The following is a 144,179-nucleotide window of genomic DNA, read 5'->3' on the forward strand; positions in this document are numbered from 1 at the left end:
AGAGAAAGAAGATGAACTGTGTTGCGGACTTCAACCAACCCAGCAGGGCGCTCTGATACAAGTATTTTGTCCCAATAGAGTGTCCCAAATGGGGCTGAAAAGCCAGGCCTTTTACTTCTGTCTCAGTCACTAGACATAGGTGGCCCCAGAAGAGCATGCACCTAAGTGAAAGTGTTTTGCAGCTTAGGCAGACATTGAAGGAGCAGACAGCTGGAGGCTGCCCACTGACCACACTCCCGATAGATAGGCAGCAAGCCCTTTCTACTTAAAATTTAATTTAATTTAATTTTGTCGTTGTTGTTGTTTAGAGATGGAGTCTCACTAGGTCATCCAGACTGGAGTGCAGTGGCACAATCATATTTCACTGCAGGCATGACCTCCAGGACTCAAGTGATCCTCCCACCTCAGCCTCCCAAGTGGTTGGGACTGTAGGCGTGTACCACCATGCTCAGCTTCAAATTATTTCTTAAAGGATGATCTGGTGGCACATGTTCATGTCTAAAACACCGTTCCCACTCAAAGGAACTACATCTCCTTGGAGAAGTGGCTGATTCCATGTCCAGGGCAAGGGAAGAACAAAGTGAGTCTGGAACATCTGGTAATGTGAGGAAGCAAGGAATACTCGATAATTGATAGACTCATGTTAAAAAGATACAGGAGGCTGAGTGTGGTGGCTCACGCCTATAATCCCAGCACTTTGGGAGGCCAAGACAGGTGGATCACTTGAGGCCAGGAGTTCGAGACCAGACTGGCCCACATGGCAAAACCCTGTCTCTACTAAAAATACAAAAATTAGTCAGGTGTGGTGGCACCCACGTGTAATCCCAGCTACTCTGGAGGCACAAGAATTACTTGAACCAGGGAGGCAGAGGTTGCAGTGAGCCAAGATCGTGCCACTGCTCTCCAGCCTGGGCAACAGAGTGAGACCCTGTCTCAAAAAATAAATAAATAAAATAAATAAATAAATAAATAAATAAAGATACAGGAGTCAGCTAGGAGGGGCCCCCACTAGCCAAATTTGGGACAACTTGAGCATCAAAATGAATAAGGACAGGAATGGATTGTAACATATTGAATAAAAAATTTGGCCAGGCATGGTGGCTCACACCTGTAATTCTAGCACTTTGGGAGGCTGAGGTGGGCGGATCACAAAGTCAGGAGTTCGAGACCAGCCTGGCCAGTATGGTGAAACCCTGTCTCTACTAAAAATACAAAAATTAGCCAGGCGTGGTGGCATGTGCCTGTAGTCCCAGCTATTTGGGAGGCTGAGGCTGAAGAATCGCTCCAATCCAGGAGGCGGAGGTTGCAGTGAGCTGAGATCGCGCCACTGCACTCCAGCCTGGGTAACAGAGCAAGACTCTGTCTCAAAAAAAAAAAAAGAAAGAAAGAAAAGGAAAAAAAGAAAAAAAGAACTCATGGGTCCATACTGATACTGAAGAAAAAAGTTCAAAAAAGGATAGGGGAGAAGAAAAAGATCTTTTCTTTTTCTTTTGTTTTTTTCAGGCCAGATGGGTAAGATGCCAACGTCATAACAAGGTTCAAGGGTGGCACATCTCACACATGTGCAGGAACACCCAATCTTCATGCCGATGAACTACAAAAGGATTGAAAAAGCTCTTCTTTACAGGAGAAATCCAACTAACAAATGTAGGATAAATGATAAAAATAGAAAAGCATTATTTTATAACCACCATAGTTAACTGATTCAAGTAAAAATCATCAGTGAATGCTGAAACCATCAGGTGAAAACATACCGAGAAATAGAATATTTACACCCTCTCAAAATGTTGTTAAAATGGGAAAGTTCCCTTATCCCTCTCACAGGGCGTGCGATGGAGGTGTGGCTTGCTTCTTCGGTGCCTCACTGCTCAAACTTCTAGGAAAGCATGCAGATGGGCAGGTTGTGGGGCTCCGACCCCACGGCAGTGGCTAGGAGTGAATGTTTACAGCTCCTGAAGCCCCAGTGGGCGTGTGTTACAGGATGCTCTTTTAGTTTGCCATCTATAGGTGACCTGTGCTAGCTCAATTAGACCCCCTTCTTTATCACAAGGACAGAGGGATTTCTGTATCCTGGGGTTTCTTGCCTTGGTATACCAGAAGAATCGGATCACATGTGAGCCTGGAGAATGAGTGCAAAGTTTTACTGAGTGGAAGTAGCTCTCAGCAGATAGGGGAGCCAGAAGGGAGAAAGTTTTCCCCTGGAGTCAAGCTGCTCAGTGGCCTGGGCTCTCCTCCAACCACCCTGACCAAACTCCATGTCATTCCACCAGTTGATGGCCTGCTGGCGTGCCAGCATCTGTCTTGTGCTCTTCCACTGGCGTGCTCCCCTTGACGTCCTCTCAACGTCCAGTCATTTGTGTCTTCTGCCGACGTGTTCCTTTCGACGTCCAGCCACTTGTGTGCCTGCCTGTTAGGGTCTCAGAGTTTTTACAGGCACAGGATGGGGGCGTGGCAGGCCAGGGGGGTCTTGGGAAATGCAATATTTAGGCAGGAAAACAGATATGCCCGTCCTCTTCTAGGCCTGTGGACACAGGCCTGGGGTGGAGCCCTAGCCAGGGACCACGCCCTTCCCTTCCCAGCTCTTCCCTGCCCCCGTTCCATATCATTACTTCACAGATTACCTATTAATTCTAAGGCTAAAAGAAACTCTTACAATGGAGAAGTCTGATGGAAATCACCTGAACTCAGTGATCAAACCTCACATTAACAATAGTGGGACAAGGTGGCATTATGTGCCCTCTGATGTGGTGCACTAAGAACACGACATCACTTCTGTTGTATTCCTGCCAAAAATGGGAATGGTCACAAATCCAAATTGAGGGACATTCTGGGCGAAAAAAAAAAAAAAACTAACCTGAGCTCTTCAAAATGTCAATATCACAAGAACCACCTCACCCCAAAAAAACAGCTTGGAAATATTCTAGATCAAAGAAGGCTAAAGAGACTTGACAATAGTGTGATATTTGGTTCTTTTTTTTTTTTTTCCACTGATGCCTCAAATTCCTAGTTCAAGGGAACCTCCTGCCTCAGCCTTCTGAGTAGCTAGGACCACAGGTGTGCACCACCACATCCAGCTAATTTTTAAATTTTTTGTAGAGATGAGTTTTTGCCATGTTGACCAGGCTGGTCTCAAATTTTTGGGCTCAAGCGATCCTCACGTCTTAGCCTCCCAAAGTGCTGGGATTACAGGCATGAGCCACCGTGCCTGGCCAATCCTTGATTACATTCTGGATTTTAAAATACTATGAAGTATAAACAACTGCGAATATTTGATTTCAGATGTAAATTTGATATTATATCAATGTTAAATTTTCCAAGTATGATTATTATACTATGGTTATGTAGGCATATGCCTTTGTTTTTAAGAGATACATGAAGTATTTAGCGGTGAAGTGTCATATCCACAACTACAACTATCAAATAGCTCATCAATAGATAGATATCAACATACACACAAATAAAGCAAATGTGAAAAATATCAACAATTGATGAATGTAGGTAAAGGGTATATAGGTTTTTATTATGCTATTCTTGCAATGTTTCTGAAGGTTTGAAATATTTCAAAATAAAAGTTGACAAAAAACAAAAGTGCAAACAAAAACAATTTTCCAGAGATTAAAAAATAGAAAATGGAATACATAAAACAATAATAATGATTATGAAACAGGAGCTTGCAATAAGAAATCCATTGGAAAGAAAGAAAAAACTTGGATAAAGAACAGAAAATACAGCAAAATCAACAAAAGTTGTTTCTTTGAAAATATCAACAAAATTGACAATCCTTCAGTTACAACGACCAAAAAAAAAAAAATTGAGGGCTCAAATTACTAAAATCAGAAATAAAAGAAGAAAGTGTATTATTACTGACCTTACAGAAATTAAAAGAATTTCTGGGCACAGTGCCTCACACCTTTAATCCCAGCACTTTGGGAGGCTGAGGCAGGAAGATCGCCTGAGGCCAGGAGTTTGAGACCAGTCTGGGCAACATAGCCAGACCCTGTCTCTACAAAATATTAAAAAGTTAGCCAAGTGTGGTGGTGAGTGCCTGTAGTCCCAGCTATGGGGAGATTGAGGCAGGAGGATCGCTTGGGCCCAGGAAGTCAAGGCTGCAAAGTGAGCTGTGATGGTGCCACTACACTCCAGCCTGGGTGACTGAGAGAGACTGTCTCAAAACAAAAGAAAACCAAAAAAACCAAACTGGAACTAAAATCGCAGAGAACAAAAACATTAGAGTTGGGGATGGGGTGGGAGAAATTGCCTTGCTTGGGAGAAGGATGGAGATAGTGATTACATTTGGAGTGTATGATATTAAATAGAATGCATGACTTCTAAAATGACTGGGGTGACAGGGAGAAGAGATGAATAAAGAATAAAGCTGGGCACAGTGGCTCGCGCCTGTAACCCCAGAACTTTGGGAGGCAAGTGGGGTGGATCACTTGAGGTCAGTTGTTCGAGACCAGCCTGGCCAACAGGGCAAAACCCCATCTCTACAAAAATACAATAATTAGCTGGGCATGGTGGTGCATGCCTGTAATCCCAGCTACTTGGGAGGCTGAGGCAGGAGGATCATTTGAGCCTGGGAGGTGGAGGCTGCAGTGAGCTAAAATCGTGCCACTGCACTCTAGCCTGGGCAATGGCACAAAGCCTAGTCTCAAACAAACAAACAAACAACAACAAAAAAAAAACAAAAAAAAAACCCAAAAGAATAAAGCCAGAATATTGAGTCAAACAGACAAACAAAAGTTGCAGAATGATATAGACTAATGGTACCACTAATGTACATTAAATATAAAATCATGGAACAAAACCAACTCAGAATAGTAGTTGACTCAGGAGAAACAAGGGGATAGGACTGGAGACAGTAGAAAATATTAAATATTTTATCTGCAATATTCAATTATTTTATTTCCCAAAAGAGAAACAAAGTAAAAACAACATCAACAACAAAACAACAACAAAAAACTTCTTATTGACCAAGTCTGAAAAAAAATAAACAGAGAGACAAAGTAAATATAAACTCTTAATAGTTGTGAATTCTGGGGCCAGGCGTGGTGGCTCACGCTTGTAATCCCAGCACTTTGGGAGGCCGAGGTGGGCGGATCACGAGGTCAGGAGATGGAGACCATGATGAAACCCCGTCTCTACTAAAAATACAAAAAATTAGCCGGGCGTGGTGGTGGGCGCCTATAGTCCCAGCTACTCGGAGAGGCTGAGGCAGGAGAATGGCGTGAACCTGGGAGGCGGAGCTTGCAGTGAGCCAAGATCGTGCCACTGCACTCCACCCTGGGCGACAGAGCAAGACTCCGTCTCAAAAAAAAAAAAAAAAAGTTGTGAATTCTGGGTAGTGGGAGCATGAGTTTTATATTATTTTTTGTACTTTGCTTTTTAAGAAATGTCTGGGCCAGGCACGGTGGCTCACGTCTGTAATCCCAGCACTTTGGGAGGCTAAGGGGGGCGGATTGCCTGAGGTCAGGAGTTCGTGACCAGCTTGGCCAACATGGTGAAATGCTGTCTCTACTAAAAATATAAAAATTAGCCGAGCGTGGTGTCAGGCACCTATAATCCCACCTACTCGGGAGGCTGAGGCAGGACAATCGCTTGAACCTGGGAGGCGGAGGTTGCAGTGAGCCGAGATCATGCCACTGCACTCTAGCCTGGGCAACAGAGCGAGATTTCATTAAAAAAAGAAAAAATGTCTGAAAGCCTAAAAAATATGTGTGCTGATCAGATTTACAGCCCACATTTATTAATTTCATATGTAATCTTGGCCTAATCATATAACCTTTTTTTTCTTTTTTTAAAGACTATAAAAAAGCTAAAGATAGGCCGGACGTGGTGGCTCACGCCTGTAATCCCAGCACTGTGGGAGGCCAAGGAAGGTGGATCACGAGGTTAGGAGATTGAGACTATCCTGCCTAACATGGTGAAACCCTGTCTACTAAAAGTACAAAAAATTAGCTGAGCGTGGTGGCGGGCTCCTGTAGTACCAGCTACTCGGGAGGCTGAGACAGGAGAATGGCGTGAACCCAAGAGGTGGAGCTTGCAGTGAGCCGAGATCGCGCCACCGCACTCCAGCCTAGGCGACAGAGAGCGAGACTCCGTCTCAAAAAAAAGCTAAAGATAGTCCATTGTACTTGTGTAAAAATGGGAATGTCAAGATGGAAAGGTGGAGAAAGAATCTAACATTTCCTGAACACCTACTACCTGTCTGATGTTGTGCTAGTTTCATTACATGTGGTATGTAATTTAATTTCATTCTCACAATAATCCCGTGACTTAGATAATGCTAGACCTGAACTGCGATGTAGAAACTGAGATGAGGTAAATTAGTCATACTGGGGTACACATAACACTGGGGATACATGAAGAATTTCTAGGAGTCCGTGGGCACAGTCAGTTGTGAAGAAATCATTCTAGACCCTTAACTTTTAAAAAATGATCTGCCTGAGAAAGCTGTGTCTGAGGCAGGTGGATTCTCCTTTTCCTCCTTTTTCTCAACAGCACTTCTCCCATTTTACAAAAGAAAGACAACCCCTTTCTCCATCACTAATCTGACTTTGATGTATTGCCCCAGGGGATATAAACTTCCCCGTGCCAAACAAAGGGAGAAGCCAAAATAAGGGTGTTGTTGTGGAAAAATGAGTGACCCTGAACGCTGCATAACAAGACCTTTTGCAACACAGGTAGTTTCCAATTCTTTGTCTTCAAAAAAATTTCTGAAGGATCTAATGGAATTGTCAACCAATAAAATCATTAAAATTAATTTTTGACAATAGATTCATGATGAGATGGGATTTCGGTTATATAACTCAGAAGAAATACAAAGGTTTACATGGTAACACTGTGAGAAATGTCCTTCTACTTATTTATGTAAACAAAGCTTCTTAGCCTTAATATTTTTAAAACATGTAAAAAGTCGAAATAAATTTGATACAGAGCCCTGTCTCATTCTAACCATAAGCAACATTTATCCACAAATGGCATGAACTAATTGAAAGACTTCATCCATGTCTAAGAACTACATTTCCAAAAAAGTTTACATTGTGCATTTAAATTATTTTTCAAATCTTGTTAAATATTTGTTATTTTGATTAACTGTGTACTAAAGATAACTCTATCCAGAAAACTTTTTTATATTCCACCCCCAGACAACTTTTTTTTTTTTTTGAGACGGAGTTTCACTCTTGTTGCCCAGGCTGGAGTGCAATGGCACAATCTCGGCTCACCGCAACCTCCGCCTCCCAGGTTCAAGCGATTCTCCTGCCTCAGCCTCGCTAGTAGCTGGGATTATAGGCATGTGCCACCACGCCCGGCTAATTTTGTATTTTTAGTAGAGACGGTGTTTCTCCATGTTGGTCAGGCTGGTCTTGAACTCCCGACCTCAGGTGATCCGCCAGCCTTGGCCTCCCAAAGTGCTGGGATTACAGGCGTGAGCCACCGCGCCCAGCCTAGAAAACTTTTAACATGTAGAACTTTATGGTAAAAGAATTTTAAAAATGTAATTTATGTACATATTTGCATTGCAGAGATGTATATAGAGTGATGAAAAAGACTTACACGTGTAAAATATATTACATTAGTACAAAATTCTGTGAAAGTGAAGGAGATATGACTTAAAGAAGAAAAAAGGAACAATGCAAAATTTCCAACTGTTAATTAAGTTAATCATGTATAATATTTAAATGGCTAATGGTGGGTATGAAACAACTACTCTATTTAAATTTAATTGGATAGAATAAAAAAGTGGTGCAATCATTTTAGAATGTCAGTATATACTATATGCCCCAAATAACTTCGTTTTGTAACTATTTAAACATGGGATGAAAAAGTTTAGATACCAGCTTATAACGTGAATGGTAAGGTAAGTAAAATGTCTCACTCGCTATTGTGTACCTAGTGCACCAAGCACAGGGCCTTTCTTATATTAGACAACCGCATAAATTATTTCCAAACTGAATGGTGTGGGGGCACACAGGTTTTCAAAATTATTTTAGGAAGCACGTGAGCAAAAATGAGCTAGATGGGAGGAATAAGTTCTGGTGTTGTATGGCACTGTAGGGTGACTATCGTTAGTAATTATTGCATATTTTCAAAAAGCTAGAAGAGCCAAATTGCATGTTCCCAACACAAAGAAATGATCAGGCCGGGCACAGTAGCTCACGCCTGTAATCCCAGCACTTTGGGAGGCCAAGGCGGGCAGATCACCTGAGGTCAGGAGTTTGAGATCAACCTGGGCAATATGGAGAAACCCCAAGTCTACTGAAAATACAAAATAATTAGCCGGGCATGGTGGTGTGTGCCTGTAATCCCAGTTACTTGGGAGGCTGAGGCAAGAGAATTGCTTGAACCCAAGAGGCAGAGGTTGCAGTGAGCTGAGATTGCGCCACTGCACTCCAGCCTGGGCACTCCGTCTCCAAAAAAAAAAAAAAAAAAAAAAGATCAGCATTTGAAGTGATGGGTATGCTAATTATCCTGATTTGATCATTACACATTGTATACATGTATTGAAATATCACACTGTACCCCATAAAGATGCACAATGATTATGTGTCAATTAAAAATAATAGTGAAAAAAAGATTATTTCTTGACATGGAAAAAGATGCTTATCATTAAACAGATTACCAGGTCACCAAAATAGAAATTGTTTATATCAGGGGTCAACAAACTTTTTCTGTGAAGAACCAGTAAATATTTTCAGCTTCATGGGCCATATGATCTCTGTCACAACTACTCTGTTCTACTGTTGTACTGAGGAAGTAACCACAGATAATATGTAAACAAATGAATGTACTTGTGTTCCAATAACACTTTATTTCTCGACACTGAAATGTGAATTTCATACGAATTTCACATGTCACAAAAAATATCCTGCTTGAAATAAATGAACTGTAAAAACAACATTTGAGACACATCTGGAGAATTCAGAAGCCTGACTGGGTATTTTTTGGTGTTAAGAAATTTTTGCTAACTGTTCCTAGGTGTGATGATGATATTGTTCTTATGTTATAAAAAAGAGAAAAGCATCTTTATCTTTTAGCCATGTACACTGAAGTATTTCTGGATGGAATGATATGATATTTTGCATTTGATTTAAAATAGTCCGGTGTACGTGTGTTGGAGGGAATTGGTAGGAGAACCACAATTAAAACAAAATAGATCATGTGTTGATAATTTCTGAAGTTGGGTGTTGGGTGCATGGAAGTTCATTACATTATTTTCTCTATTATGTATATGTTTATATTTCACCATAATGAGTTTTCAACATGGCGAAACCCCATCCCTACTAAAAATACAAAAAATTAGCCAGGCGTGGTGGTGGGCTCCTGTAATCCCAGCTACTCAGAAGGCTGAGGCAGGAGAATCGCTTAAACCCGGTGGGCGGAGCTTGCAGTGAGCAGAGATCACGCCACTTCACTCCAGCCTGGGCAAAAGAGTGAAACTCCGTAACAACAACAACAACAACAACAACAACAACAAAACAACACTATTATAATTTAATGCTTACCATGTTCCAAGAAACTGAAAGTATAAACAAGGAAAATACATTGCTTGCCCTCAAGGAGCTTATGATCTGCTGGGGAAAATAGACACATGAAATGACCAGGTATGTCACGATTACCTGTTGTGCTATTCGCATGAACCAAATGCCACGGGAGAACTGGATTCTGCCTGAGTTGGTCAGGAACAGCTTGAAAGAGACGGCAAGGTTTCACTATTTCAGAAGTAGAATTTCTAGGACTTGATGACCTATAGGATGTGAAAAAGATGGAGTCAAAAGTAATAGCTTTTACTTTGGCCACCTGGGTGGGTGGTGTGCCATTAATGGAGACAGGAAATGGGGGGGAAGAAATAGATCAGGGTGAGGGCAGGCAGGGGAGAGTTCAGCCTTGGACCTGCAGGAAGTTGTTGAAACTGTTCTAGGCAGGTTACTTACTTACCGCAGTAACTACAGTTTCAAGAGGGGAATGCACAGGATGTTTCTGGAGATCCTTCTAGATCCCGGACTAACAGCCTACAGGCTGGGGAGAGGCAAGAGGTAAGCCTGGCTGGAGAAGTAGATGTGTTCTCTGAGAGCTGTTTTGGGCTCCACCATTGACAGGACACGTGATGATCATGAAATGGAGCCACTGCTTCCCTGTGGATTCCATTGACAAAGTCAGATGAAGGTCTTAGCACCACGTTGGGAGAAAAATCACTAACCTGAAAGAAGCAGCCACTTTGGATGACTGCAATAAAAGTGATGAACAGTGTTCTTTCATTGTTTTGGAAGTAGAGTATACAGGTTTGCATTGTGGGCTCTGGAACTATGCTGCTTGGTTTTAAATCCTGGTTCCAAAGTTGCTTAAGCCTCAGTTTCCTCATCTGTAAAGTATCTCATATAAGAGTAAATAAAATGATGTATGCAAACTGTCCATTACATAATACATTTTCAATAACTTAGAATTATTAGTTCTAATGGTACTTTTTGAAGAGAATGTAAAGGACTCGATTACTTTGTGTGCTGATAAATGCTCCATATTTCCTTCCGAGGGTGCTTTAAATTCTATTGAAATTGAAGGCCGTTTTCCTCGTGCCCTGTTCCTTACTCAAACAGAAATCCAAAAGATCACATCTGAGATCACACTACCTGATTTTAGTCTATTTAATTTCTTTTTACTTCTTAACGCTGAAAACATTACCAAAATGTAGCACACAAGTTCACAATTTGGGCAACCCCTTTCCTTTTATTCGTTTTGCTTGTTCTGCAACACACACTACAATCCCTCACATGCTTTCATTGGAACAACGTGTTTCCATGACCCACAGAATTTGAGTCTGTCTCAAGGAGATGAAGTGTTACGGGGCAGGCTGGGCTGGCATCACCAATGTCTGAACAAGGGCGGAAGGGAGGAAAGAATTGGAGGAGGCCGGAAGGAAGCAAGAAGGTAGGAATGGAACAGAGATGGGGGGGGGGCGACAAGGGGGAAAGGCAAGAAGGAAGAATGAATAAAGGAAGAGGGAGAAAGGAAGGAGTCTTGAGAAGAATGAATCACAACTAACACTGATTGAATGCCAAAGAATAGCCAGAAGTTTCCCTGAAAGAGGGTCCTCTGTCCAGAGCCTTCCACCATGGGTGCCTCTTGGCTGTTTCTTTTGGGCTGGGCTGTTTCTTTGGGCTGGTATGGGGTGGGGAGTTGTCTGTGGCCAAGCTAATTGTTCAATGCCTTTCCATGATGGAGTCGGGGCAGATTGGCTTCCTCTTCTCCTAGGCAGTGTAGCGGGACTTCTCTTGCCATCTAGAAGGACCAAACTTCAGTGCTTCTGAGGGCTTAGAAGGGGAAAAGAGAAAGCCCAGGCCCCTGGTGCCAGGGGCAGAGAAGGGCACTTTGTAAGGGCTTATGCTGCTGGCTCTCTGGTAAGGGAGACCACTAGCCAGTTTGTGCGACATGGGGTAAATAGAAATCATGAGGATCTATTTGCTGGATCTGTGTATACCACACCACCCCTACACCCACCCCTGTCGTCATCATCATCTACCTCCATGGTCTTCTGTACAGTGAAGAATGACTTTCGGCAGATTGAGGGCCAATTCTCCCCATGAATCCAGCCCTTATTCCATCACACCTAGGCAGGGGACTTGACTCCTTTACTAAACTCTCCTGTCATGCCTCACCAACCCCTCTCTACTGATTATCCCTAAACTGTTGACCAACAGGCTCTCACCTCTCAAATCACAAAGAGAGAAGAGAATCTTTTCTTGTCCCTACTCGCTCCTCCAGTTCTGCTCCATTTTTCTTCCCCTTTACACTGGAAAGTCTCAAAACAGTTGTCTACCCTATGCTGTCTCTACTTCAACTCCAACTCCCTCTGCAACCCCGTTCCATCAAATCCTTCCACTTCCCTTCACTAGCACCACTCTAATCTAAACCACCATCAGCTTTGATAGGAACTATTGAGAAAGCCTCCTAACTAATCTCCCTATTTCAATTTTTAATTTCTTATGAACCATTCTCCATATAGTAGTCAAGGTAGTCTTTTAAAAATGTAAACCAGATCTGGAATACTACTCAGCAATAAAAAAGAGCAAGCTATGGAAACACCCAACAACTTGGATGAATCTCAAGGGACTCAAAACCCAGTGAGAAAAGCCAATCTCAAAATGAATATTGTATGATTCATTTACAAAACATTCTCAAAATATCAAACTTACAGAAATGGAGGACGGATCAGTGGTTGCCAATGGTGAAAGACTTGGGGAACTGAGGAGATGGTTATTGCTATTTTATAATTATAATACAACAGGTAAGATCCTTGCAATGATGAAACTGTTTTATACATTGACCATGGTAGTGGAAAGAGGCCACACGTGATAAAATTGTATAGAACTAAACACACATACCAGACGTGCACGCGCATACACACACACACACACACACACACACACACGGTAGAAGTAAAGCTGGAGAAATCAAAATAAGATTGGTAGATTGTATTAATGTCAATATTCTAGTTATCTTATAGTGTAGTTTTGCATTGGGGGAAATTGGGCAAGGGGGACCCCAGATCTCTCTGTATTATTTCTTACAGATGCATGTGAATCTACAATCATCCCAAAAGACAAAAGTTCAGTTAAAAGAAATATGTCAGACCATGTCACGCCTTCGGGTTAAGCCACTCATTCAATGCCCTCCCATTGATTTTGGAATAAAGTGGCCTGCCCATGGACTAGCATACAATCCACGATCTGGTCCCTGCCAACCTGTCCAGCCTTACGTTCTGGTACTCTCCCCAGCTTTCCTGGCGCCAATCATGATCACCACCTTTTAGTTCCAAGGCATCAAGATTTGGTCCCTCCTTCTGGCTTGCTTTCTGGAAAGCTTTTTCCTGGCTCTTTCATATCTTTCAGGGTTCAGCTTAAATGTCACCTCCTGCTTTCCTAATCACACTATTTGCACTTTTCCTGCACAGGCTTTATCCAAATTTGATTATTTTTTCACTTCTTTATTGTCTGTCTCCCCCACTAGATTACAAGCTCCCAGGGCAGGGTGGGTACTGTCTGCAGACAACGCTGTTATCACCAGAGCCCGACACTGAGCTTGGCACATGGCGAGGGCTCAGTAAACTGCTGAGTGAATGAGACGCCACGCGCCGCTTTACCATCGGTGCTTTCTGAGTGACGTTAAAACGGTCTGGATGGTGGCACTGGGCTTATGGATGGGGCTTATTTAGCTCCCTCCGGCTTACTACTAAGGGGAGGGGTCGTCGGTGGGCGTCGGTGGGCCTTTCGGCGCCGCTCCGAGCCACCGGGTTCCGAAGTCGGAGGCCGAAACGGCGTGCGCCCCGAACCGCGGCCGCTTTTCAGAGAGTGCGCAGGTTAGCGAGGCCCCCGGTGACGCGAGACGCCACCCTCACTTGGCTGTCTTTGTTGCTCCCACCTCCCCAGCCCTGGCCGCCTGCAGTGATTCGTGACTCCCGCAGGCCTCTAAGGCCCGCTGCACGAGGGAGGGGGCCCGAGGCGCCCCCGGCCGGCCCTCCTCTCGGTCTTCGGATCCGAGCCGGTCATCGGGAAAGAGCCTGCCACCGCGTCCCCACAGCCACCCTCTCCGCGCGCCCGGGCCTCTCCAGTGGCGGGGGCACGTGGGCGCGCGGGGTGCGTGGCAAGCCGCCCCCCTCCCCGCGCCCGTCCGGCCGCCTCCCGCGCGCACGCGCGCGCGCGCGAGTCCCGCACACAGCCTCCGTGCAGTGGGCAGAGCCCGGCCCCGCGCGCGCCCCGCCCCGCCCCGGGCAAGCCGCGCCCGCCCCCGCGCTCCTGCTCCCTCCCCTCTTTCCCTCCCCGCCTCCCCGGCGCGCACCCCTCCCCTCGCGCCCCTCCCGCGCCCTACATCCACCGCCCGGCGGAGGGGGCTCAGTCCGCAGCCGCCGCCGCCGCCACCGCCGCGCCTCGGCCTCGGTGCAGGCAGCGGCCGCCGCCGCCGAGACAGCTGCGCGGGCGAGCATCCCCACGCAGTAAGCCCGCTTTCTTTCCGCTTGTGCGCGCGTGTGTGCCTCCCGCCCGCCCGCGTCCTGGGTCCCGGGGGAGCGGCTGCACTCCTGCCCCGCCGCCGCCGCCGCCGCTCGGGGCTGGTCCCTGCGGTCCCAGCTGCCTCGCCTTCCACGGCTGGGTACCTGCGGCTTCGGCGGCCTCGCTGAGGACGGGGGCCGGGGGGCGTCCCGGGCTGCAGGGTGCGGGACGAGGGACTGCGAGGTCCCCCTTGGTGCGTGCCTCGGCCTTCCCTGGGTTTTTGGCTCGATGGGGACTGGGAGGCAGTGGGGTGGAGGTGGGGGGTATCGGGAGTGAAATGGGGGCTCTCTATGTTTTCCTGTGTGGGGGATGGTGGGGAGTGAAGGGGGGGCCCTGGTTTTGTCACCAAGGATGGCGGGCAGTGGGGGGTGGGGCGAGGTGGGGACACCTCTTGGTTCCTTCAGCCAGGATAGCTAGCAGGGGCTGTGGGGAGCGGGTAAGGATGAAGCGGTGGGTCGACTCCCTTGGTTTTCCCATCAAGGATGGCGGGGATCGTGAAGGGGGGAGGTGGGAGACCTGCCTTGCTTCGCTCAACGAGGATGGCGGGGGTGGCGACGAGGAGTAGAGGTGAGGGGGCCCGCCTCGGTTTTCTTGACGGGGATGCTTGTGGGGTGGTTGGAGGATGGGGGTGGGGTGCAGAATAAGGAGGGAGGGGGAGGGCCCGCTGTGGTTCTTCTGTCCTAGGGGGATGGCGCGGGTTTGGCGAGTGGGGGTGGGGAGGGGGTGTTTCAGCTCCAGCGTGGAATCTAGAGAAGCACGAGGAAGGTTCTATCACGGGGGTTGAGCTTTAGAAGGTGGGTTTTCAAAACTGCAGGGCGTGACCTTTCCCGTCTCAAAAAGCGTGAAATCCTTACAAGGTGCCGTCTGTTCTAGGCTCTGGGAGAGAGGTTTCTGCTTTCGAAGTTTCTCTTCCTTTCCTCTCTGCTCTTAGTCGTCCAGGACTAGGTAAAGATTAAAAAAATCATCAAGGCTAAGCGACTGTTGTGTTGTTCGTGTTGAGCGCTGTATTATTTTCTGCATTTGGGAATGTGCGAGTTTCTCAGGTTTGTTTTGATTGCCTTTTACAATAAAAACCCCATACTAGGGAGATCCCTTAGGAAAAGAAAAGGACAAGGCTTATTAATGGGATGCCAGGTTTGGATTTTGAATTTCCTGAAGGGCAGGAGATACATCCTTGTAGCATTTCGCTTGGTTTTCAGAAGAGTAGAAGTAGTAGAATAAGCGTATGTATTTGCTGGAAGTCCCCTTGTATTCATTTAAATTATCCCTTCGGGATTATCCGAGCCCCCTTTGATTTGGATTTGGAATAGATCCAGTTTTCCTAATTGGAGCCATCATCTTGTAATTGCTTGTAATTCTTCTCTGGGTTATCAAATCTATGGCAAGCTTATAGAACAGCAGGAATAATTTTTCCGTCATCTTGATTAAGACAGTTTTAATGTAAATGTTATGGTGTTCTTTGGAAATGTGAACATTTGCAGAATAGCACAAGTTTAAATTATGGGCCCCCCTGGAATTTTGTAAAGCCTTTCCTGCCCCAGCTCATCTCCAAGAACCGGGCCCTCCCGATCCTTACACTGAAGAAGCAAGGGCTTCTGGGATGGTAGCTTTGCCTTTACAAACTCATGTTCATATTTGCTTAAGAAGAATACGTATTAAGCAGGCATTTGCCTTTTATGTAGTGAGACTATAGTGTTTTCCCATTTTTGGTTACATAAGGTTCCAATCAAGTCTTTACCTTCAGTCTTTAAAAATGCTTATTTAACATTTTTTACGGGCAAATACAATCTTTATGCAACAGGAAATTGGTCAGATAGGCCATGATTTGTGCAAACCACCTCACAATAAGTACATAGTTTTAAGACTATCATATAGATTCTGTAACCATATATGGTTTTTGAAATTCTAGGCTACCATTCCCATATTTAATTTTCAGAAAAGGAAAATATTTTTTTCAGCCAAGTCTAGATTTTTGAGTGAAACTAAGAAAAATTATGTAAGATTTAAATTGATAAAATCCCTCCTGTATAATACCAGTGCATTGGAGGTAATTTAATATATATTAAATGAATGGACCGCTAAAACAAAATACTTTTTTTCCTGGAAGTGTTAAACTGGAAATGTTTAAGGGGAAATAGATTTTTAGTCACAAAGACCGACAAAAATGCATTTATTTACACTATTGTATTATAATGTTAATATGGTATTCATTCTGTGCCCAAATAACAATTGAAAAAATAGCATATTTATATAATAAAACTTAAGCCTAATGTTTTTTTCTCTGAGAAGTAGAATGCAGAAAGTGGTAAAAATCTTTTACAGAGAGAAGCATGTTGATAGGAAGTGGGCTTTTAAGTTTCTCTCTGGACAAAAGGTGTAAATGGCATATCTTTTACCTGGCTTTTTAAGAATCTGTTGCCCTCTAGGACATGAAAGACATTTCAGGAATTAACAGAAGTCGGATCAAATTCTCTTGCTAGATGTTCTTAAAGATTTTGCTGATATCCATTTGAAAATTTGTAAATCAAGTTTTCATGTAAGAAATTAACCCTCGCCTGTAAAGTTTGAGCATTAAAAAAGTTTGTTGAAGGCATGGAAGGTAATTTCCTGTGACTGAACCCTGTTTTCCCACTCTCCACCTCCTAGTTCTCTTCTTCCCCATGCCTCTCCCTTTTCCCCCTTCTGGTGCCAGCAACATTGGCTTTTATAACTGTATGGGAGTTGAACCAAATGTTCCTGCTTGCTCGAACTTGAGGCCTTATCTATTTGGCTGCTTTCCCCAGCTTTTGCCTACTGAACTTTTTTTTTGTTAATTGAACTATCTAGTTGTTCGGATTTGGGGTAAAAGGGAGTAGACTGTAATTATTTTCTCTTAGAAGATCTTTTCTTTTAGCTCCTGTGGGACAAGAGAAGAGAAAGGTTCTTTTTTGGTCAGTGGTGTACTTAATTAAGCGGAATATATGACTGTTCGTTTATTCAACAAACATTTGCCAAGTTACCTCCTTTGTTGGAGGCTCCATGCTAGGTGTGGAGATATTTGGTTGATAAGAAATGGCTTCCACCCTTCTGGTGCAGCTATGAAAATGAAAAATAGACAATGAATCTGTTGTGAATAATCAAGAATTGTCTGGAGTTTTTTGGACAGACAAAAAAGATTTCTTGATGTTTACATTCAGCTTTGTATTACTGTATAGAGTAGGGAGAAGTGGATGGCCAGCATCCCTTCCTGTGACTTAATGCATCTCTGATGGCCAATTGGGCCTCCCCAAAATATTTTTCTGCGGTCAACTTTGAATTATGGATAGTAATGGATGATGGAGCCCAGAAGAGTGGATAGTCCTAAATAATAGCTCGAATAAACCTTTGACCTTCCACAGGGCTACTTCCTGAGTGCCTGGAGAAATCTCCTCTTCTTTGTGGATAGTGCCACACTGGTGGTTTTCAGCCAGGGTGTTTTTGCCCCCCGGGGTCACTCAACAATTTTTGCCAGATGCACTCTACTGGCATCCAGTTGGTAGAGGCAGGGATGCTGCTTAAATATCCAACAGCGCATAGGGCAGTGCCCGGCGGCAAATAAAGTTATCCAGCCTGAAATGTTGATAATGCTGAGGTTGACGTAATTTCCTCTACAAAATGTAGCAGAACATAATTCCAGGAGAGTAGAGAACAATAACAGCGTCTTGAGGTGACTGAGTAGTTGGCAGAGCTCACTTTATTAGTCTCAAAAATGACTAGTTCCAGCCAGGTGCTGTGGTTCACGCCTGTGATCCCAGTACTTCGGGAGGCTGAGGCAGGGGGATCACTTGAGCCCAGGAGTTCAAGACCAGTCTGGCCAACATGGCAAAATCTTGTCTCTACTAAAAATACAAAAAATTAGCCGGGTGTGGTGGTGTGCGCCTGTAGTCCCAGCTACTTGGGAGGCTGAGGCACGAGAATCGCTTGAACCCAGGAGGCAGAGGTTGCTGTGAGCTGAGATTGCACCACTGCACTCTAGCCTGGGCGACAGAGTGAGAGACCCTGTCTCAAAAAAATAAAATAAATAAAAGTGACTAGTTCCTGCATACCAACCTGAAGAATTAAAAGAAAATAACAGCTACCACTTATGGCCCTTACTCTGTGCCAGAGGACTTGTATACATTATATATTCTCTTCATTTTGTAAATGAGGAACCACGGAGAGGTAAAAGATCTTGCCTGGGGCCTCACAGCTGGTCAAGGTTAGAAATAGAAATCAAGATTAAGATTATTACTCCTTTGAAGTTCATGGTTTTAAGCACAACTATGCATTATCTCCCTTGCGGCATGCATCATTCAAAATCTTACTTAACAAAATGAAAATTACTGTATGTCCTATATACTATTGGGCTTGCCTGAGAGTAATTAAAACCATGAATGTGAAATGTGATCATACTTGGAGTAAGTGACAAGGAGTAGGGGAAAAGGGAACCAACATTAATTGAACACCTACTAAAATTTCAGAAAGCACGCAAATTAAATATATACCCATTGTTTAATTTGATCCTCACAGCAACTCTGCAGTTATGATGCACATTTTACAGATGAGAGTGGGAGATATTTCTTAAGTAACTTGTCTAAGATTGCACAACTAATAAGCAGCAGGATTGGGATTTGAAACGATGTCCCACAACCAAGCCACTCTTTGTTGCTTACTCTAAAGGTTGGAAGTAAGTTGAGCCTCTTGGAGAAAGGAAGGTAACTGGCCCTGGGTAAAAAGTAACTTCAGGCAGAGCGCGGTGGCTCACGCTTGTAATCCCAGCACTTTGGGAGGCCGAGCTGGGCAGATCACCTGAGATCAGGAGTTCAAGACCAGCCTGGCCAACATGGTGAAACCCCGTCACGGTTAAAACACAAAAATTAGCCAGGCGTGGTAGTGGGTGCCTGTAATCCCAGGTACTCAGGAGGCTGAGGCAGGAAGAATTGCTTGAATCCAGGAGTCGGAGGTTGCAGTGAGCCGAGATAGCACCAGTGCACTCCAGCCTGGGCGACAGAGCTAGACTCCATCTCAAAAAAAAAATAATTTGAGAGGTAATGTGTAGTAGACATTGGATTATATTCAGGTAGAGAATGGAGAGGTGAATTGCTGTAGCTTCCTCAGCTGATGATAATCGAATTCTACCTGGAATTTGTTCTAGAGATCTACTCAAATTGAAACAGTGATTTTCATTTTGTCAAACTTCATTTTCTATCTCACCTGAATTTTCCAAGCTGTGTTTTGATAACCATGAACCTGGAAGTTATGGAAGTCTGTGCTTAACCTTTCGGTAGCTCACCTTCCACCTTTCTTAGGGCTGTCCTGTAGAACTTAGGAGTGACAACATTTGGTTTTTGTCTTCTTTTTACACAATTTAAACATTTGTGCTTGCTATGGAAATTGTTTTTATAATACGCGGCATCAAATTCATTCTTGTGTTTTTCATATGGGGTTGTTTCGTTTTGACAACTAAATATTTATTTTAAGTTTTAATGTGTTTTGTTTCAGAGCACAAAAAGAGGAAACATTTAAAAAACAGCCCAATCACAATCATTTTGTCTGAAAAGCATTTTTTTTGGGGGGGGCAGGAAAAGGACCGCATGTTTCATTTCATTTACTTCAATTTGAATGGAATTTTAACCATGATTCTCAAGGCAGGATGCTGGAAAAAAATGTTATTTAGTTAAAATGCATGTTTTGATATCCACATAGAACTGTGAGCCATAGGTTCTGATTATAATAATAATGTCCTGATTCTACTACAGCAATCAGCCACTTGGGTAATCAACCACCATGCATAGACATGCGTGGTGATACCATCTGATTTGTCCCATCACCCATTGATTCATTCTAGAGTAGACTTGAGAGATCTGATAGAACTTGCAAGAATGAATGATCCTTTTGAAAATCAAATTTTTCAATAAGAATGGTACATTTTATTGTAGGAAAATGCAGAAAATATAGAAAAGCTTCAAGAAGAAAACCAAAATCAGTCATAATCTACCACCCAAAAATTAATGACAATATTTTGTATGTCCTTTAAAAATGCAGTACTTTCTAAAAATGGTGGATTCAAGCCCATTGCAAAACCTCCAACTTATATAGTGTGTTTTTTTTTAAATGACTAGATTTTCTGAACGACTGCTACATCTCTAGATAGAAGTCATGGTCATAACCCATGAAAAGGGAAAGCTGATGGTAGTTGGAGAACTATGTTATAGTCTCTTCCTGGCAGCTATCTAAAGAAGCTTAAGGATCGCTCCTTCAAATTTCTCCTCTTCCAACTTGAATGATCAAGTTTCAATGCTAAAAGAGGCTGTCAGTACCCACCCCCCATTATTTTACAGATGAGGAGACTGAGGCTCAAAGGGGTCAAGCACCTAATGTGCTAACATCAGAGCTCCAGCTTGAATTTTTAGATTGTCTTTATAGGTAGGTAAATTATTTATTTCCTAAAGATTCTTCACAGTCAAGAACTTTTTCATGGCCTGACCCTCAAAAGAACGAGCTCTTCTGGTGGGAGTATACTATAAAGAATACTAAAAGGCCAAGTATAATACTTGCTAATTTCAGAATATGTTCCGAACAGTTGTGGGCAGTACAGGAATTTTTCGTGTTATTTGCTTTATTGTAATTGAACATTTAGTGATGGGGAACCTCTTGGATGGGTCTAGCTCTCAGTTTAATTTCCCCTAGCCTATGAGGCAAGTGCCAAGGCATATGAATTATGCCTATAGGTACAAAAATGAAAGATGACATTAAAAGAGTCTTTAGACATGGTAGCCTGGAAGATCACAATTAGGGCTTTTGCTCCATGAAAGTATTTTTTTCCTGTATAAAGGGAGATATCTGTTGAAATTGTGGGATAGAGATTTTAAAGATTGCATCTGCTTCCAAACTAAGGTCAAAAGTTAAATTGTAGTAAATGTGTGCAGTGTGGTATCATTAAACTGTGCACACATACATGAAATTGTTGTTTTAATCTGGCATCTTTTTTTTTTTTTTTTTTTTTTGAGGTAGAGTCTCCCTGTGTCGCCCAGGCTGGAGTGCAGTGGCGCTCTCTCAGCTCACTGCAACCTCCGCCTCCCGGGTTCAAGCGATTCTCTTGCCTCAGCCTCCCTACTAGCTGGGATTACAGGCACATGACACCACACCTGGCTAATGTTTGTATTTTTAGTAGAGACGGGGTTTCACCATGTTGGCCAGGCTGGTCTCAAACTCCTGACCTCAGGTGATCCACCCACCTCGGCCTCCCAAAGTGCTGGGATTACAGGCATGAGCCACCACGCCCGGCCTTAATCTGGCATTCTTTAAAAAATCAGTTATTTAGCTTTCTTCCCCCTTTTCTCCTGCCCCATTTCATTTCTTTCTGTAGCTGTGAGGGTCACTCTGTCTTTGTGTCTGTTTCACTCTCAGGGTGACTCTTTTTTCAGTCCACCCGACTGTACCCACTTTCCTTTTTCCAGGCTCTCCATGGATCCATATCCTTCTATCACATTCATCTGCCACTGCATTTTGCCCTTGTCCCCGTTTGCCAGTGTTAACAATTACCCCACCCTGGGCTGCGCCAGGGCTGTTTTTCAGCTTAGGCCGGGCAGGGAAGCCGATCTCCAGGGAAGATGTGGAGTGAGAAGAGTTGTTGTCACTCTATACAGAAATGTCATTGACGGAATAGGATTAAACAAAATATGTACAGAGATTACATAGGCTATGTATACATGTAAACTTGTGAACACAAAATCATTCCTTCTTTACAGCCAGGGTCCCAGCAAATGCTAAAGCTACATGAAATAATGAGTATGGATACTTATTGCCGAGGGCTTACTATTTGAACAAGTGAGAGAATTGTACTCTTGCCTAGGGGTGTATTTTTAAGTAGTTTTTGCTCCTGTTCCTTATTATTGCCTGCTAATGGATACGTATATTGTCAGTAAGTGACCAACTCTCCCTAGCTTCCTGTAGTACACTGTATTTCTCTTCTGAAAATGGATTTTCCTCTGTATTTAAACCACTGAGATTTACTTGTGCCTCATTTTTGAACTACTATGGATAAAAAACTCACAGATAGGAAATACCTGTGGACTGTTTTTCAAATGCAGTGAAACCTAGAAAAAAAATAACAGTCAAAACAATAAGTATCTCCTGTCAGCATTTTACTGCTTGTAGAATTGATATTCTATTTGCCCACATAAAATCTCTCTGGGTGTTATTCCTGTTGCAAGGCATAGTAGCTTTTCCTCCTGTTCCTTATTATTGTCTGCTAATGGATATGTACATTGTCAGTAAGTGACCGGCTCTCCACAGCTTCCTGTAGTACACTATTTCTCTTCTGAAAATGGATTTCTCTGTATTTAAACCACTGAGATTTATTTGTGCCTCATTTTTGAACTACTATAGATAAAAAAGGCACAGATAGGAAATACCTGTGGACTGTTTTCGAAATGCATTGAAACCTAGAAAAAGAAAATAACAATCAAAATAATAAATACCTCTTGTAAGCATTTTACTGTTTCTTTTTACCCACATAAAACTCTCTGGATGTTATTCCTGTTGCAAGACGTTAAATGTTCCATAGACTTTTTTTTTTTGAGACGGAGTTTCGCTCTTGTTGCCCAGGGTGGAGTGCAGTGGTGCAATCATGGCTCACTACAGCCTCCGCCTCCTGGTTCGAGTGATTCTCCTGCCTCAGCCTCCCGAGTAGCTGGGACTACAGGCACCCACCACCATGCCTAGCTAATTTTTGTATTTTTGGTAGTGACGGGGTTTCACCATGTTGGCCAGGCTGATCTCGAACTCCTGGCATCAGGCGATCCGCCCTCCTTGGCCTCCCAAAGTGCTGGGATTACAGGCGTGAGCTGTTCTGTAGACTTTCTAATAACAAGAATTTGTAATATTCACAAGGTTTTAAATTTCCTTTTCAGTACTAAGGAAATGATAGCTGGGAATGCAAAGGCTTTATTGGCAAGGTTGTTTTGACAAGGATGGCACAAAACTAAATTTCTATACCTGATTAATTTATAAGTCTTGTCACTCACTTTTAGTTTTAGAGTGTGGATAAAGCTGTTTGATTCTTGTCAGATTTGAAATGTATGATTTATGAGACATTAAGGATTGGTTTTTCAGTGCACTCTGCCAGGTCTAGTTTTATGCATCATTCTTGTTTGGGAAGCTGATTGCAAGTCTGCCTACAGACATAATCAATCACCTGCACTTTCAGGTGGCCAGGTGGACTGAAGTAACAGGTTTCCCCCCAGGTTTCTCAGATACTAAAGAATACACACACACACACACACACACACACACACACAGGTTTCTCAGAGACTAAGGAATACACACACACACACGCAGACATGCAAATTATCGGTCCAAAAATATTTTTATCACTAAGCCAGAGCAGTGGATTTAGACATTTGACTTAACAAAATTTGTTTTTCAACACATTCTAGCAACTACCCTGTAAATGATCGTCATTTCACCTACAACAATGAAAAGGTAAAGTCCTCAGCCACATAGCTTCTAGAGGCTAAAGAGGCACATTAAGTTGCTTGTCAAAGACTCCACACCTTCAGATGCCAGGGTCAACACAAGTTTTCAAACCCTAGACCCAGTCCCTTCTAGGCCACAGAAGGTCTGCCTCTTTTAAGGAAGGAATTTTCCAATCCTCTAAGCACAGCTAATCACACTAAGGAAAGAAACCAAGCAGCCAAACTAATACGAGGAAGTGAAAGTTTATACTTGCATCTTATAGCAGATGGCCTTTGTTAGAGCCACTTTTAAAATACCAGCTTCACCGAGCGTGATTTAGGTACAAAAACCGGCATCCAATTAAAGCCTTCAATTTGATGAGTTTAGACAGATGTATATACCCGTGAAACCACTGCCCCAATCAGGATGTGGAATGTTTTTATCACCTCCACAAGTTTATCCTTGCCCCTTTTCCAGTAACATTCTTCCCCCAGCCCCTTTCCCCAGACATCCCGTTATGCTTCTGTGTGAGAGCCACTCTCAAAACTCAGATTTGAAAGTTTGTGGATCTTCCTCTATAAAAAGACTATATTTACGTCCAAAATGCAATTGTCTTCTCTATGTTTAAAATAATATTACAGAGAAATTCTAGGTATGGATTTCCTAGAATCTTTCTCTGATCCTGTGCAAGTAAGCTACTTAGTAAATAGTATCATTATGTACTTGAAGAGAAATTACAGCCAAGAGAAAAACAATTCTGATAGACAGAAAAGCAGTGTATGTTCTTCTCAAGTAGTTATAGCGAGATGTCAAATCCCTCAAGAACCGGAAAGGTAAAATTTGAATTTTGCTTCGTACTTATGTGTAAAGTAAAAATGAAGACTGAGAATAAAGGTTTTATATGTATCTGTCTATCTATCTGTCTATCTAATCCTTCATCCATCCATCCATCCCTCCAGCTAGTGTGTGTATATATGTTTCTGTATAAAATTGCTATGTATTAATAACCCTATCCCTTGAGGATTACAAAAGATTTGAAGGCTTCGGAGGGAATTTTCTGTGCATGAAAGGTGCACTATCTTTACATACTTAGGTGCAAAGCAAGCTTTTCATATGCTGTTAGTACTCTCATTGATATATTTAATTGAACTAATAATTACTGGGCAATTTAAAGGCTGCCGCATTGAGCTGCAGTTTGTCCCTTCGTTTGTCACCTTGTAGAAAAATCCAAGTGTCAAAAAATATCTCTCTGGCTCTCTGTTTTGTTGCTATTACTTCGGCATGCGTCTAGTCTCTTCTTGCCACTCTCGATTTCTACTGTTTCTGCCCTATCTTCCTTCCCTGATTTTCCTCCTCCATGTCTTTCCCATATCCTGATGCCACTTCTTTGCACTGCTCTGCTTTCTCATGAGAAAGCCATTTTTATAAACATCTCCAGACTGAGAGGGCAGCAGACTAATTCCAACGTGTGAGATAGCATCTTGGAGGCTGTTTCTCCTGTGAATCAACACTTTTTTCACACTCCTTTCCAGTTTCGAGCTGTATTGGAAATTGGAGAGTTGTGAAAGGATGGTTTTTGGATAATCAAAGTTGAATATACTTGCTGGGCTGTGTTATGACCATCTTTGAAACCACGAATCATTAAAAATAAGTGAATAGTTTCCATTATAACATTCCTAGGAAATTTCATTTGATAACTGTAAAGCAATTAAAATTGTCCTGAGATAAGGTGATTTATTGTTTTTCAGAATGGGCCATAAAGATATTAAAAGAACCCTTTCAACATTTGTCAAAACCCATAAAATGCACAACGCAATGAATGAACCCTAATGTAAACCCTAGACTTTAGTTCATTATAATGTATTAATGTTGGCCCATCAATTGGGACAAATGTACCACATCAATACAAGATGTTAATAATAGGGGAAACTGGGAGATGGATGCTAAGGAGGTGTACAGAAACTCAGTACTTCCTGCTTAGTTTTTCTGTAAACCTAAAACTGCTAAAAAAAAAAAATAGTCTACTAATTAAAAAAAAAAAAACTCTTCAAATGTATGGGTTTCAGAAATACAAAGACTAGATCAGGAACTTTTTATTATTACCGTGTGGATTAAAGTCCATTGTTTGTGGCCAGGTGCAGTGGCTCATGCCTGTAATCCCAGCAATCTGGGAGGCCAAGGTGGGTGGATCACTTAGGGCCAGGAGTTTGAGACCAGCCTGGCCAACATGATGAAACCCCGTCTCTGCTGAAAATACAAAAATTAGCCGGGTGTGGTGGCATGTGCCTGTATTCCCAGCTATTCGGGTGGTTGAGGTGGGAGAAGCGCTTAAACCCGGGAGGCAGAGGTTGCGGTGAACCAAGATCACGCCACTGCACTCCAACCTGGGAGACAGAGTGAGACCCTGTCTTAAATAAATAAATAAATAAATTCCAGTGTTTGTTTTTCAGAATGAGTGAAATAAGATATGTGTTTCTCCTTGAGTGATGTAACTTGTGGCACGAGCCCCTGAAAAGGGGAAGTATGAGGTTCCAGGAGAGCTGCCCAGTACCTCCAATGCCATGTCTAGTTGCACAGTAGTCAGTAGATAGGAGGTCAGTGGGAGCACTGGGTTGGGACTTGGCATGCCACCCTTGAAACATCATGCCATCTTTGCAGTGGAGTCCCAGATTTGGCAAATTCCCTGCCCTACAACCCAGTGGGCCCTCTTTTGACCCTTGCATTTGTGGTATCATTAGCAACAGTGACAGTTGGTGAGCTTATGCCAACTCCGAGCCAATATCCAGGTCAGAGTTCGATTGCTTTGGGCCAAAGGCTATTATTGCATGGCTTGTAGAAGCATAGACCCAGTGCCAGAACTTCATGCACTTACTCAATATGGCCAGCTCTACAGTAAACGTGTGTGAAAAGATTCGGTTTTTACAGGCATTAATGTAAATAGTTTCTTTATATTGGACCTGGGTAACTATGATGGGCAATTACAAGTAGCCATTGCTTTGCTGAGTTGGCTATGAGAACAGAGCATTCTGTGGTACGTGGTAGTGGTGGTGAGGGGAGGATCAGGTCTAAGAGGGACATTGCAACTCCAAAGGGAAAGAAAAAAACTGAGAAGCCATCAAGGATTAGAAGGCAAATGGGAGCCATCACTCAAGCACTGTATATCTTGAAGTGGTTGTCTGTCAGGTCTGTGATAAGACCTGGGGTGAAAAACCTCATAGTTCGTGTGATTATCTGAAAAACACCAATAAAGGGAAGAATTGATTATAGAGTTCTCCTGTTTAGTTTTTTTTTTTTTTTTTTGAAACTGTCACGCAGGCTGGAAAACCGTGACGATCGTGGCTCACTGCAGCAGCCTTGACCTCCTGGGCGCAAGCAATCCCTCTGCCTCAGCCTCCTGAGTAGCTGGGACTGCAGGTGTGCATCACCACACCCATCTAATGTTTTAGTTTTGTAGAGGCAGGGTCTTGCTATATTGTCCAGGCTGGTCTCAAACTCCTGGCTTTTTTAGCTTATTAAACTTTATTTTGTATATTGGAAATAATTCTTTGTGTACAGATCTGTTAGGTATATTCATTGTTACATCTACTGTTAGACAAAATTTTATTTTTCTTAATTTCATTGGTTGCCTGAATTGACAATATATGTGGTACCACCTGTTAAAAGCAGATTTTGATGAGGAAGGGGAGAAAGAGGATAAAAATAACCTCTCCCTCAAGTCCCATTTCATGATGGAAGCTAGGATTCCAGTTCAGTGGCCAGGCTAACTGGTCACTTGATGCCAGTAGTGCGCCAAATGGTGGCACTGCCACTGGATTTCTTTCAGTAAGCTTCACAATCGATACCAAATCCTGCAGCTGACGTGACTTAACTGCAATTCCTGTTGATTGGAAAAATGGCAAAAGTCACCATCTAACCCAATCATGATATGTTTGTTTCCCAGGTATAGACAGGCTGGGTTAGTCATTAGGCCTAGTGTAGTCATGCTCCCTAACTACTGTAAGTATCTGGAAGGACTGGGGAGGTGTAGTGGCAGCAGCTTGTGGGACAGGCATGTGACAGCATCCTTTTGCCCCCTTGCTGCTCACCCACCTGCTTCTTGCCACCTATTGGCTCCTCTTCGTCTTCCCCTCCCTCTGTCTCCTCTTTATCCTTAATCCAGTTACTTTTGAATTTTCTGTTAAGGAACCAGGAGGGCCTCAGCATGAAAATAATTGGCTTAAGTATTCAAAGTACCAGAGCAACATACTTTATAATTCTTGGACTGCCTGATTGTTACTGCTGCAGTGGTTTGTTGGGTATTAAATGAGACTTAGGGTATTTCGTCAACGTTTTCTGACATACAATTTGAAAGTTGAATTTTGTCACCTTACAAACTTATCATTCCTGCAACTTTTAAAACCCCCCTAAATTTTCCTTATGTGTTTATGATTATCCCCATAGCAGATAATGGCCACATGCGTGCTGATATGAAGGATTTGCTCCAGTGCTAATTGATGGGAGCAGAGCTGCCCAGTTGCTAAGTGTAAGGAAACAGTTCATGGAGCGCCAATGCCAGTTTAGGAAAAGTATGGGGCTGAGTACTTAGTAAGATGAAATAAAAAAATATTTATCGAGTGCTTACTCTAAGGAGAAGGCACTTGGCTAGGTTTGCTAGATGCTGTGGGGAGCCTTAAAACAACAGTGATCTCTTCAAGGCCGGGCGTGGTGGCTCACGCCTGTAATCCCAGCAGTTTGGGAGGCCGAGGCGGGCAGATCACTTGAGGTCGGGAGTTTGAGACCAGCATGGACACTATGGTGAAACCCCATCTGTACTAAAAATGCAAAAATTAGCAGGGTGTGGTGGTGTCTGCCTGTGGTCCCAGCTACTCGAGAGGCTGAGGCAGGAGAATCACTTGAACCTGGGAGATGGAGGTGGCAGTGAGATGAGATTGTACCACTCCACTCCAGCCTGGGCAACAGAGAGAGACCCTGTCTCAAAAAAAAAAGTACTAGCGATCTCTTCAAGCAAAGAACGCCCATTCTAATTGGAGAAGCTGTTAAAGACCCATGAAGAATGTGGTGGAAAGAGTATTGAACTACGTAAGGTGTGGGGAGGGAGTCAGGAGTTTTGAATCCTAGCCCGAGTTCTGCCACTAAGCATTGGAAACTCTGGGCAAATCATCTCCCCACTCTGGGTCGCAGTTTCTAAAAAGGCAAATGAACAAGATCATCTCTAAGATATTCTGTGGATTGATTCATAAATGTGGAAGAGATTCCGGAAAATGGAAGCTTGAGCCCAGGAGTTCCAGACCAGCCTGGGCAACATGGTGAGACTCTGTCTCTACAAAAAATACAAAAAATTAGCCTGGTGAGGTGATGTGTGTTTGTAGTCCCTGTTACTCAGGAGGCTGAGGTGGGAGGATCACATGAGCCAAGGAGGCTGCAGTGAGCTATCACCTGGGAGCTTGTTAGAAATGCAACTTTCATGGGCCCCACTCCAGACCTAGGGAATCAGAAACGCTGGGGATGGGGCTCAGCCATCTGTGTCCTAACAAGGTCCTCTCTCAGGAGATTTTGAGGCACAATAAAGTCTGACAATTACAGGCTATAGGAATTTGGGGCAGTGGTTCTCAGCCTTTGCCATACAATAGATTCATCTGGGGAACTTTGTTGGGGGTGGGGCGCTGACTTTGTTTATGCTGCTGTAACAGAATATCTGAGACTGGGTACCTTATAAAGAACAGAAATCTGTTTCTCACGGTTCTGGAGACTGGGAAGTCCAAGATTAAGGTGCAAACAGGTTGGATTGGTAAGGGCTGCTCTCTGCTTCCAAGATGACACTTTACTGCTCCAGCCTCCGGAGGGGAGGAACGCCCTGCCCTCATGTGGCAGAAGGCAGAAGGGCAAGAGAGCCAAAGGCTCTCTTGAAGCTTTAATCCCATCCACCAGGGAGGAGCCTTCCCAGTTTAATCACCCCACCTCTTAGAGGCCCCACCTCTCAGTACCATCACATTGGCCATTAAGATTCAACACCTGAATCTTGGACACATAAAAACCGTAGCAGGCACCCAGGCATCACTAGTTGCTTTGGCTCCCCAGGTGCAGCCAATTTTGAGAATCACTGGTTTAGGGGAAAGTGGCATGAGCCAAGACTTCTGTCATTCTCTAGCGGCAATGAACCTCAGATGCAGGGAGTCAGCCAAAGCCAGAGGCTTGAATTTCACTCTAAGAAACTTGGCCTTTAGATTACAATGGAGAAAGGTTTTTGGCAATGGGAGTGATACGTTCGAGGTGGAACATTTGAGAGATGATTCTGACGCTAGCTATGTGAAGAAGAGGGCATACCCATAGTTAAGAAATCTGATGAAATAGTCTGGTGTGAAGTGATAATGGGCCCAATTAGGACCTTAGAAATGAAATTATAGGGAAGAAAATGTATGAAAGCTCTTTTGCAGGAAAAATGGGCAGGGTTTGGTGATGGTTGCTGGGGTGACAGCAATGTTAGAATGTCTTTGGTTCAGGAGTTCCTCTCAGACTTCTGGGAGGGCCAGTGCTCTCTAGATGCATCTGGCAAAATTGTCATGTATGGATCTGTACAATTCTTTGTTTTTTGTTGCTTTGATTTGGGAGTTATAATGTGGAGGTGACCCACAGCGAGTTACAGAAAAATCCAGAATTATAGTCACCTCAAAAGCTACTCATGGTCATCATGTCAGAGGGAAAAAATGCTGTTTTTCTTTTAAGGAAAGAATGCTTGGAGTTGTGGGAAAGTTGTAGACTTGGCAGTGAGTAATTCAAGCCTATCAGTCAATTAAGTGAGTTTTTATTTTATCATGTGTTTTATTTGGGAGCTGCTGTAATAGTCATTGAGAGGACATCAGTCTTCATACCATTAAAACAAAACAAAAATACCATTGAACATTAGGGCAAAGGACAAGAATTTCAAGGTTTTTACCTTTTGACTTTAGCAAATATTTGCTGCTCCATTTTTCTTGCTAGATTTTGCCATTTGACTTGTGTTTTTGCTTTGTTCCAATTTGTTCTTTGTGCTTGATAACTGTAGTGTCCTCTGTTTTTTTTTTTTTTTTTTTTTTGAGACACAGTCTTGCTCTTTTGCCCAGGTTGGAGTGCAGTGGTGCAATCTCGGCTCACTGCAACCTCTGCCTCCTGGATTCAAGTGATTCTCGTGTCTCGGCCTCTCAAGTAGCTGGAATTACAGGCGTGCACCACCACGTCTGCCTCATTTTTGTATTTTTAGTAGAGATCGGGCTTCTGCATGTTGGCCAGGCTGGTCTCGACCTCCCAAAGTGCTGGGATTACAGGCGTGCATCACTGCTCCTTGCCTCTATTCTATTTTTGATGGCTTTTTTATTCATAAGTATTCTTAAGGTTTTAATATTCCAGTTAAAAAATAAATATATTTGTCCCTTTATGTTTTTCCCCAATATACTTATTCTTCCTTTATGACCAAAAATTATTTAAATTTGCATCCAGAAATAGCTCACAGAAAGAGCTCCTTGGTATTTATTTAGGGCACGGTGGGGCCTTTTGTTAGTTTCTAGGTCATGCCACATCTGGAAGGAAAGACACCTTTTATTTACTAATGTGAAAATCTATGAAAGCAGACTCAGTATTTTAAAGGGTTGCATATATTCCTATACAAAGTTAAAAATGACTCACTACTTCAACTTTGGTAAATGTGTGCACTTTAGTTTTTGAAAGAAGTGCAAAAATCTGCAGAAAAATCTGGACTAATCATAACTTGAAATTTTTAGTATATCTAGTAGATAACTTTTAAAAATATAGCCCATCTTTTCCCAAACTGGATAAGGATAATTCCTTTCTTTGCAAATTGTGAGGAATATTATGATTATATCATAAAAAATAAATATAGAAATGTGTAGAATAAATGATCTTCCAGACAGAGTATATAGAGTATATCACCAGATAATATTCTGTATTAAATATAAGGACACAAAACTGGACTTTATTATGTTTCTATAACTGGTAATATCCTTCTGGTTTTTGCTTGTTTATTAAATGAATATACTGTTAAAGATTTGGTTATGCTGTAGATCTTGATTATGTTGGAATTATTAAAAATGAGGCATCTTTAATCTTATTTCCAATAAATTATTTTGCCGAATGAGAGCCAGTTTACCAGTTCTTTTGTTAAAGAAAATGAGCCAGTGGCTACCTTAGTTGTATTTATCATTGCCTTTTATGGTAAACATTTAAAATGTGTTTTTAATGGTGCACATGCCAATGTTTCTGACCTCTATAGTAGCATAAGTATTTGAATAAAAGTGAGGTAAATGAGAAGTCTGTGCCGCCCAGTCTCATCACAAGTGTACCTAATTAAGAAGATGTTTGGAATTCACTGTTCTTTGATTTCTTGGGTGGGAGAGAATATTCTGAAGGATGTGATTAAGGAATCGTTACCATGACAATCACATTCAAAGAATTGAGAGGAGACAGTGAGTCTGTGGGGGATCATCTCTTTTGATTGATTTGAGTCTTAAGTTCTTTCAAACAGCTGTTGTCACTGGATTTTCTTTTCCACATAATTCACACAATTGATTGGTGATGTGGGGATCATTGAAGCTTGGTTGTCAGTAGTGATAAGGGTCAGCAGTGTCCATGACGACAATACTTTTGCTAAACCTGGAGACTGATTGTATGTGTTAAATGTCACTAAAAAGTAACTCTTGGCTTCTTCTGGAATAATATATGTGGTTTGTCTATTCTCACTTATTAATTTTGTCAGGGTGGGATATGATTATCGTGATCTCTTTGAAAGCATGACTAACTCTAAAGTGTTTGAGCTTTATTTTGGATTACTTTGCTGTCATCTTACCCGGTGTTTTGTGTGCTGTTTTGTTTTTATTCTTTACCTTGCACAATATTGTCAACGTAATTTATATGATGTTCTGGTCAGAGACACAATTACATGCTGCAGATTGAAAAGTACACACAAATATACCCACCACGAGTGTCTTCAGCCTCACGACCCCAGCTCATGTTAAGTGGGACATGCTAGTACAGACGATAAAGTGAAATGGAGATACAAAGGCAGTTCAGATCTGACTGTCAATTTTTCTCCTTCTTTGTGGACTAATTCTGAGTGGTGAAACCATGAACTATGGAAGGAAGACTGCTGCAGCGTGAGTCTGAGTTGAATCCCATGTGAGAGCTTTGCCTCCTCAGCCTTTGGGCCTTTCTTTCTTCTGCCCTCTGGAGGGTGTCAGAGAACATGAAATGCAAGGACTTTCTGGAAAGGATAGCCAGGGTTTGGTCTGGTTACTAGAAGACACTTTCCCTGCCCCTTCCCCACTTGTACCCCCTCCAAGCCGGAACATGTAGAGGTGAGGAGCAGACACAGAGATGGCAGGGAAGCTACAGGCGCACGCCACCACGCCCGGCTAATTTTTGTGTTTTTTCAGTAGAGGCGGGGTTTCATCGTGTTGGCCAGCATGGTCTTGATCTCCTGATCTCGTGATCCACCCACTGCAGCCTCCCAAAGTTCTGGGATTACAGGTGCCAGCCACCACACCCAGCCAAAATAAGACTTTTTTTTGTCCCTGCCACCGAGATACTTAACATCTTACAGGACTAACAAAACCTAACATGAACCAATCCAGGTTCATATGATAGAATATGAAAATGTTTTCTGGAAAGAATAGCCAGGGTCCCAGTCTAGTTACTAGAAGACACTTTCCCTGTCCCTTCCCCACCTGTAGCCCTTCCAAGGTGGAATGTACAGAGGTGAGAAACAGACAGACAGATGGCAGGGAAGCCATTGGCAAGGTGGGAATCTTAAGAAGGAAGTAATTCCGGTTCTTGAAAAAGAGAACCGGATTCCATCAAGTAGAATCGGTATGAATTGTACCCATCTCTAGGAAAAATCAATTCCAGAAGGGTAAGATGAAATATGGTAAGACTAGTGTGTGACAGATTCAGATTTGGAGCTTCAGTTGGATTGAATCGAAAGAGGTATATTTGGTGTCAAGCATTTGTGGCGGTATGTGAAATCATTATCTACGTTTGATAACAGTTTGACTTTTTGTCTGCTATAATAATAGTAGTAAGCATGTATTTAACATTCAATGGGTACCTTGTGTGGGGGAGGCACTGCTAAATGCTTTACATGGATGTACCTCCTTACCTCTATGAGGTAGGTGGCCATTATGATGCTCATAGAGGCTGGACAGCTAATATGAGGCGGAGCTGGTATTTGAGCTCAGGCAGTCTGACTCTGGTGCCCCTGCTGTGAAAAGCTGTGCCATGCTGCGTTCCTCCTGTAGCTGCACGAAAGGGTGTGGAATCTTCTAGAAACAGTGAGTTCTATATGAGTGGAGTGTGGTGGTGGGAGATGAGATGGAGTAAAGCCTTTTGTGTAAACATACCATGCTAAGTACTGGGAGATAGAAGTGAAATGAGAGATTTTCTTTTTTTTTTTTTTTTTTTTTTTTTTTTGAGATGGAGTCTTGCTCTGTTGCTCAGGCTGGAGTGCAGTGGCGCGATCTCGGCTCACCGCAACCTCCACCTCCCAGGTTCAAGCAGTTCTCCTGCCTCAGCCTCTTGAGTACCTGGGACTACAGGCGCACGCCACCACGCCTGGCTAATTTTTGTATTTTTTCAGTATAGACGAGGTTTCATCATGTTGGCCAGGATGGTCTTGATCTCCTGACCTTGTGATCCACCCACCGCAGCCTCCCAAAGTGCTAGGATTACAGGTGCCAGCCACCACACCCAGCCAAAATAAGACATTTTTTTATCCCTGCCACCGAGATACTTAACATCTTACAGGACTAACAAAACCTAACGTGAACCAATCCAGGTTCATATGATAGAATATGAAAATGTTTTCTGGAAAGAATAGCCAGGGTCCCAGTCTAGTTACTAGAAGACACTTTCCCTGTCCCTTCCCCACCTGTAGCCCTTCCAAGGTGGAATGTACAGAGGTGAGAAACAGACAGACAGATGGCAGGGAAGCCATTGGCAAGGTGGGAATCTTAGGAAGGAAGTGATTCCGGTTCTTGAAAAAGAGAACCGGATTCCATCAAGTAGAATCGGTATGAATTGTACCCATCTCTAGGAAAAATCAATTCCAGAAGGGTAAGATGAAATATGATAAGAGTAGTGTGTGACAGATTCAGCTTTGAAGCTTCAGTTGTATTGAATCGAAAGAGAGGTATATTTGGTGTCAAGTGTTTGTGGCAGCATGTGAAATCATTATCTACGTTTGATAACAGTTTGACTTTTTGTCTGCTATAATAATAGTAGTAAGCATGTATTTAACATTCAATTGGTACCTTGTGTGGGGGAGGCACTGCTAAATGCTTTACATGGATGTACCTCCTTACCTCTATGAGGTAGGTGGCCATTATGATGCTCATAGAGGCTGGACAGCTAATATGAGGCGGAGCTGGTATTTGAGCTCAGGCAGTCTGACTCTGGTGCCCCTGCTGTGAAAAGCTGTGCCATGCTGCATTCCTCCTGTAGCTGCACAAAAGGGTGTGGAATCTTCTAGAAACAGTGAGTTCTATATGAGTGGAGTGTGGTGGTGGGAGATGAGATGGAGTAAAGCCTTTTGTGTAAACATACCATGCTAAGTACTAGGAGATAGAAATGAAATAAGAGATTTTTGTTCCTGCCACGAAGATACTTAACATTTTACCGGACAAAGAAAACCTAACATGAAACAATCCAGATTCATATGATAGAATATGAAAATATTGTCTCTACTTAAGTACAGGTGGGAGGAGGACTGGAAGATGTTCCTTTGAATTAAGTCACTTTAAAACATTTGCTTTCAAATGGTAGCGCTTCACCATGGGCACAAAATTTGCCTTCTTCCAGGCTTTTGGCCTGACAAACAAGAACCCTGTCCCTATAGTCAGCAGATTTGTCCATTTTGAGTTGGGAAGCATTGTCTTCAGCCTTTTCTTCCTGACAGCAATCCTGACAATCGTCGTCAGGATCTCTAAAGAGATGAACCCATTAGCCTAGTGAACCAACTGTCTCTGCTGTTTATTTACCAGCACATTAACAGTTTTTCCATTTATATCCACTGCCTGTGTGAAGATCAGCCTGGAAATGGTTTGAGGGTAGGGTGGGAGGGGTGGTTACACACCTGGTTGTAATCCTTGGTTTATTTTTGCCCTGTTTCCATCTATACTTCTTGAGAGCTTCCTGTGTTCCAGGCACCGACCTGGGTGTTGGGACAGAGCAGTGAAAAAACAGACTGGGTCCCCCACCCAAGGCACTGTCTTTTCCTCAGATTTCATTCGCTCATGTACATTTTCATAGTTGATCTAAATGTGGCATTTGGTGTGAATTCTAGGATTTCACACTTTTGGGATAATACAATGATCACACTCCCTTTCTCCTTTGCCCCAGCCAGTCCTTTCTGAATAGTGGTTGGAGGGTTGGGGGAGGAAGGCAGTGATGCGAATGGGCCTGTGGGGAGGTTGCACGGGCTTGAGGAGGGCAGCATGTTGTAGCGGGCCACATTTGTGTCAGGGTTGGGAACGGCACAGGGCACACCTGTTTCCTAGTGCTGCAGAACCCTCATCCTGGGATGAGCCTGCCCGCTAGTCTGCATCCTAATCCTGCTGTTGATTGGAGATAACTTCAGCGGTCACAGGGCACCTCGTCTCCATGGCAACCCCTCTAAATATTCCTCTGGTGACTTGTGCTCTACATTCTGGCTGGATCAGAGCCCTCCTGTGGCAAAATATTCTAAAGATGTTAGAGAGAGAGAAAAAAAAAAAGGCTCAACTAATAAATCTATTCTAAACGACTGAGTCATTTGTTTTGATTACCCGGGTGATTGCCAAATGTTAATTTAAAACTGAAATAGGCCATGAGCTCACTCCCCTAACAATGCTGAGTGTTTGAGCTAATACAGCTTGATAATGAGGGAGCCAGATCCACTGCCAGTGCTCATGTTATATGATAAACAGACATTTGGAGAAATATGCAGAACATCTTGGCAGTTTTCCTTTAACTCTAAGGGTTGTAAATACAAAGTAGAATGTGTTACCATGAGCCATTTCATAGGAAGTTGACTTTATTTATTTTTTTTTAGAATTCAGAACTTTGCTTCTAAAAAGGTAACTTTGCCTCTTGATTCTCATTTTTTTCCCTAACTTAGGCACCTTGGAAGTTGTTTTCAACCATATCTGGCCTTTGCCGAATACATCCTATCTGCCACACATCCAGCGTGAGGTAAGTTTTACTAATTGCCACAAATTCTTACACTGATCTCCAACCTTCTAAGTTGTGGTATTAGGGGTGGCATTGTACAAAGGGCTTTATTTGTACAGGAGGTTTCAGAAGGTTCATTTTAATTGACCCAACCAATGTCACTGCTTACTCTAAATATTAGCTCTCGGGGGGAATGTCTTTTCAAGGGAAAATCTCATTTGCTTTCAACTTGGGCGAATGAAAAGGGAATTTGCCAGGCACAACAGAACTATTCTAAGGTCTGCTTGAAAGTAAAGATCTGCTTATGTCGTTGCACGAACAGTAGGGAGCAGGAAAGCTGCATGGAGCAAACGCTGGGATGGGACGGAGGAGACTCCTGCTGCCAGCCAGGAGAAGGTTAGGCTGACCTGATCAGCTATTAGGAATCTTTCTCCGTGGGTGGAAGGAGCCAAGGTGCAGGACTGGCACTGCAAAATCTGGTGATAGAAGGCCAAAGAGTGCTTCTGCTCAGTGACATTAATAGGGTCCAGGAGATTTTCTTCTGATTTGCCCTCAAGTTCAGAACAACCTGTGGGAAGCCAGGTTGAGTAAGACCTTCCAATGCTTATATTGGATAAGCATTCTCTGTCCTCTTCATTTAGCCACAGTGGCTTGTTTATACTCTGTGATGACTCAAGGTTCCTCAATTTTCTCTTTGAGAGAAGGACATTGACCTTTGAAAATAATGAAAGGAAGGAATCTAAGAGAAGGCTCATCAAGGCACGATACAGGAATGGTCCCTTCTTTTTGGTGCCCCGGTCTCTGTGCGCTCACAAGAGGGAATGTAACCTTTGCCAGCACCGTACCTGTCAGGATTTGCCATTTCATCCCTCAAAAGGTTGCTGTGTTTTTGCCTTCACCTTCACCCTGCCCACCCCTGCACGCAGCCACATGGTCAGTGTAGGTACTTAGATTTCAGTTAGGGTACATGCTCACCAGGTGAAAGAATTGCCTTTGTTATGTCTACTTGCTACAGAATTCTCCCCAGGTTTTAAAATATATATCTTCAAATACCTAAATGTATTAAACCTTAAAGAGTAAAAAGCATAGGGCAAACTTTTAGAAATGCTAAACCTGAATTTTATCCATTTCATCAATTATGGTGGTAGTTGGAAGTCCTTCCAAGGCCCTCGGGCTTGAAGCAGGCTCAGTGATACAAGCTTTCAGCAGCTTCCCTGTGCTGCTGGAGATGGAATCTTCATTTCTGGGTCTAAATCGTGCCATAGCTCTCATTCATAGCCTTTACCTGTAATGGTTGTTTTCAAACTTAAAAAAAGTGATAGAAACCTATCTTCAAAAATACAAATCTTTAGATCTAACCCCAATAGAGAAAACCAAAGCCGAACTGCTTTGGCTCAAGTAGGAGGCTGTGACTCTCTGTTACCCTCCTCTGAGGGTGAGCCCTGTTGAAAAAGCAGAGATTTTAGCTCTGTGCCCTTTCCCAGCTCTTATTTTTATTTTCCCACAGAAGAGGCTAGATTCTTTAAGGAGATATAAAGAAGGGAGATATAAAGATATAAAGATTCTTTAAGGAGATATAAAGAAGGGAGATATAAAGATATAAAGATTCTTTAAGGAGATATAAAGACATCCTCTCATCAGCTGGAAATGCCATATGGCTATGGCATATGCATTGTTTGCCCTTAGTAATTCCATAGCAATCTGCAAATTCGATCAGCTTCATCAGCAGAAAACTTTGATAGAAACCATGTGTAAAAGGGCTGTGTTCTTAAAGTGGAACATTTAAATCGAAGTTTTTCAAACACACATTTCAAGTGGTTTTATGATACCAAGCACACCCCAATGACATCTTTACAGTGACCAAAACTTGGTGTCCTTGGGTTTTCTTTTAAAGCACTGAGTTTCTCAGGTGTGACAGTTGAATAGAATCTGCTAAATTCTGTTTTTTTTTTTTAATTTTATTTATTTATTTTTATTTATTTTTTTTTATGGAGTCTTGCTTTGTCACTCAGGCTGGAGTGCAGTGGTGCAAGTGCAGTGGTGCGATCCGGCTCAGTGCAACCTCCATCTCCCAGGTTCAAGCAGTTCTCCTGCCTCAGCCTCCTAAATACCTGGGATTACAGGCGTCTCTACACCAACATGCCTTGCTAATTTTTGTAATTTTAGCAGAGACAGGGTTTCATCATGTTGGCTAGGCTGGTCTCAAACTCCTGGCCTCAAGCGATCTGCCCTCCTCGGCCTCCCAAAGTGCTGGGATTACAGGCGTGAGCCACTGTGCCCGGCCAAATCTGTTAAATTCTGTTTCCCTGTAACAGAAATATATAGGATTACACAATTGCATCTGGTGTCCTTTCTTCCTTTCTTTTATTCATTCATTCAGCCCTACTGTAGGCCAGGGCAGGAATGCAGTGGTCAGCACAAAAACAACAAAAAATACATCTTGGGTTTGATATTCTTCAAGGGTGGGACATGCCTAGATTATTTTCCCTTTTGCAGACGAGGAAACTGAAAATTGCTTTGCTTTTCTCAATTACTTTGCCCAGTATTCAGTAGACAGGTATGGATGCAGGGGTACAGTTCCAAGTCCCCATCTCTACACTGCTCTTTGAGCCTATGATTTATGCCACTTCCATATAAGCATGTGCAAATAAAGTATTCAGTAATTGCCATGGATGCAGCTGTCCCTGGGACCCGAAGGCCCTAAAATGAAAATAAATGTAAACTGTGCGTTTCACCTCTATTTTTAAAACGTTTGTTTGAAATAATTGAATAGTAAAATGGGCTTTGCTGTTTTCACATGAGGATATCTTGTTCTTTTATTTTTTATTTTTGAGATGGAGTCTCACTCTGTTGCCCAGGCTGGAGTGCAGTGGTGTGATCTCGGCTCACTGCAGTCTGTACCTCACAGGTTCAAGTGATTCTCCTGCCTCAGCCTCCCAAGTAGCTGGGATTACAGATGCGTGCCCCCATGCCTAGCTAATTTTTGTATTTTTAGTGGAGACGGGGTTTCACCATGTTGGCCAGGCTGGTCTTGAACTCCTTACCTCGAGTGATCTGCCTGCCTTGGCCTCCCAAAGTGCTGGGATTACAGGCGTGAGCCACCATGCCCGGCCTATTTTGTTCTTTTAAATGATGGTGTGTCCCCTTTTAATACAGTATTTATCATAGATAAACTTTATTATTCAGAAACTTAGAATTATTCCATTTGGCTGCCTTTTAGTTTACGTAATTATTTGGAACACAAGCTTGAACACATAAATCTTAACACATACGTGAACCGGGCTAAATTCGAGTATTTGTACGATAGTAGTGACAATATTGTTAATTAAACATGTGTTTCACATGTAGGAGATATTTGTATCACTGACATATGGTCATTTTCATTATTGATTTGGCAGTTTTTTAATATTCACAAAACACAAAATTTTGAAATACAGTAGTCAAAGTGATATGATTTGTGCCATTTGTATTGATGTAACCTCTCTTCTTGGTGCACTAGCAATAAGAAGGAAAATCAGCACAGATGGGTTACACAGACTTAGAGAATTTGGAAATTATCAGTTTAGAGCCAAGGTCTGAAACTGGTGGGCTGGATCTGGCACACAGAGGTGTTCTTTTAAAATTTTAATTGCCAGCATTTAAAAATTGAAAGGTTTCATATTTTTTGAAGTTCAAATTTTTCAGCTTCTCTTGAAATATCAGAAGATCTGGAGCCAAATGGCTGCTGTTTCTTTTTTCTTTTTTTTTTTGTTTTTCTGAAATGGAGTCTCCCTCTGTCGCCCGGGCTGGAGTGCAGTTTCGTGATCTCCGCTCATTACAAGCTCCGCCTCCCAGGTTCACGCCATTCTCCTGCCTCAGCCTCCCCAGTAGCTGGGACTACAGGTGCCCGCACCACGCCTGGCTAATTTTTTGTATTTTTTAGTAGAGATGGGGTTTCACCATGTTAGCCAGAATAGTCTCGATCTCCTGACCTTGTGATCCACCCACCTCGGCCTCCCAAAGTGCTAGGATTACAGGCGTGAACCACCGCACCTGGCCAGCTGCTGTTTCTTTGGCTAGAGCATGAACTCTGAAGTTTGCCACAGTCTCCCGCAGTATCTGTAAGCTCCTTGACACTAAGGACAAGGGTCGGTTGCCATTATCTGAATGTTTAACCCCTATAGACATGTGAGTTTTCAATCCCAGGTCTAGATAAAATTGAGGTTGCAAACTTAAGGTCATCCTTTTTCTCAAAATATCAGCTTGCTAATTTTCAGGGGCACGACATAGAGTGATAGTCACATTAAGGTGGTGCTTTAAAAGGGTTGACGGCAAACATTTCAGAGGAAGGATACTTTCTGATGATGGTACCTGATGAAGAGAAGGAGCATCGACAGGTACGGGTGATTTATTTTATTCTGGAGGACTCCTGTAGTCTACTTTGGTGCTTTTCACACTTTCATGTGCAGATTCTTATGCAGCAGGTCTAGAGTAGGGCCTGAGATCCTGCATTTCCAACAAGTGCCAGGTTATACCACTGCTGATCTGAGGACTGCCCTCTCTTTGAGTAGCAAGGGGACTCTACCTTAAAGCAATCCTGAGAAAAATCAGTCAGGCAGTGATGGTGCTAATGTTTAGAACATTCACTTTTCTCTAGCCTGAGAAAGAAAAAGAGATACGAACCAGGGTATTTTGGGTTGAATCTTCCCAGATGAATCTGGATCTACTTTTGAGTTGGAGCAGAGGAGGTGAAAAATCAATTATTTTCAATACAGTATAGCACATGGAAAAGATAAATCTAACCCTGATTTTAAAATTTGTTTTAAATAAAGTGCTTCTGGTAAAAAAAAAAGAAGCTAGATAATGCTCAGGAATCATGAAATGTAGGGATTAGAGCTTTTAATTTTAGGAAAATTTAGGAAAATATGGGGCTGTTAGCAAACTTGTAAATCAGACCACAGAAAATAGGATAATTATCAAATCCCTGGTTATATGATAACCTTGTAAGCTATAAAATGATTTTAAAAAGTTGGAAAGAAAGAAATCAACAGTTTCAAATATATACAGTCCTATATTGAAAAGTATAATTAAAATGAAAAAGCACACCAGGAAAAATTTGTGGCACAGATGACAAGATACATAATTTCTATATCATGCATAGAGCTCATACAGATTGTAAGAAAGGTGCGCACAGGCCTAGCACGTGGTAGGTGCTTCCTAACTCTTGGCTGAATGAATTATCCAATTGATAGATGGGTAAAAGACACTCAAGTCATATCACAATGTAAAGAAATGCGTGGAAAACATTCAGCCTCACTGGTATGCAAAGATAAGCATATTTAAACATCAACAAGGCACACTTTTACTAAGCAGAATTACAAAATGAAAACCCAATGTTAATATGGTTAACTTGAAATGAATATGCACTTATTCACTGCTGGTAGCAACGTAAGTTGGTACAAAGTCTTTTGGAACATTGTTTGGCAATACATGCCTAAAGGCACAAAGATTGGTACCCTTTAATCTAGTAATCATACTTTGGGAAATGTGTTCTGAGAAACAAATTATTCTAAGAAAAGAAAAAAAGCTGTATGTTATAAGTATTCATCACAGTGTTATTTATGAGAACAAAAAGAAAGAATTTAAATGTCTAATGTGAAAAAATAGTTCATTTATTCAATAGTTTTGGTTGAGTAGATTATGATACATCTATGCAGTGGAATTTCATGAATCTGTTAAAAATTATAATTTTCACACTTACATTAGCAATATGAAATAATTTGTATAATACAGTCTTACTAAAAAATGCAGGATGCAAAATTGTATATATGCTGTGATTGTAACTTGCAAAGTGATACGTACCTGTGGACAAGAACTAGAAGGCACAAGGAAAAAATGTAAGTATCACTTTATTTGAAGTTATATTCATGTTGTGATATTGTTTGTACATTTTGCTATTACTTAGATGTTGAGAATCTTCCACTTTTATGTACTTAACTCCATGTCACAAGCCGGATATTCTAAGCTATCACAGAGTAGGTGCTTAGTAAGTAACCAAGAAACATGAGGACTCCTGTCCAGAGCCTAAACATGGGGTTCCAATGCTCTAGTTCCTTCTCGCTTGTTGTGTTTCATCATCCAGAGCCCCCATTTCTCTTTCTTCCGTATTTGGTGGTTGGTAGAGGCATCTTGGTATATACCACATGACACCAAGTATAAATATTTGTTTCAGAGCTTTTAATGAATGTGTAGCAGTGCTAGGCAGGGAATGAATCTTCATGTTTAAAGGTCTAGCGTCCACTTAAGGAACATCTTAATGGAGCTACAGCTCAAGAGCAATGCCCATTTCATCTTCTGATTTCCTTTAGATAAGCAACAAAAATTCGCTTTAAGGTCATGAGCCTCCTTACAGCAGTCCCTCTCACCTTCAGCTGTATTCCCTGTTTCAGATATACTTGTTTCTCTGCTGTAAGTACACTTTTCTCTTCTAATTAGGTCAGTTACTTCATGTCTGTTTTTCTTTTTTGACATGGTTTCTTCTGGCTTTGGCACCACATATTTTCCCCATATGTCATTGCCTCTGGAGCTTCATGTTGCAATAGTTTTTCAAGGGGAACGGAGAGCACATTGCTAAGGGTGGGGGATGGCTTTTGCCTCTTTTGCCTGCCCTTTGCTTCAGTGAGTGTTCGTATTTCTTTTGGGCCTAGTTCTGTTTGGTTTTGTAGTCTTCAGAGTCAGTTATGTTTGGACTGAAAGATACTTAAGTAAAAATAATGGCAAGTCAGAGATATGTCTGGCAAGGGTGCAGCACATTTGTTAAGGTTACTGGTTTATTTATCTCCCTTGTCTCTATGGCAACTAAATCTGGGTCTGGGATTTAATGGACTTAGTTTTGACCTCTTCTAACATCTCCTAACTTTTCCCAGCCTCTGATTTAGAAAGAATTCATTTTCACTTGAGGAGAGAAACTCTCACTTAAAAAGGGGTCCTAACTGGACTCTCGAAAAGTGGAATCTCTAGTCTTTGATTCTTACACAGTCTTCAACCAGAGTACCCATTGTGGTTGTAAAGAAAGCTAAGAAGTCATGTAGAAATATATACACACAGGCCGGGCGCGGTGGCTCATGCTTGTAATCCCAGCACTTTGGGAGGCTGAGGCGGGCGGATCACAAGGTCAGGAGATCGAGACCATGGTGAAACCCCGTCTCTACTAAAAATACAAAAAAATTAGCCGGGTGTGGTGGCGGGCGCCTGTAGTCCCAGCTACTCGGAAAGGCTGAGGCAAGAGAATGGCGTGAACCCGGGAGGCGGAGCTTGCAGTGAGCCGAGATTGCGCCACTGCACTCCAGCCTGGGCGACAGAGCGAGACTCCGTCTCAAAAAAAAAAAAAAAAAAGAAATACACACACACACACACACACACACACACACACACACGTAGTGTCTCAAGGAAATACTTTTCTTTTTAGTGAAATAAAGTATTATTTAGTTAATGTGAATGAACTGTCTGTAAAGAGAACCTTTTGTCAGAATACCAAATCAATGGAACCATTGATTGGACATTATGTTTTTATTTTTTAAAAGTATCTCCTTTACCTATTACAGGATTATAAATTTGCACACATATAAATGTTTGAATCATATTTCAGAGTTCAAGTGTATTAAATTGTGCTATGGAAGTCCACAATAAAGATTGAGTTTGACCAGGATTCTCATGGAAGAAGTCAGATTTGGACAGCTAAGTTCAAATCTAGTGTTCCATCTTCACAATTGATGTGAAATGAGGACACAGATACCTAATCTCTAAGGTAGGTAGAGTCAAACCATCTTGGACTTCAGTTGGTTCAAATGAGCCTTTAAAACTTTTTCTCTTCTCCTGTATGGTGCTTTGAGACTTATAAAAACATTCCAGCTGTAAGAATTTACTAATTTGTTCATCTGTTTACAGGTCTTTTCAGCTTCTCTAAGAATAAGCTCACATGTGAATTTTCTTTGAAACCCCAAAACAAAGGAGTCAGTAAGTGATTATCAAGTATTGCACAGAGACTGAGGCAAGGGAAGTGACAGAAGTCCTCTTCTGTCCTTACTCCCCAAGTATAAAATATTAGAGTTCAGATCTGTCATCAAGTTTAGTTCAAGCCCAATAGGAACTTGTGATTACTTAGTAAGGTTTTTGAATATCATAAAAGTTCGGTGCATATGGAAGTTGTTTCAAGATTTTGTCCATCATGAACTCTTCTATTAATAGGCAAAGATTTGAGAAGCCAACAACAGATGCTCACTTGTAAGAGAGAACCATGCCTGGGAGATGAATGTTGGATGCTCCTTAATTTCTGAGTTTGAAACCTTGACTCACTTGCCTTATAACCGTGGACGTAGAATATTTGTTAGATTAAGGTCATAGCTAAATCGTACAAATTTTATTATGATCGGTACAATAAGCATAGCTGGGGTCAAAGCTTTTATGGAAATCACAATGTTAAGGCCTGAAGTCCTTAATAATGCTTGAGAAAGAATGGCACTTTTATCATCATCATTATCATTGTCATCATAATTATTATCATATCAACCTTATATCACATGTTGAAAGCCCAGTGTGAACTGTGCTAATAATTGTTATAATTTAGGTATTTCATTATTGATATTTCAATTTTGTTTGAACAACTGTAGGGATCAATTTAAAATAAAAAGGAGGAAATATATAAAATTGTATTTAGAATAGTGACCTCATTGTCCTATCTTATCAGCCAGATAAGCTTTGTGCTTTGTAGAGCATCTCTCACTGAAGGATACCTAATTATTGGATAAGCAATTAGTTCTTTAACAGTTCTTAGGCTGGATGCAGTGGCTCACGCTCAGGAGGCTGAGGCATGAGAATCGCTTGATCCCAGGAGGCAGAGGGTGCAGGGTGCAGAGATCGCACCACTACACTCCAACCTGGGTGACAGAGTGAGACTCTGTCAAAAAAACACAAACAGACAAAAAAAAAAAAAATAAAACTCCAAACCAAAGAACAGTTCTTCACCTAAGTAGAAAAGCAGAAAAACAATGGTTTGTGGTCTTTGTGAGTCTGTGGACATCTCTTAAACCATGTGTGATAGGACCCATTTCTTTTTCTATTTTTTTTTTTTTTTTTGAGACATAGTCTCATTCTGTTGCCCAGGCTGGAGTGCAATGATGTGATTTTGCCTCACTGCAACCTCTTGCTCCTGGGTTCAGATGGTTCTTGTGCCTCAGCCTCCCAATTAGCTGGGACTATAGGCATGTGCCACCAGGCCTGGATAATTTTTTGGTATTTTTAGTAGAGATGGGTTTCACCATGTTGGCTAGGCTGGCCTCGAACTCTGACTTCAAGTGACCTACCCGCCTCGGCCTCCCAAAGTGCTGGGATTACAAGCATGAGCCACTGTGCCCAGCTGATAGGACCATTTCTGTACACATTCATTAGGGCTACAAATTCATAATTTCCATAAGGTACTCTCTGTGTTTCTTTCCCAGGACTGGTAGTTTTTCCTATGGGTGGTGGTGAGAGTTTGTGTACGTAATTGTCAGCGTGCACAGGCAGAGGGATTTATAATCCAGAGGGTCTTTTGCTCCCTACAGTGGTTCAAGTGGAAACTAATTGGAGAGGGTGAGTTCCACCCTTTGCATTGGGCTCATGGGACAGGTTTGAACTGGAAAACAGTACAACGTGCTCCAGTATTTTTAGCCTATCCCTTATGTTCCCAGCTCTGCCCTTTGAACTGTCAGTTCTCATAGACTTCACATAGGATCTTGACCTGACTTTTGGTCCTCTCATGGGTGTTTTCCATTTTCCTTACTGAGGCAATCTAAGGCACAAAGAGTAAAGGATTTGGTCAGAGTCACTGTCTTAAATTGTACTCTGCTTTCTCCAGGAAACGGGAAGCTTCTGAGGAGCAAGAAGCCTGATGTTTCCTCCTATGTCCTTTGTATCATTTATTATTTAGCGCCAGAGACTTAGAAGGCATTTGCTAGAGATACAATTAACTGAATGAAAGGCATTGTGTAAATTACAAACCATAGCATTACACAGGACTGTCTTAGGATCCCTGTTCCTCTAATATCCATATTCCTGAATTGTTGGAAGAGATCCTTGAATAGAACAATCCCTTTTCCCTCATTGTAGCATGACATTATTTTTTCCCAGCATGTTATCAGCAAGTTTTTCAAACAGAAAAGTTGAAATTATACAGTGAACGCTCCTATTCCTACCACCTAGAGTCAGCAATTAAACATTTTACTATATTTGCTTTATCAAATATCCACCATTAATCCATCTTAATTTTTGGATGCATTTCAGAGTACACTGAAGGCATCCGTATGCTTTACCCCTAAACACTTCAGCTTTATCATTATGTGGTTTCAATTTTGACTTTCTTAGAGCCGCTTTCAGATTTGTTGAGATCCTGACATTTATTTTGGTGGTGGCTAAGAAGAGGTAATTACTCAAATGTGCAATATGCTCAGTTTTCAGACCCTGGGAGTTTCTCTTTGTTTGTAACTACCAGCAAGTATACGGACACATACATATCACTGTCCCTTCCCCCCTTCGTTATATGGTCACATTATTTGTATTGTTGAAATTTGGAAAGCCAGCCTAGGAAATGCAGTTGAGGGGCTTGTGGATATGAATGAAATCAAAGAATTGGGGTTGAGAATAGTAGGGCAAAAGGTTAGAGTTAGCTACTGTAAAGGGGGAGGATAGAGTTGGGTATAAGGAGTGGGGAAGAGATTCAGATCAGGAAGTTACCAGCATGATAGCACTTTCATATATGAAGTCTAGAGAGGGTTTGGTGGCTGTTTATATGACCTAAAGGTCGTGGATTGAATAAACACTAAGAGTGCAAATAGTCCTTCCAGTCTAGTGGTTTTCATATTATATTCCATGGAACCCTAGAATTCATAGACATGTCTCAGAGGTTTTACCAACATTTAAATTATACTTTCGCAAGTATATTGAACTATTTTTAAAAACACTAATAAGAAAACCCAACAAAAACACTTGACTGTGTTTTATAGAAAATTTTAACATCCTGGAGAACACGTACTGATTGACTTTATTTTATTTTATTTTATTTATTTTTTTTTGAGACGGAGTCTCGCTCTCTTGCCCAGGCTGGAGTGCAATGGCGTGATCTTGGCTCACTGCAACCTCTGTCTCCCAGGTTGAAGCGATTCTCCTGCCTCAGCTTCCTGAGTAGCTGGAATTACAGGCGCTCACCACTACGCCTGGCTAATTTTTGTATTTTTAGTAGAGACGGGGTTTTGCCATGTTGGCCAGGCTGGTCGTGAACTCTTGACTTGAGGTGACCCCACCCGCCTTGGCCCCCCAAAGTGCTGGGATTACAGGCGTGAGCCACCGCGCCCGGCCCTGATTGACTTTAACATAAGTAAAGGTTATTAATGTCAACCTAAAATAAAGTTTTGACTAACACTTATCTGTCATCCATCAAAGTCGGGGTAGTATTTCTATGTGGGAATAAAGACAAAAGGTCCACAGCAGGACCATTACACTAAAGCCATGGGTGTTAAGGCATTGGCCTGCAAAAGCTGAAGTTACGTTTTGGTTTCCAGTTACCATGAGCACTTATCCACTGTTATATTTAGATTTTTTTTTCTAGTACCTTTAGGAATCTGCAAACAGACGAGTATCTGCTTTAAACTTGAAACGACCATAAAAGGAGAGAGATGGTTAGGATGCTGGCGGCTGGCTACAGTGTCATCCTTCAGATGGGCCTGTGTGAATGGATTAGGGAACCTTCTAAAAGGTCTCTCTTCTGGCCCAAACTGCTCAACCTAGTCTGAAAATGTATGTGTGCAATATTGCACTTCATGATGAGATGTGATGTTTAGGGCTTCTTTAATAATGCCTAAAAAAACCTTAAAGTGGGCTTGGCAGATTTCTTTCATTTGGAGGCTGTGGTACTCAACTTTGGTGTTTTTCATTACAGACTGTACCACATTCTGTGCCCATAGTTTGAAAAACATTTTGGAAGCCAATACCTGCTTGTGTGTAGCTGCAGTCAATTTTTAAAGGTTTTGCTGATACATATTTTATTTTCCCCTAACCTTTATTAAGATCTTCAAAGTTGAAATGACTTTGCAGTGGCCATCTTTATCCCCATCATCAAGAGGCTGCCATTAACAGGATTTTATTCTACCTGTTTTATCACTATCTATCCATCCCTCCATCCCTCAGTCTGTCTTATTTTTGGATGCATTTCAAAGTGATGTAGCAGATTTCACCAGTTAACTTCATAATATTTTATACACTTGAAGTCTAGCTTTTTGAATAGTACACAAATGTGACTAAATTGCTATAGAATGCTGTGAAAGAAGGTATAAAATAAATGCCCCAGTTTTGCTTGGAAAAAATTTAGGAGGCTTATTTAAAAAGTAACAGGTATTCTGGAATCCTGGCATGGAGTGGGAAAAAAATATACTAATTTTAAATTGGAACTTTTTTGTAACTCAGACATTGCTGACCCCTAAAAAAGAGGGGATACACTTGTAAATTTTATTTTCATCCCAGGCAGGAGCCAGGTAACTTCCCGTTCTTATAGAGAGGAAAGATCATCTTGAAAAGTGTTACAGACATAGAATGTTGGTTATGCCCACAGAATCAATTGCATTTGGAAGGCAGAGGAACAGTTAACTGAGGACTAAGTTGATCTGTGCAGGGTCTGAGTCCAAACCCTGGTGTCAAGGCGTTAAGTGCAAATTATTATTATTATTATTATTATTATTATTATTGAGACGGAGTCTCGCTCTGTCGCCCAGGCTGGAGTGCAGTGGCGCAATCTCGGCTCACTGCAAGCTCCGCCTCCCGGGTTCACGCCATTCTCCTGCCTCAGCCTCTCCGAGTAGCTGGGACTACAGGCGCCCACCACCACGCCCGGCTAATTTTTTTTTTGTATTTTTAGTAGAGATGGGGTTTCACCGTGGTCTCGATTTCCTGACCTCGTGATCCGCCCGCCTCGGCCTCCCAAAGTGCTGGGATTACAAGCGTGAGCCACCATGCCCGGCCTATTATTATTATTTTTTAAAGAAAACACTCTTGTTACAATTTGGACAGAGAGAATGGTATGGAGATGAAAGGTTCTCGTGTATGGCTTTTGCCCCTATTTATGTGGAAAGCACGCCCTACATTCTTTCAAAGCTGTGTTGTTCCCTTTATTCTCAGTCCCCAGAATTGTGTGCAAACACTCTCTCTTGGCCCAGGGGTTTGGCTGGGTGTGTTTCCTTCTGGAAGTCTTCACTAGCACTCTTGAGTTAGCTGGCAGGAGATCCCTTGAAACCATTTCCAAGCAGTTTTTCTCACTTCCCTATAGAGGCTAATCCTGTACTTTCCACTTCAGTTCCAGCTGCTGTTGCTTGGGAAGAAACAGATTTCTGCTGTGTTCTCAATCTCCAGACGGTTCATGAAAATTTAATGTGTAAGAACAAAGAGGCTGGGCGCAGTGGCTCACGCCTGTAATACCTGCACTTTGGGAGGCTGAGGTGGGTGGATCACCTGAGGTCAGAAGTTCGAGAGCAGCCTAGCCAAGATGGCGAAACCCTGTCTCTACTAAAGATACAAAAATTAGCTGAACGTGGTGGTGGGCGCCTGTAATCCCAGCTACTTGGGAGGCTGAGGCAGGAGAATTGCTTGAACTCGGGAGGCAGAGGTTGCAGTGAGCCAAGATTGCCAAGATTGCGCCACTGCACTCCAGCCTGGGCAACAGAGCGAGACTGTCTGGAAAAAAAAAAAAAAAGGACAGAAAATATATTTTGGGCAGAGATTAGTTGGGGGATGTGGGTGGGAAACCTGGTGATTAGATATATTTAAACGTGTCATGTCAGTGTAGAGCGTGAATTAAAAATAAATTATATATGGAGAGTTGTAAGAAATTTACCAGTCCCTTGAGACAGACACATGCCCCTTTAAAACCCATTAAAACTCCTTGGCACAATGGAATAACATGCACTTTGGTCTTGGAAGAAACTATTAGGTTGCATGTTTTTGATTTCTCTACTACTGACTTGCTCTTTGATCTTGGAAAGTGACTGACTTGTCCTGTGATTGTTTCATAATCACCCATAATAAAACTGATTTACTGTATATAGTGAATAGTTAAGTTTAAAACTATATCTAGTTTCCATTATAGCTCAAGTTTATGTATTATTTTATTAGCGTTTAGATGTTAACATTAAGCTTTCAAATCAGATTAAATTTAATTTGAAAAAAGGTTTTGTGTATGAATACTTTATATTCTGCAGTTCATACATGCAGTACCACCCTTAATTAAATGATATTTCCACAAATCAGTTTGGAAGATTTTCTTCCTGAAAAATGTATGTTTAAAATACATAAAAATTGATGGGACCATGTACTTATGGCTAGTCGGAAAGTGGAAAGTTTTTTAGATTTATGCTTAGGACAGGTGATAGTACTTGAGCTTCTATTCTTAGTTTGACCTTGCCTCCCCCACCCCCTTAAAGCAAGACACTTAATCTCTTTAATGTCTCAGTTTATTCATCTTTAACACCTGTATTCTTATTTCATGAAAACAGTACCTGGTTTATATTTGGTAGCATTTAAGGACTTGATATAGAAGGTGGTATGGAAGTTCAAATTATATAGAAAGTATTTGTATGCTGAATGATAATCTTGACAAATTACTGATTACTACATTTAGAAAGTTACAACTCTGGAGGGAATTGATATTTGATATTGTTTTCCTGTGTGTTCTAAGTTACCACCATAACAGTAGGAAAATAAACCCTATCCTGGCTGTGTTACAAAGGGATTAACTCACTTCTTCAAGTTGTTACTAAATCTCCAGCCCTTTAAACAACAGAAATAAAAAGTGTTCCTTATTTTAATTTTTCCCAAATAAAAGTCCTATAACTAACCTTGGCTTAATTTTTTCTTTTGTTGAGGGCTTTCCAAGTTATTTTCTTTGTGAGGAACGGAGGATAAACCATGTCAGTTACTTGAAGCAACTAAAAATACCCCGTACAAATATGTAGAGGAGTATGCTTTTGATTTTTAGATCAAAGTGAAGAAGCAAGATTTTATGGAGCTCGCTTATTATACATTTATTCCGAGCTACCTGTGCCTTTTCAAATAATTAAATATTAACTAAATACAAGAGGATTAAATAGCTAGACTTTAAGTAAAACTAAAATACCCATATTAGTATTTTCTAAATTCTGTATCGTTGAAAGTTTAGGCTGATACGAAAGAGAGGGAATTCCTATCATGGGGATTGCCAGTCTTTTCACAATGACCTGCTACTAGATTTTATAGTATATGATAAATGTGTGTGTGTTTATTGTGAAAATTGTGTGAGTCATATGAAAAATTAAGTCTACTTGAAAAATCAAAAGACATTACCTACTTGGGTACAAAGCCTGATTTATATATATATTTCTTTAATGACCATATTATGTTATATTAAAGTTTGTATAGTACTTGGACATATATTATTTAATTTCATTCCTAAAAAAATTCAATAGGGAAAGAAGACAGATATTAATATTCCCATTTCATAGATGAGGAAGAAAAAATAACTTGGCTTGTAAGCAATTCAGCAGAGTCAGAGATTGCATTTGAGATTTTTGATTCTAAGTCTAGTGTGCTTTCCTTGGGTTACAACACAATAAAGTCAAAAACATTTACAGTTATTTTCATTAATTGAAAGCTTAAAATCAATTTAAAATTCTAACAGTATAAAATTTAACAGTATAAAAATATTGTTAATTTTATGATGTTAATTTTTAAATTGATTTTTGAATTTGCTAAAAGTGTTTTAAAATCAGTATCCTGTTTCACAATTCCTGAATTAATCTCTTCTCTGTACATTTCCTGTTCCAGTATGATAATTTATATGTCTATATGCTAAATATATATATATAAATATATATGATATATATATATATGCTAAAGCACTTACTTATGGTATTAAATGAGTAGACAGTTTGAAGGGAATTAAAATTAATTAGATCTTGCAGTTCTTATAATACTCCTGGTTTGCCACACTGAATTGCCATGACATGGCTGGGGATCCCTGTTTTAACATCTAACAAAGATAGCTGCCAGTGTACTTAATTTTAAAACGGTCTCATCTGTTAAGCTGCTTTATAAACATCAACCCCTTTTCTGAAATCCAAAGTTAGTTTTTTAAAATGTTCACTGATAATGGAGTGGGGGTGCTGGTGACATTTCTCTTGTTTATCTGTAAAGACAGGGAGGTGCAATCTAAGTTAGGAAATCAGTGACAAATAGTCATAGAACATGGGTCACCTGGCTTCAATTAGTTATGTGACCTTTAAGAAAACAAGTGCCCATTTCAGAAAAGACTGACCTTTGAGGCTACAGACATCAAGCTACTACTCTACTTTAAGGAAGAAACAATGACAGGGTTAATTTAAAACTCTGATGCAGACAGAGTTGAAAAATCCATGACAGATTTATATAACGAACGTGGATGGTGTTTTGTTTTCCCAGAATGCAGTTTTAAGGTCAGACCTATGACTCAGAGCTGTGCACTTCCCTGGTGGTATGCATCAATGACATGTTGCCAGTCTAATCGTCCAGAAGGGCTTGTGCCCAGCTCAGCTTGCTCCATTATAATCCCCAGCTGAGAAGCCACCTTTCATTTTTTAAAATAGATAAGGAAGACAGCATGAACATTTGAAACTCAAATACTATACGTACTTTATAACTTTTCAGCCTGAAGACTTGATGCACACTAAGTTGCCTCTTTGAGAAGTATAATCTCCATTGCCACTAATCCATCATGGTGTGGCACTGCATGAGGACATGTTGTGTGCATTGTCAGTATCGGCGTTTTGCTGAGTTTACTGTTTTTTAGTTCATTGGCAAGGGATCGTGGGTTTTGGTGCAAAGAGCATGGATTTGGAATCAAAAGCCACTTCCTCTCTGGGTGGCTGATTAGCTGAGGGTAACCTTCACAGAGCTGGCATGGGATTTCCAGATGGTATCCTCTCTGCATGAACAAAAACAATGTGTCATTTCAGTAAACTTTGGTGGGTGCTCCTTGATCCACTCCAGATCTTTTCATCTCTTTCCTTTTACTCTCTCCTTTTCCTTGTAAATCAAAACTCCCATTCCTTTAGTGCCGCTGATCTCTTTTGGGGGTTAGAAGAAAGCAGTCTGATTAAACTAACTTACTACTGTTTTTAGTTGGTTCATCCTATCTTTAAAAAATGTATATATTTCAAGGCTGGGCTCAGTGGCTCACACCTGTACTACCCAGCACTTTGGGAGGCCGAGGCGGGTGGGTCAGGAGTTCGAGAGCAGCCTGGCCAACATGGTGAAACTCTTGTCTCTACTAAAAGTACAAAAATTATCTGGGCATGGTGGCACGCCCCTTTAGTTCCAGCTACTCAGGAGGCTGAGGCAGGAGAATTGCTTGAGCCCGCGAGGCAGAGGTTGCAGTGAGTCAAGATCGCACCATTGCACTCCAGCCTGGGCAACAGAGCAAAAAAAAAAAAAAAAAAAAAAAAAATATATATATATATATATATAGAAAGAGAGAGAGAGAGAGAGAGAGAGAGATAGATTTCTTACAGCATTGTTTGTGATAAATATTTGTCAATAAGAGACTAAGTTAATTGTGGTATAGCTTCACAATTGGATACCATGTACTTGTTCAAAAAGTAGAAGCTCTTTATGTACTGACAAGGAAAATTCTCTGAATATAAATAAATAGAACTAGCAATAGAATAAATAGAAAAAGCAAGGTGCAGAGGAGTATGTATAGTATACCACTATTTATTTTTTTTTTAAAAAAAAAGAGGAAAAAGAAAAAATATATAGCTGCCTATCTTATAAGCCCAGTATCTCCAGAAGCATAAAGAAGACACTGGTATCATTGGTTATCACTGGAGAGGGGGAAGTAGATGTCTGGGCATAGATAGGGGGAAGAATACTTTTCACTGTGTATTCTTTCATACTTCTTCAAAAATACATCTTTGGAAATAAACCCATGCAAAAAAAAGAATGTTCGTAACAGTATTATTCATAGTGGCTAAAAAGTGGAAATAACCCAAATGTCCATTACCTGATGAATGGTTGAACAATATGTGGTTTATCTGTACAATGGACTACTATCCAGCCATAAAGAGAACTGAAGTACTGATGCATGCTATAGCATGGATGAACCTTGAAAACATTATACTAAGGGAAAGAAATCTGCCGCAAAAAGCTGCATATTGTGTGATTCCATTTTTATGGAAGCATTATGCTAAGTGAAAGAAATCAGCCACAGAAGGCCATATATTGTATGATTCCATTGCCAGAAGTGGCACATCCATAAAGACAGAAAGTAGGTTAGTGGTTCCCAGGGGGTGGGGGTGGGGTGTGCAGAGTGATAGCTAAGGGATCCAGGATTTCTTTGGGGGTGATGAAAATGCAGAATCAGATGGTGGTAATGGTTGATATACGTTATGAATATACTAAAAGCTGCTGAGTTGTACACTTCATAAAGGTGAATTTTATGATATATAAATTATTTTAAATTTTACTTAGAGATGGGGGTCTCACTATGTTGCCCAGGCCAGTCTTGAACTCCTGGACTCAAGCAGTCCTTCTGCCTTGGCCTCCCAAAGCACAGGCATGTAAATTATATCTCAATAAGTAAAATAACATAGCAAAACAACTTGAAGTCATGAACATGGAAACTTAAAGAATCACTGTGAACATATAAAACAGTGAACAACTAAAGTTTTCACCTAAGAAATGTTTTTATTCTAAAATATTTTACATATTATCTCTATAATGACAAAGGACTTCATGTTCTTTAGCTACTTTCACTCACACTCACCTGGGAATATTTCATTTTATAAGTGAAGATTGTTAACCCAAATGAAGCCCTGATTGATAAAATTTGGGGTACAATAACTAAAAGAATGTGTGATTATCTGGAATTGAGATGTTGTAGCTGCAGGCCTTGCCCAGGCTGTGCCAGTAGGAGAGGAGGTATGGAGCCTCAGAGAATCTTTTGGACCAGTGTGCCCTTTCTCTCCTCACAGCTCATCCCAGAGCTGTCCCTGCCTCCTTAGGCTGATATGCCCCTGTTCGCTTCCTTGTGTTCTCCTGTGGTGAGCTGAGGCACAGGGTTTAGGGAGCCTATTATGATAGGAGGAGATTAACTTTGGGGCTCTGGGATGAGATCTGTGGACCTGAAAATATAGCCTCTCCGATCCTAGTCACTAACTGTTCATTCATGGAGAGTGACAGCTAAGAGGTCCGGGGTTTCTTTTGGGTGGGGATGTGAGGTGCTGGGTCATTATGGACATACGGCAATGGTCTGTCTACACAATGGTCAGATAATAGTCTTCTTACAGTCATCCCAACTCTAGATGCTTTAGCCAGAGTTCATCTTGGGGTGGGTATGGGGGATTGACCGCAACGTGTTTTTGGTCAAGAGTTGGGTAGATGGTGCATATTTTGGTTCTGCCACCCCTGGGACTTGGGCATTGCTGTACTCACCCAAGCTATGTCTCAGCACAGCCAGCCTCATCTCCTGAGGTGCAGAGTCCTTTCTGTAAGTGGCTTGATGAGACAGGGTCTTTCAGATCCATGTCCTTGGCATTTATTCAGAATTAACTCACGTAATACGATGCTAATCTGCATTCTGGCTGGAGCTGCATATAGGTAGCCTCTTTTCATTGTTGGCCTTTATAGCCAACTTAAGCTCAGAGATGTGAATCAAGGGTGGCCTGCCTGATGAATTAGTGCTCATAAGGTAAACCCTTATTTGTTGTTTTGGAAAGTTCATTGACTCTAGCCAGAAAAGGTCTAATTATCCACTGGGCTAACTGGGCCCTTTCCTGGCAGGGAGGATGTAGGGAAGACCCTCTGTAGCTCAAGACTGGGCAGGTGACCTAGACCTATTGGGTATTTATTTCATTAGAGGATCAATAGAGCAGAGATTTGTTCTCCCCAGGTCTCCATCATCTGTTCATAAACCCTCCTGACCCATGTTGAATCCACAGCTGTCTCCACTGGGCTGTCAAGCTGCTAGAGGCCAATTCCTCTGAGTCCCTAGGACTTTGAGTTTTGCTCTCTGCTGCCCCAGTCATTCTCAGGCCCATGGTCCTTGCAGCTGGGCCCTTGGCCAACATCCTGAGCTCTTACCTCTTTTCCACATATCCCCTGTGAATTAGTAAACTTGATAAATTCTATTTGTAGGAATCTGCTGCTTGGGTCAGCCACATTTTTAGCATGTAGTTGAATTAATAATAATATATAGTGCTTACTGTGTGCCAGCCACTGTTCTAAATGTTACAAATATTTACTGCTTTATTTCTCACAATGACCCTCTTACATAGGTACTATTATCATCCCCATTTTACAGATGGGCAAATTTAGTCACAGAGAAGTTAAGTGAAACTAGCCAATGTCATACAACCAGTAAGTGATAGAGGCAGGATTCGAATCTAGATATTCTGGCTTCAGTCTGTGCTCTTAGCCACTGCACTATATTCTCTTGAATCATTATAAAATAGATATACTGATACTAATCTCAGGGCAAATTTCCTACTATTTGTCTTGGAACTAACCGTGTTAATTGTTCAGCCAATCTCATATAAAGTTAAGCCTTAAATTTCTTTCATGGAAGCCTTCAAAAATAGTTATGGTCCAGCCTAAACCATTTTACCTGAATTTCATTGAATGCAATAGGACACTCACTCCTTGTTTCATTCTCTGTACCTTAGATAATCTGGTTTTATTTATACCAGTTAGGTACATACTTCCCATGTTTGTTCTTGATTATCACACTGATTGGAAATGAGCAAGAAGGGCGGGGATGTGAGGTGAATGGGGTGTGATCTTTCCAAGTACATGTCCTTTGGTGGCTTCTGCTCCTCTAGCTGCAGACTCCCCTTGCGTTCTCCTTTCTGGACTTCGTGTTCCTGTCATTCTGTTTCATGTACTTGCTACCTGGCATGGTGAACTTGTTGTTTGACTTCAAGAGCTTTGAAATCACTCACTCTTGTTCCTTAAGTGTCAGCTGTTTAGGTAGAGCCTCTGCTTCCGCATCCAGCCTAGTCCATATCTCTCTCACCTGTGCGTCAACTACTGCTTCCAAGTTAGCCAAAGTTTATCCATAAACTTTGTTTTTCTAAGTTTCATAGGGTTTAATTGAGCAAAGAACGATTCGCGAATCAGGCAGCTTCTTGAACCAGAGTAGGCTAAGAGACTCTAGCATTAACCATAACTGTGGCTGAGATAACTTGACTGGGCTCTTGCTGCTGCATGAGAGAATCTGCAAAATGTGTCATCTACACACACAACTGTCCCTTAGTCTCAGGGTCTGTGACCCAGCTTAACCTCTGTTGATGAATATAAAATCAAGGGATAACAAATCCCATTTACCATACATAGCATTCCTAAGGTTTACATTATCATGAGTAAAGATTCCTTGCTAATATGGTACAAGGAATAGTGCCTTCGGAGTCCAGACACTCAGCTTCTAGACCTGGAGCAGCTGTTAACTGAGGGAAGCAGGTCATCTCTCCATCTCTGGGCCTCAGCTTTTCCATCTATAAAATGAGGTGATTGGATTAGGTGGTATCTAAGACCATTTCCAACTCTATTGTGCAATCTTTATGAAGCTGGAGACACCCTCAGACCTGGCCCACTTTATCTTCAGGTCCGCCAAGCCTCTCCAACTTGTGGAGGAGCCTATACTCTGTCCTCACCATGCACAGGTTGACAAACAGGAAAGACAAGCTGCCATTGAGGGTGGTAATCTAATGGCAGACCACACACCAACAAGATCACTCTGGTTCTGCAGCTGAGTTTTCACAAAACAGTGCCTGTCCTGGCACAACAGAAGAACTCATTCCACAGAAAGTTATTCCTATTTGCTCTCTCAGATATGAATCACTGTGGGCCACCGCTCTCCTCTGTCCACCTGTGATTACTCCTGCATTGAATCTGAATCAAGACACTGCTCAGGCAGTCAAATGATGGCCTTCGGGGAAACTTGGCAGATGGGAGCCAAGTGAGCTTTCACTTTATGTACTTTCAGTCCTCTGGAAATCTGGATTTCCCCTGCTATCAAAATAGACAATGCTATTGCCTAACAAAATACAGACTTCCTGAGTGACATCCAGGTCACGGCTTGATCTCTTTCCTCCTGCTGTGTTCATGCTTCCACTTCCGTGCACCATGTTAGGTTCAGATGATCTACTGACCAAACCCCAGAGAACCACTCATGAGTCTTTTCAACCTTTACCTTGAATTCTAGGGCTATCTTCTATTTGGGGTTTGAAAACACCAATGCATAATAAAGTAATGTATTAATTATAGTTTTTTGGTAAATAAAGATAGATTGTATGTTACTAGCCTTGATGTTTCACACAAGGAAGCAGAGCTCATGAATCATTATGATAACATCCCTGAACAAGGCAGTCGATCTCAGTTATCAGCATTAAGAATAAAGGTATGGATGGAAGCTTATTTGATTTGCTCTTCTTTCCTGTTATGGATATTAACCAGCTGGGTAAATTATAGAATAGGGTCATGGAATGTTTAGTCCTCAAGCATTTATCAGAGGCTTGAAATGTTCATAAAAGGTGGGCTTGGTGAATGCCAGGACTTAGCATGGTCGAAAGGGTGTTTTGAGTCATGGTACATGGCAACATGGAAATAAAACAGATATGTCACAAGTAGGTGGTAGAAATAAACTGGAAGAGAATTTTAACATCTAAAATGTGACAAAGATTTATCCTTACCAGCTTTTCAGTTTCCTGAAACATTTATTTTCCTTTGATTTGAGATTCTGTGTTTATGTTATATATTTCTTTCTAAAACATTTTCTGGTTTCTATTTTCTTTACTTCTTTTACTTTTTTGCCACTTCTGTTTTTTGAAAAATATCATCCTAGGCATGCTCTGAAAGTCATTTGTTGGGTGTTTTCCTGGTAGTGATTTCTGGTTATAGGCCCATAAAAGTAACTGTAGGATGTGGTTAGGATATTTCTTACCTCTTGGTAAAAGTCTAGTAGTAACACAGGAAGGGCACAGACTTTGGGGACAAGAGACATTTAAAATGTTACTGATCATGACATTACCAAAAACCAAAGGACAGGGGCCATGGCTCATGCTTCTTAATCTCTCTGTGAATATTATAAGGAAACTTCTAAGCCCTGGTCAACTGTGAAATGAACAGGTCTTTAGTTGAGTTAATTAGCATTTTCCAAGTGCTTTGCTGTTTACAGTGTCCTTTATTTCATGTATCTTATATCATTTGTTACAGGCCTTCTTTCATACTCACCTTTTCCTTTTCTCTGAGATTCAGAGACCCTTTGGGGAGGCTGAATTTCAGGTTTGTTTTCATTAGGACCTTACATGACCAAATCCCCCCTCTTGGGGTTCCAGGGGTGCTCCTTCATTTTACTCTCTGATGGGTATGCCATGAATTGTGACATTTAAGCAGTGACTTTGCAAAATTGGACTTGTCAGTAGGAAAAAGTACTCTTCCCACCTTAAAGATTGACAGGAACATGAGATGGCTGAAGCTGTTCTGGGCTTTTTTTCTGGCAAGGGTACATAGGACAAGAAATACTCCGGAGAGCTCAACATTGAATCACATCATATCATAGTGCATGACTAGTTGCCTTAATCTTGCAGTTGGACTCACTCAGGAGAAATTGTTGGCAGAGGGATTAAGTAGCCTGACAAAATTATATTGAGAAAAAAACTTGCAGTCTATTAATTTATTAGTAGTAGATATGAGGGAAAGAAGAGTCGTGTAAAAAAAAAAAAAGCAACTGGACATGAAACCACGGATAAATCCACAAAGACTCCATTACAGTTTGTTATCAGCCTCTTGCCCCTGGCCATGACCAATGGCCAGTAATTGTCTGAGTAAGTTTTTAACCATTTGGAAATTTCTTCAGGAAAAGAAAAATCTAGTAAAGAGAGAAGGGTGACCAGAAGTCAAGCTGTGAATGAGGAAGTCCTGAAATGTGGGCCGTGGGCTAAGTGGGTCACTGAATTTGCCGTGTTTGATTCTTCGGTTGCACCACTTTGAACTTTTGAAGTTTGATCCTCCCAGTGGTGTTTCTGAGGTAGAGAGGCTAGGATTAGATTGCAGTGTGAGAAATCCCACAAACGTGATTATACTGTAAACTTACTGTTCTCTCTCGCTCCTTGATAACTGGGATCCCATTAAAGGGGGTTCATTATTGACATCTCAGAAGAAGCTCATTGTGAAGTCTAAAATGAAGTGCCATTCTTCCCTACACCAGCTCTGCCTCCCATATTCCCCATTATTTTCCCAGTCACCCGGAGTCACAACCTCAGAGAGATCCTTGGCTCCTTCCCCTTCTTTCAGTTCTTGTAGCCCTGTGACAGTGTCCCTTTACATCTAGTTATTCCTTTCCATGCCCATTGCCCCTGCCTGTCATTCTTTCAGTCTTTCCTTGCATCTCAGTGGACAATTGCATTACCCTGTGCTGTCTTCCCTGCCTCCTCTCTTCTCTGAGATCTGCTCTTCTTATCACTGCTTGCATGACTCCATCTCATTCTCCCCTTGCACCAGTTGCAGAAAGATCCTCCATGTGTGGCTTTCCCTCCTCTCTAGCTTTCGGTCCCACTACTTCCTTATCTTGTGCTTCTGTCACACCCCAAATCCCCCAGCTGCATCCTGCTTCTTGAACACGTCCTGTGTTTTTCTCATACCTTAGGTGACATGGTACCATTTTCTTGGAACACTCCCTCCCCCTTGTCTGCATGCCAAAGTCTTAATCATTCATCAGGGACCAGGTCAAATGCTGTGACATCCATCAGGTCTCTTCTGATATCCAAACCAGATGTGATCTCTCCCTGTGATAAATCTCAGTAACACTTTATACCTTTCTTGTAATACTTGTAAGGCTCTGCCTTGCATGGTATTCATTTGTACATTTATCTTGTTAGACTTGAAAGTAAGGACTGTATTTTATTCTTTGTGACCAGTAAAATACCTTGCACCACATAGTAGGGCATCTGTCCAGTAAATGCTTGTCATATACAACAAAGCAATGGCTGGGGCGGCATTATCTACAGGTTAACCCAACAATAGGTCATAATGCATCTGCAGATAGTAGGACCATAAGGATGTGTAGATAAACCCTGAAGTAAATGATGTGCAGAGGATCACATTTAGCGTTCACTGAAAAAAGCGTCCTGATACTGTTCGAGTGTGAGACTAGAAGGCCTGAAATGTAACCATCATACACCAAAGAGAGTTGCTCCCAAACACCAGCCAACTCCACCAATAGTATATAAAGGTGCTTTGTAAACAGTACAGTGATTCTTAAAGATATTATTAAACATCATACTGTTAATGTGTAACAAGATTGACTAATATGCCAATGACACCCGTGACTCCAGGTACCTGTGAAATAACCAGCAAGGGTTCCGAGCCACTGATCCAAGACAGGACAAAGTTACCAACTATTCTTCCTAAGAAATTGTTTCTCATCATGCAAGGGGCCGTTTCTGTCTTGGTTTTGTGGAAGGTCTAATTCTGTGGCTTGAGGACATCTGCAGTAGGGCCAGATGTCAGAGCAGGTAGTGGTCGTGCTTCATGAAGTTTTTAGGACGGCAGAGTTACCTGGTTGATGGAAATGGAAATAACTGGAATAAATGCTATTGTTGCAGCCCCAAGCTCCCAGCCCATCCTGGCTGGTCATAGTTGACTAATTCATGGTGGTCAAAAAGTGATTCTCTTGTCTTTGAATTTTCTCTTATATTTTAGGCAAAACAGATTTGTTTTTTGATACTTTCATAAAGCTGTCTATCCATATTCTGTTGTCGCTTTTCAAAATGATCAGACACCTAAAGAACTACCATACTTGCCTAAAAGAAGACACTTCCTGATGCATAGCTTGAAACAGGAATTGACTTCCTAAAGGAAAGTATTTGGCACACCAAGCCTATTGTTCACAGCACTGCAAGAGAGGCAATTCAACATACATGGGCTCTTCCTAAAAATATACCTTGCTAAAATCAAAAATTCAGGGTTCATTAAGGTCAATCATCTAATAAAGTAAGAGAATTTCCTCTAGGTGAAAAGTTTCAGTTTATTTTAGGGGTGTGGTGTTGTTACAACTGGCTAATCTCCGCACCATAATTTAATCAGGCTGGATAAGAAAGAGACTAGAAAGGCATGGAGCGAGAGCACAGTGTAGTTTCTCTTCTTTTCCCAGGCTTACTTTTTTCCTCTAACATGTAATAAATTTACTCGTAACAACCTGGCTTTTATTGTGTCATTTTCTAGCTAACTGGGAGTTACTGATGTCAGTTGTCTTTTAGAATAAATTACCTTAAACATTTGAAGATCATAAGAATTGGGGAACTCATTCATTCATTTATTCATGGAGCATTTACTGCTCACCTACTCTGTGCTATAGGAACATGAAGACAAGCAAAGCACTGCCCTGGCCCTCAACCTGGTAGGGGAGATGTGTGAATAGGGCCAAAACCAGTGACATGCACTGTTAAACAAGACAGTGGCTATAAAGGTGTCTGTACCAGCGAGGTCAGCTGCCTTCCTTGAAGTTGAGTGGCCAAAACCACTTTCAGGATTGCAGGTGGGACTATGTTTTGGAGGCTTGATGGACTTTTCAGTTATTTAGTTCATTCTTTCAAGGAATAGGGGATACTGAGAGCCTCCTGGGAGCTGGGCAGTGTTCTAGGCTCTGGGGCCACTGCAGTGAGCTCCAGTACTAAATCCCTGCCTTCATGGAGCAGAGCAGGAGATCAGACAGCAAGGAGAGAAATCAGTGCAATACCAGCAGACTTGAAGTAGGGAAAGGAAAAACCATGACTCTGGGCACCGGACAGTGAGGAGGCCAGTGAGGTGGGAGTGAGGGAAAGGGGGCTGAGGGTAAGGCCAGAGAAGGAATGTGGAAGAAGGTCCTGGAGGGACTTGGGAGCTTTCTTTTCCTCGAACATGCTCCTAATAGCCAGCCCCCAGCCATCTGATGGCCTGTTGAGCTATTACAACATTTTAGGTTGATGTCTTCATTTTCATTCATGTTTTTCTTTTTTTGTCCCTGATGCTGAAAAACAAGAGGTTGAGTTTGTGAGACAAAATTCTTCATTGTGTCTGTGGTGGGGATAGGCATAGTCTCCCCATCTTGTTCTGTGCTGTCTGCCGTTAAGGAGCTGGGGAGATTAGGATCACTCTCCTTTCCTGTACAGTAATCTGCTGATCTCTGGAACATACTAAGGAGGACATAGAGTGACAACATCTATAATCCCCTTAATCTCTATATTCATAGTGTCTAATCTCCTTGAGTTACACTGGTAACATAAGTCTGTCTCTTAGAGTTACTTTTATCATTAACAGCACAAAAATGTATTATTTACAGGGCCAAATGCAAGCTCTTGAGGCATATAAAGTGGATTAATAAGGTTGGCTCAGCGTTAAGCTATGCCAGAGCCGAGTCCAAATTTTATTCCGGTACAGGGATGACTTTCTATGTGGCCTCTCTGGCTCTGGAGCTAATTTGGATGCTGAGTAGCCCCGCAGGTATTTATATGTAGTGTTTGGTATTTTTACTGGGTCCTATTCTTCTCCCTTGGATCACCTAAAATGGTTAAGAATTTTCTAGTGGGATTAAGGTTGTGATCTCTGGGGAGGGGTGGGACATCTGCTCTCGGGTTATTTTTGTGTTAGCTGCTTCCCCTTAAATGTATGTTCACAAATGAGCCACAGCCTTATCAGCTGGGGTTGAGGGAAGACTGGTCTAGGTGCTGCTCCTGAACTTGGTCTCTGAGCCATGGCTTCCCATAGACACTCAGGTAAAAACTTCATGCTCTTTATCTTATATTGAGCACAGTTTTGTTAGGGCAGTGAATCTGTCATTTGGCTAAAAGATGGTTTTTGATGAAATGATTATAGTCTTGTCTGAATAGTAAATAAATTATAGCTTGTCTCTGTTTTGCCTTTGCCTTTCATGCTATTTCAAAGACAAAATATTGTTCAAGTACAATGAACAGTTTGAGTGATTTATTTTAAAAAGAATTACATAAACATGTTACTACTATATTTTTACCTTTTTCAGGACGTCTCATGAAACTATAAGAGATTGTGTGAGGAAAGGTTTTTCTGGTTAGGAATTTTTGGCTTTCTTTTTTATAAGATACAATTCTCCATCTTGACAGTGCTTTACATCCAAGGTGTTTGGAGAAGGTAAATCAAATATGGAGCTGGAAGGAGGAACAGTTGTAACTAAGAAAGTCCATAATGACCTAGCACATCTTCCCTTTTGCTGACAATGTTTTAAATCTTCCCGAAGTAACAGCTATGTTCCTTTTGATATGATAAGTATGTTATTAATTGTTTTTAGCAGAAAAAGGGGCACATTTTGGACTCCTTGGGCCATGAGCATTTTCTTCTGATTTTGTAACCTTACAATTAAGGAAGCCCTTTGGCCATCGACAAGAAATCTATGAACTAGGGGCTGAGGGGCCAAAAGCCCAGTTATTTGAAGCCAGGAGGGTGGCTGTGGCCCTGTGGCCCTCTGCCTAAGTAACGGTTCCCTTTCTGGGGGCTGGTAAAGTCAGATAGTCTCCCAGCTTTCAGATCAGATCAAGGGACGTCATTATCTATGTTTTTTTTTTTTTTGAAAAATCATTTTTTAAAACTCATTGCCTGTCAATATTTAAACAATGGAAATACTTTAGGAAATTTCTCTTCTTGGGGTTTTAAATATGCTGCAATGGAATGCCCTACCTTAATGAATTAATATGTAATGTCTTCCCTGTTCCCAAGTGTTCAAAAGTTGTCTTTTTTTTTTTTTTTCCAACCCTCAGGAGCTGTTTCACAAACATGGTACCAAATGCTTGAGATTGTGGTTATCAGCCAAGATACACATTCTCTGGGTGTAGGCAAACTAGTCAGCTGTGCTAGTTGTGATGAACCTTAAATGCATGTTACCTGGTAGAATAACTCTCATTTTGTTTACTAATGAAGTGACTGAATAGTGACAGAAAGTTTAAAAGTTTAAATAGTGACAAAGTTTATAGCATACCCAACCTTGGATTTTAAATTACACCAAATTCTTATGTCGTTCTTGTGTATGTAAGTCTGGAGGCTATAATAACTGTGGCTAAATGAGACCAATTATTTATACCTTTTAGATGATTTTTGAATTCAGGAAATTGCATTTTGTATTGCATTAGGTTAATAGGTTCATGAAAGCAGAGAAGAATCAGTCCATGAGAGAGAGAAGTCCTCATAGAAAATCAGTGTTGCCCTGAAATGGGCCCAGTATGGGCAAAACAGAAGCTAGGATACTTGGATCCAAATCCGTTTTTAGTGACTATCCATATACTGAGAGGACATTTCAAGGACAAAAAAAAAATGTATACTCTTGACATTGAAGACTTTCAGTCTGCAAAATTATGTAGATTCAATTTCTTTAGTCTTTGGCCTTTCAAGTCGAAAACCAGGATTGGGGTGTGGAGGGGGATCAGGTCACTTGCCGTATTACACAGCCATCGATTCCCATCACCATCCACTGCTCAGTGGGCTGCACAAGCCTGCCAGTCTTTTCTCAGGGCAGGGATGGAAAATGAGAGGGTAGGATGAGAGGAAAGTAATCCAACTGGATTGGCTTCTTAAAATTCAGAAGATTTGAGTGAGGGTGAAACTGAACATTTTGTACTTTTGATGACCACCAAATGACTGCCTACTACTTCACCACAGCTGGAGAAACTAAAAACACATGCTCTTTTGCTGCCGGGTCAGAAATGCCTTTTTTCCCATATGAAAGAGAGGGGCTGTGTTGCACGTAATCTGTGCAACATTATGAAAAAACTTCATATACAGACAAAATGGTACTAGAATCGAATCTGGACTGCAGGAAGTTCAGTGGCACATAATTTTTCTTTTAATAATCTATATCGAACCCTCCTAACACCTGATATAATCTAAAATGGCATTAGTTATATACATCAGTGGCCTAAAAAAGATTTGTTTTTTTTCTAAATGCAGCATACCAGTGAAGTTGCTAATAACATTGAATCATTCTGTACACGTTCTGTTTTGAAGGGAAAAAACACTTTCTGATTTTTCTATGAAATTGTATGAAAGACTACTTTTCAGCCGTGACTCATGAGCTCCGTCTCATTGCAGCTACTTAGGTATTTATTCCCAAATGTCTGACGACACCTCCAGGTGCATTAGCATGTCTACTACACAAGTGTCCTATTCATCGGCTAAGGCTTTGCTCCATTTGTTGAATGTTCTGAGGAAAGCATTATACCCTTTCTTTAGAAGCTAGTGTTTATATATGGAGTCACTAATGTACTGGTAGGTTGGATTTAGTGATGAACAGATCTGAAATAACCTGATGTTTTTCCATTTGGGTTGTTGTTCATTGTTTACACTGTACATTACACCCTTCATGTAAAGCACATAGAAAAATGCTACCTACTCATGATATTCACATTCTCCTTAAATATTCATAGTTTGAGCAACTCAGGCATGAGGGAGAAAATGAACAATAGGAAGAAATACATAAGAAAATACATGTAAAAACACAAGCAAGATTTATTAAACACAAATCGAATCTTCTTTAATGAGAGGTTTATAGTAAAAAAGAAAAAAGAAAAAAACAAATGTTGTAATGTTATATTACTTGTATGTGTACATGATTAAACTGAAAGCCAAAACTTTTAATTAAGATACTGAGGTTTATTTAGGCACCTCTTAGCATGTTGGATGTAGTTCAAGAATTTTCTGAAAAAGGAAGCTTGTTTATTAAGTGAAATTGATGTGTCTTTTGAAGCAGGCGTAGAAGTCAGGCTACCCTTTTGGAATAAATGTCTAAAATTTTATCACCCAGCCACATTTCTAACTGTATTCTAAGCTTGTAAAACTTTTTAATTTAATTTTTTAATTAAATTATTTAATAATGATGCTTTCTGTCTTAGAAAATTGGAGGACATTTATGTGACCCTAAGGTGTAGGTTAGACTTCAGCACCTTACACGTCATATAAGATGATTTTTAAAATCAGGAAATAGTATGTCATATTGCATTAGGTTCATAAGTCCATGAAAGCAGAGGAGAATAGGCCCAAGAAAGAAGTCCTTACAGAAAGGAAATCAGTGTGGTCCTGAAATAGGGTTGGTATGGACAAAATAGAGGCTCAGATAATTGGATCAGAAGCCACTTTCAGTGACTATCCACATACCAAAGTTTTAGAAACTTAGTTGTGGTAACGTATCTCCATCTGTCAATCAACAGGCATATGCTGAGCGATTCCTGTATACAAAGTCCTGGATTAGGTACTGGGGCCCCTAGTGTATGAGCAGAACTTTTTGTGATAGAGAAACCCCACTTGTTAGCACTAGGGAATGTATCCAAGTCACTCGGCACCAAAGTATGTTAGCAGCGGGGAATCTGTGGGTCTGTAGCAACCTCAGTTCTTGCCTCCTCAAGGAAGAACAAGGCAGAGGGAGAAGCCAAGGCAACTTTTAGAGCAGGAGTGAACGTTTATTAAAAACTTTTAGGGCAGGAGGCCGGGCACGGTGGCTCATGCCTGTAATGCCGGCACTTTGGGAGGCTGAGGCGGGTGGATCACTTGAGGTCAGGAGTTGGAGACCAGCCTGGTCAACATGGTGAAACGCTGTCTCTACTAAAAATACAAAAATTAGCCAGGCGTGGTGGTGCACGCATGTAATCCCAGCTACTTGGGAGGCTGAGACAGGAGAATTGCTTGAACCTGGGAGGCGGAAGTTACAGTGAACAGAGATTGCACCATTGCACTGCAGCCTGGGTGACAAAGTGAGACCCCGTCTCAAAAAAAAAATAAATAAAGTTTCAGAGCAGGAATGAAAGTAAAGTACACTTGGAAGATGACCAAGCAGGCTACTTGAGAGATTCAAGTGCATGGTTTGACCTTTGACCTGGGCTTTTATATGTTGGCATGATTCGGGTGTTATATTACTTCTCTCCTGATTCTTCCCTTGGGGTGGGCTGTCCGCATGCCCAGTGGCCTGCCAGCACTTGGGAAGCACCGCATGCGTGGTGTTTACTGAAGTTGTGTGCATGCTTACCTTAAGCGATTTTTCCCATAGCAGTAGAGCATTCCCAGAGGTAGGTCTTATACCAGTTAAACGCCGCCATTTTGCCTCTTAGTGCACATGCTTGAGCCCACTCACCCACCTCCTGAGATCTCATGGGGACGTGGCTGATCATCAGTTTCAGGTGTTTCTGTCTATTAGGGACCATGTTTCCCTGGTGCCAGTTGCAACCAATTATTATTTTAGCGAGAGATAGTTTAACAACCATCTGACCTTCACCTGATGGCCGCCTGACATTTCTGGTTGGGTGGGGGGCCCTCTCTTGCCCTGCTCATGTCTAATACCTACTCTAGCATCCCTACTACGTACAGATGAGGGCTACACCGAGACATTAAAATTAGTCAAAGAGCTGCCCGAGGGCAAACATGCCCTCCACAAAGACAAGTGGTAAGGGAAGAAGCATTGTGATGATGTATAGCAAATGTTTCATTCAATGATGGCTGACACTCCCATTCCCAGATAACAGCAATAGGTCAAGGCAAACATATCTAGAAGTTCTGGAAGATTAAAGGCCTTCACATTTCATGTACTTAGAAATAGCTAAGGGGATAAAAAATTATTCCCTAAGAAATAAATGCCTGAGTACATGTAATTCTGTAAGGTTAAAGAGAGCCCAGAAGAAGAGGTGAAATGCTGGCTGGGCATGGTGGCTCACGCCTGCAATCCCAACAAGTTGGGAGGCCAAGGTGGGCAGATCACTTGAGGTCAGGAGTTCAAGACCAGCCTGCCCGACATGGTGAAACCCCGTCTCTACTAAAAATACAAAAATTAGCCAGGCGTGGTGGCATTCACCTATAGTCCTAGCTACTCAGGAGGCTAAGGTAGGAGAATTGCTTGAACCTGGGAGGTGGAGGTTGCAGTGAGCCAGGATAGCACCACTGCACTTCAGCCTGGGTGACAGAGCGAGACCCTGTCTCAACAACAACAAAGAGGTAAAATGCTATCTTCATTTTTCCCTATTCTCTCATTTCACACAAAAGAAAGTGCAAGCTGGGCTGGGTGCGGTGGTTCATGCCTGTAACCCCTGTAATCTCAGGTGCGGTGGCTCACGCCTGTAAAACGCGCTTTGGGAGGCCAAGGCAGTTGGATCATGAGGTCAGGAGATCGATACCGTCCTGGCCAAAATGGTGACACCCTGTCTCTACTAAAAATACAAAAATTAGCTGGGTGTGGTGTTACATGCCTGTAGTTCTAGCTACTTGGGAGGCTGAGGCAGGAGAATCACTTGAACCCAGGAGGCAGAGGTTACAGTGATCCAAGATTGCGCCACTGCACTCCAGCCTGGTGACAGAGCGAGACTCCTTCTAAAATAAAAAGAAAGAAAGAAAGAGCAAGGTTTTCTGTCCTCATGAAGTCAAAGCTTGACAGTAGCTCAGACTCTCAGGGAGTCCACACTCAGGATCTTTGCATGTGTCTCAGCATTGTCATTTATAAGCTGGCTTTTTAGAGTTGTTTTGGTCTTGTGCACATCAGCACATCATTCATATTTTATACAAAATTGTGATGTGATCAGTATCTCCTCCAACTTCATCCTGAGCACACTGTGTGCATGAGGGTTTGAAATCGTCTTGTAACAAATAATCATAAATTTAGAAGTATGTGACGTAAGCTAATTCAGGTTGCCCAGAGTTCCACTTAATTTGATTTATTGCAAAACAAGTACGAAAGTTCATGAATTTGACATAGACATTGTTAACATACTTTAAGTATTTCTAGCCTGTTTACTTATTACGCAACAAATCCAACATTCCTAGAAGTGTCTATTTTATCTTGACTAATTGTTTCCACACACATTAAAAGGACTCAAGTGAATTGTAGAAATGTGTTCTAAAAGAATATGCCCTTTGAAATGATTCTCCATCTGGATACAGACTGTAGGCTTAAGTATACAGTGGTGGGGAATCTAAGGTGTAAGGTGACCCTAGAGTTTTCAAACTACAGAGTGAAAAAATCTTACCTAAAGCTAGGATTCAAAAATACCAAGAGATGAAACTCTTCTTATGGGTACTATTAACTTGGGGTTGATTGATTTAATTTTCCTTTTGCTTGGTTTAAGACCATCTACTACAGGAATGATACAGTGGCCAGTCACTTCATTTTCTGACATTTTCAACACCCTTTGTTACTTCTATCTTCACTGGTGAGCTGTGGATTATTTTATCATCTGGATGCTTAGAACTCTGAGCAAGTCATGTTCTAGAACTATGAGACTAAGCAATGAAGAACTTTGCACTGGTAATATAAAAGTACTGAAAGTGTGTGGTTTTAAAGCGTGAAGAACATGGCAGTTAAGATCTCTCAGGTACTTTGAACCATAATGCAATTTTCCTTCTCTTCAAAACCTCTACTTCTAAATGGCATTCATTGTGTTTTCTAGTGTTTTTTCTTTGGTATGACACTAGTTAACCTGTATTTCTTACCATAAAGCTAGGACTTAAATACTAAGAGGGTTGACTCACCTTAAGTGGAACTTTATATAGTACTTTAACGTAGAAATATTTGGAATCAATTTCTGCTTATAAAGGTATCAAAAGCAAGTGATACTAAAACGAGTAGGTTCAAAGTTATATACTAAATAGAGACCTTGGTAAGAGAGAATGAGGGATTTTCAAATATGGTCCAGAAGATAGTCTCTGAAAGGCTAAACCAGCAATGGTTACTAGCCATGCAGGAAGCCAGTGCTGTGTAATCTTACAAATTCTGTTTTCCTGCCAAATGGCATTTAGGAGCAACTGATAATTTATTTCTTGCCACTTGCTGTTACTGGAGATTTATTTGGTTTCTCAACTCAGCCCTTAACAAGAAAGCGAGTCTTTATTGAGGGCACATTATCAGTATGGCAAAGCTAAGACAAGGCTTCTATGTGACACTGGAAAGACCAACAAGAATGGATTAAGGAGAGTGATTTTCCATAAGCTGTCACTGGGACAGGTACTTTTCTCTATAGACACAGAGGCTAAAAGCAGTTTAAAAGCTGCCTTACCCAAACAGTACATAGTTCAAGGAGATAGGCCCTGTGTCCATCGCGTCTCTAGTTTTTGTTTCTAACCCATTATATAAAGGAACATCCCAGTTTGCTTTTTAGAGAAAAGTTCAAGTTAGAACTATTCTCTGGTCTTGCTAAGTCTCTTAATGGCGACACAACTGTCCTAAGCAACTGTCCTTGCACAAGAATGTCATTCATCTGCTTCATCTGCCAGCTCCTTAGAGATGAGGGGGGTCTGTGTGTCAGCAGGAGGCAGAAGGCCCTGTGGCTCATCCAGTGGCCTGATTTCCTTTGTTTGGAGGCTTGGTTTTGAGTGAGAGTTCAACAGCCTTTGCCCAGGCGGCTTCTGAAACACAGGGTGTGGTTTCCTTAGCTCACTCTCTGCTGTTTGGTTGCTCATGGCAACAAGATCCAAATAACTTGGACATGTGTTTGTATAAAAAAAAACCTGGGAATGGAACCCAAAGTGAGACTTTGGGGCTTTCAGTTAGTGGAAGAGCTGCGGTGAGTACCAGGCAACTGCTCATTTATTTTCTCTCATTCTTTCTCTCTAAATTACACTGGATGTTTGCTAGCACAATAACCATGTTTGTGGATAGTTTTAGAAAATAGTCTCAATTCTTGTATTTCCTGCGCAAATGAAATAATTGCTATCTATTTACCCGTGTAAATTTCTTTTTCGGGGGAGAGGAACAAATTAGCATATGTTTAAAGAAGTTGAAAGCTAATAGAAACTCATATTTGGTACCTTTTGGGTGGCAGGATTCTATAGGAAATGCCTTGGCAAAGGGAGCCGCAGAGTGCCTTAGTAATGCTTGGGATTGCAGGCCTGTTGTCTAGGGCCACAGCCGGGGAGGGGACCAGGGAGGGAAGAGGGGTTGTTCATGCGGAGGGAGTGGAAGGGATTCTTGGAATAATTTTTTCCAGACTCTATTTTAAGATTATGATTTTTAAGACAGCAAATATCCCCAATGGTAATACTGGTTACACTTCTGCGAGCATATTGATTCTCACTTGCTTGACTCAAGGGAGGGTTTCATTTTGGTCACAAAGCCACCCGTCACTATGACAGATAATTCAAGGTTGCCAGACTTGCCTATGCCAATTGACAAGGCCGTTTATATAAGTCCTCTCTTGCTATATTGCTCTGGCCTCAAAAGGCAGTAAACTCTCTTGGACAAAACTCTCTAGGATCTCTTCAGGGATTTAACACTTTTCTGCTAAATTGCAAGTAAATTTAAACATTTTAAACAAATTAACAAGGATTGCTTAGGTGCCTGGTGTGGTACAGAATGAGCAGTCAGTTTCTATTCTGATGAATAGAGTTTTATAGATAGGAGGAACGGGAGGCCTCCAGAGGATACTACCCTCCCTAAAAAGTGACAGAGGAAGAGCTGAAAGCGGGCAGAGAGGCTTCTTGATGACAACGTGGTGGGCTTAGATTAGCTGCTGCCTGCAGGCGGGGCCCCTGCTTTCCTGCACCCCTTTGAGCCTCTGCCCTACACTCTTCCTTTGTATAAAACAACTGCTTCTTGCCTGCCTGCCCCATCACACCCCTCCACTCCATCGGGTCACTGCTCAATAGCACAATAGCACTGCTCAGCCACACCTCCCAGCATCCTGTCCCCTATCTGGTGACTCGGCCAACACGGGCTCTGATCCACTTGCCCCACTCCGCGTCTTTTGTGAATCAGCACAGTTGGTGTATCTGAGCAGGGGCTTCTACCATCTCCCCAGGGAATCACTAGCCATCGGCCATCTGGCCCCGTGGAGTGCTTTTGTTCCTGGAATCATAATGAAGTATCTGTTGTCTTGGTGCCTGGTGGTCAGCTGGGCTGAAGGGGAAGCTGGGTCCTGGTCCTCAGACCCCGTGGACTCCAAGGCAGCATTGCGCAGGTGCCTCTGGGAGCCACTGCTCAGGGTGCTGGGGCATTTCCAGTGGTCATTTGTCCTGTCTGCTTGCCCCCGCAGGTCCCTCCAGCTACAAGGTGGGCACCATGGCGGAGAAGTTTGACTGCCACTACTGCAGGGATCCCTTGCAGGGGAAGAAGTATGTGCAAAAGGATGGCCACCACTGCTGCCTGAAGTGCTTTGACAAGTTCTGCGCCAACACCTGTGTGGAATGCCGCAAGCCCATTGGTGCGGACTCCAAGGTAATGGGCATCCCCATGTGCCAATGGGAAGGGCTGGGTTTTGGAGTGTCCTTTGCCCACAACCATGGCAGCAGCAACTGGCTGTTAGGATTTCCCAGCATCACTGCAGCCACCTTGAGGCCTCAAGGAAGCCTCCTCCACTCCCCAGGCCACAGTGGCCCGAGCTGTTTAATGTGGGGCTTGACTGGATGGGCGCCAAGGCCCTTGCCAGCTCTTTTGATTGCATTCTAAATATTTCAAGAATTGTGAGATTTTTATCCTCACCTCAGCATCCCTCCTATAAGAACAGTCACTGTGGGGCAGTCCCAGGTGTAAGGGACTGTGTCATCTCAGTGGTCAGTCCCAGGGAAATCAGCCTTATGGGAGGGCTCCTGCCGCCACCCCCAGCACCCCTCATGGTGGCCCACCCTGTCTGCTTGGTTCCAGGAGGTGCACTATAAGAACCGCTTCTGGCACGACACCTGCTTCCGCTGTGCCAAGTGCCTTCACCCCTTGGCCAATGAGACCTTTGTGGCCAAGGACAACAAGATCCTGTGCAACAAGTGCACCACTCGGGAGGACTCGCCCAAGTGCAAGGGGTGCTTCAAGGCCATTGTGGCAGGTACTGCCTCCTTCCCACCCCGGGTTCCCAGGGAGGAGGCCCTGAGGGCAGACGTGATGTGGGCTTGCTTATCACGGTGGGGCTAACGTTGCTCTGAGCTGCTTTGAGATCTTAGCATATATATGTACACATATACATACACGTATATATGCGTACACATATATGCTCGCACACACGCACACACTCGGAGACTAAAGAACACTGGCGAGAACAGCCTGTGGCAAGAGAATGAAGTAAACAGTATGTAGCGCTTTCTCATTTGGGCGTAGTAAGTGATGAAAGCATGCTTCTTCCTCAGGGTGTCATTCTGGGCCAAGCAGTCCCTGATTTAATGTCTAAGTGCACGCAGGGTGTAGAGGTGGGGGAGTGGGGGATTCAGGCACCGGATCCTAAAATAATAATGCTGGGGTCCCCGCCCATGACAGAAATCCTGGGTTGGCACAAGCACAAGTAGAACACAGGTAGGTTAGGTGGAGGTGTGAGGCCAGTAACTGCAGGGCCTGCATCCCCTCACCTCTGGAGGGCCTGGGGAGGGGAGCTGAGTGGATGCAGCCCCCTGCAGAGCCTGTCAGTGGGGCTATCCAATTGCTTCCCCCTGCAGGAGATCAAAACGTGGAGTACAAGGGGACCGTCTGGCACAAAGACTGCTTCACCTGTAGTAACTGCAAGCAAGTCATCGGGACTGGAAGCTTCTTCCCTAAAGGGGAGGACTTCTACTGCGTGACTTGCCATGAGACCAAGTTTGCCAAGCATTGCGTGAAGTGCAACAAGGTATGATTTCAAGGGAGTTCTGCATTGACCGTTGTTTCTAGAAGTGTTTGACAGTTTGCAGAGCACTTGCACACACACTATCCCATTCCATCCTCACGACAGCCCTGTGACGTAGGAATTATTATTCCCGTTTTACAGATGAGGAGATCATGGATTAGGAAGCAGTGCCGCAGCCAAGTCAGGCTGTCGGCACGCATCCTCAGCCCGGTGGTGCAGGTGGCCCATATGGCATGCTGAGCTGGGCAGCCCTGGCTCTAGAGGCCTGCCTCCACCACTTAGGGGCTGTGTAACCTCACATAGGGGCTCACCTTCTCCGAGCCTTGGTGTCTTCATCTGTAAAGTGGGGATAATAATAGCCCCTGCCTCCCATGGCTGTTGTGGAGATTAAATGAGATATTGTATATACCAAAACGCCCAGCACAGTGCCTGGCACGCAGTAGGCATTCAACAAAATGGTTGTTGAATCTGAATCCGGTGCTACACTCCCTGGTCTAGGCCATCACATCTGGAGGAATCACTTACCAGGATCAGCCCTGGCATGCCGATTGCTTTGTGTGTGTTACCTGCTCTAAGAAGCTGGCTGGGCAGCGTTTCACCGCTGTGGAGGACCAGTATTACTGCGTGGATTGCTACAAGAACTTTGTGGCCAAGAAGTGTGCTGGATGCAAGAACCCCATCACTGGTAGGCTAAAGAGTCCTTGCTAAGTCTGCCAGGCTAGGTTTTGCGCATGGTAACCATCTCTCATTTTCCTGTCGTCGGTTTCATCCACAAAGGCCCCCAGAGAATGCCCTTCTCCCCCTGCTATTGTGGTCCCAAAGGCCCCCCAAGAGTTTGGATTCGTACCCAGGCCAGGTTAGCCTTTGCAATACAGAACACTTCCTGACTGTTGACTAACAATGCCGAGAGTTCACAAGCCTGAGACCTGCCAGCCAACACCAGCAGGCACTGCCACTTTGCAGGGGGATTCTGGGGGGAGGGGTGGGAGGAGGGTAGAAAGAAGGGGGGTGGGGGAGGGTGGGGAAGGGGAAGAGGGAAGGGAGGCCGAAGAGTGATAACCTGGGATTGTAATACCCCATAGCTGAAGGCTAGTTCAGAGATGCCTGTTGGCAGGGTTTCTTTTTTTTTTCGGTTTGCTGTTTATTTGTTTTTGCGATCAGCAAAGCTAATCACTTCATTCCTCATCTCGCGGCCGCGATCCACGTGCCCTGGGCCCTTTCCCTTGCCTCCAATTTTCCCATCTTCCCGGGGAGCCTTGAAATGTACATTTGAGAAGACTTTTGCCATCCTCAGGGAAAAGGACTGTGTCAAGAGTGAGCCACCCAGTCTCTAAAGCTAGGAAGCCCCCAGTGTGCCACGGGAAACGCTTGCCTCTCACCCTGTTTCCCAGCGCCAACCTCCGGGGCAGGCATCCGGGTGGAGAGAGGACTTGTCCCTCGTGGGTGGTGGTTCTTTATAGAAAAAATCGAAGCTTAGCAGCTCCTCGAGGCCCGGTAAGTGCACACCCCACGAACAGCCCAAGTTTGCCTCCTGGTGGCCACTTTGATGTCATGGCCCTGACCTAAATCAAAGAAACTGGTTATGCTGGGAGGTCGGTGCGCGTCACAGGGCAATAGCACGGTGGCATGGGAACGTGGGGTCTTTACATCAGGGAAGCCCTTGGCCGGGCTCCGGCATCTTCTCAGGTCCTTGAGAGCCACAGCAGGGTTGCGGCGGCATGGGGGACAATGGCGGCGTGGGGGACTGTGCACGATGGAGTGGAGGAGGGGGTCTGGGAGCCAGGCAGACCTGGCTCTTGCGTGCTTGTTGGTCTGTGAGTGGGGCAGGTCGTCATTTTATCTCTCTGAATCGTGGCTTCCTCACCTGTATTCATTCAGCTGTTTCTCTTCTTTTCTTTTCTTTCTTTTTTTTTTTTCTTCCCCAGGGTTTGGTAAAGGCTCCAGTGTGGTGGCCTATGAAGGACAATCCTGGCACGACTACTGCTTCCACTGCAAAAAATGCTCCGTGAATCTGGCCAACAAGCGCTTTGTTTTCCACCAGGAGCAAGTGTATTGCCCCGACTGTGCCAAAAAGCTGTAAACTGACAGGGGCTCCTGTCCTGTAAAATGGCATTTGAATCTCGTTCTTTGTGTCCTTACTTTCTGCCCTATACCATCAATAGGGGAAGAGTGGTCCTTCCCCTCTTTAAAGTTCTCCTTCCGTCTTTTCTCCCATTTTACAGTATTACTCAAATAAGGGCACACAGTGATCATATTAGCATTTAGCAAAAAGCAACCCTGCAGCAAAGTGAATTTCTGTCCGGCTGCAATTTAAAAACAAAAACTTAGGTAGATTGACTCTTCTGCATGTTTCTCATAGAGCAGAAAAGTGCTAATCATTTAGCCACTTAGTGATGTAAGCAAGAAGCATAGGAGATAAAACCCCCACTGAGATGCCTCTCATGCCTCAGCTGGGACCCACCGTGTTGACACACGACATGCAAGAGTTGCAGCGGCTGCTCCAACTCACTGCTCACCCTCTTCTGTGAGCAGGAAAAGAACTTACTGACATGCATGGTTTAACTTCCTCATCAGAACTCTGCCCTTCCTTCTGTTCTTTTGTGCTTTCAAATAACTAACACGAATTTCCAGAAAATTAACATTTGAACTTAGCTGTAATTCCAAACTGACCTTTCCCCATACTAACGTTTGGTTTCCCCGTGTGGCATGTTTTCTGAGCGTTCCTACTTTAAAGCATGGAACATGCAGGTGATTTGGGAAGTGTAGACAGACCTGAGAAAACGAGCCTGTTTCAGAGGAACATCGTCACAACGAATACTTCTGGAAGCTTAACAAAACTAACCCTGCTGTCCTTTTTATTGTTTTTAATTAATATTTTTGTTTTAATTGATAGCAAAATAGTTTATGGGTTTGGAAACTTGCATGAAAATATTTTAGCCCCCTCAGATGTTCCTGCAGTGTTGAAATTCATCCTACAGAAGTAACCGCAAAACTCTAGAGGGGGAGTTGAGCAGGCGCCAGGGCTGTCATCAACATGGATATGACATTTCACAACAGTGACTAGTTGAATCCCTTGTAACGTAGTAGTTGTCTGCTCTTTGTCCATGTGTTAATGAGGACTGCAAAGTCCCTTCTCTTGTGATTCCTAGGACTTTTCCTCAAGAGGAAATCTGGATTTCCACCTACCGCTTACCTGAAATGCAGGATCACCTACTTACTGTATTCTACATTATTATATGACATAGTATAATGAGACAATATCAAAAGTAAACATGTAATGACAATACATACTAACATTCTTGTAGGAGTGGTTAGAGAAGCTGATGCCTCATTTCTACATTCTGTCATTAGCTATTATCATCTAACGTTTCAGTGTATCCTTACAGAAATAAAGCAGCATATGAATAACCTGCCTCCTGTCTTTTCATTCTGCCTGGTGGAATCGCTATAAGGTGATACTCCTAATCCAGAAACCTAAATGACTTATTCTTCCAGGATATACTCAGTTTAGTGCAGGTGCACAGAACGTAGGAATTATAAACAAACCTGTAAAAACCACACTTGATTGACAAATAAATAATTAAAAACAAACAGAAACCACCCTGACCTAAAATAGTATTTCCCAGATTTTCACATCCCTGAAAAAGAAAAGGATGAACTGGTTTGATTTGGCCAGGGGATTAGGGAGGGAATCCCCGATGAAGCATGGCACTGAGAAGCCATCTTGGTCCCTGTTTGTTGGGTGCTTCCTCGCTGTGCCTTTCCCCTTGTGCCCTCTGGAGCCTGAGGTCCAGGTTGAACGTGACCATCTCAACTGCAGCTGCCTCCGCCTGCCAGCTGAATGACACCCTCGCTCCTTCTTATGGATGTGGCTCACTAAGGAAGCTGCCCATTTGGGCCCATGCACTTCAGTTAGGGGGAACATGCAGGGATGCTGTGGGCAGAGGCAGGGGGTTGGCCTGGCATTGAGGCTCCCCAGTTGCTGCTGCTTCTAGACTAGCACCACACACCAGTGTCTTGTTCACCTCTGAGGCTCGTGTTCTTGGGTCATCCAACCTGCCCACACCCATGTGGCCCTTATGGCACAGCACAAGAGGCCCCATGCGACAGGTGTCTGCTGCACTCTCCTGGTGGAAGAGGCTTCAGACCATAAGGACCCCTCGTCAAACTACAAGCAGAACTGGGTGGGAGGAGAGGGTGTTAGTCTTAACTGGGTCCCATGCTGAGGGTGATAAAAGCAAAGGGCAGAAGCCCTTTGGTGCTAACGTTTGCCTTCTGAGAAGGGAACTGAACCTGTCAGCAAGAAACCATGAGCACTTTTAGGAATGTGGCACATCCCCTTGTGTGTGTTTCCTTACAGAAATTAGCCATGAAAACCTTGAAACCAATGAAGTCTGTCTAGTCATGTGGAGCCCCAGGGACAATGAGGCTGGGTCAGGGGATGAGGAGTGGCTGCCCTCACTGCTCCCAAGGGAGTGGGCTGGGTTCCTGAGGCTACAGCAAGGAAAGGAGCCCCACGGGGAGAGGGGAGAGAAGACAGGCCTGGGATGGAGAGGGGGCCCCACCTGCCTTCACTAAGGGCTTTGGCCCCGGCTTATGCTCTCGATCCACTTTGGCTGAGCCCTGGGCCTTCAGCATCCAGACGCATGCTCTCCTTCCTACCCATGTGCTCTTTCCCATTCCGGAACTCTTTCTCACTGCGGCAGTTCCTTGCTCTCCAGTCCTCGGTCCACCCTCCTTCTCAGCCCCTTCCCACCCTAATGCCCCTCCGCATCTGCCCTAGATTCTATGGTTTGCACTTCACTCGTTTCCCTCCTCACTCCTGTTATCCCTTTGCCCTTCTAGCCTGCTTGGCCTGCAAAACCTGAGTGGATGGCTCGAGCTCTGCTGAGGAAAAGCACCCTGGCCTAAAATTCCGTCCCACTACTCTGTCACTTGGCCCAAAGTCCCAAGACCGCCTCCACCACCTTTCTCACCCGGGAGACTGAGGTCTATCCGGAGTCGGCTTCTATTGCTTGCTTCGTGATGCCTGCCTGCCCTTCACACTTCAGCATCTTGTGAAGCACCTACACGCATCAGAGCCGACACGCACCATCGCTCCCGTTTACCAGATGAGAAAACAGGTTAAGAAGCTTGCCTAAGGTCACACAACTAATAAGTGACAAGCCACACCCTAGACACACCTCTAGCATATCACTCATGACACTAAATTGTCGTAAAAAATAGACACATCACAATAAAACCATCATGCACAGTGCTCAGTACTTAGAAGGCATTTGTTTGTTGAATACGCGATTTTAAGAGTGACACCCCTAAGGCTCAGGAGAAATGAGGGTAAATTTCCACTTAACAATTTGTCAGCAGAGAAACATTTTCTCCCTCATAATTAATGGGATCAGAATATCAAGAACCTCTCTGCTTGTGGTTAACGAGGTGGGCTCTGGCACCAGGCTACCAGGGTTCAAATCCTGGCTGCTCTGCCACTTCGTAGTCATGAGACTGGGCAAGTTACCCTCTCTGAGCTTGATCCTTCACCTGTGAGACCTAAAATTTCTACTTTGCAGAATCCCATGTGGGAGACATAATACAAGTGCTTAGTGAGGGGACTGGCACCCAGTAAACACACTAAATGCCAACAAACATTTCATTCCCAGCACCAAAGACACTGCTCTGGTGTCTGTGACCTTACCCTGCAAGCCTCAAGACACTATGTCCACTCCCAAAGCAGTGTGGGGTGTTGGCTTGAGGGACAAACTTGGGTTTGAATATCAGCTCTGCCTCTTTCCAGCTGTGTGACTGGAACAAATGCTGCTCTCCACAAATTTCAGTGTCCTCATAGGCATAAATGAATACCCACACCTCATAGAGTTGTTGTGAGCATTGAAAATGCCTGGCTGGGCGCGGTGGCTCACGTCTGCAATCCCAGCACTTTGGGAGGCTGAGGCGGGCAGATCACCTGAGGTCAGGAGTTCGAGACCAGCCTGGCCAACATGGTGAAACCCTGTCTCTACTAAAAATACACAAATTAGCCAAGTGTTGTGGTGTGTGCCTGTAGTCCCAGCTACTCAGGAGGCTGAGGCAGATGCATCACTTAAACCTGGGAGGCGGAGGTTGCGGTGAGTCGAGATCACGCCACTGCATTCCAGCCTGGGCAACAGAGCGAGACTCCGTCTCAAACAAACAAACAAACAAAAAGAAAATGCCTATTAAGTACCTGGCATATTGCACATGTAAACCTAACTGCAATGATTACAACACAGTTGGGGAAATCAGAATTAGATGGGTGCCTAGGACCCATCTGGAAACACTGTAACTGGACTGGTAAGGAGACCAAAGGCAAGGAGGCTGTTGTGGGCCCTGTTTCGACCAAACAGGCCGGCCAGGCACTGGAGGGGTGGGGTCACTGAAAATGACAGGGAATTGCCCCCTGACATGATAAAATGTCATGCACAGTCCACCTCCACGCTCTGGCTCCTTGGCCGTCGCTGCTGTTTTATGCCTCCTGATCCCTCTGGCTCTGGCTCCAAGGAGTTAGAGGTGTTTGAGAACAGTGGAGTCTCAAAACTGAAAAGGTTGCAGAGATTGTAGCACAGCCCCCTCATTTGACAGACAAGGAACAGGGATCAGAGAAGAGCAACAACGTGCACAGTGTCACACGTGAGATAGCAGCCCTCTCGGCTGGGTTCAGGTCTTCAGGGGCCTTTCTGGCATTCTTTATGGTATTTCACACTGCATTCTTGTGGTTTTTAGGGATTGGAGCTGTTAAAAAACTTCATTCCACATGCAGTGTCCACAATGACACAGGCGTAGAAAATGTGCTGATCTGCAGAATCTGCTGGTAGAGGCCAGGGGTCTGTCCCTTCGGGTAGAGGATACCAGGAAGGGAAATGCGAGGCAGCAATGCATGAGGGGAAAGCTAGGTCAATGTCCATCACCTTGGCCTTGTAAACAGGAACATCCTGGTAGACAGTTTCAATGGATGGATCAACAGGACCTGGCGCCAGACTTGTCAGTGAAGAGTTTCCAGCTCAGATGAGACACAGGGAGGTGATATGTTTGACAAGAATGGGATGTGTCTAGTTTGTGCTGATTTAAAAGTATATAGAATGCTCTAGCATGTTCAGTGGGGAATGGCTACTACCATTCTCATAAGCACCAGACCCCAAAGACTTGGGATAAACAAGGACCTTGCCTTATCAAAAACAAAACCTAGCAAAGCAGAGGTCCCCAACCCTTGGGCCACGGACTGGTGCTGGTCTGTGACCTGTTAGGAACTGGGTCGCAGAGCAGGAGGTGAGTGGCAGGAGAGCAAATCTTCCCATCTGTATTTACTGTGGCTCCCCATCACTTGCATTGCCGCCTGAGCTCGGCCTCCTGTCAGAGCAGTGGTGGCATTAGATTCTCATAGAAGTGAGAACCCTATTGTGAACCATGCACGTGAGGGATCTAGGTTGTGTGCTTCTCATGAGATTCTAATGTCTGATGGTCTGTCACTGTCTCCCATCACCCCCAGTTGCAGGAAAACAAGCTCAGGGCTCCCACTGATTCTACATTATGGTGAGTTGTATAATTCCTTCATTATATATTACAATGGAATAATAGAAATAAAGTGCACAATAAATGTAATGCACTTGAGTCATCCTAAAACCACCACACCATCCCCACCGAAGGTTCATGGAAAAATTGTCTTCCACAAAACCAGTTCCTGGTGCCAAAAAGGTTGGGGACTGCTGGAATAAAGCATGACTTAAGATTGGAAACTAAACACTCACAGGCAGATCAGAACATTTGTTTTGCCACTCACAGTAACAGTGATGTCATTAAGAGATGAGTATAAAAGAGCACAATTAACTGCCTGAGCATGCACGCCCAGACTTTTCAAAGCAAGAGGGTTTTCCTCATCCAAGGTGAGCACTGAATGTGAGAATTAAAGGGGCGAAGGGAGGAGGGAAAGGGGAGTGACCGCTTAAAGGACACAGATTTTCTTTTCAGGGTGATGAAAATGTTCCAGAACTAGATAGTGGGGATAGCTGCACAGCCTTGTGAATATACACTTTAAAATGGTTACTTTATGTTATATGATTTTTATTAGGATAAAAAAAGCAAGATCAGCACCATAAAACAGGGCAAGAAAGAAACAACAAAATATATATATTTTTTTAAATCAAAAGATACGGTAGTAATAAGCCTCAACTTATACAACAGAACCATCACAGGGAAGAGTAACAAGCACTGAAATAGTTGCAGGAAGACAACCAGAGCTTCAAAACTCACATCTAGGCTGGGTGTGGTGGCTCATGCCTGTAATCCCAGCACTTTTGGAGGCTAAGGCAGGAAGATCACTTGAGGCCAGGAGTTCAAGACCAGCCTGGGCAACATAGCAAGACTCTGTCTCTTAAAAAAAAAAAGAAGAAGAAGAAGAAGAAAGAAGAAGAAGAAGAAGAAAGAAGAAGAGAGAGAAAAAAAAGCCAGGTATAGTGCCATGACTGTGGTCCCAGCTACTCAGGAGGCTAAGGTGGGAGGACTGCATGAACCTCAGAGTTTGAGGCTGCAGTGAGCTATGATCGTGCCACTGTACTCCAGCCTTGGCCACAGAGTGAGACCTTGTCTCTAAAACAAACAAACAAACAAAAAAACTCACATCTTTCTACTCTAGAAGTGGAACTCTGCCAAATCACCAACTGGATGAAGAGGAAAATCAGGGGATTTGATCCCTGTTCATTGAATTTGCTGGCTGCCTGTGTTCATAGCTCGGCCAACAATAATTGTTGTCTTTATACCACCACCAGTACACTATTTTTAGTATTATAATGAAAAAACCCTTGTTTTATCTGCAAAGTTTATTTTATATAGCACACATTTATATGGAACTGTAACAGTGTTTCAACACAAGACATTTGTGCAGAAAAATAACAGAAACTCTTTTGTTAGGATGATTGTCTCTGTTTTATACATGAAAGAGCTAGTATATAAAAATAGTTTTTAAACCAAAGTTAACTTTCTCTATTCTATATCAAAAGTACAATACTCTGAGTGGCAAAGAACCAGGGAATCTGAAAGAATTACCTCCTTTTACTAATCCAAGACTGGCAGCCAAAAGGAACACTGGCCTGCTTCAGACTATTTACGATTCAACACTGAAAACTCATTAGGAGAATTAATCTGCACTTGAATTTTATGGAATCATACACTGTGTATGCATACATATGTGTATGTACATCTGTGTGCACTTCTGTGTGCCCATCATGCGAACTCACTGGCAGCCAGTGGCTAGAGAAAGGCAAGCAAATTTTGGTTGTATCTCAAGCCTGAGTGTATACTCAACGACAGAACTAGAGAGTATAGGCAGAAAAGTACTTTATAAACATTTAGAGGAATTAAACATACCCCATGGGACAACAGCCATGTACTCCTTTATGTACACAATAAAAATAATATATGTTTCTGTAGATAAACACCAATATGTCCTTCAAAAGGAAACACTGACAAGAGCATGAAAGGTGCTGACTGTTCCAAGATGGGGCTTTACAGGACTCCCGGCATTTGAGGCTATTAGTGCCTGTGTACTCACTGGCACAGATGGGTGGAGTTAAAAATATACATATATCATGGTAAAATACAATTTATTGGATTTTGCAACCTTTGGTGTTTTTATATTAGAAACAATCTGACAGCTCTTGTGAACGATCCTGTGGCTCTTGCATAATCTATTATGTTCTCTACAAGATCAACTGTGAGTTTTTAGCTGTCAAAATTGTCACTGGTACATGGAAAAAGCATTACTTGGCTGGGTGCAGTGGCTCACACCTGTAATCCCAACACTTTGGGAGGCCAAGACGGGTAGATCACTTGAGACCAGGATTTCGAGACCAGCCTGGTGAACATGGTAAAACTCCATCTCTACTAAAATAGAAAAAATTAGCCCGGTGTGGTGGCACACGCCTGTAATCCCATCTACTGGGGAGGCTGAGACAGGAGAATTGCTTGAGATGAGGAGGCGGAGGTTGCAGTGAGCTGAGATTGCGCCACTGCACTGCAGCCTGGGCGACAGGGCAAGACTCCGTCTCAAAAAAAAAAAAAAGGAAAAAGAAAAAGCATTACTTTAAGATTTCAAATATATACTGAAAGAGAATTAGTTCTGCAATCAGATTCTTCTAGAAACTCCACAGTTACAGTTTCAGGAAAGCATCCTTGATGCACTCACTCCAGCAAACACATTGGTGGGACAACACAAGAATGAGAGACAATGATGATTTTCCAAAGAAAACAAAAACCACTCTTTACTTAGAACTCTTGCTTAGACACAAGAGAACAAGATGATTTTAACATCTGAGATATACATCAAGGTGGCCTTTTGACAGTTTCTTTCAATTTTTCAGTGTCACTTCCTTTACCAGGTTCAAGTCAGAAGCAGAAAAATTTGAGGACTGATGGGCCCAGGAGTTGAGTTATCCAGAGTGGAAGATGTATTTATCTCCCAGGCTAAGTAAGGTTTACATATCTGACCAGAGGGAAAAATAAAAGAAAGATTAGTAGAGAAGATGCTAGTCTCACAGCAACTTGTCCCTGGCCTCCCTTCAGGGCACATGCCCAGGACTCTCAGCAGCCCCTCTGGAGTTGCTGACACATTGGTCCTATAAATGTCCTCCACTTCCCCAGTCCCCAACCAGGCCCAAGGTGCTTCTCAATTTCAAAGAGAACTTCTCAAGGAAAGAAAAACAAGAGGCTTCTGGTTTTGGAAACAGGTTGAGGCTTATTCCAAAGACCTCCCTAATCTTCTGCCCTAAGCAACTGTCTGTGTGCTTGCCAAGCAACCAGCAGATCAGGAGCTCAGAGGAATCTGAGATACAAGCTTGAAAAGAACATTTTTTTTTTTGAGACAGAGTCTTGTTCTGTCACCCAGGCTAGAGTGCAGTCGCATGATCTCCGCTCACTGCAACCTCCGCCTCCTGAGTTCAAGTGATTCTCCTGCCTCAGCCTCCAAAGTAGCCGGGATTACAGGCATGCATTACCACACCCGGCTAATTTTTGTATTTTTAGTAGAGACGGGGTTTCACCATGTTGGCCAGGCTGGTCTCAAACTCCTGACCTCAAGTGATCTGCCTGCCTTGGCCTCCCGAAGTGCTGGGATTACAGGCGTAAGCCACTGCACCTGGCCAGAACTTATTTTTTATATCTGGCATGAAATGTGGGACATAAAAATTAGAATCAAGTCATCTACTCTCTACTCTCTCAAAACCAACTTAATGGAAGACTCTCATATCATTCCTGCAGACCCACAACTGTCTTCTCCTTCTCTTCCAAAGCTATATGGTGCAAAGACTGCCCTAGAGCAGCTAGAAGGAGGGGAGGGGGGTTCAGGGTCAATTGCCTTTCAAGAAAAAGGTACATGAGATGAAGACTTACCCAAATGAGGAGAAACAGGTTTGCTTCTTCTCTTATCGTCTAAAGGTGTCTGGGGACTTTGGCGAGATGTCATGGAATCCTTCAGAGTTTGTTTGTGCCTGTCAGGAGAAAAATGTGACAAAGATAGTTCTGTGTGACTTACAATGATCTTGTCACAGATACGCTGCTCCTCATAATTCACACTAACAGAGGATCTGCTGGTGGTGTTGGTTTCATCTGCCTTTCTGGTTTTCGTTGTATGACTGGTCATTCTTTTGGAAGATGGTCTGGAAAGAGACAGTTTGGTTAGAATTCCAATTATTCCCAAACCAAGGCTCTGGCCTAAAAGAAGCTTTGTCCTTTGATTAACTTCTAAGAAATGCCTTGGAATTAAAAAACATTTCAGAATCATAGAACAGGATGACTGAAAGGAACCCTAGAGATCACAGGACACACTGATTTTCAAACTGTATTCCAGAAAGCTCTAGGTCCCACGGAAGCACCAGGAGTAGGAGCAGCTAAGCAAGCAGGACTCCAGAAACCCTACCCCTCCCTTAGATTGGTCAAGGATGCGGCCAGTGAGGTGTAGTAACAGAACTGGTACAGGTCCTCTAGCTCTAATGCTCCTTCCACATCATCACACCTCTCAGCAGACTCCTGTTCCTGTGGGCCTTGCAGATGACTGTCTTCTCAGGCAATTGCCCATGTAGCATTCCTTTCCATGAATTGGTTCCTGCTCTCCTGACCTTTTGACCTTGTTTCCTTACATTGACAATGAGCATATTATGGCTGGCCATGGTGGCTTATGCCTGTAATCCCAGCACTTTGGGAGGCCGAGTTGAGCAGATCACTTGAGCCAAGGAGGTTCAAGACCAGCCTGGCCAACATGGTGAAACCTCATCTCTTAAAAAAAATGAAAAATAAAAAAATAATAAAATGAGGATCTTACTGTCACACTTAAGAGTTGTGATGATAATTGAAATAGGTAATATAAAATGCCTGGTATATAGCAATCACTCAATAAATGTCTTCTTGCCCAACTTTATGAGATAACATTAACCAATGTGAACAAAAGTAAAGTTTGGAGCCAGATGTATCTGGAATTGAATTTGGGCTCTGCCCTTTAATAGCAGAATATTGGGCAAATAAAGCCCCTAGCCTCTCTGACCCTCAGTCTCCTTGTCTTTATAAATGGGGATGATGATCCTTACCTAGCAAGGCTGTTGTGGGGATGAGTTTATTTCTGTTAAGTCAAATATATGACATGGTGTTTGGTACAAACTAAGAGCACAAGGGATCATATTATTTAGCATTCTAAGAATGTCAATCATAATCCTGCCAAGTTTATTTAGATAAGCTGGCTAAGTGACTCACCTTGAAACTATTTCCTGTATTGAAGTGTCTTTCATGCTTTTTTGTCTGAAGTTTTTCAAATCGCCATTAAAATATGTTTTTGGCTCTTTACGGACCTGGCTAGTACCGTCTTCTAGAAATACCAGCTTGTGTGTCATTTTCTTGGCATTGTTGAATGGTATTTTAAATTTGGTAGGTGAGCCTGTGTCATTTAGAATGGCTAGGAAAAAAAATAACACAATTAAATATGGAGTTTCAATAAAGAATTCAAGAAAAAGTGAAGGCTATGATCCTGATGGGATGGGGAGTGGGTATCGCCTGCCTGAAGGCAGGAAGAGTCAAGCAGCAGTACTCCTGGGAGGCAGGCCCAGCAGTCACAGTGTTTCCCGAGCCATGTCCCGGGCCACTGCTCAGCACACACACTCACTCTGCCCTTGAGGCACCAAGAGACTACGTTTAAGGAATCTGTCCTTTTTCCTTTGCTAGGAAAGAATAATGACCAGTGATAAGACTGCTCCAGATTCTCGCCCCTCCCCTGATCACTCACCTAGCCAATTCTGTTTGTGCATTTCATCTTACCTCTAATTTTTTTTTTTTTTTGAGATGGAGTCTCGCTCTGTTGCCCAGGCTGGAGTGCAGTGGCACGATCTCCACTCACTACAAGCTCTGCCTCCAAGGTTCACACCATTCTCCTGCCTCAGCTTCCAGAGTAGCTGGGACTACAGGCACCTGCCACCACGCCTGGCTAATTTTTTATATTTTTAGTAGAGATGGGGTTTCACCGTGTTAGCCAGGATGGTCTCGATTTCCTGACCTCGTGATCTGCCCACCTCGGCCTCCCAAAGTGCTGGGATTACAGGCGTGAGCCACTGCCCTGCCTTGTCTTACCTCTAATGTTACCTTCTACCTTTGGCTTTCCTCAATGCCCTAAGGCAGACTGAGGGGCTCTTACTGCTATGTTCTCATTGTATTTTCACCAAACTTCTTTCAACCCAATCATCTTGTGGCAGTATTATGGTTTGCTCATATGTTTGTCTTCCCACTGGCTATGGCTCCTTCAAGCTGAGGCCATGTCTTTTCACCCCTTCATCCCCAGCACCCAGTAGAGGACCTGACTTTCCTGTTCAATATCCACTAATGGGAAAAATATGGACAAATAGTGTTTTCTCAAATGGCAATTACTGCTACTACAAAGTGGTTCCTACTTGTAAGGGAGTCAATGATACATTTGAGAAAGCATTCTTATTATGACATGGTTTCAATTTTTTTTTTTTTTTTTTTTTTTTTTTTGAGACGGAGTCTCGCTCTGTCACCCAGGCTGGAGTGCAGTGGCGCAATCTTGGCTCACTGCAAGCTCCGCCTCCCGGGTTCACGCCATTCTCCTGCCTGAGCCTCTCCGAGTAGCTAGGACTACAGGCGCCCACCACCACGCCCGGCTAATTTTTTGTATTTTTAGTAGAGACGGGGTTTCACTGTGGTCTCGATCTCCTGACCTTGTGATCTGCCCGCCTCGGCCTCCCAAAGTGCTGGGATTACAAGCATGAGCCACCGCACCCGGCCTTCAATTTTTCTTAATGAAGTGGAAAGTGGAATTCCACCTGTGGTCAATCATGGATGCCTTGAGGAGCTGAGCTATGAAATGCTGGCAATCCTCACATTCAACTGAGAAAGAGCTGCTGTCTACAGTCTATTAGCATGATCTTTAAAATAATAAGCAGCAGCAGCTGATATTTATTGAGAGTTTATGTGTGAGACACTGTTTTTAGCATTACATGGATTTACCTCACCGAAATCTCATATCCACTCTAGGAAAAGGACATTAGCTTCCCCTTTTTCAGACGGGAAAAACTCAGCACAGAAAGGTTAAGTGACCTGCCCAAAGCCACATAGCTCAAAAGCAGAGGAGCCCTTGGATATGAACCTAAGCAGTCTAGCTCCTAAATGGTAACTAACCTGATGGAAACATTTCATTCAATGAGTCCTTGTCGCTTTCTTCATTGTCAGCCTCAGCCTCTTCATATATGTCATGGCTGGAGGTCTCTGCGACCTACGATTAAAAAAGGAAATCTTCATTATACCTAATATTCAATCATCCTGGTTTAGAATTTCAATGAAGTGTGACTTCAAAGCTGGACTGATGGCTAATTTTTGTCATTTCAACGAAAAGGTAAAAAAATCTAACCTCTTTTAACTGGCCCCAAGAATCTACAGGGGATAGGGACAGATGCCCGTAGCTGTGTCTTTTAGCTAGGAAGACACTCAAGAATGAAAGATTTCCTTGGGCAGGAGCCAAGGGAATATAACTTTGGGATGGCATTTGTTCTCTGCCTGCTCAGAACCTTAACTAAGGCAGGATAGGACTAGTCAGTGAATAGCTAAAAAGTTTTTGACTGCTGTTTTTTTTTTTTGGGAGGGGGGAGGACAAAGTCTCACTCTGTTGCCCGAGATGGAGTGCAGTGGCACGATCATAGCTCACTGCAGCATGAAACTTTGGGACTCAAGTGATCCTCCCATCTCAGCCTCCCAAGTAGCTGGGACTACAGGTGCGTGCCAACACACCTGGCTAATTTTTAAACTGTTTTATAGAGACAAGGTCTCACTATGTTGTCCAGGCTGGTCTTGAGCTCCTGGGCTCAAGAGATCCTCCTGCCTTGGCCTCCCAAAGTGCTGGGATTACAGGCGTGAGCCACCGCACCCAGCCTTTGGTTGCTGCTTGAGGGAAAACTCCCAGTGAGTTGAATGAACTTTGACATGATGACTCCCAGCACTTTTTGGAAATGGCATTTCTACTCTAAATTCTCATGTCATTTAATGTAAATGACCACAACTGGGTAATTACAAACAGACAAAATATCAGTCTTATAGCATAGAATGTAAAAAGCACAGAATCTGGAGGAAAAAGGCCTTGAATACATGTGCTCCATCAAAAGACATGACACTGGGGTAAGCAAATAATTATGAAACAGACCACAAAGACACTCACCATAAGGGAAAAAATGATAAATTTGAACTTGTTAAAATGAAGAACTTCTGTCTGGTTCATCAATAGACATTAGGAGAGTGTGAGGCAAACTATGGCATGGAAGAAGATACCTGCAATATATATATCCAAAGGACTCCTAACCAGTGTAGGTAAAAATGCCTACAATTCAATCAGAAAAAGGCAGGTGACAAAATAGGAAAATGGGCAAATGATTTGAAAAGGTACTTCACCAAAGCAAATCTCCAACAGGCCGGTAAGCATTTATGAAAAGGTGCCTGACTTCATTAGTCATCAGAAAATACTGGTAAATTCAACAACATTAAAATCAGAATGCAGGGTGCAGTGGCTCAAGCCTGCAATCCCAGCACTTTGGGAGGCTGAAGTGGGTGGATCGCTTGAGCCCAGGAGTTCAAGGCCAGCCTAGGCAACATAGCAAAATCCAGTTTCTACAAAAAAAATAAAAATAAAAAATAAAAAATTAGCCAGGTATGGTGGCATGCACCTGTAGTCTCAGCTACTTGGAAGGGTGAGATGGGTGGATTGCTTGAGCTTGGGAGGTGGAGGTTGCAGTGAGCCAAGATTGCACCACTGTGTTCCTCCCTGGGTGACAGAGCAAGACTCTATCTCAAAAAAAAAAAAAAAAAAAGAAAAAAGAAAAAAGCTTCTATCCAGGAGAGGATAGCATTAAGAAAAGATAAACTGGCCGGGCATGGTGGCTCACACCTGTAATCCCAGCAGTTTGGGAGGCTAAGGCAGGTGGATCACCTGAGGTCAGGATTTCAAGACCAGTCTGGCCAACATGTTGAAACCCTTTCTCTAATAGTAATACAAAAATAGCTAGGCATGGTGGTGCACACCTGTAATCCCAGTTACTCAGGAGGCCGAGGCAGAAGAATCACTTGAACCCAGGAGGTGGAGGCTGCAGTGAGCCGAGATCACACCACTACACCCTAGCCTGGGTGACAGAGCAGGACTCTGTCTCAAAAAAAAAAAAAAAAAAAAAAGAGAGAGAAATGATCAGCGTTTGAGGTGATGGATTTGCTAATTATCCTGATTTGATCAGTACACATTGTATACAAAAAAAAGAAAAAGAAAAGATAAGCTGTAAACTGGGAGAAGGTATCTGCAACACATAACCAAAAAAGAAGCAGTATCTATAACATTTAAAGAACTACAATGAGACAAATCAACCCAAAAGTCTTGGACAAAAGATTGAAAAAAATATTTCACACAAAAGAAACATGAGAGCTAACTAAAGATATGAAAATACGGTCAACCTTGTTAATAATCAGGGAAATGCAAATGTAATACTTTATTTCATTACCACCAAATTGGGTAAAGTGAAAAACTCGGCAATAATGTGAAACAAGAGGCATTCTTATACACTGCTGGTAGGAGTATGGAGACTACCTTTGAGGCATTCACATCTGTCTTTCTCGTCCGCTTCATAATTTCTTCTATTCTCTATTTAAAGGAAAATAAAAATTCAAACATGAAAACAGATTAGAAACCAAATAGTTGTCCTAAAGGATTTGATTATCCCCATTTCACAGAGGTGGACAATGGCAGTGATTGCTCCAAAACCACAAATATTACCAACAAAAGGCTTACGGTGGCAGTTGAGTCCCTATCCCAATCCCAGTTTCAGCTATAAAATGCCCTGAATGATGACCGCTGTATTTGTTATAACACAAACATCCAAATGACAACATCTCACTCCTAATTTTGCATATGCAGAAATTCATTACTTAGACTAAGCATATATTATTGCAAACCAATTAGAGCTTTTAACATAATTTTAGTCTTTAGTCTTCAGTTAATTCCTGAAGCCAATGTTAATGAAAATAATACACATCAATGATGCCACACTGTTATTGTGTTAATGAAGAAAGAAGATAGGAGGTGGAGGAGAAATATATTTTTAGAGGACAGGAATTCTCTCTCCTGTGCACACTTCCTTCCCTGCAGTGAGGAGAGTTGCAGCTCCCTGGCCCCCTCAAGGTGACCAATCTACTACCAGATAGGCCTTGCAGCAACTCAGCCTGGACCAGGGTTGCAGATGAATTCACATGTGGCCCTACCTTAAAAATAGCCTGCACCTTGGCCTCTCAAAGAGGCCTGCAGTTTCTGCTTCTCCCCATGTAGTTGCTGCAATTTCCAGCCAGTTTAGAAGAAAGTCTTAACTTCCACCAACCCCTACCATGACTGGAGTCCTCCTGCTCAGAGGAGTTTTGTTACCAGAGGTTTGATATAGTGAGGCATCACTGTAATGGCCACCAAGGGTCCATGAGGGGGAGGCATGATCAGTAAGAGGACAGCCTTCTATGTAGGAGAGGTCAGATCCTTGGATAAGGAAGAGAATCGAGTGGGAAAACCACTAGGACCTAGCATATATCAGATTTGTGATTTTTAAAAACATGCTGATATCAGGTGCCCAACATTGTTTTAAACACAGAATCAAGTCCCCCCAAACAGAGAGCGAGTACCTTTTTCCTTTCTAACCGTTCTTGTAAATTTTGTAACATAATTCTCTCGTGTTCTTTCTTGCGTTTGTCAGCTTCCTCTTGAGCTTTTATTTTGGCATCCCTTTTCTAGGAAATTTGCATAAAAATATCATTTAATCTCAAGATACCTGAGTGACATCAGAGAACTCTAGTTTAAAAATTTCAATGGTAAATGTTATCTAGTATAACAAAAGAGTGTAACCTTTTGAATGAGGGTTCCTATATTATGATTTTGTGGATTGTCAATTTTCAAAGCACTAGTTAGAATGCACAAAGCTAGGCTAAATGTTATCTTGAGGATTCAGGACCACAGGGTCATCGTTATGAACATCACACCATCCTAATTCAAAGTATGTGACTGTGGAGCTATCCATTAACACAGTAACAGGAGCCAACAGCCTGACATTTCTCAAAAGCACTGAGAGGATTCTTGAAGGCACCCTCCTGAGAAATGCAAGCATAAACAATCATATATAAAACATATGACCAATGCTGGTGAATGATACACTAAAAACTGGGAATATAAATTGGGCTATGGTAATAATTCAAACTGAGTATAGTCTGAGCTCAGTTTGGGCACTTATTTACCCAGTGATTTGACTTTAGATAGATGAGACATTCTTCAGTTAATGATTTTAAACCTGTAGAAGTATGTATGGTTTATCTTATCTGTCACAGGGGTGTAAGGTCCAGTTGATGGAGTTGTATATGGTACCACAGAATGCAAGATGGGGGAAACCAATGTAGGATGTGGAATCTGTTTAAGCAATTTGGATTTCAAATTAAGGACTACTAATCTACAATTTGCTGTTTTCTGCTTATTTCACTAGGAAAACATTCTATGGTTTTCTGAGGATGGCTGACAATGACCTGCAGTGGTACTGGGTAATAGAGACTGTAACATAAAAATGCAGCCAGAGGTTGGGCACAGTGGCTTACATCTGTAATCCCAGCACTTTGGGAAGCTGAGGCGGGCGGATCACCTGAGGTCAGGAGTTCAAGACTAGCCTGGCCAACATGATAAAACCCCATCTCTACCAAAAATACAAAAATGAGCTGAGCGCGGTGTCAGACGCCTGTAATCCCAGCTACTTGGGAGGCTGAGGCAGGAGAATGGCTTGAACCTGGGAGGCAGAGGTTGCAGTGAGCCAAGATCCTGTGACTGCACTCCAGCCTGGCTGAGAAGAGTGAAACTCCATCTCAAAATAAATAAATAAATAAATAAAATAAAAAATAAAATGCAGCTAGAGAATCTGCTCATGTCTTCTTTCTCAGAGACAGAGATTTTTGCTCTGGGTTCCATCTGAACTTTATAATCTGGTTCTCATCCCCTGATAAATTGTCAAGCCAGCAAACCTGCAGTGGTGCTTCCTGGTCTTCCTGATCCAACCATCCTTTCTTCTTTTTAGTCTCCTTTTGTCGCTGCCCATCTTTGAGTTTCAAGTGGTCTTCTGCTTGGCCTCCAACTGCTTCCTTTGCCATGTCTTTTGATTTCTTAATGACCCTGAGAGTATTTAAATAATTGTTAGTATTTATCTTGATTGCTACCATACTCAGCTTGCACTAGTATGTGACTTTTTATAGTGAAACTTCCTGTGTATAGTAATACAATTTATATCTACACCAGAGTCACTATATCCTCTGTGTTGTTACTATATAGGAATTACACAATTCCACCCTTTTTTAAAGAAAAAAACTAGCCCTCGGGAGCAGAAAAATATTTCAATCAAGTAATAGATTACTTTGCTTGTTAAAAAACACACATATGTGAGAGGAAATCATTCCTTAACTGTCTTTGAGACACGACATCCCCTAAAAGGCCTTATTTACACGTGCTCACACTCAATCTCTCGTGGGGATAATAGAGATAATTTAGAGGAGAGTCTGGTGGTTCCCTAGTATTCAGCACCTTCAAATGCTAAATCAGCTCTGTTTATATCAAGCGATGAATAATATTCTTCGAGTTAGAGTTTTTTTTTTGTAATTCATAATATTCTCTTCTTTTTCCCAAGCCCATATAAGCATATGGAAAATGTGTGATTATTTCAAATAACACTAAATACTTAAAAGCAAAGTCAGTACTGTTGTTATTCCCTGCAGCCAGTGGACAGAGGTTTACATTATAAGGCCCGACATAAAATAGGCCTCAAGATGGAGGAGGAAGAAACCTGTGCTAGAATTTGAATGCACACAACTGTACATGAGATTTGCTGCCCACAAAGGAAATCCTTCTAGCAATGACTCACTGGCCTGATGAGATACAGGTGTCACAAAGATCACAGGAAAAGTAAAACATGAGTAACTATAATTTTCAGGTTTAAAAATCCTGACGTTACAAGTCTTTTAAAATAAAGGGCTGACATTAGTGAACACAAACAGATCTGTTCTTATATACCACTCTGGTGCTGAGAGATCAAATCCTGAATGTGAGTTTGGTCTCTGTGCATCCTCCTAGCACACCTTAATGGCACGTGGTGTATGGAGGCTAAAAAGGACTGTGTCATTTATCCACACACCAGGGTCCTTAGCCATTTACAAGGGCTTGAAATGCTTCCTATACAGGCAATGAGGAACTTCTGATCTTCACTGAAGAGAGTCAATTGTTCTTTGAGAATTTATAACTTGAGGGTAAAATTTTGACTTTCAAAAATTTGGGCCCCACTCAAGATTTATAGCATAGGAAGGAAGACTTTGTGCTGACCTTCGCTGCATTTCTTCCCGTTGTATTTCTTCTTCCTCTTTTTCTCTTTGTTCACGAGCAAGGCGGCGCAATTCTGTCAAAATTTTTGTTGCCGCCTCAGCATTCATAATACCTGCAGTACTCTTATTACCAGACTCTAGTTTAAATAAATATGTGCAACAGTTAGAGAGCTAATCAACTCTCACTTCAACAAAGAAGTGCAACACAATCCAAAACATTAAAATATATATATGTGCGAAGTCCAAAATTTATAAATCACAAGCAAACTATAGGTGATTATATAACAGATTTTGTTCAAACTGCACTCCCAACAACAGCAGAAGCATTTTGTTTCTTTTAAACACCTACTTGTTCCAAAATGAAATAATGTACTTCTACTTTCGTTTTAGTGGTTTTGAGATAACTGAATCAACTGACCCCATGGGAAAAGAGTAAGAAATACTGAATATAGAAGACAAGCTTATGCTCGGTCCAAACGAAGGGTACAAATATCTTAAATACTCAAACAGAAATGTATCTGGTATACATTTTGAGATCTGTGCATCGTTTTTACTATATAATTACTATTTAGCTAAACCTTGATAATAGTGTGTACATTTGGTTGATCATAGAGTAGCTAACTGCAGATAACAAAACTAAGACTATCAGTAAAATAAGGTGAGTACACAGAGGCATATTATAATATTTTGGTCTATATAACTACTAGTTTATTTTAAATAAATCACATATGAAAATGAGAAGACATATCAGGAATGAATAATCTGTAATTAAAAGATTGTTTCCGTTACAAAAAATTCACTGTGGAATTCCCTAAAAAAGCAAAATTCCCCAGTGTGTTTTCGAAATTAAGTAATGTCCATGGGTATTAAGAATGCATGTGACAGGCAAAACAGCAATATGGCACTTTCAGGAATACTACACAAATCAAGGGACACCACATTATGGCCTATATATAAAAACGAACCTAAATCTTGGGAAAAACCTGCTCATCCACGAGTGGATGTGCTCTCTCCAAGAACCATCACTATCAGAGCTAGAAGGGATCTTAGGAATCATCTAGACCAAACCTCTCATCTGACCTGTGCTTTTTTTTTGATACAGGGTCTCGATCTCTCATCCAGACTAGAGTGTAAAGGCACTATCGCGGCTCACTGCAGCCTCCACCTCCTGGTCTCAGGCAATCCTTCTACCTCAGCCTCCCTACTAGCTGGGACTACAGATGTGTATTACCTTAAGCTAGGCGGTTATGGTATAATATGGCTTACTCTTATCCTCAACCACCTAACCGAATATATAGCCTACCCTTTCCACATTGGGCTAATTTTTGTGTGTGTGTATACATACATACATATATATATATATATATATATATATATATATTTTTTTTTTTTGTAGAAACAGGGGTCTCTCTCCTATGTTGCCTGGGCTGGTCTCAAACTCCTTGGCTCAAGCAATCCTCTCACCTCAGCCTCCCAAAGTGCTGGGATTACAGGCGTGAGCTACCATGCCTGGCCAGACCTATGCTTTTAAAAGCAGTTCCAAAAACGGATTTTTCAAAACACAGGGGTGAGAAGAAAGCTTTGGCAAGGACAAGAAGATACATTCCAATGTACCAGAGATTGGTTAGATTCTCTTTATCTAAAAGGAAAATAATTCCCTAAAGTTCTCTCAATTGGGGAATAAAATGAAGTGAACCTTTCCCAGAATACAGTAAGATTTTCTGTGTTGCTAAGATAAACTTCTTAGTGAAAGAACTTACCTTCATAGATCATATGCCTTTGGCTCAAAGCCTCACATCTGTTAGTGGTTTTAGAAACTGTTTCTTTCTTCTTCTTGACAGTACTTGATGCACTTTGCACGGACAGGGTGTGTTGAATAGGCATTATTTTATAAGGAAAAGAAGTCTGTGGTGACTGTTTTGAAATAAGTGGTAATGGTGATGGAGGGCGGTTCTTTTGGATTTGCCTGCTGAGAAAAAGTAATACACATTTGCTAATTAATTTTCAGCATACAATTTCGTAAAATATAAGATGCTATTATGAGACGACATTATAATCGGGGAATTTTTCTGAAAAGTAAATCTCTTTTTACAGGCCTTTTTGCCTTTACATTTGTGTTACCATGCATACTATATTATTTCACTCATCAAACATTGACACGGAATTTGTTCTAGTAAAATGCCTATCAGGAACAGTTGCGAATAAGCTGCTTACTTAGTGCTGATGGGAGACGGCAGACCACAAACATTTGCAGGAGATGATGACCATTTATAATATTCAGTGTATGATGATAGACGCTTCTTGGCAATAGGGATTAAGGCCTGTTTGTCCATTTCTGATTTCTGAACAGATAAACACAATATGGTAAATTACTAACAATTCTTTTACTGCAGCTGGCTTTTTTTTTTTTTAAGAGAAAAACATTCTGAATAAAACACAATTAGAATTCTTTAAACTACAATTTTCTTTTAGAGCATGAGAATCAGGACATTGATATTTGCTTCTGGACTAACAATTTACATTACACAATTCCAGGAGATCACAGAAATAACAAGTTTAAAAGAAATATTATCCTTCAAAACCAAACTCAATTTCCAAATCCTAATTCAGGGTTTAAAACATTTCTCAAAAAACATTTCTTCAGAGTTTAGAAACAGAGTTCATATAAACTTACATTTTCTCCCTTCTAATAAAAACTCACTAATATTTCGGCTTTGGAGGAAAAGTGGTACAATGAACATCAGAGAATTTTAAATTCCTAGTTTGAGTTAACCTACTTTATTAATTATATTGCAGAATATTATAAATAATATGCTGGTTATGTTGTAAAATCTGACCTATCATGAACTATACAACAAAATATACATATTTTAATAGAAAATTTGTCAATAACAGGCACTTGACAAACCTTTGGAGCGTCTCTCGCTTTTGCCTTGGGAGATGCTTCCATGCTTGATTTAAGGGATGTCTCGGGGGATGCTTTCACCATCGCCTCAGGAGATGCCTCCATGCTCTCCTTGGGTGACCCTTTCACACTCTCCTTCGGGGCTACTTCTGTGCTCCCCTTGGGAGGTGCTTCCAGGCCCCCCTCTGGGGCTGCTTCCACGCTCACCTCTGGCAGTGCTTCCAGACTCACTTCCGGGGGTGCTTCCAGGCTCGCCTCTGGGGGTGATTCCACACTTGCCTCTGGGGCTGCCTCCACACTCACCTCTGGGGGTGCTTCCAGGCTCACCTCCGGGGATGCCTCTATGCTCACCTTGGGAACTGTTTCCAGATGCACCTTCCGGAGTGCTTCTATGCTCAACTCAGGGGATGCGTCCATGCTCATCTCAGAATCGTATGTGCTCACCACAGGCGACACGTCCACGCTCACCACAGGGGACGAGTCCGTGCTCACCTCAGGGACCGTGCCCACACTTGCCTTGGGGGACGCTTCCATGCTTGTGTTGCAGAATACTTCCACATTCACCTGGGGGGGTGCATCCACACTTGCCTTGGGAGGTGTCTCTACTTTCTCCAAGGGAGCCTCTTCTACTTTTGTTTGAGGAGGTATTTTCATTGTTGACATGGGAAACATAACAGCCCTTAATTCGTCACTAGTACATTTACGCAAGGGTACAGTGACATACCGCATTACATAATTGGTGACGCCTGTAACTGAATGAGGACAGAGAATGAAATTCCCTAAGTTAGAAATCTGACAAGAAAAGGATGCACCATGTACACAGTATAAGAACAGGAACAGAGAAAAGAGATTGTTTATTAGGAAAGCACAGGGATTACACACAACACAGGAAATGTTTAGTGAAATGGATGACAGACACAGGACAGAACTATCACAAAGTCAGTACTTCAGAAGCAACATTAACAACAGTCGTTGTAAAGGCAATACTCTTACAGATGAAAATAAGATGCTTCTCCAAAGTTGATGTTTGCAATAAGCTGTTTCTATTTTAATCATACTATATTTCAGAATAATTTTCACAAAAAATTACAAGATCTTCAACCTTTTCTAAAAGTAATCTAAACATCTTCACCAGGACTAGAGATCTTACCATTATAGGTGATTATGTAAGACACTCCATATTTTAATGTTTTAGAATAGAAGGTAAGAAAGAGCATTTTCTCGCCCATACTAAAAACTGTAATAAGACATTAATCAGAGTGGGTTGGATCTCCAAGGTCCTTTCCACCTTTAACAATCTAATTTTATTTTTCCTATGAAACGGACGAAAATGATAATATTTGGTGCCAGGTAGGATGGAAGACAGTGATTAATACCAATGTTTGGAACCAGGCAACCTCATCACCACTGGTGGGAGTACAGATTTGTATATTTTCCCTGGGGAGCATAAAAAGTACATACTGTTTGTTCCAGCAATTCTACTTCTAGGTTTACTCTTAGGAAAAAAAAAATTACATAAATACATAAAAATGCATGTATAAAGTTGCTAATTACTGCACTGTTTATAATATTGAAACAATTGAAAATACCATCCAAATGTTCCAAAGGAAATGTGGACCATATTAAGGCAGTCACTAAGAGTAATAATATGCAATATTTTGGACATAGAAGATGGAAAGCAGGTCATTTCATTTTGTGAAAAAAATAAATGCAAAGAAAAACATGAAGTTACCAATGAGCACTGGGATAATGGGGGAGTATATTAAAAACATCTTCTACATGACATATTTATTGCTTATACAATTAATTTTTTTTTTTTGTTTTTTGAGACGGAGTCCCGCTCTATCACCCAGGCTGGAGTGCAGTGGCATGATCTTGGCTCACTGCAACCTCCGCCTCCCAGGTTCAAGCGATTCTCCTGCCTCAGACTCCCAAGTAGCTGGGATTACAGACATGCGCCACCACACCCGGAAAATTTTGTATTTTTAGTAGAGACGGGGTTTCACCATGTTGGCCAGTCTGGTCTTGAACTCTTGACCTCAGGTGATCCACTTGCCTCAGCCTCCCAAAGTGCTGGCATTACAGGCGTGAGACACTGCACCTGGCCTAATTAAACATTTTTCAAAAGGTATTTGGAGGTGGCTTCCTTAAGACCTGGTAAATTAAACTAAAAAAAAAAAAAAAAAAAAAAAAAAAAAAAAAAAAAAAAAAAGACCTGGTTAAATTTATCTGCCACCTCATCTTTAAGTATGGGTGGCAAATTTTCACCTAATCTTACCCCAAATTACCAAAGATTGACTACTTATGAATAAAACTTTTAGCTAAATTAAATGTTATCTTTTAGTCCCTCATTTTTAGTGGAGAAAGCATTTTATTTACATATCTACGTGTGCCTAAACAGTCACATTACACCAACAGTTTGTGCTACAGAAAACATAGTATGACTGGTTTTTTATTAGCTATAAACTTTTAAGACAAAATATTGAGATTTTTTTGGATGGTGGTAATAGAAATATCTCACCATAGATTGGTGGGAAAGGGAAACTGGCAGAAAATAACCTGACATACATATAATTGGGCATAAAAATGTCAGGAATTGGAACAAAATAAATAAGGCTGCAGTACAATAAAGTCTGTGATAGCATTTAGATGCGTTTTATTAATCATATGAATACTAACAGAGAAAAAGCAAACGGAGTGGGAGATATACTGGAAAGGAAAAAGTGAAGGGGAAAAAAGAGAAAAAAAATCATAGGAACAATGCATTAGCCCTTTCCATTATGGGGGGAGGGGCGGTCTTGCTATCCAAAGGCAAGTCTAATACTACATGTAAACTATAAATGAGAAAGTCCACACAGCTCTGAAGATGTTTCATGTTAAGAACAATCTTCAGGTCTCTAACTAAAAGCTGAAGGGTGGCTCTATGCTATTCTTCCATATTTTAGGGGAAAAAGGGAAGGTGGAGTAGGAAACTTTCTCCCTTGAAATGAGTGAAGGTTTTTTATATTTTTAAAACCCATAGAACTTTAAAACTTAACAAACACCTCCAAAGTTAGCTATCTCATCCTACAAATTATCTGTCTCCCATATAACTGCCCTATCATGTTAGAAGTCATAAAATAAATATGCAACATCAAATGCTGGGTAAAATCACTAATATGGTAACTACTGATTCAAACTATTTTGATGCCTAAATGCAACAAATTCAGTGATGAAGCCTGCTTTGAAATGCAAACACTTTAACACCTCCTGGCTTTCCACCATATGCCTGTTACCTGGAACATCTTTTCCAGGGCTGGATAATGAAGCAGCACTTCTGCTTCTGGCTAATGACGCTTTTGCTGGGCTGAACAGACAACTGACTAAATTATTCTCTTGAGAACTGATATATGAGCAATGAAATATATGATGAGAACAAATCCAAAGGATTCCATTGGAGGTCTCACAAACGCAAAGCAAGAAAGAGCAATGCAAACTGCTCTCAACAGCAGCTTTCCAGCAACACAAAACACTGAACACTGTCATCTGACTGGACTGCACTGTCAAGGAAGAGATCCTCAGAAGAAAAGGAGAAAGGCCACAGCATACATACCAAAATAAGGAAAGAATCTAGGTAACATTTCAAACAGAGCCATTCCCCACCGTATGAAATTTATGGAGGAACTCACACTTGAGGAAAAAAGTTGCACATGGCAAAACAACTTTTACAAAGATTCCTACAGATAGACAGCACTGAAAATCATAATGGTCAAGTCCACTGCCAAAGGCTCCAAGGAAGTGAGTAAACACTTTTGTTAAAAGTAAATTTTGTTGAAAATATCTTGCTCCAATAAATCTTCATGTTCATAAAGATCCTTGTGTCAATGACATTTGTTCTAATAGGATTTGACCTGAATCAATTAAGTGGAGAGTCTTCTGTAAAGGAATGGTTTGGTATGAAACAAAAAGCAACAAATACACATGAAAGGAAAATGCTAGGGAAAGGTGTTAAAAAGAAACTACTTTATGGCCAGGCGCGGTGGCTCACACCTGTAATCCTAGCACTTTAGGAGGCCGAGACGGGCGGATCATCTGAGGTCAGGAGTTCAAGACCAACCTGACCAACATGGCAAAACCCCATTTCTACTAAAAATACAAAAATTAGCCAGGTGTGGCGGCAGGCGCCTATAATCCCAGCTACTCGGGAAGCTGAGGCAGGAGAATTGCTTGAACCTGGGAGGCGGAGGTTGCAGTGAGCTGAGATGGCGCCAGTGCCCTCCAGCCTGGGCAACAGAGCGAGACTCTATTTCAAAAAAAAAAAGAAAGAAAGAAAAGAAACTACTTTATTTATATAAAGAAGTACTTTAGTAATCACTGTGAAATTCTGTGAATAATCAGCAGTGAAAATATGCACAAAGGATATATGTGGGTAATGCTATGAAGCAAGGGCAAAGCTTTGAAGTTTGAAATGTGGCCGGGTATTTAAACTTCCAAATCCAAATTAATGAAATACTGGAAGTGAATCAAATCCTCCAGTACACTCCTATCTATACCAATATTCTGTGATTTATTTCCTCAGCTGCATTATCCACCCCTTGTCAGATGATGGCAGGAATTATATACTTCATCTAAAGACAGATTTTTCTGGCTTTAGCCAAATAAGCGTGGCACCAAAGCACATTTTTTAGTTTAAGAAGGAATATTTTGGCTTCCAATTTTGGGAATGATTTTTCAAGCAATTCAATGTTGACATAAAATACCTCTTTTAAATCACTATTTAGAATTTGTATTTAGAAGTAACTAACCACGTGGCTTCCTTTCTGCTTGTTCTTTATCAGCAGACGAATGTAGGTTACTATCTCTTCTATTTAAAGATGAGCTTCTCTCGTCTGTTTTCCCTAGAGAGCAAGTACAAAAGGAATATTAGTTTTCATAAACTATTAATTATCTCAGGAGTGAGATACTCCTTTTTCAAACATTTTTTATGTTCTCTACCTTGCTTATAAGATTTAATTTCAAATATTATGCAGAGATTCTATATCCCCAAACTTAAAACAACTTTATTCTTTATCTGAAATGAAAAAAAAATTATTTAGAAAATGGTAAAAATTAAGAGGTAAAATATCTGATACTATCTGACATCAAAGTTCCCAAATTACAAACATACAACCCTTTAGATATGATGTCTAATCCTTAAAAGTAATTTACACTTTAGTTATAACTAGTATTTTTGTTATATATGCATATATTTTAAGATATATACGTATACACACGTACACACATACACATATGTGCACACACCAGTATAAAATGAAGAAAACATGAAACTCCAATATCAATCATTTAGATAAAAAGATATTTGTTCTTAACATAAAGAAAATGAATTATCTGAGTTATACATGTATCAACTTGTAGGCTCTAACAGACTGTCAGTGTTTTACCCTACGGAGCCATTCTTTTGATATCAGGTGTAAAGTTACCGATAGCTGTAGCATCTGATTTCTGCATCATGGCCAAATAATGGCTTTCAGAGGCTCAGGTCCTGGACCTTACAAGTTAAATAGTTATAACTAGTATTTTCAAAATAAAAATGAATATTAACAATTGGTATAGATGTCACGATTTAAGCAAACCAAGGAGAAATAATCTGCTTCCGTGTAGACACTTTCATTTCACTTGAGATATTCTTGCTCAGAATACTGAGAAATGGCTGTTTAAAAAATAATTTCTCTTTCGGGGATTTGTAAACTAAAGTACATGTTGACAACACAGTATCATCTGAAAATTCCTTGAATTAATAATGTGATTGAGCAGCATGAACCACAGAGGTGGTTCGATCATGTGATCAAGTCGGTATCCTTCATTAGCATACTGCAAAAAATGACAAAATGGTGTGAGCAGTTATTATGAATCAGCAATGAATAGAAAAAAATAGACTACTTGAATCAACCCAGATTTAAAATAGTTATTTAAAATATTACAGGTTAGATTATGAACTTCATTTGAGTTTAAAATGTTGATCTCTCTGGATTGACCAGGTTTCATTTCAAGTTAAAGGTAAGACATTGTCAATATCGATTTTATTTCCTAGAAATCATTAATTATAGCATTCATCATTTCAGAGTGGGCAACATACTGTACCTTTAAGCAAGTTATTTCACAAAGTGTCTTCCACACATACCTTCTTGTATTAAAAGCTAATAAAGAAATCATTTTAAAAGTTTTATTTGGAATTGCTCCTTCACAGTACAATTTAACTATTATCCTGAAGTCATAATCTGTCCCTTCTCTTTTTTTTTTTTATTATACTTTAAGTTTTAGGGTACATGTGCACAACGTGCAGGTTTGTTACATATGTAAACATGTGCCATGTTGGTGTGCTGCACCCATTAACTCATCATTTAACATTAGGTATATCTCCTAAAGCTATCCCTCCCCACTTCCCCCACCCCACAACAGGCCCCGGTGTGTGATGTTCCCCTTCTTGTGTCCAAGTGTTCTCCTTGTTCAATTCCCACCTATGAGTGAGAACATGCGGTGTTTGGTTTTATGTCCCTGCGATAGTTTGCTGAGAATGATGGTTTCCAGCTTCATCCATGTCCCTACAAAGGACATGAACTCATCATTTTTTATGGCTGCATAGTATTCCATGGGGTATATGTGCCACATTTTCTTAATCCAGTCTATCATTGTTAGACATTTGGGTTGGTTCCAAGTCTTTGCTATTGTGAATAGTGCCGCAATAAACATACGTGTGCATGTGTCTTTATAGCAGCATGATTTATAATCCTTTGGGTATATACGCAGTAATGGGATGGCTGGGTCAAATGGTATTTCTAGTTCTAGATTCCTGAGGAATTGCCACACTGACTACATGTCTCATTAATAAGGCTTTTGCTCATTATATTAAATATGTAATAAATGTCTATGAAATAAATCTTTGCTAATTCCTGAAAGCAATTAGATAGTAAAACAGAGTCAATGCTTGTGGAACAATTAAGATATATTAAAATGAAAGTACATAAACATGGCATTGCAATTAATGTTATCTAATTTTTCTAAAGGATTTAGTTGGTGAATAATAAATTAATTTTACCATATTATAAGCAAGGTGCCAGAGAAAATCTTCCCATATTAATCTATGAACGAACCCAGACTATACATCAAAGTGCTTTGGGAAAGTACACTGAGGGTGGAGGCGGTAAGTGGATGAACTTTTCTCAGACCAGTACAAGAGAAAATGTGATATACTCAGACTGACAATAAAATAAAAGACCTCTCAAGCTCATCATTGAAATTTTAGGAGTCCTAAAAGTACAAATAACATAATGTAAGTTGGAACAAAAATCCTTTCCCCCTAGAAATCCTTTTCAACATATTAAAAACTATATTGTTTTAGGCAAAAATGGAAATCTTTTCCATAAGGTTAACTACTGCTACAATTAATTATACTTTAAATTGTATCCAAAATATTTTGCTGTACTGGAATTTTATAGCAATCAGCATTGCTCAAAAATTGTCGAGATACCTAATAATGCAAAACAAACATTTTAAAATTCAAACTATAATTATGCCTTATTCAATTCACAAGGCACAAAAGCCATCTTTCCTCATCTTTTTTAATGGCTAAGTTTAAGGGTTATGATGTGAAATTTGTTCTCTTTTTCCTCTCAAGAACACTCCTCTTTTTCCTCTGGAAAGAAAAGGGATCTTTTTTTTTGGATTGATGGGTATGGTTGCCTAATCCATTTCAATTATCAATGAGAGGCACCATGTGCTACAAGCCAGACATGGTTATTGACACACACTTGGGTATAGATTTTTCTTTTAATAAGGAACACTAATTAAAAGGGCAAACACCAGAAACAAAAATATATTTGAATTATTCATAGTAGATAACATCACTGTATTTGAAACAACTCTGTATTGCCATTAGGAAGGGTTGTAAAGTGGAGCTTGGCAATACGTCTATCATTAAACATCATTATCACATTATTTGCTTTTGGGGGAAAACATTGACTTATAAATGAAAGGTAGAATTTAAATATCATGATCCATCTATCAAATGACCAAAATATAAACCACAGAAAAGGATGTTAACAGTAGAAATCACTGAATTTCTTGGAGTCTTAACTATAAAACAAGGAAGGCAATTATACTTCTCTGTCAATTTTCCAAGATAATTGTGAATAACAAATATGATATATGTAATGCAGATCAACCTGTCCACTGCTACACATATGCTATTACTTTTCTAAAATGAGGTAATATTCACAATACTTAATGGAAATTGAATAACTAGTCTAACCAGTCCGTAGAAAACATAATTTCATTTATATGTTGGTAGAATATGAACTAATTTTCAAATAAACAATTATGCCACTTAATGGCAGTGTCTTTTGACCAAAATATGTTTTAGTTTCAGCTACTGAGGTCCAATAATCCCATCTCATATGATTAACACAAGCATCATGAAACAAGTATATTGATGAAAATACAAGGCCAGGCATGGTGGCTCACGCCTGTAATCCCAGCACTTTGGGAGGCCGAGGTGGGTGGATCACTTGAGGTCAGGAGTTCGAGACCAGCCTGGCCAACATGGTGAAACCCCGTCTCTACCAAAAGTACAAAAGTTAGCTGGGCGTGGTGATCCATGTCTGTAATCCCAGCTACTTGGGAGGCTGAGGCACGAGAATCGCTTGAGCCCACGAAGCAGAGGTTGTAGTGAGCCAAGATCATGCCACTGCACTCCAGCCTGGGCAATAGAGTGAGACTCTGTCTCAAAAAAAAAAAAAAAAGAAGTATGACTATCTCTCTCCCTCTGCTGTAAAATAACATGGGACTGTTCTGAAATAAACATAAGTGTTCCACAATCTAAACAGGTGGTACTGTAAAAATATAAAGAACTTATTTCATTTAATAGAAATTCAGTAGAATACATGAAATAACTACTTACTTTTGGCAACGGAATTTTGAAGGCCTGCAGATGACAAAGGCATTTGTCTGATTAAAGCAGAAGTACCCTGTTCAAGTTTTTCAGTAGATGCAGATCGTTTATTGGCTGAGAAAAGACATAATACTGTAATCATATTTCAAGGAGGAAAGCATCATTAACTGAAACAAAATGAGTTTTCATGATGTAGTTCTATGGAGCACAGACTTACATTACTCAAGTTCACAATATCACTGCCCGTCAATCCTTTTTTTTTAGTAGAGACGGGGCTTCACCATGTTGGCCAGGCAGGTCTTGAACTCTTGACCTCAAGTGATCTGCCCGCCTTGGCCTCTCAAAGTGCTGGGACTACAGGTGTGAGCCACGGCAACTGGCCATTCCTTCTAAACTATATAAATTTTACTTTTGTTTTCTGAAATTGTGTAGAATTATGTGCATATAAGAAAATTTACACTGAATCAATAGTAGACAAGGCAGACTTATTTTTAAAAATATGCATTTGATAAGCTGTGTAAAGCTTAGTCATTATTCAGCATTTTTCTGCTGATTATAAGTTTAAATAAGATTTTAGGTATATTGAGCTAAATAAAATCCACTATAACATTTCACCTGTTTCTTTTGCAATGGCATATGATACAAATTTAAATTTACTATGTACAGTATTTTTGTTTAGGATACAAACACTAAAATCTTGCTGTAAATGCAAGCTTCTACTCATAGCCAATATTTAAACAAGAACATAAACAAACTTAAAATTTAACAGGTGTATTAATTACCAGTTTTGCTCTCAGAATTCGCCATTGCAGAGCCTCCCCATGACCATCTTTTTTGCTGATAATCATCAGCAAGTCTCCTCCGTTCCAAAGTACGATAAAGAATGGCTGTAAATTTTTCCTATTTAAAATAAACGCCAACATATTTTTACATATTCATTATATTAGTATAATTTTGATCTGTGGTTTATAAAATAAACCATAACCAAATTTCTGTCTCAGGTAAAAGTTTAAAATAATTGGAGATATGTCTCAGCTATCAATCAATACCAGTGCTTCTCCTAAATAACTCATTTTTTTTATCTTATGGACCTTGCATTAAGAAAATGACCATGCTTTCCTCTTTGTTTGTATCATTAGGAAATTTAGAGCCAAATGGGTAGCCTCTTTCTAGCAACTGTACAAAGACTGACTGGTATACTTTTGTGTATGCTAATCATACCTTATGTTTTATTTGCCTACGTTAATTTTCCCCTCTGCTTGATTTCCCCAACCATTTATTTTATCATCTGGTGTGGTATGTATTTTTAAGTCACCTTAAATTCTTTGTGGAATGAGGCAGGGGAAAAATCAGCACACATATAAGTTAAATTTATACCAGAATCATCTATTATACTCACATTTGTAACAGCTAAAATTCTGGTGTTAACTAATAAAAATAAAGTTTCAAAAAAGATAATCAATATATTTGTCTTGACCTCAACTTTAACTGGTCAAGACAACAGCTATACAAAGTAAATGCCATGCTGCAGCAAAACAACTCCACTTCCAGAAATGAGCTCTTCTCTCAAATATTTCTCATCCTTGTACTGTGCCATACCATAAACTCAGGTAAGGAAATCAACTTTTAGGACCAGAGGTCTTCTATTTTTCCCTAACAACAACCATTTCATAGCAAACACCATCCTTACAAAGCCTCTACTGTTTCTACCAAGGGCAAAGATAAACGTACTAGGAAAACGGACAGGAGCCATATCTTCTGAGAAGAAAAGCAACTGCAATTTTTAAAATAAAGTTGATATAATGTGCAACATTTGAAAATTATATTTTCTAACAGAAAGGCAGTTGTTCTGAATTACTTAGAAACCCTGAAACTATAATAGAATAAAAACAAAGATTAACTTCGTATTATTAAACTATTTCTGATTCTATTCCCGTTTCCAAATGCATTACCTACTGTGCTCTCTTCCAGGTCCCTTCTCACATCGTGGCCACCCAGGGCTCACATGGAAGTTCCTATCCAATTTCATATACACCTCCTGTCCACACTCATCCCTCCTCAGCACCACTGAGTCTGGGTTGGTTTTTTTTTTCTGCTCTCCAGAATTCCTCTTTTGCTATATGTAGCCTACTTACAGTGTCCCATGTCCCCTGTTCTGTCTGGGACTCCCCCGCATTAGCTATCTGGGGTTTTCTTTTGCCCCTTCTCCTGCCATGTCTGTGGCTCCCTTTCTGTCTGCGGTGTCATTTTGCTGCATTCTCTTCTCTTCTCTGTGTTCTCTCTGGCAGCTTCCTTTTTCTCTAAGATAGTCTTTATTTTTTGGTCTCAGTCCCTGTGACTTGTCTCTCTCCTCCATGGACTCCCACTTACTCCACACACAGTTTATATTTCACTTTCTTTGGTTCTTTACTTAGTTCTTGGTTCTTTCTTGGTTTATCTTTACTTGGTTCATTCTCTCTCTTTCTCTGGCCTTCATCTCTTCACCACAGATAAGTAAAATAAGAGAGATGGAAAGTGACAGAAATTCTGAATGAGAGCCTACCAAATACTAGAGCATGAAACAGAACATAAACAACCACAGAAAAGGGTTCAGAAAAAGAGAGATAGAGAGATAGTACACCATGGATGGGGAAGAAGTGGCACAAGAAGTGTCCTAGAATCAGGAAGCTCTCCAGATAGGGTGCAGGGCTGGAGAGGAAGCACGTACAAGAGCAAAGGTATGGATGAGGAGGGAGGAAACTGAGCACCGCAGAGAAAGACAAGAGGAAGCTTCATGGGAGAAATGGAACCAAAGAGAACAGGAGAGAAAAAGAAATGCAAATATTAGAGTGACAGAAAACAAGAGAGGGAAATAAAAATACAACACACTGAGAGAATGGCAGGCAGAGGATATAAAGATGGGGAAAAACAGATAGAAGCTAAGACAAAGACAGAAGAAAATCAAGCTGCCTCAGGCAGAAAAAGGCCAGAGTCAGAGACCAAAAGACAGACTAAGGCTTATTTAGGGACACTTAAGAATCCCTGTAATGGGCTGGGCACAGTGGCTCACGCCTGTAATCCCAGCACTTTGGGAGGCCAGGGAGGGTGGATCACGAGGTCAAGAGTTCAAGACCAGCCTGGCCAAGATGGTGAAACCCCATCTCTACTAAAAATACAAAAATTAGCCAGGCGTGGTGGGGGGTGCCTGCAATCCCAGCTACTTGGGAGGCTGAGGCAGGAGAATTGCTTGAACCCGGGGGGCAGAGGTTGCAGTGAGCCAAGATCACGCCACTGCACTCCAGCCTGGGCGACAGAGTGAGACTCTGTCTCAAAGAAAAAAAAAAATCCCTGGAATAAAGAGAAAGAGAGAATGCCAGGAAGATAGAGGACGGTGTCACAGCGACCATGCTAGATTCAGAAGGAGTCAAGCATGCTCCAAGTCAAGTAGTGAAATGACCTACAAGAGAAAAATTCGGTGTCAGAGAGAATCATACGGAATGAGACAGGTAGCCAGATGCCCAGTACCACAAAAGACAAACTGAAGAAAGACAAAAGTGAAAAAGAGAGGGCATAACAAAGCCACAGACTCATCCCAACAGAGTGCCAAAGACACCAAAAGAGAATCCAGAAAGGAAAAGAGAGGGGCAGTGCTACAAAACAAGAGCAAGAATGCTGACTCTGAACCACACATACAGATGGGCCCTGTCAGGAAAGGGAATGTGAGGAACGAGGAACACGGAGACAGAGGGTGGAGAGGGAGAGAGTGTGAGTGTGCACCAGAGGGAGCCAGGGAAGCTGAAAGGGAGAGCGAGTGCCCTGATTTGGCTGGGGAGTCACACTTTTAAAGGAGTTGTGAGAAATTCGTCAGATGAGGGCATGTCAGGGAGGGTCAGACAGTGGGGTCTGCCCCTATTCTGTAGGCAATGAGACAACAGTGAATGCTTTTTGGTAGTAAACAGAGCCACTCAGAACCCCAGGCCACAGGTACCTCATGTGCCAAGTCCTGAAGGTAGATGGGGCTTTGTTCCTGGATTTGGAAGGTTCCCCATTCCCTAGGCTAGTGGGTCTAAGCTCCTGGGATCTTATCAGGACATGGGTAAGAGCCTATATAATGCTGAGGGGAAGAGGAAGTGAAGAAGAAAGAGCTGGGACTGGTTCCCTTTCTACAGGGCCAGTAAGGCAGAGAAGGCCTGAGAAAACAATATTCCAGACTCAGGCAACACAGTTTATCCTCTCATGCACAGGCTGTAAAATTATGTACCTTTTGTGCTTCATCCTTCTGGTGTCTTTTTTCTTCTGCGGCTATTCTCCGTTGTTCTTCTTTCTCTTTTCGCTCCTTCAGCTTTCTCTGTCTTTCCTCCATCTGTTTTTCATATTGGAGCTTGGTCTTTCTTTCTTTTTCAAGTAGTTGTGTTTCTTTATTGGCTGAAATATTCCAAATACATTTTCAAGGTGTAAGAGCCAAGAAAATATTTAGGTTTTCCACATTACACACACAGAAGGAAAAAGTTAACATATCTCATTCACTTTCTTAAAATAACACAACCTGTGCTAGTAACTAAAGATTTATTATTAAAGTGAACAGAGGTAGCCACTGAAGAACCATTTTCACTGAGTATTCATTTAACTCTGGAGAACTGGATTGTCTATGCCAAATGACTCTCATCCTGTCCAAACTACAATTCCAAATTAAGAAAAAATATTTTCTTTCATGTGATATTTCTGCTGATTTGAGCTAAAGTCAAACCCTACCATATTAATGTGCTGTACATTAAAATACTAATTTTTAAAAACCGCATGGCTAGGATATATGTTTTGTTCCCTTCTACTAGGAAACTTCTTTCAAAGTCCTCATCTATACAGACCATATTAAACATGCCAGTTTTACATTAATGGACTTAACCATATACCTTATCACAGGAGAGCAAAATTTTTCCTATATTCGAATTTTCCCTCACTAAATGCTTCTGAAGTGTGACTCTGTATAAATTAGGATCTAAAAGGATAATCTTTTTACAACTTGGTAACATGCTTTTCATCTTATCTATGTTAGGATTATTGGCAATTTATTTTCATTTTTAGAATAACTTTTACTGGCCAGGCGCAGTGGCTCACGCCTGTAATCCCAGCACTTTGGAAGGCCGAGGCGGGTGGATCACGAGGTCAGGAGATCGAGACCACCACCCGGGTTAACATGATGAAACCCTGTCTCTACCAAAAATACAAAAAATTAGCCGGGTGTGGTGGCGGGTGCCTGCAGTCCCAGCTACTCGGGAGGCTGAGGCAGGAAAACGGCATGAACCCGGGAGGCGAAGGTTGCAGTGAGCCAAGATCACACCACCGAACTCTAGCCTGGGTGACAGAGTGAGACTCCACTTCAAAAAAAAAAAAAAAAAAGAATCACTTTTACTGAAATCCCATTCTGATTGTTTTTACAAATATTGAAGAAATTTCCAGACCTTAGTTTTCAGAAAATCAAAGCTAAGATAAACTACTCCTTCAAAAATTAAACAATTTAATCAAAGAATTTTCATGGGCCTTCTTTACCTGATTTAGTAAAAGGATTTAATCCAAAATAGTACATAATATAAAAATTATACTCTATCATATAAACAAATTAGGAGGACTAAGTTAAAAACACTTTGCAATATATAACACAATTCATTCTGATTTTTGAAAAAAGGTCTAAAATATACCGTCTTGCTGTCTCCTTTTCTCCTCTCTGCGCTCTCTTGCTAATCTTTGTTTTATGTCATTTTTAAGCATGGATCCATCGATTACTAAAAAAAAAAATATAGTTAGATATTAATAGGATATCAAATTTTAAAGATATGACACTTTGACATCTATCAAAGCATCAGAGAAATTATACCTGGTTTAAATGTCGATCTTATATTTGAGGAATGGGTTGCAACACGATTAACCACACATTGCTTCCTCCTTTCCTTAGCAATCTCGTTTGCTGCAGCAACTAAAATACAGGGAGATAAAGGGATTAGATGTTAAGAACATAGATAGCTAACACAGGAGTCAGCAAACCACGGCCAATTGTATTTGATGATAAAGGATAGGATCACTTCTATAAATCATGACTGATTTCATCTGGGTCAACAACAAAGATATATTAAACACCTATGATCTTCAACAACACTTTAACAAAGAATTTAAAGTGTTTACTATGATGGGCCAGGGTATTTGTAGACATAAAGATAATTGAGTTGTTAGTGGCGGTGGCAGCATAAGCTTGTGGATGAGTAGGAGCCAATGATTAATAGATTTCAAAAATGTCTCAAACAAAACATTACACCAAGTGTTAGAAAAACTGAGCTGGCAAGGAATTGGAAAAATTAAGTTTCACCATAAATTGGAAATTCAGAAGATAACAGGTTAAGAATTTATGGATCTGAACCGGGAAGCAAAGTGTTAACAGTGAAATACTCAGTGAAAGATCAGGTCCAACCAATGTTAAGGAGTACATTTATAAATTACCTAAATTAGGGGCTTTCTATACTGATTGCACACTGGAATCACCTAACTCACTTTTAGAAAATCAGCAATGCCTGCCTGCCCACTCCCTACCACTAGTCTCTGGCTGTGGGGCCCAGGCATCTACAGTTGTTAAAAGCTCTATTCTGATGCATATTGAAGGTGGAGAAATAAATATTCTTTTAGAAGAAGTAATCTCCAAAGAGATGGATGGTATCATTCTAGGTAGATGTCAAGCAAACAAATATAAATTACACAAGGTGCAAACAAACGTGTAAACAGGCAGAAAAGTGATAAACTTCAATAAGGGTGAAGTGTAAGATTAGGAAAGCAAAGTATGAGGAAAAGTAAGAAAACTAAAATTCCAGGATGACACACATGAGTTATTATAGGGGAATCCCTGAACCCTTTAATTCCACATATGGCTATATCTAAAATGTCCCACAATACTGAGCATCTTCAGAAAGAGTATTAAAAATAACACTGAAAACTAACTCTGTTCTTTTGTAGAAAAGCACAGGAAGTAAGCCCCTGTGATGCTGCATACAAGTCTGGTTTCTATGTATTAAGAAAAATTTAACAGTTGAAGATGGGCAGTTAAAGTAACTGAGGGAATAGAGGGGCTGTCCTTGGACTTATAAAATGAATGAACTCTGAGGTGTTAATTGCTACTGAGGGAGTTATTTTACAGCATAACCTTGAAAATGACATCACAATTGCTGCCATAAGGATCACCATTATTTTTTTTTTTTTACCCCAGAGGCTGAACAGCCCAGATAATATATGACCTAGCTTAATTTGAAGATTAGACTCTTCTCAGCTTCCTTAATAATTTAAGTACTGGCAATTCCATGGACCACAATTATTTTCTGAATTTGAGCACTAGTATATTAATAAAAATTCTTGGTCTACAGACACTCCTATATACCCACTTGCAACATTTTTGTGTGAGCGCAGAGAAAACAATAAAGTACTTGCAGTATTGTTTTTACACATTCAGTTCTCCTGCTTAGAAGTCCCAAGGATAGTCTGTATTTGACACTATTTAGCTGATAATTTCTCTCAAAATCTAGATTTTTGGCCCAGAGTGGTGGCTCATGCCTGTAATCCCAGCACTTTGGGAGGCCAAGGCAAGTGGATCACTTGAGGTCAGGAGTTTGGAACCAGCCTGGGTAACATGGCAAACCCCCATCTCTAAAAATACAAAAATTAGCTGGGTGTGGTGGCGCACGCCTGTAGTCTCAGCTACTCAGGAGGCTGAGCCCAAGAGTTTGAGGCTGCAGTGAGCCTTTAGCATCCCACTGCACTCCAGCCTGGGCGACCCTGTCTCAAAAAAAAAGTGTATTTTTACCAGGCTAATTAAAAATCTTATTAAACAGAAATAACCTTAGAAGTAGCTGTGGTGAGAATAATGAACCAAATCATATAAAGGTTAATGTGGTAGTAGTATCCAATCTGATTTTTAGACCTTTGTATCCAAATTCCTACTGGTAAGAAATACACTAACAGAAAGGACAGGGTTTAAAAATTATTTAAAATGTCCAGAAAATGGGATAACACCTTTATGTCTGGATATAATAAAGTCAACATTTTATTCAACTTCATTGAATGAAAGAATTACTTAACATGCATTTAAATGAATGAGGGAATTTACTTAATATTCAGTTAAAAGTAACAGCAAGGTATTTCTGTAGTCCTTATACTAATTCTAAATCCAAAATTAAAGTAAAAGTTATATTTTGCCTGGAGATTAAATAAGAAAATGTGTAGTTTATCACTAAAACTGAATTATGAATCTTAATCTGTATTTATGGAACTTTTCTAAAAACTTCCATAACACATATATCATTTCACCATTTACAAAGTTCATTGGTATTACTTCATGTAATTCTTACAACAATCCTATAAAGTGGACATAATTATTTTCCTCAATTTTTTTTTATAGTTGAAAAAACTGAAGCTAAACATAACTTTCCCAATTCACACAGGTAGTAAGTGGTGAAGCCAGAACTTGATTTAACTGTAAATTTCAAAGCAACTTTATTTTGAAATATTAAGAAAAAATAACAGGAAAAGAAATCTGCCATCAGAGAACCATAAAAATCAGGCAGATTCACAGAATTTTGCCTCAAATAGCAAAAGCCAAAGTCATAGGGCTGAGACTTTCAGAAGACCTCCAAGTTCAAACCAAAGATAGCATGTCTTGAAGACAAAACTGGAGACAATTTTCTACCATTTAGAGCTGTCTACAATGGAATGGCTACTTGGAAAAATATTAAGCTCCTCATGAGAGTGCCCATTCAAGTGGCAGAAGTGCCCTAGGATTTTACAGCTGGGACTCTGGATGCCTGACAAGATCATCTTAAGGTTTCTCCAACTCCAAAATTCTATGATAATCTGGCTGTCAATCTCAGTAGCTTTTTCTGCATTGGTAGAAATTATTCTTTGAATAAGTTATTCTAAACTGAGAAACACTGGTGAATTTAGAAAAACAAGAAGGGAAAGGTGATAACGTCAGTGGCAAGTTTCTTATGCTTATCTGGTTGAAATAGTCGAAAAATTTTTTATTTTAAAACAATTCTGCATAAAAATGTAAACACATGTGTTTTGTTAAATATTTGGTATGCTACAACCTCAGCACAGTGCTATGCACAGAAAACATCACTCAACAAATATATATTTACACTTTATATGTAACACATATATATACATGTATCTATTGCATGCATACATAAATGTATAAATGTATTTTGACTGTGCTGTGCATTTATATGTTATGTATTCAAGACAGTTTTAACTCTTGCTGCCAGGCTGCCAGCAGAAGATGAAAACAATATTTTAGCAAAAACATCTGTTTCCTTGACCCCTTCAGGAAAATGCTGAGATCTAAAGGGCAGTTCTGGTCAAGTTGGTGCTCTGTGAAAAAAGTCTAACATGCGATATTTACAATTCCTAACATGAAGTGGGCAGCAATCATTTAAACCAGGGTCCTAGGTTAAGACTTTTACATGGCTCTTAAGTTTTTGGTTTGAAATGCTGTGAATTCAAGTATCTGTCCCATATATAATTTTAAAACACTTTCCAACATCTGATATACAAATGCTTTTAGGGGTTTATCCGGTTCACAGCTTCTTCACCATATTGGAGTAATGCTGGTTAATCTAAATCACTGAAATAAACCAGTGCCTGAGAGCCACAGGTACCAATAAGCAATACAATTTATTGGAGACTGTCTTTCTAGGTGAATCATAAGTTTAGACAGGAAGGAAGATTCTTTTCTCCCTAATGAATGGTGAAAGTGTATGTAGTATATGCTTCTGGCACAGTCTTTGGAGAGCTGATTCAAAGTCTTCTCAAGTAACATATAGCTTCCCAATCGTAAACAATCTAACTTTTTAATTGCAAATGCAAAAAAAAAAACCCCAAGAAATTCAATTAAAATTAATAAAATCGTTTTATTCGCGCTCATAGCAGAGGGAACTAGTCTAACAGGCTAAAAGCAACCTCCTGCAAGGAAGAAATCCTATCTCAGGTAGTGGAGCAGTCTCCTGGACCAAGCAATGCGCTGTCAAATTGTATAAGATTAACGGTTTTCGAGGAGGGAAAAACTTTTTGGCGATGGGACTAGTTGAGGGAAAAGCACTCTGAAGTGCTGATTCCCGTTCAGTTCAGCCTAGAGACTGCAAGATGTCCCACAGAAGATGACATCTTGTCGAAGTCATGTGCTACACCAGGCAAATCAGGAGATGCAAACAGCCAAGTTTCATCCCAACTTTTAAAGCAACTTTTAAGCATCCCCACCCTCACCCAGCTTCCTGCCTGTACCTTGACCGGGAGGGTGCAGGAGGTTAGCCTTTGGGAGAGGCAAGGACTGCGACAGTAAAAGCGCCTAAACTCGCCCACGACCCAGGCTGGGGGATAACTCAAACTTTCCGTGCCTGGAAAGGCTGCCTGGCCGCGGAGGCGGCGCCGGCGCGCCGAGTCCCTGCGGGCGCCCGCACATCCCAGGCAGCTGTGCGTTCGTTGGGGCGGTTGCGCGGGCGGCCGCCGCCCCCCAAGGGCAGACGGGGCTCGGGGCGGTCCGCGGGGTCCGGGTTCCAGCCGCCCCCGCCCCGCCCGTCGAAGCAGAGCCCGTGAGTTGCCTCGCGCCGCGTCCGCGGGGCTCAGACCGTTGGCAGCGGCAGTTCGACCGTTGGCAGCGGGACTCAAGCGGCTCGCGGCGTCGGCCGACCATTTCAACCCCCCGTCCCCGCCCCTGTCCCATCCCAGGGCACTCCGGCGGGGGTGAGGGGAGGACCAGATAGCACGAGGCGACTCCAGGGAAAAGTTTTGTGGCGCCCGCTGCGCCGCTCCGACGGCCCGGGGACTGCGGGAACCCTGCCTCCCACGCGGGCCCGAACCACCCCCGGGAGTCGCCCGCCCGCTCACCCATCCGTGCCCGCAGCTCTCTCAAGGATGGGCTGCCGCCAGCGCCAGCTGCGGCGCCGTCCGCCATCATCGGAGTCGGGACCGGAGGCGGTGGTTGCTCTCCGATACATTGCGCAGGCGTCGGCGCGGCCTCCGCTTGGGCCGTGGCCCGGCTGCCGGTAGGCGGGGCGGGGCGGGGCGGGGCCCGAAGGGCCACCGCGCCCGCCTCGGACCTGCGAACCAGGCAAGATTGCCTCTTGCGTCCCACGTCCTGACAGGCTGGGCAGCACTACCTGGTCTAAAGAAACCCTCTCCTAAGTTCCGTGCTCTGCCCCTACTGCATTGTGAGGACTAGCCAATCAGCACCCAGCTTGGCCCCCCAACATTCCTTTCTTCACCTTTACCTAGCAACACAGTAACATTCCTTCCTCATTCATTCATTCATTTCAAGAGCATTTACGGCGTGCCTCCTGGGTGCGCTTGTATCATGAGTTTACTAGTCCTTGAAACATTACACAAAGAAAGACCCAAGTTTGGGGAAAAGGCCCAGGGAGATGTTGGGAGTGGCAGAGTTGCTTTGAGGTGCTAGGGGCTCTATCATGAGTAAACTTCCCTAAACTGTTGCACAATAAATCATGATACATAGGTCTCAAAGTTGGGTGAAATATCTTTAAGATGTTTGTGAGTCTTTAAAGAGAGGCAGAGGACTTATTGGCATCAATCTCTCCGGATTTTGGGAGAGACTCTACCAGGTTACAGAATGTTTTTCCCATTCACAAGGAAAACCGTAATTGGCCTGAGTCTCCTTTAAGGGGCAGACCTCACTTCGTGGGCGCTTGCCCTTATGAGGTGGAGTCACCACTGTTGTGAGTGTGTGTGTAGTGACACAGTTGTAAGGATGCAGTTTATGGTTGGGGCCATTAAGTGTGGTGCAGATCCCAAAATGGGGCAGGACCACTTGTGAGATGGGCACTTTGGCGAGCCCACTGAGTCCAAATGACATGGGAGCTCTAAAATGGAAGAAGCTAATAAATAGCATATATTACATATGTTAGCAATGATAGCATATGTTACATATATTAATATATAATATATGTAATATAATATGTAATATAGGGGCAGACACGGTGGCTCATGCTTGTAATCCTAGCATTTTGGGAGGCTGAGGTGGGTGGATCATTTGAGGTCAGGAGTTCGAGACTAGCCTGGCCAACATGGTGAAACTCCGACTCTTCTAAAAATACAAAAATTAGCCAGACATGGTGGTGGGCGCTTGTAGTCCCAGCTACTCGGGAGGCTGAGGCAGGAGAATCGCTTGAACCCGGGAGGTGGAGTTTGCAGTGAGCCGTGATAGCGCCACTGCACTCCAGCCTGGGTGACAGAGCAAGACTCTGTCTCAAAAAAAAAGAAAAAAAGAAAAAGAAAAAAAAGCATTATGTTGCACTTACAGTTTTAACAAAAATTAGAACGTGGTCAATAAGTGTTTGCGATGATGTAGATTAATACAAGTAGGGGGCTGGGCATGGTGGCTCACACCTGTAATGCCAGCCCCAGCACTTTGGGAGGCCCAGGCGGGTGGATAACCTGAAGTCAGGAGTTCAAGATCAGCCTGGCCAGCTTGGGGAAACCCCATCTCTAGTAAAAATACAAAAATTAGCTGGGCGTCTTGTTGGGCCCCTGTAATCCCAGCTACTTGGGACGCTGAGGCAGGAGAATTGCTTGAACCCGGGAGGTGGAGGTTGTAGTGAGCCGAGAGCTGCCATTGCACCCCAGCCTGGGCAACAGAGCGAGACTCTGTCTTGAAGAAAAAAAAAAACTAGTGGCGAAAATAAACAGTTTGGCATTATAACTCGCGAAGCTCTGCTTCTAAGTAAATACAGAGACCAATGCTTTGCATGATATCTAGGATGGTGTGGGCGGCAAGCCACCCAGGCGCCGAGGCAAGAGACTGAGGACACGAGCTGTTCCAGCATAATAAAATATAAAACAAGAATAGTCATACCAGATATAGATCTTAGACATGATTATATATGAATATCATTAATCATTAGTTCGTAGTAATTACTCTTTATCCCAATATTATAATAATCCCTGCTCTATAATCATAACCTAGGAAAAACCAGGCCATACAGAGATAGGAGCTGAGGGGACATAGTGAGGTGTGACCAGAAGACAAGAGTGCGAGCCTTCTGTTATGCCCAGACAGGGCCACCAGAGGGCTCCTTGGTCTAGCGGTGACGCCAGCGTCTGGGAAGATGCCCGTTGCCAGGCAGACCATGGTCTAGCGGTAGCAAAAGGTGTCAAGGAACAACACCCGCTACTTAGCAGACCGGGAAAGGGAGTCACCTTTTCCCAGGAGGAGTTTAGAGAAGACTCTGCTCTTCCACCTCTTGTGGAGGGCCTGACACCAGTCAGGCTTTCCCGCAGTTATCCGGAGGCCTAACCGTCTCCCTGTGATGCTGTGCTTCAGTGGTCACGCTCCTAGTCCACCTTCATGTTCCATCCTGTACACCTGGCCCTGCCTTCTAGATAGCAGTAGTAAATTAGTGAAAGTACTAAAAGTCTCTGATATGTAGAAATAATGGCATAAGCTGTCTTTCTCTTTGTCTTCACTCTCTCTCTGCCTCAGCTGCCAGGCAGGGAAGGGCCCCCTGTCCAGTGGACACGTGACCCATGTGACCTTACCTATCATTGGAGAAGACTCACATTCTTTACCCTGCCCCTTTTGCTTTGTAGACAGTAAATAACAGCGCAGCCAGACATTCGAGGCCACTACCGGTCTCCGCGCATTGGTGGTAGTGGTCCCCCGGGGCCCAGCTGCCTTTTCTTTTATCTCTTTGTCTTGTGTCTTTATTTCTACACTCTCTCGTCGCCGCACACAGGGAGAGACCCACCGACCCTGTGGGGCTGGTCCTTACAGGATGGTAGCCATCCATGATTATTAATATGACACACATATGATTAGGGTGCCCACAAAACACACACACATACACAAACACAAGTTCAGCTTTCATGACCTTATCTGGAACTCCACAAACAGAAAATTTAGCAAAACACATCAGCTTTGTAGTTTCTTGCAAAAATGTTGAACCCAAATCTGATAATGAAGAAACATTCAGACAGAGATAGAGACTGTGATATAGTCTACAAAACAACTGGCCCCAATGCTTCAAAATATTAGTGTCATGAAAGACTAACAACAAAAATCAGAGAAGTGTTCCAGATCACAGGAGGCTAAAGAGACCACATGCAATGTATGATCCTTGATTACAACCGTAATTTTTAAAAGAAGCTTTAAAGGGCATACATTACTGGCACAATTAGAAAATTTGAGTATGAACTGTATGGTACATGATATTGTATCAAGGTCAAATTTCTTGGGTGTGGGAATGATGTTGTAGTCACCTAGGAAAATGCACTTCTTCTTAAGAAATAGTCACGCCTGTAATCCCAGCACTTTGGGAGGCTGAGGCCGGCACATTGCTTGAGCTCAGGAGTTCCAGACCAGCCTGGCCCAACATGGCGAAACACCATCTGTAGAAAAAAATAAAAACACAAGACAAAAACCCAAAAATTTCCTGGGTGTAGTGGTGCATGCCTGTAATTCCAGCTACTCGGGAGGCTAAGGCAACAGAATCACTTGAACCCAGGAGGCGGAGGTTGCAGTGAGCTGAGATTGCCTGCTGCACTCCGGCCTGGGAGACAGAATGAGACTTTGTCTCACACACACACAAAAAGACATAAATATTGAAGAATGTAGGGGTAAAGATTTGAGATATTTCAAAATAAGAAGTTAGATAATTTTTTCTTTATTTTTTGAGATGGAGTCTCACTCTGTCACCCAGGCTGGAGTGCAGTGGTGCAGTCCTGGCTCACTGCAACCTCTGCCTCCTGGGTTCAAGCGATTCTCCTGCCTCAGCCTCCTGAGTAGCAGGAATTACAGACCTGCACCCCCACACCCAGCTAATTTTTGTATTTTTAGTAGAGACGGGGTTTTGCCATGTTGCCCAGTCTAGTCTGCAACACCTGAGGTCGAATGATCCACCCTCCTTGGCATCCCAGAGTGCTGGGATTACAGATGTGAACCACTGCGCCCAACCGAGTTTTTTTCAATCTAGAAGTTTGTCTTCAACTTATTTGTAAACACTGTCACTTTGAAAAATAAAATTTGATTGGGAATTACACATGGGGAGGCACCTAGTCTTTTCAGTGTCTTTTACTAGTCTTTTCAGTGTTTAGAGCCTCTAAAGGCCTCAGTCCAGCCAGGGTGTAGGAGGAAGAGGGGAGATAAGACATCCAGGAATAACCATATACAGGTGACATGAGTAGGATTTAGGTGAGTAACTGAAACGGGTTCCAAGGGCTAAGGGATGAGAAATCAGTCCTGTTTGGAGTGATCAGAGAAGTCTTTGTGGAAGAATTAGCACTTATTCTGGGCCTGAGATGGGGACTGTGGGAGCTACCTCCAAAAGCGAGTAACCACTTCTTAATTCCAGCCCATGGTCGCTGAGTGGGGAGATGGGCCCATCTGTGGCCAGATATTCCCATTTTTCAAAATAAACTGGAAATCTGGATCTTAATGTAAAATCTATTTTTAAATGATGACATTAAAAGTAAAACAAAAACAAAAACAAACAACAAAAACAAACAAACAAAAAAAACAGCTGGGCGCGGTGTCTCACACCTGTAATCCCAGCAATTTGGAAGGCCAATGCGAGCAGATCACCTGAGGTCAGGATTCCCAGACCAGCCTGGCCAACATGGTGAAACTCCATCTCTACTAAAAAATACAAAAATTAGCTGGGCGTGGTGGCACACACTTTTAATCCTAGGTACTCAGGAGGCCGAGGCAGGAGAATCACTTGAACCTGGGAGGCGGAGGTTGTGGTGAGCCGAGATTGTGCCATTGCACTCCAGCCTGGGCAACAAGAGCAAAACTCTGTCTCAAAAAAAAAGAAAAAAAGAAAAGAAAAAAAGAAAAAACATGGTGCAGGGCAGTGTTCAAATTTCCAAATTGCCTCATTTAAAAAATCTTTGAATAAAAATTCAGACAAGGTCCATACATTGCATTATTTGGTATGCCTTTTAATCTATAGATATAACTTCTTTCTCTCTAACATCATTGGTAGATTACTGTGAGATTTAGTATTCATTTAGTAGGTAAATTATTCAATTAATCTTTTATTAACCACCTACTCTGTGACTAGCAGTGTGGGGACAAATACATACGGAAGGAAGTCCTGCCCTCTAGGGTCCCCAATCTCATTGACTCTAAACTAATGACTTACATCAGGGTCCCTTTAGATGTTTCCTTGGGGCTACAGAAGTTCACCAAGGAGCTCCCACGAGACTGTACATTTCTGAGAAAAAAATATTGGAACTGAAAGCTATCAGCTTGGGGAAAGTGGAGTGTATTCTGGAGCCAAAACAGACTCAGAGCTGGGAAAGAACCCAGGCGGCTGCTCTCCTCTCCTTTCCTCCCCGTATTTGGAAAGCATGTGTTCCCCAGCGAGCAGAGAAGAACTGGAATCCTGCTCGCTTTTTCTTCCTTCTAGGCTATTTTTTACCCTTAAACCTTACACCCTTGGGAAAAACATTCAGAAACCACAGTCATAATAGGTCTAGAAATTGCCACATTTGTTTCTATTAAAAGATGAAGTTTTTTAAAAGTTGAGCTTACATATAATAAACATTTAGTGAGCTTACCAATCTAGTGAATTTGCATGCAAACTGCCACCACCACAGTCCTGTACTATGAGTTTTAAGCTTGAGAGCCATGCGATGGCTTTTTCTCTCCATTCTTAACGACCTGTTAGATTCCTTGTCATATACACAGTTGAGACAAGGCTCTGGTTTTGTGTTCTTTCTCCTCTCGTCGCTCATTCTTGTCCAGCATCTGTTGTAGCTTGACTGTGATGCCCAGGAAGAGTGATGTTTCCTTCTGGACTCATCTCTTGCCAAATCTACTCATATTTTCCTTCCTTCTCCCACATCTGCACTTTCTTCCCTCCTAAGTTGCAGACTTACCTCAGGGCCTGGTCATGTCTCACTTGGTTGATGGCAGCCTTCTCAGCTCTGGAATTCCCACTGCAGCACTGCCCCCTGCAACTGACACTTCAGTACCCCTCCTTCCTGTGGCACAGAGGACCAGGGTGACCCCAGCTGTCTAATTTCAGCAGGCTGCTCTGTACCATTTCCTTTTAGGTCTTCCCTGGGGTGGAGGGGCTGATTTTCATAGCCTGAGCTCACCAGGGAGGGGGCAGTGAACTTCTGAGGAGAGGAAAAAGAGGCTCCCACTGCCATTTACCTCCAAAGTGGGAATGTAGACAAACCTCAGAGATGAAGGGTGTGGCAGTGGGGGCAATTTGCTTGGAGTAGTAGGTAAGCTGAGGAAACTTCCTGGTTGATAGTAAGAGCCATCATTTGCCGGTTGCCTACTCAATGGGAGGCCCAGTGCAAAAGGGTCGACATGGATTATTTTGTGTAATCTTCACCACAACTTTATGAGCTCGCTTCTATTCCCATCCTCATTTTACAGATGAGGAAGCAGGCCCAGGGAGGTTAACTAACCTGCCTAGATTTAGTGCAGCTAGGAAGTCGCAGAGTTGAGATTCAAGCTCACATATATCTGACTCCAGAGCTCGTCCGCCTTCCACTGGGCCTCCCAGTTTCTTTTTCCTTGACTTTCTGAGATGGAGTCTCGCTCTGTCACCCAGGCTGGAGTGCAGTGGTGGAATCGTGGCTCACTGCAACCTGCACCTCCTGACTTCAAGCGATTGTCCTGCCTCAGCCTCCGGAGTAGCTAGGACTACAGGTGTGCCCCACCACACCCAGCTAATTTTTTTTTGATATTTTTCATAGAGACTGGGTTTCACCATGTTGCCCAGGCTGGTCTCAAACTCCTTACCTCAAATGATCCACCTGCCTTGCTCTCCCAAGTTGCTGGGATTACAGGTGTGAGTCACTGCGCCTGGTTCCTCCCAATTTCCAGTTGACAAGCTCTCAGACACTATTAATTCCTCACCCTTGTCTTCCACTTCTTCCTTGATCCAATCCTCACACTCTGGCTACTGAGCCTTTTGAAAGTTACACTTTCTAATTGGTAAGGTCTCCCACAACTACATCTCCTAACATGAGTGTTGGTACAGCTGTCTCTTAAGCCTCTAATGAAATCGACTCAAACTATTGAAGAAGAAAGCATTGAACATGGGTGTTTAGTTGATGGTTTCAATAAAAGCCCAGTCACTTCACCACTACAAAACTGCACTTGTACCCCTTAAAGTTATACAGATTTTAAAAAATGGGTGTTTAATGTATATCTTGCAAGGGAGATAGATATCACTCCTTTTAAACAGGCTTCCTTCTAGAAAGGCTCAGAAGAGTCAATAAATGCTGAGTACATGGGACTGATTTCAAAATACATGTGTAAAGGAAGATGTGCCACATTTATCATGCTGTGTATCCTGTAAAGAATATTTATTGAATGAATGAAAGAGAGTACTAGAAGCCCCCTGGGTACTGAAGGAGGAAGAAATGAAAATACTTTGGATGGTCACCCCAGTGTTGAAAAGATCTAGACTTAAAATTATTAAAGGGCAAGAAAATGTCCTCATTTTTTTTTTCTTGACTTCAAATAAAGTACAGCAAACATGGGCTGTGCCTCCTCATTCCAAATACAGGCCTGCAATATAAGGGAAGCTTCAGAGGATGCCAAAAAGCAGAAAGTATCAAGGGATGCCCTTTAAAGACACTTTGGAATTTCTAATAGAGCTAAACATTGGTAAAATCCAGATAGGAAAAAATGAGAAGAAAATAGGAGTTAACATAGATTTCTGGGCCCCATTCCCAGAGTTTCTGATTCTCTAAGTGTTATTATTTATATGACATCCATTCCTAAGTATATTGAACAATGTCTTGTGTGATGACAATTACTGCTGAGTATTTAATACCATTACACTTTGATAATGGAAAATATTAGAGATTGTAATACAGATCTAGTATTGTGTACATTGTGGAATATATATATGTGTATATACATATATATATATTCCACAATGTACACAATACTAGATCTGTATTACAATCTCTATATACACATATATATATTCCACAATGTACACAATACTAGATCTGTATTAGAATCTCTAATATATATACAATAATACGTATATACGTATATATGTATATACATATATACATATGTGTATATATGTATATGTATATATGTGTGTGTGTGTGTATACATATATATATTTTTTAACTCAGAGCAGGCAGATGCTTTGCCCTGGGGTACATTGAAAGCCAAAGTATCACCATGACGTTACCAGCGAGCATGACAAGGCAGGGAAGCACATCACAATACAGACAGGTGGGGGTGGTGGTATACGTCACCTATAGGGAGATGCAGCAGAGATGCCTGATGACATTTCATATCACAATGCCCTGTGCCAGAGTCTGATACAATGCACTACATACATGATTTTCTATCTCTTTTCCCCACAAAGGACAGTACACGCACAAAGCCAACTGCATTTTGAAATGAGCTAGCTAGATGAATGAGGGAGAAGTAAAAACATCCAGATCACACACAGAAAGTGAGACACAGAAGAGACTCTTCTCCTATAAACTGAGAGAGATGTTTCCCAGGGAAAATTGGTCAGATTCAGAGTAGACCATGTCCCCTCATCCACTGCACTCAGCCCCCAGTTTTTCATGCTGCAAACTCAGATGTCTCTGTGGCAGAGGGAATGGTTTGTTGCTTTGAGTGTTGATCTAGACATCTGGAAGCTCTGTGGATGGGAGGAATCTCATCCATACTTACATATTGTACTTCATTAATCATCAAGTCCTATCTGGGGCTACATGGTGTTCTAAAGTCTTAGATTATAAACACTTTGAGACTCAACCTGAAGGCATTTTCAATGGTTAAAAATCTGTTCTTGCTGTGGTTCTTCTTGAGAGAATGTCCCTTTGCAAAACTCAGTTGTCAATGGGCTGATACAGTTGTGTAGCTGAAAGCCTTCACTGTAAACCTCATTGTTTTTTTCATGGACTGTTCACAGCCCTATTTAAAGAATGTGTACTTTGGGAGAAAAAGGGCCTGAGAGTATAAAGGGACCTATGTGCACAATCTCCAGGGCATGTGGGTCTATTGGCATGCACGCATGGGTAGCCAAGAGCCAAAGCAAGTTTTGCCAATGGATTCCCATCATCTTTGCATGCAGGTCAGGTGAAGGACTCAGCAAAAACAGAGCAAAAGTTCTAAGGCTCAGGTTAACACAACAGCAAACACTTCAAGGCCCACAAGCAGAGTATTCAGGAAGACTTGAGGTAGATGAGGAGAAGAGAAAAAGTGCAGGTTACCCCTGAGGCCAATGGGTAAATAGACCATTTTCGTCTGCTCTCATGAAAGACACATACACTTGGATTTTGCTTTTCTTTAGTTTCCAGATGTTACTGTTGAGAACATATCAAGGATGTCAGAACTAGGAACAACTGTCAAGGCCACCTACTTTAGTCCTTTTACTTTCCTCCGAGGCTCAGAGAGAGGTGTTGACTCAACTTCCTGTGGCTGGAACCAAAGTCTCCTGACACCCTATCTAATGAATGTTCTTTCCTCTATGCGCACGTGAAAGGCTGCCTAAACAATCTTTTGGGAGGAAAAAAAATAAGTGAGAATTGCTGATCCAATGCTGGGAACCATTATGTAATCCAGCTGGAATTTGGCCTATATCCTCCCAATGAAACTGAAAAGGGGATAGGAGGGAATTAAATGGAGATATTGCAAAGTTTTGAAAGATGTACTGTTTGACAACTTGTTCTTTTTGTAAAGGTTCCTGTGAATTGGCCCTTACCTGCTGTTCCATAGTCATTCCTCACTACTTTCCCCCAGGAAATCTTTTCTGCACCAGTGAAACCAGGACATCTCCTGAGCCTACAAGGGCCTCTGCTTTGATCTTTGCTCTTCCCCCACCTCCCCGAGGCATGATTCAAATTCAGGATAATCTGATTCCAGAGCTTGCAAGCTTTCCATCAGTAGGAGGAGTTAGAGGAAGAGAGGGCCACTAAAAATGGTGCCTGGGAGCCTATGCCAAAGGCCAAATGAGCAGCCACATCAAATTTCCATCTGAATCTGGGAGTGAGGATGGAAATGGGGGAAATGGCCAAGCTCTAATGTACCTGAGTGGCTTCATGGAAGAAATGGCTATTTCTTGAATGGCGAGTTCTTTTACGTGTTGTCCTCAGAGCTTAGGACAAGGCAGGGAAGCGCATCACAATACAGGGAGGTGAGGGACACATCACCAACAGGGAGGTGCAACAGGGATGCTGATGGCATTTTACCACAATGCCCTTCTTCAATACTGTGTAGAAGGTTTGTGTTCAATAAGTTTTGTTGTTGATCATGATGACATTTATTATTATGCCTGGGAATAATTAATTCAACTGAAATATACTCAGGAGGAACTGTTTCGTTTTTTGGTACTAACCAGTTCTTTTCTTTCTCTCTCCTTTTGCTGGGGGCAGGGGAGAGGTATGTGCACCCAATTCCGGGATACTGTAGAAAAGGCTGATGTAAGAAGGGAGGTGTGAGAAATAAAGTACTGACTTCAATTTTGGTTCTGTAGAAATATTTGGGTAGCCTGCTTGGTGGTGTTTTCATGATTAAAAATGACCCAGTGTGTGTGCTTGACAGGAACATGGACCACAGCATGCCTGACATATGCTTTTTACCATCTCCATATGTCTCATTTATATCTTAATCCACAGCCTGCTGGGAAATAGCAGGGTAAGACAGCACTTGGGGGACCTCTGTTAGTTGGTCTCATGCTATTTTCTTAGCCTATGGTATTCACACATCCTCCACTCTGAGCTGGAATTTGGCCCTGGGCCTGTGCAATTGCCATAGGGCTGACTGCAGGGAAAAGAAAATCTGAAATGTGAAATGACTTTGTTCAAATATGAGTCAAGGATGTGTTCAGTCTGTTTATAGAAGGAGGAAATGACATTTGAAGAAAATTGGTTCAGGGAGAAATGCTGTCATTATATAAGCATTCATAGTTTAGTAACAGACTGTTGAGGAAAGTAACTGACTGGCTAACTTGTGAAGCCCCTGAAAGTGTCATTTATCCACTGCAGTGTGGTGACGGGCTTTGGAACTGAACACATCTGGGCCTGGGTCCCAGTTCTGCCACTTAAGGACTTTGTGACCTTGAGCCTCAGTTTTCTTATCTGTAAAATGAGCATAATGACAATTTCTTATAAATGCTCCATTGTTATTCAAATCAGTTGATATAAAAGATCAGATACAGTCCCCAATGTACAGTACAGGCTCAATAAAAAAATGATTGTTAGTAGTAATAATAGCTAATAGTTTGGAGGAATTTACCGTGTGCCAGGCACTGAGTCATACACTTTATTTACATTGCAGCCTCACTTATTCCTGACAATAATGCTATGAGGCCGGGCACAGTGGCTCACGCCTGTAATCCCAGCATTTTGGGAGGCCAAGACTGGCAGACGGCTTGAGCCTAGGAGTTCGAGACCAGCCTGGGCAACATAGTGAGAACTCGTCTTTACAAAAAATCAAGAAATGAAGCAGGAGGATATCTTGAGCCCAGGAGGTCGAGGCTGCAGTGAGGCATGATTGCACCACTGCATCACTCCAGGCTGGGGGACGGACTGACACCCTGCCTCACAAAAAAAAAAAAAAAAAAAAATGCTATGAAGTGAGTAGAATTATCCCCTCAAATGCTGTTACTATTAATAATGATAATAATATACATACCACGTAGCTCAGACTGCAATAGATAATTCCATGCTTCCTGATCCTGTCCCAACTCAAAAGTTACCTGAAAGCCTTTTCTTTCTCTTCTCCCTTCACCTTTACCCTAAATGTCCTTATTTGTGAACAGAGGGCTGGGGATGTTTCACCAGGTGATTTAGAGACTAAAGACAGGAGGCCAAGAAAACAAAGCATTTTGCAACCCAAATGCTGGCAGAGGGATTTGCAATTAGAAACGAGATCAAATTTTTTAGGCAAAGAATAATAATTGTGTGTAACTATCCAACAAAGATGCTTGTTTGGGGAGAAATAAACACAGGACTCATTCTTATACTCGAAGTCTTTTTAAAGACCAGAATGCTGGCGCTTCACAGAATGTCAGTACCCTTTGTGTTCCTGCCCTGCCCCTTCCCCTACTTTCCTCAGCTGTTGTGGGGGAGAAGGCCTGTTTCAGAAGAAGACAAGGTAGGGTCTATTCCCTCGAGGTGCCGGTAAAACGTTGTCCAGTTGCAGACCCCCCTCCCCCTCCCCCAAGCTTGTCTCCTGATGGAAGAAGCCAGAAGGCAGGAACAAATATAGTCTCAACAGACTGCAGCCACTACAGTGCTTGAACTCTCCCCTCATTTCTTACAAGTGGAAACAGCCTTACTGGAAGAGTGATTTTGCAAGAAGAGAAAACATTTATCAAGAGTAAGGCAGGCCGGGCGCGGTGGCTCATGCCAGTAATTCCAGCACTTTGGGAGGTCGAGGCAGGCAGATTGCTTGAGGCTAGGAGTTTGAGACCAGCCTGGCCAACATGGTCTACTAAAAATACAAAAATTAGCCAAGAGTGGTGGCGCATGCCTGTAATTCCAGTAACTCAGGATGCTGAGGCAGGAGAGTTGCTTGAACCTGGGAGGTGGAGGTTGCAGTGAGCTGAGATGGTGCCCCTGCACTCCAGCCTAGGTGACAGAGCGAGACTGTGTCTCAAAAACAAACAAACAAAACAAACAAACAAACAAACAAACAAAGAGTAAGGCAAAAACTGAAGCAGCATCTCATGAGAATCTAAGCCAGAAGACCATAGTCATGGTAGTTTATGGCAAAGAGGGAGGCACGTGGGCCGTGAAGAGCATCAGGTTCAGGAGGGGTTAACTCCAATCACGTGGCTTAACACACTCCTCCTTCCCCCACTTCAGAAGGACAGCTTGTGGTTGGGGGAAATAGTGCCTCCTAGATGACAAAGTTATTTGAATGCTAGTTGAAAACAATGCTGGTTCAAGCCAGAATTTCCACATTTTTCACTTAAACTGTCTGTGCATAGTTTCCAATTCTTTCTGGGTAGGTTATTTCACCCCCAACTCCATCTCTGCCAATTCTCTGGGTATGGTAGAAAGGAAGCACTTTTATTCCAGTCACCAAAGTTTATGAAAATATGAATGACATTAATAGAATATTTTGAATCGTGTATTGCTTTAAGATAGGAAAGTCAGTTATCTTTTTCTCTGGTGGCCTTTTTGCACCAGACTTTCCTTCCTTCCCTCCTTTCCTTCTTTCCTTCCTTCCTTCCTTCCTTCCTTCCTTCCTTCCTTCCTTCCTCCCTTTCTTTCTTTTTGAGATGGAGTTTCACTTTTGTCACCCAGGCTGGAGTGCAGTGGCCCAATCTCAGCTCACTACAACCTCCGCCTCCTGGGTTCAAGTGATTCTCGTGCCTCAGCCTCCTGAGTAGCTGGGATTACAGGCACCTGCCACCATGCCCGGCTAATTTTTTGTATTTTTTGTAGAGACGGGATTTCATCATGTTGGTCAGGCTGGTCTGGAACTCCTGACCTCAGGTGATCCACCCACCTCAGCCTCCCAAAGTACTGGGATTACAGGCGTGAGCCACTGCACCGGGCCTTGCACCATACTTTTCAAAACATGTTAATGGACACTCACTTCATGGTAGGCATTTTAAACTGTGATTCTCAGGAACACCAGAGACATAAAAACTAAAATTATGACACATTTGATAGCTCAAAGACACTCAGATTTAATATTTAATTAGCTTCCTCCTCATTTTATGAAGGAAGTGATTTAGAAAGTGACTTGTCCAAAGTCACACTTCTTGTAAATGGCAGAGCCACTCATTTTATTTTATTTTATTTTATGTATTTATTTTGTTGAGACAGAGTCTCGCTCTGTCGCCCAGGCTGGAATGCAGTGGTGAGATCTCGGCTCTTTGAAACCTCTGCCTCCTGGATTCAAGTGATTCTCCTGCCTCAGGCTCCTGAGTAGCTGGGATTACAGGCGCCCGCCACCATGCCCAGCTAACTTTTTGTATTTTTAGTAGAGGCGGTGTTTTGCCATGTTGACCAGGCTGGTCTTGAACTCCTGACGTCAAGCGATCCACCCGCCTCGGCCTCCCAAAGTGCTGGGATTACAGGCATGAGCTACCATGCCTGGCCAGAGAGCCACCCGTTTTAAAGTCCCATTTTTCACAATGCAAATGATAATCCCAGCAGGATTTTTTTTTTTTTTTAAGATGGCATCTCCCTTTGTCGCCCTGGCTGGAGTGCAGTAGGAGTGTACAGGCACACACCACCACGCCAGGCTAAATTTTGTATTTTTAGTAGGGATGGGGTTTCGCCATATTGGCCAGGCTGGTCTTGAACTCCAGACATCAATTGATCCTCCTGCCTCGGCCTCCCAAAGTGCTGGGATTACAGGCGTGAGACACCACAGTCGTCCCCAGCAGCTTTTTTGTGTGTATATAAATGAACAAAATGGTGGCCGGGCACGGTGGGTCACGTCTGTAATCCCAGCACTTTGGGAGGTCGAAGTGGGTGGATCACCAGAGCTCAGGCGTTCGAGACCAGACTGGGCAACATGGTGAAACCCAGTCTCTACAAAAAAAAAAAAATACAAAAATTAGCCAGATGCTGTGGCACATGCCTGGTAGTCCCAGCTACTCAAAGGCTGAGGCAGGAGAATCACTTGAGCCTGGGAGGTGGACGTTGCAGTGAGCCGAGATCGTGCCACTGAACTCCAGCCTGGGTGACAGGGCAAGAACTTGTATCAAAAAAGAAAAAAAAACAACAACAACAACAACAAAAAAAACCCAAAATGATTAGTTGCTATGAGAATTAAATGAGATAATGTTTATAAAGCGGCATGCACAGTAGCTCGTTCCCTACACTACACACGTTTTCTTTCCTTTACACACATATATATTTTTGAGATGGAGTCTCGTTCTTGTCTCCCAGGCTGGAGTATAGTGGCGCGATCTCAGCTCACTGCAAGCTCTGTCTCCTTGGTTCAAGTGACTCTCCTGCCTCAGCCTCCCGAGTAGCTGGGATTACAGGCATCTGCCACCATGCCCGGCTAATTTTTGTATTTTTAGTAGAGACGAGGTTTCACCATGTTGGCCAGGCTGGTCTGGAACTCCTGACCTCAGGAAATCTGCTGGCCTCGGCCTCCCAAAGTGCTGGGATTACAGGCATGAGCCACCACGCCCGGCCTCTTTCCTTTATATTAATGTCTACATATCAGGTTTACATAGTGGTAATGTTTATGTCCATACCACGTTGTGATCTGCCTTTTTCACTTAACACAGCCCGCATACTTACCACTTTAATGCCTAAATAGCATTCCATCTGGTCGATAGACTACATTTTTAAGACACTCTACCATTATTGAACATTTTGATTGTTTTCAGTTTTTCACCATTATAAATAGCTGGGCTGGAATGACCTTACACAGTTTTTCACCTTCCATCCCCTCGTTCCTTTGGGGATTGTTTCTTTGGAATGTGGTCTCAGCAATGGGGGCAGAGGTATAAAGAGCTTTCAAAACAAATTGCTCTCCAGAGAAATACCACCAGTTCAGTGTGTCTGTGTGTCATCAGTGATGGGGAGACAATATTATTTTTTATTTTTAAAAGACGGAGTCTCACTCTGTTGCCCAGGCTGGAGGTGAAGTGGCACAATCATAGCTCACTGCAGCCTTGAACTCCTAGCCTCAAGCGATTCTCCTGATTCAGCCCCCTAAAGCTCTGGGATTACAGGCCTGAGCCACTGCACCCCATCGAGACTATACTATTGGGAAAAAAACGTGGTTTAACTCTTCTCTCCAGGCATAGAAAAGCAACTTGAGAATTCTTGGCTGAAACTTCCTTCCCCACCCCTACTTACCCCACCCTGTCTTCTGCACTGTTAGTGCTTTCTTGGCCTTTTCTGTCTTTTTATTTTTTTTTTTGCAAAGTCTTGCTCTGTTGCCCAGGCTGAAGTGCAGTGGTGGGATCTCAGGTCACTGCAGCCTCTGCCTCCTGGGTTCAGCAGAGAGGATCATGCCTCAGCCTCTCAGGTAGCTGGGATCACAGGCACACGCCACCACACCTGGCTAATTTTTGCATTTTTAGTAGACACGGGGTTTCACCATGTTGGCCAGGCTGGTCTCGAACTCCTGACCTCAGGTGATCCACCCACCTTGGCCTCCCAATGTGTTAGGATTACAGGCATGAGTCACCGTGCCCGGCCTTCCTGGCCTTTTTCTAACTAACTTCCTCTTTCTGCGCAGAATCTTGGAGCAGAAATGGCCATGCTGATATGCAACAGGACAAACAGTTTCTGCATATCAATACTAGGCAAAATCTCACAAAAGCCACACACAGAAGTGGGAACATGAAAAGTGCTTTGCCAAATCAAACATTGGACATACACAAATTCATGGACAAAAAGGTGATTTTGATATCAAAGATCAGCTATAAGAAAAGCCTGTCTGTCTTTTTTTTTTTTTTTTTTTTTTTTTTTGAGCAAGAAAAGTCTGACTCTGGATCTGTGAATCCATATCCTTGAATTTGAACATTTAGCCCACTGGATTTGGGGTGCCTGTCCTGACTTCTGTTACAAATTGTCAATGATTTAATAATAATAAGTAGTTAAAAAAAATCAAGGCCCTTTGCCTCCATTCACTATCTTATTTAATCCTCAGAACAACCCCTGGAGTGAACTCTATTAGCCCCTTTTTGCAGAGGAGGAAACTGAGGCTTAGAAAGATCATTTAACTTGCAGGAGTCACACAGCTGGGAAGTACCAGAGCTATGATATGAACTCAAGTCTGTCTGATTTGAAGGCCTTTGTACTTGATCTTGTTCTGCCTCTCATATTCTCCTCATTTATGAGATGGTGACTTACAACCTGCCACACTAACTCCAGTGTTGTTTTAAGGATCAAATGAGATTAAAAATACTCCCAAAGTGCCTTGTAAAAAACGAACAAAAATTACACAAATAACATAGGCACTTTGTAACTGCAAGGCATTGAGATCACTTGGATTTAATTTAGCTACAGTGATTCCGTAGGACTCTACCAGCCACATAACCAGCTCAGCCCTAGGCTTTCTGGAGATACTCAGTAGCTTCAGTCCTAAGAATAATTTCTGACGGCTGGGCGTGGTGGCTCACACCTGTAATCCCAGCACTTTGGGAGGCCGAGGTGGGCAGATTACTTGAGGTCAGGAGTTCGAGAACAGCCTGTCCAACATGGCGAAACCCCATCTCTACTAAAAATACAAAAATTAGCTTGCACTGGTGGCACACTCCTGTAGTCTCAGCTACTTGGGAGGCTGAGGCAGGAGAATTACTCCAACCCAGGAGGCGGAGTTTGCAGTAAGCCGAGATGGCGCCACTGTATTCCAGCCTGGGTGCCAGAGTGAGACTCTGTCTCAAAAAAAAAAAAAAGATTTCTGAGAAGTGGGTCCTGATTATGGTTACACTGTGATATTTGCAAATGCAATGCTTACTTGTATAAGACTCACTTGTATTGATATTTCTGTTCATGATGGTCTTGTGCATATTTTAAGGGAGCCAAAGTACCAGGTGTGGTTCTCAGAGACTGTCCTAGAATACTCAGAGAATAATCAGGGAAAGCCAACTATTCTGCCTCAGGTCTTTGTTGTAGGTGGGTTATTGAGGCAATGTGATAGCAACTGATGGAGGCACTTTCTCTCCCACTTCCTCTGCTAAGAGAGAAACCTGGAGTTAGACACATTGCATTCAGAGACTGTTAACATTGAAAGAGGCCTTGGACATCCTTTCATTGGACATCAGTCCCCCTTTCTCATTTCTTATTTTTGGAATATAGCTTACATGTGTTTGTTAAAAATGCATGCACTGTCCTGTATGTGGAAAAAAGAAGGCAAACTGTGTGCGGAGTGGTGTTGTATGAGACTCTCTCAAAGAAAGCTGTGGTCCAAAATGCCATCAGGCATCCCAGTGTATGCTGCCCATTCCTGTGGGTGACACACCTGCCTGCGTATGACGTGCCTCCCTGCCCCTTGCAGGCATAGTTTCATTTAATTCTGATAGAATCCTATGAGGTAGCTGCTATCATTATCCCCATACTACAGACAAAGAACTCGAGGCCTAGAGAGGTTAACGAATCTGCCCCAGGGTCCATAGTTACTCCATGAAACTATTGGGTGTATTCACCTCCCAAAAGAAAAAAATTGGGCAAGAGATTGGGGTTGAGAGTTGAGACAGATTTCTAGTTCTCACTCTGCCACTAACAACCTGTATGACTTTGGGCAAGTCTTTCCAGCTCTATTTCATCATCCATTCATCAGTTACTGTGCTGGTTGTTTCCTGGCTTTACATTCAATTCCTTTTTCTGAAATCTGTACAGTTATTTGTGATTACTTGTAAGTGGAATTAAACTTTAGTTGTCCAGAAAAATAAAAATAGAAATACAAAGTATTGAGGTACTCCCAAATCAAACATACAGATGGCAGAGATCATCACAGAAATGACAATAAGGGACCCTTTTTCCTATTTGGCAAAGCTGAGTGTTGCTGCCACCTAGCGAGTAAAAGGAAGATGGCTATCATGCAAGGTCGGGTCCTTCTGTGGAGGCCCAGGGAAAAAGATCAGAAATCATCCAGTTTACCAAATATTAATAACTTATGAGATTTCACTAATACGTTAAAATTGCAGCGTTTGCTTCAGTATATGCAAGCCAATATCTCTTCCGTTGAGAAAAATGGGATCAGGAGAAGAGCTACTCTGGGCAGTGTTAAGTAGGAGTTATTAAAGAGGAGGTCTTTAAGCAAGAGGTCTTTAAGTGTTAAGTAGGAAGTCTTTGGTTTCCTCCAAACATCTGCTTACACTGTGTCCTTTTCTACTGATCCTCTCCCTCTCCCAGCTGGAATCCCAGAACCCTAAGTCTGAGCAGGAAGGAACCATCATCAGAGAATTTCTAAGGCAGCCCAGGTCATAGCACAGAAGAAAACGGATTTGACCAAGGTCACAAAGATAGTTAACACAGGCAAGACTGACAGGAGACTAGCCTCAGAACTCTGAAACCTGGTCTGATCAAATCCACCCAGAATGGATGAGATTAGATATTTGCAAAATCACCTTCAGTCTGGAGCAAGATTAGGCGATACCATCAATAATATGAACATATATAAAGGAAGCCAAGTCATTCTGGTAGGGAGAAATGGGTGGTCTGGCTGGAAACCTGGAGAAACTGAAGCTGATGGGAGCTTCAGGCACTAGAAGATGCTCTCTACTGAGATGAGGGAAGGAATCTCTCATCAGGACTCAGAGAGGTCAGGCTGAGTATAAAGGCCCCCCAGTCAACAGATCTCAATCTTCATCAAATACATTCCCGCCCATCAGGGAGTGCCCAGGGCTCCCAGTGCACCAGATCTAATCTTACGGTTTCCTCCGCTATTAGGAAAGAATATCAGAAGTGAGATGAGAAGCAAAGCTTATTGCAGGATAACTTGAATCTGCTAGAATGTATTTTTAAAAATCAAAATATTTTATTATTATTATTATTATTATTAATCATTTGCAGCAAACTCACAGCTCCTAGTTTGGATGGCCCACATTCTTGCAATGATTCTTTTCTGTTTTTTTTTTTTTTTTTTTTTGAGACAGATTCTGGCTCTGTCACCCAGGCTTGAGTGCAGTGGCACAATTATGGCTCACTGCAACCTCCTCTGCCTCCTGGGTCCAAGCGAGAGGCTCATGCCTCAGCCTCCCAAGTAGCTGGGATTACAGGTGCATGACACCGTACCCAGCTAATTTTTTAAAATATTTCTAGTAGAGATGGGTTTTCACCATGTTGGCCAGGCTAGTTGGTCTCAAACTCCCGGCCTCAAGTGATCTGACTGCCTTGGCCTCCCAAAATGCTGGGATTACAGGCTTGAGCCACTGTGCCCAGCCTGGAATAGCTCTTTGCACTGTCAACAACCTAAGTAATAACAATAATGATGATAATAATAGCTGATATCACCAAGGGCATTCATTGTGTTAGGGGCTTTCCAGTCGTTATCTCATATATCTGACAATAGCCCAATGAAGTCATAATTATTATGACCCCTATTTTATAGCTGAGTAAGTTGAGGCTCAGAAAGCAGTTTGCCCAAGGTCACATAGCTCTCCCTGATCAGCTCAGCTCTTAATCACTACCCTATACCACTTCCTCCCTGAAGGCTTGGCTTCTGAGATGCACTAATACCAGGAGGCAGGAGGTGAGTGTATTCTCTAACTAGTGGACATGTATATTTCTAACTCTAGGAAGAGATTTCCTCCTTGCCATCCCTAGACTTTGTTGTAAATTAACACATAGGCATTCCAGGATTACAGTCTCTCCTCAGGAAACTGATGGATCGCTTGGTAGGCTAGTTGCCTGTAGGGGGAGAGATTACCTCTGGAAAACATTTTCCCTAATGTACAGAAAATTGTTTGCTGGGTGGGGGTAGAGCGGGAGACAAACTGTAGGAGGATAGGTGACTAATTAAGGGGAAGAATTTTTGATTATCTGTTGTTTCACATTATCAGAGTAATCGCTTCTGTCTATTAACATGGATAACTAAGAATTGACTGTGTAGTTAAGTAATTCAAACCTTCCTCTCTCACACACAAAATTCTCTTCAGTAATAAACAAGCATGCACAGAATTATTCACTGAAATAAATGGACTTCCTTCTAGTGTTTGTCAAATACAATCCCCTCTTCCTCTCATTGAATTACCAATTTAGATGAAGAGGTTCCTTAAACAAGAATCTATGTATGTATGTATGTATGTACGTATCTATTCATCTATCATCTGTTCTATATCTATGTAATATGAACAGAATATGCACTACAATGATTTTACTCTTGCTCTCACCCCCCCCCTTTTTTTTGAGACAGTCTCGCTCTATTGCCCAGACTGGAGTGCAGTGGCACCATCTCAGCTCACTGCAAACACCACCTCCTGGGTTCAAGCAATTCTCCTGCCTCAGCCTCCCAAGTAGCTGGGGTTACAGGAATGCACAACCACACCCGGCCATTTTTTTTTTTTTTTTGTATTTTTAGTAGAGACGGGGTTTCACCATGTTGGCCAGGCTGGTCTCGAACTCTTGGGGTCAAGTAATCCACCCACCACGGCCTCCCAAAGCGCTGGGATTACAGGCATGAGCCACCATGCCTAGACCTCTCACGACCCTCTTTTGACATTTTTTTGGTGCCTTAGGCAAATAATATATGCTAAATCAAGTATAATATTTTATGTTGTTACTCTATGGTTTTTTTTAAGGCAGAGAATGATAAACAGGGCAGTTAGAAAATGTGAACAGGAAATAGTTGAACACAAGCTGAGAATGATGCTAAAAAAGAGGAAGTGAGTTGGAGACTAAAGAAAGCTTTGTGTTTGGAGGGTCATCAAAGGAGAAAAGCGCTCTTTAAAAAAAAAAAAATAGAGGACTCACCTCATGCCTAGACTCCATGTACTAAGTCTGGAGTACAAGCAGAATTTTCAGCTGTTTCCGGAAACAAGCCTGAGGGGCACATAGACCACAAGTTCCCCTCCAGGGGTTGAGAGAATGTCTTACTTAACATGAAATTCTCCCATGTTTTCTAGCCTAGTGCTTGGCATGTTTTAGGTACCCAGTAAATACATGGTAAGTCAAAATGAACTTTGTAGTTGAGTTCCAGGCTTTGAGAATCAAGTTGGTGATTAAAAATCAAAACAAAACAAAACAACAGCAAAAGAAATGAGAAATGATGGAGACTTCATTTTAGAGTGTGAAGGGAAGATTGCAAGGATAGTAAATGTTCTCATCTCATTTTATATGAATCATAACTGTAATAATGCAGGACATGTGGGCAGGTTTTCAGCGACTTGCTACAGCTCCCCTACAATCCAGCTATCTGCCTTTACTGTACAATTCGCTCAAAACAATTATTTAGTTTAAAAAACTGCCTCTGATCATGCGTGTATGTGCATGCGTGTGTGTGTGTATGTTTGTATATGTAATTCAGAGAAGCTAGTACTAAAAGGAATTTTTAGAATTAGAGCAATTAAAAAAAACCATTTATTTGTTTATATATTTTGAGACAGAGTGTCACTCTGTTGCCCAGGTTGGGGTGCAATGGTGCAATAATAGCTCACGGCAGCCTCAAACTCCTGGGCACAAGTGATCCTCCCGCCTCAGCCTCTAGAGTAGCTGGAACTACAAGTGTGTGCCACCACACCTAGGTAGTCTTTTAAGTTTTTTTGCAGAGACAGGGTCTCTCTATGTTGTCCAGGCTGGTCTCAAACTCCTGGCCTCAAACAATCCTCCTGTCTCAGCCTCCTGAGTAGCTGGGATTATAGGCATGAGCCACTACACCCAGCTAGAATTAGGACAATTATTCCCACCAGAAGTCTGTGGTCACTACACAGTGTGATGTGTGAGAAGTTTCAGGAGATCTTCTCTTCTCTGTAGCTCCCCCATGCCTTTCTTCCCAAACAAGCAACTGCAACTTAAAATCCTTGTCTCTAGATGGCCCCTGTTGAAATTATATATTTGGGAAGCAGTGGGTAGAAACCACCCAAAATCTTGGAAGGGAGCATTTATTATGTGCCAAGCATAGTGCTGGCAAATAAGCACATGAAAAGATGCTCAACATCATTAGTCATTCGGGAAATGCAAATTAAAGCCACAGTGAGATACCACTGCATACCTATTAGGATGGCTACAAGTAAAACAAAGATAAAGCTGTTCATATGAAACGCTGGCAAATTTGCAGGGTATTTGGACCTCTCGTATATTTCTGATGAGAAGTCTTCAAGGAAAGTAGGATGAAAATGTGTAATAATTTGGTCTCTTGTCTAGAATGGAGCTTTTATCATCAAAGGCTAAAAAAAACAAATGTGATATGCTGGGCACAGTGGCTCACGTCTGTAATCCCAGCACTTTGGAAGGCTGAGGCGGCTGGATCACTTGAGGTCAGGAGTTCGAGACCAGCCTGGTCAACACGGCGAAATCCTGTCTCTACTAAAAATACAAAAATTAGCCAGGTGTGGAAATGGTTGCCTGTAAACCCAGACTACTCAGGAGGCTGAGGCACAAGAATCTCCAAGTGAGAATCGCTTGAACCCGGGAGGTGGAGGTTGCAGTGAGCTGAAATTCCGCCACTGCACTCCAGCCTGGGCAACAGAGTGAGACTTCATCTCAAAGAAAAAAAAAGTGTTATAGAAGCAGGTCCTGACAGGGCCAGTAGCTAAAAACAGTAGTGGCCACGTGTTGTGTGGTGACTAAGTCATTCCAGAGTAAAATAAAGAACCTGGAGAAAGACAAGTTCATGATCTCAGCCTGAAGCCTGGTCTAAAGAGAGAAGTTTATTTGATATTATTTATATTAAAATTAGATAATTCTGGGAACAATTTCTACTGGTAAGAGAATATCCATTTTCTCCAATTTGAAGAAATTAATGACTTCTTTAGATCCCTCCTAGTAGAGAGGAATTGGTAGAATAAGAGGGAGAGAGAGAGAAGGAGAGAGAGAGAGACAGAGAGAGAGGGAGAGAGAGAGACAGAGAGAGAGAGACTGTGTGTGTGTGTGTGAGAGAGAGAGAAAGAGAGAGAGAGAGGGACACCTTGGTGGCCATTTAGTGTAACTCATTTCCTTTTGTAGGTGAACCTAGTGAGGGCAGAGGAAAGGAAGGTCTTGCCTGAGGTTACACAGTGTAGAGTCAAGACCAACACCCTGGCCTTCTGGTGCCAAGATTAATTCAGTGACTATATCATGCTGCTTTTTAGCTAATAAGTTTATGTACAAATTTTCTGTGCTCCAAATTAGTCACAACCATCTGAGTTTCCCAGGATTGGTGACTCCTGGAGAATATCTCCTGATAAGGGGACACATATGGTCATAAGATTTACTGTACCTTTCATAATCAATACTGATTACTCCCCCTCATTAAAGACTTCTGCTTTCAGCAAGAGTAGGGCACCTCCCCAGTTCTGTCAGTTCCCTGACAACTATAAATGACAGTCAAGGTACTCTCTTATCTCCACCTGACTTGTATCATTCTCCAGCCTTGGGAGCTCTGGGCAGCTTACTACACAGATGTTGCTATGGTTGTGTTTGCCTGACTACCTGCCAATTTGGTTAATATAGGCAAATAAACCTACGCTCTCTGCCTTTTGCTCTGAGAGGGACTTGTCTGGAGTTAATTGAAATCAAGAGCATTGAATAGTCTAAATAAACATATATTGTATACAAGGGGCAATTAAATCAACCTGAAAAGTAATCTAAAGTGATGGCTACTATATATTAATATAAGCAAGAATCTGTGGTGTTATCACATATCTGAAGTGCTCATTGGAAGGCCATTTTTTGGACTCTAAAATGACCCATGTTTGTAAAATCAATGGGATTGCCATCTGGTTGATTTCATTCCGGTTAGTTTGGCCAAATACCATTAACCAGAAAACAATCCATCTGACTGGGGTCATTTCTAATTGCTCTGACAGAATTGATTCATTGAGAACTTTTTCAGCCATAGAAATAGAGTTGTTTTTGTATGGTTTTGGTATTTAGGAATTTGGAAGACTTTTTCCTCTATAAAGCGTTCGAAAGTTCAATTTTCTAAAAAAAAACCCCACAAATCTGCCCAAAGGCAGAAGGTTTATAGTATAATATGTCACATATTACTTGTATAATGAAACCACTAAACACTCTGAAAATTATCTTCCCCTTCTCAAGTCCTGCATCATCTTGGGGGTGACTTTGATATCTACATTCCTTTCCACCTAGAACATTCTGTGACTCCCAGCACTTACAGGGGCCTATTCAAATGAGGGACACTGAAATCTACCTGAAATGGAGCAGGTGCTCATTTTTTTTTGGCCTAGCACAGTACCTGATTGGGTGACTGAAACAGTTAAAGAGAGTAAAAAAGTCCTACCCTTCCCAAATTTTCTATAGGCACAATGCCAACTTCTAAATAATCGATTTAAACATAAGTGTCTGAGCATGCTTATGTGACTGGAAGAATGGGAAATGAAGCAAACAGCATGCTTAGACTGGCTGAGACTGTGAAGTCCAGGGTATTAGAGTGAGTGTTTAAGGCTAGCCACACTTTCGTGGCTACCATGACCCCTCTGAACCTTGCAGAGGGTAGGCAGGAGGCTGCACATAACTGCAAATAGAAGAGAAAAGGAGGAGGGAATCAGAAAATAGTCAGTAAA

At 42.0% G+C, this 144,179-nt stretch overlaps 2 protein-coding genes and 1 non-coding gene across 6 annotated transcripts; 1 reads left to right on the forward strand and 2 right to left on the reverse strand.

Annotated features, from left to right (window-relative positions):
- Window positions 1-1,502: 1,502 nt before the first annotated feature.
- Window positions 1,503-1,606, reverse strand: LOC115833468. Its single transcript, XR_004028899.1, has one exon. It is a non-coding gene; the product is annotated as a small nucleolar RNA U13 (small nucleolar RNA).
- Window positions 1,607-13,818: 12,212 nt separating this feature from the next.
- Window positions 13,819-78,712, forward strand: FHL1 (four and a half LIM domains 1). Of its 4 annotated transcripts, none has more exons than XM_030807308.1 (8): window positions 13,819-13,987; window positions 36,637-36,710; window positions 73,754-73,935; window positions 74,362-74,536; window positions 75,138-75,307; window positions 75,803-75,989; window positions 76,599-76,798; window positions 77,230-78,712. In XM_030807308.1, the coding sequence occupies exons 3-8, from the start codon at window positions 73,780-73,782 to the stop codon at window positions 77,311-77,313; spliced, it is 972 nt and encodes a 323-aa protein (XP_030663168.1). In that variant the 5' UTR covers window positions 13,819-13,987; window positions 36,637-36,710; window positions 73,754-73,779; the 3' UTR covers window positions 77,314-78,712. The 4 variants fall into 4 exon arrangements, with proteins under 4 accessions (XP_030663168.1, XP_003272607.1, XP_030663169.1 ...); XM_030807309.1 differs by lacking the exon at window positions 13,819-13,987 and adding an exon at window positions 14,010-14,235; XM_003272559.3 differs by lacking the exon at window positions 76,599-76,798.
- A 6,842-nt stretch (window positions 78,713-85,554) lies between these two features.
- MAP7D3 (MAP7 domain containing 3) lies at window positions 85,555-119,059 on the reverse strand. Its single transcript, XM_030807311.1, has 20 exons — window positions 118,954-119,059; window positions 113,912-114,010; window positions 113,736-113,819; window positions 112,301-112,464; window positions 108,843-108,960; window positions 108,070-108,174; window positions 103,919-104,011; window positions 99,462-99,886; window positions 99,138-99,389; window positions 98,444-98,571; window positions 97,990-98,198; window positions 96,231-96,366; window positions 94,886-95,033; window positions 93,512-93,616; window positions 92,436-92,489; window positions 89,996-90,089; window positions 88,064-88,262; window positions 86,898-86,976; window positions 86,711-86,808; window positions 85,555-85,805 (listed from the first exon to the last, which is right to left on the reverse strand). Exons 1-19 carry the CDS (start codon window positions 119,021-119,023, stop codon window positions 86,743-86,745), a joined length of 2,628 nt encoding a protein of 875 aa, XP_030663171.1. The 5' UTR covers window positions 119,024-119,059; the 3' UTR covers window positions 85,555-85,805; window positions 86,711-86,742.
- Window positions 119,060-144,179: the final 25,120 nt, after the last annotated feature.

The sequence above is a fragment of the Nomascus leucogenys genome, chromosome X, assembly GCF_006542625.1.
Source record: "Nomascus leucogenys isolate Asia chromosome X, Asia_NLE_v1, whole genome shotgun sequence".
Classification (NCBI taxonomy): Eukaryota; Metazoa; Chordata; class Mammalia; order Primates; family Hylobatidae; genus Nomascus; species Nomascus leucogenys.

Coding starts and splice junctions, on each gene's coding strand:
- MAP7D3 (XM_030807311.1), bottom strand. CDS start 119,023: ATGATGGCGGACGGCGCCGCAGCTGGCGCTGGCGGCAGCCCATCCTTG. Junction 112,465..113,735: donor GAAAAGGAGACAGCAAGACG/GTATATTTTAGA, acceptor GGAATATTTCAG/CCAATAAAGAAACACAACTA. Junction 99,390..99,461: donor GCATAGAGGCATCCCCGGAG/GTGAGCCTGGAA, acceptor TCACCCCCAGAG/GCGAGCCTGGAAGCACCCCC.
- FHL1 (XM_030807308.1), top strand. CDS start 73,780: ATGGCGGAGAAGTTTGACTGCCACTACTGCAGGGATCCCTTGCAGGGG. Junction 74,537..75,137: donor CTTCAAGGCCATTGTGGCAG/GTACTGCCTCCT, acceptor TTCCCCCTGCAG/GAGATCAAAACGTGGAGTAC. Junction 75,308..75,802: donor ATTGCGTGAAGTGCAACAAG/GTATGATTTCAA, acceptor TCCCTGGTCTAG/GCCATCACATCTGGAGGAAT.